Source organism: Varroa destructor, unplaced genomic scaffold (genome assembly GCF_002443255.2).
Source record: "Varroa destructor unplaced genomic scaffold, Vdes_3.0 BEIS01000007.1, whole genome shotgun sequence".
NCBI classification, from domain to species: domain Eukaryota; kingdom Metazoa; phylum Arthropoda; class Arachnida; order Mesostigmata; family Varroidae; genus Varroa; species Varroa destructor.
Window position 1 is genome coordinate 15,036,356 of NW_019211460.1, and position 144,179 is coordinate 15,180,534.

At 39.6% G+C, this 144,179-nt stretch overlaps 1 protein-coding gene and 5 long non-coding RNA genes across 13 annotated transcripts; 3 read left to right on the forward strand and 3 right to left on the reverse strand.

The window, feature by feature from the left end:
* Positions 1-17,549: 17,549 nt before the first annotated feature.
* Positions 17,550-81,955, forward strand: LOC147754363 (uncharacterized). Of its 3 annotated transcripts, none has more exons than XR_015316850.1 (5): positions 17,550-18,389; positions 19,706-19,811; positions 19,967-20,047; positions 21,429-21,474; positions 80,838-81,955. It is a non-coding gene; the product is annotated as an uncharacterized LOC147754363 (long non-coding RNA). The 3 variants fall into 3 exon arrangements; XR_015316849.1 differs by lacking the exon at positions 80,838-81,955 and adding an exon at positions 23,019-24,188; XR_015316848.1 differs by lacking the exons at positions 17,550-18,389; positions 19,706-19,811; positions 19,967-20,047; positions 80,838-81,955 and adding exons at positions 31,566-31,633; positions 31,915-32,226 and having other exon boundaries at positions 20,055-21,474.
* Positions 38,674-85,143, reverse strand: LOC111254436 (thyrotropin-releasing hormone receptor-like). Of its 6 annotated transcripts, XR_015316846.1 has the most exons (4): positions 83,472-85,143; positions 50,051-50,637; positions 43,296-43,388; positions 41,245-41,266 (listed from the first exon to the last, which is right to left on the reverse strand). XR_015316846.1 is itself a non-coding variant. In XM_086974650.1 (3 exons), the coding sequence occupies exons 1-3, from the start codon at positions 84,513-84,515 to the stop codon at positions 41,222-41,224; spliced, it is 1,182 nt and encodes a 393-aa protein (XP_086830776.1). In that variant the 5' UTR covers positions 84,516-85,143; the 3' UTR covers positions 38,674-41,221. The 6 variants fall into 6 exon arrangements, 4 of the variants coding, with proteins under 4 accessions (XP_086830776.1, XP_022671024.1, XP_086830777.1 ...); XM_086974650.1 differs by lacking the exon at positions 50,051-50,637 and having other exon boundaries at positions 38,674-41,266; XM_022815289.2 differs by lacking the exon at positions 43,296-43,388 and having other exon boundaries at positions 38,674-41,266; positions 50,415-50,637.
* Positions 85,144-98,617: 13,474 nt separating this feature from the next.
* LOC111254474 (uncharacterized) lies at positions 98,618-101,774 on the forward strand. Its single transcript, XR_002675042.2, has 3 exons — positions 98,618-98,740; positions 100,989-101,247; positions 101,422-101,774. It is a non-coding gene; the product is annotated as an uncharacterized LOC111254474 (long non-coding RNA).
* Positions 101,775-112,485: 10,711 nt separating this feature from the next.
* LOC147754364 (uncharacterized) lies at positions 112,486-123,015 on the reverse strand. Its single transcript, XR_015316752.1, has 3 exons — positions 122,527-123,015; positions 116,026-120,785; positions 112,486-114,899 (listed from the first exon to the last, which is right to left on the reverse strand). It is a non-coding gene; the product is annotated as an uncharacterized LOC147754364 (long non-coding RNA).
* On the forward strand, positions 118,425-140,410 carry LOC147754365 (uncharacterized). The gene is made up of 2 exons (XR_015316754.1): positions 118,425-118,565; positions 139,688-140,410. It is a non-coding gene; the product is annotated as an uncharacterized LOC147754365 (long non-coding RNA).
* On the reverse strand, positions 127,012-130,820 carry LOC147754366 (uncharacterized). The gene is made up of 2 exons (XR_015316755.1): positions 129,761-130,820; positions 127,012-127,902 (listed from the first exon to the last, which is right to left on the reverse strand). It is a non-coding gene; the product is annotated as an uncharacterized LOC147754366 (long non-coding RNA).
* Positions 140,411-144,179: the final 3,769 nt, after the last annotated feature.

Consider the following 144,179-nt stretch of genomic DNA (forward strand, 5'->3'; position numbering starts at 1 on the left):
AAAAGATTTTGACGTTGAACGTGGATCATCAACGTGGAGCGGCCTTATAACGCTTGAATAATAACGAATGCTAAAGTATGGTGCACATCACAAAAACGTATAATTAGCCTCTATTTTTCAATTTACAATAGAAACGTAAAAAAGAAATTTCAATTTTACGCTCAACATGCAGCTCTGGTAGCGTTGTACTCTCCATTTGACTAATGCGATCTTCCTAAGGCTTCTCATGTTTGTTTGCTATAAGGGATACCATATATTATTAGCTTTCTTTGCAAATGTTATATAGCGACTAATGTCACCTGCCAGCCTGTCCTCTGTACGGGTCAGTGTTAGCGGTGGCTAGCAATAGTTCGTCTTTGGTATGGCAAACAAAATTGTTTTTCTGTAAGTGTGTTATGGTAAGGCTGCCTAACGGCTAAAGTTACTATTCGTAACGGCAAGCCAATTAGTTACTACCCGTGACTTCTCGTAATAATGCTTTATTTGCCCTGCGCCGTTTGTTTCTGCGAACGCAGAAGGTTACCCGCTTACGGTTTGCCACCTGTTGTTTGTGCGTGTCCGGTCCAATAGTCGATTCTGTTCGCTAGCCCCTAGCAACTGAATAGAGCACATTGAAATCACAGAGTGTCACAGTGTTTCGCACTTCGAATACATACATCTAAACTTATAAATCGGCCTCGTGACCATAAATAGTTAAGTTTACGAACTTCAATTCATTCTTCATAGATAAACTAATAAGATTCATAAAAATAGATGCATCATATGTATCGAATGAACAACAACGGGTTTTTCAATTCTGTGTAATTGCTTTACTTTATTAAATGTGTTGCTTTGCTTGACAGATCATGCTTTTTATCGGCCATGCGATTACAGATCGGCCGGTCATGGTTCGTCAATGATCTCAACACTTAATTGCAGGAATATCTCTTGTTCACAATACACGACATTTACGGTAAATAAGATAAACACGCTATACTGCAGTTTAGTATTTGGTGGTTTGTCTAAGGCGAAACGTTATAAATTCTCGGTAGTAAAAACATACACAATTATTGCGGCTTTACAGGTGTTAAATGTTCGTTTTATTGCTAGTTTTAATAACTTTCAATTGTAAATCTGTCGATTATTTTATACTGAAACAAGGAAAATCATAGGCGAAAAGCTAGCGTTTGCGAGAAGTATTGAAGCTTGTTGAAGTACCTTTATGAGAACTCTTAGCACGTTTATGCTTACCATTTAAAGGTGTTCTGCTAATTTATCCTAGGCGGTGTCTTTAGTGGTACCTACATTTTAATCTTGAAAGATCCATAGAGGTTACCGTCATATCCCCTATGAGAACGGAGGGCTTAGACGTTATAGAAACGGCAATGTCTTAATTTGCAAGCAGACTTAGTAACAAGCTTTACGTCTAATGATGATACGGAACTCTGTTTTACGACTCTGTCCTCTGAATAATACGAATCGTTGAGATCGATCTGAATAATGCGTCTTATTCAAACGACTAGAAAGATACGAAGTAGACAAACCAACTTGATTCCGTTAAGCACAATTTGCCTTCAAAATATATTTTCATTTGAGCCCCCCGCCCCCAATTTACCTCATATTCTGTTGCCATAGTTGTTGTCTTAAATAAACTTTAAACAATTTAAAAAAAAAAAATAGTGATTTCATGCTGAATGCTTGCGTTACTTGCGCGTTGGTCTACAGCGTACTAACGAATCTATGTTACATCACGCGAAAATGTGACATCTCAGTAAATGCTTCCGGACCTATTTCGAAATAGTCCCTCCGTCTCTTGCAATTCGTGTAGCTTTCGATGACATGTAAGCACTATCATGTATAACCGACTATTTAATAGAAAATTTGAGTGAGCTGTTTAAACACGAACGGTCTGCTATTACTCTGTGCTTCTATTCGTCACTTTTTTTGTTTATATATAAATCTACAGCTTTACCTGGATGATATCACTTTAAGCTTAGCAAATAATTCCTCAGGTTTGCTAGAATGTCACCCGTTGCGTTTTTGTAGATTTTTATTAACCGGAATCTGCAACAAATAAATGAGGTTGGTATATCTGGATCTGTGATAAAGAAAGAAAGTTTGCATTAGTTTTGTGCTCGATACTCCTGGTGAGTCGAAAAGAAAACTTTTGCACAACGCCTACATGGTTGTGCGTATGAAAGCCCGGACGAAAAGCGGGTCCCATTCTTTAATCCGTGAAAACACGCCACTTTCCTCCGTCCTTTTGTCCTCCTAATGGAAACTCTGTAGCCTTCGATTAACTAATTTAGTATGACTGTTGCATATAATGAGCTGCGTTCCACAACATATCAAACAAACAACATACGGAGATCAACAAAAGCTTGAGTTCGCTCTTTATTAACTTTACTATTTGAAATATAATTCGTTCGATTTTTCGCTATGCCTCATTTCCGAGGAAGATGAGTTTTGCTGGTCAAAGGGGCAAACGAGAAGATACGTCGGCGGTCGTATTTGCACTGCAACTTGCACCCGCCTTTAAGTGAAAACTGATTAGGCCTTCCAGTAAAGGGATCTAGTCCGCTGCATTAACGATGACGACCGTTCATGCGGCTATAATTGGAACACAAAAAGGCGTACACATTTGACACCGATATTTCGCTGAGTGATGATCGGGCAATCTATAGACTCAGTTTCTATTGTTCTGTTCCCGACAATGTCCAACGTCTGGCTTCTTTTTAATGGCGTTCAGAGAAATAACAGCACGTCATTCGTGTGTTTGACATAATAATAATAATAGAAAAATGTACACCGTGTTTTTTAATTGTTGTAATTGCTACACGGAAGCAATGGACCTTATAAGGAATAATTCCGTGACAAAAGGAAGGTAAAACCTGAATACGGTGAGTATTATCCATTTATAAAATTTGAGTAAGCCCATAGATTCCAAGTTACAGGAGCGGTATCGTACGATTGTCACTGACTCAGTAAGGTGTTAGGGTAAAGTAAACTATGCTATAGGGTTGAGGCGTGCATAGACTGACTACAAAAAGCTTCTGCGCTTTCAAAGTACTATTGTTGCTGGCTGAGTAGCAACTTCCTTCCCAGGCACGTAGAAAGGGGTCTGTTGAAAGGAGAATATGCGCCTTGCTTTAACCAAAGACTTGAAAAAGCTTTTTACTCCAACAAACAGTACGCCAGGTTTCCCAATCCATTGTCCAGACCGAGAAGGTGACATCGAAAACGATACGACAGTTGGTAGTTGATGGGAGTGGTGGTAGCCTTATGGACCCATCGAACGCGATTTTGAAATGGTCGATTACGACCTGATAATACAATGAACGTTGTCGCACAGAATGAACGATTGTGTCATTGAAACTTGTTCGATTATTTTGAAACTTCTAGTTTCTTTTTTTCATATCGTGTCTAAATTAAACTCCAGAATTGCTTACAAAAATCATGGGGCCATAGTGGCTGGATTGGCTATGAATTAGAACTACACAGCTTTCAACACAGACGGCAAAAATCTTGGTTGAAACAAACGCGTCTCTGTTAACATCTCTTAAGTCGAGATTGTTTAACTTGATTTATTTCTATTGATATGGCCACAATAGTATAAAGTACGGAAAGGCCAAATCCTACACTCTCAAAAAAAAATGAGCAGAACGCTTTTCTAGCCGTCCCGCCAAAAATATACAAAGTTTAACTGGGCAGTGGCAGGAGAGTTTTTTTACGTAATACGATAGTTACTACCCAAGTGTAGCCAGTAGCATCGGCTTATGATAATATTAGTTACTAAGCTGGTGCTAAGGTCATATCATGAGAGCTGTATACAGATTGAGAAAAGACAGAACAATGCAAGAGTAAGCAAATGATATTGTCCAGGCTTTTTGTAGTTTGACAAAAATAAGACCCAACCCACGTCTGATGCCCACTACGTTTACAGCGAGCTCTTTAGCGGCCAGGTCGAAAGGCCAGGGCATTAGAAATGTCCTAAGACAGAAAGCTCTCTAAAAAATTAGAACTATGAGAATATAGTGCTTTCGATAACACAGAGCCAATTTGCTGATTTTTTGATAAAACGTGCGCTTCTGCTTTAATATACATAACAAAGTGAACGTCTTATTGTTTCCTACATGTCTAAACATAACTGCAACCTTTATACATTGAGCGATTACAGTTTAGGCCCTACAATTCCAGAACAAAATTATACTTATGCAGCACATTGTGAGAACTGTTTAAAAAGCTCTTACTGCACAAAATATTTTCGGGCGCCATTAGTCTTCGCTAAAAGCTATCTGAGTTCACAGCTCCGTTCAGCATCAAGACGGGAACCTGTCTGCTACTATTGGAAAAATAAATCATTTAATAGCGAATACTGTTTCACTATATATCCATTCTAACGAGGGGTAATTTCAAAGGTGACGTACCGAAAACATTGGCACAAGTAGTGCAGATTAGATGATACTAACCACTAGCTTAGCGGTATGCTATACATTGATATTATCAGCTTAAAATAACCGCTCGCAGCACTAATGGCGAGACAACAACGGCCTAAGCTCAAATGTCCTAAGAAAACAACCCCTACTCACAATTGGATACCGAAAGCTAACTCGTGCATGCTTTATATTCATGATTAATTTGAAGTAGTCGTCATAAATTAGCCATCTTCGAGTCTACCGAGGTGTCTGCCTACTCAAACAAATCCCGAAACCCTACTACTTTGGCACGTGTATGAATAAATGACCGCATCACTATGTAAATCTTACGTCGTCCAGCCGTTAGTTCACTGTAAAATAACTATGCCAGGTTCGTTTAGTTTTCATAATATGCAACTCAAAGAATCGGTTGTATGCCCTTTTTAGATCTGAACCCCAGGACGATTTAGAATTCCGTAGAGCGTGTAATTTCGTCAACCGTCGCAATCGGTTTACTATGAAATCTGCTGCCAGCCACTCTAGTACCAACAGGGGGATAGTCAAAACAAAACCTGCCCCTCTGGGTCCACTCCACTGATCACATGTGACAGAGATGTCTGTATTTTAAGCAACGTGAAGTACACATATAAGGAGAAAAACTGCGTGAATTTGTTGTTGAAGTCACTCTGTAAATACAGCATAATTGTTTATGATATCTCAGGTCAAAAAATGTCCGGGGATGTTGTCTACACTGTTCGTAATAAAAAAAAAAAGGGGGATAGCCATGTTTACGGGCTTGTGCGGGAAAACAACATGTTTGCCCAAGTTTCAAGAAAGGCGATCCTGTATACGCTCCGACGAACGCCATGGACTAATTGTTTCACCATGTATAGTAGGGGGCAAGCGACATATTATTTAGAAAAATGTTTTATCTATGCTTCATTTGTTCTAGCTATTCGTTGCGTTTCCTCTAGTCTGTGCCGCATCTTGGTGGTCCTATATTTATTAGTAAATTCAATGACTTCATCTATTTGAACGTCTACTTCCAGAGAGGGCTTACAGTCGTTCTCGTTATCACCGCTACGCCATTCCGCTAGTATTCCCTTTAGGTTATAAAAAATGAGATTCGATTTATAAAACGAAAATAAGTAGAATTCAAACAGATCCTACTTTTAACCTATGTATATACCATTCACTCCCCAACCTATTAACGGTTGACCTATTAACGGACCTACTCAATTGTAAGCTGGGTTCCGCCATGTCGTAATCATTGGTTACTACGTTGAGTAGGTATAATTATCCTGTAAAAGTAGAATATGTTATTTTAACTAAAAACTTTAAATGCAATGTAGAGTCACAGAAGTATTCTCGTGTAAAGTTATTGTCTATTGTGTAACTGTTCGTGCTCCTTGTAGGCATGCCTTAACCATTTGCACCAATTATCCCAACCTATAAGAGAGGTGCACAGCGGTAGCGCATTGGCAAGGACCTTAACTTCCAGGCAGAATTAAAAAATTCAAATTACAGAAGCCAGTTAGAAAGACTCAAATAGAACAAATAATCAATAGCGGGCATGGAAAATTAATGCTGATTTTAAGTTAGTGTCCGCAGCAACTTGGTACACCCTGATATAAAACGAGCTCATTGGGACGACCCTCAATGGGAGAAAGGCAATTAATAATCTAACTTATAAAGTTTAATTCTTAACAGAAAAAAAATGCTACGAAAATGCCTAATATCAAAGCTGTCATCTTTTTAGGTTGAGTACTATAAGAACATTGGCGTGTTCAATTGATGCATATGTGTTGTATCAATTGAAAATAGAGGTTGAAGAAAAGCTTGCTAGGCTTAACTTGATTTTGGTCTTCAATTTGACAAATGTAGCGCTGTAAGACATCGAGGCTATGATAAGGACAAGTTAAATAGTAGTAAACGTAATAAAGTGTTTTTCCTTGATAAGATCAGATGAATTACATTAGCAAGAGCACGCAAGGCGACATATTGAATTATTCACCTTAGCTTAGTTTGTATAAGATTGTTCTAATATTAATATGGATCTTTTTTTTTAAATTCGCTTGATAGCTTCTCTATTCTAAGAGTCTAAGATGATTCTAAGAGTCGGTCGTTTTACCTACAAAAACATGGCAAACGTACCATTTAAATAAGAACCTAACAAAGTAGACACACCGACTTGAACAAGCAACATCTCAGTCTTGGCGTTCAAATACTACATCGTTTATACTTAGATATTCATATACTTATCACCCGTGTATTATATATGCATATGTTATTTACATAGCGAATGAAGCGCTTCAACCAACTTGCTCTGGTTTACCATCTTGAGGCACTACCCTCCTTCTGAAGATGCTGCCTCCTAAAAAGTTTCTTCAAAAGATGACAGACACTACATGGTTAAAGTTGTCCATTTTGAACCAGAACTTTCAGAAGGAACAAGCCTTTCAGAAGGAACGTCTTGCCATATCCATATAGGGAATTGTGGGCATCTTTCTGCTGAGAACCCTATAGATAAATAAATGGAAAATATTAGCACAGATACACTTTAAAGGTTGTTATTAGTTAGGGTTACACTGACTTGAAGCGATGACCTTCAAAAGCAGCGTTTTTAAGAGCCTTCACCGAAAAAAAAAAAGCATAAAAGCAAAGTACAACAGACTGTTCAAATTTACGGTTCAACAAAGTACGGTTTCTTTTATAACGCATCAGTGGCCATAAGCATTGCTAAACAAACCTATAGTGAGGATCGAGTTTTCTTTCAATGTAATTATACTTCATAAGGTTAGAACTTGTATTTTCTTCATACAACACGCATAATTTACCTAATACAAATTTCTATGACTTCACGCATACATGTGGCGTCCTATCCATATCGAAGATAAGGCCACAAAAAAGTGACTGTTCAGTGAACGCGAAAGGTGAAAATCCATCGGTATGACGTCCATAAGATGTGGACGGTGCAACAAAATCTTTTATTCGAAGTCCGAAAGGCCAGCTCCGACGATGTTTACCGCGTTTGGCCTCACGTTATTATGGAGCAGAATGACCTGGCCTCGTATATTAGGTCTCTTTCTTCAGTAGTCAAGTCGACTCAAGGTAACAGAGCTAAAGGATCAACTATCTGATTCGTAACATGGAAGAAATCGTGACCCATTTTTTGGATAGAAATTTGGTTGGATCCCTAACTTTACCTTCTCTATTAGAACCACCCGTTCAGCTACACGATTTATATTGATGTACAGATACTACTTCTAATCACCGGTAACTATTTTGTGCAAAAATCGTTGTGACCGTGTACAATCATCACCGAACAAAGGTCTTCGATGGAACATCAAACTATAATTACTTGTTAAGTTGAAAAAATTCATGAAGTATCAAAGCTCCACGTATCTCTCTGTAAATCCACAGTTGTTGAGGGTGTTAAGAGTGGTCGTGTGGCCGCAGCGCATATTTTTGGGCAATTCCCGAGATGTTTATTGATCATGTCCTTAGATCAAAAACAAGGAACATTCTCTAGGTTCCGGACGGCATTTTTAAAACACGTTTGAGCAATTTTTTTCAGCGACAGTGTCAGCACCATACACAGAGCAAATGTGCCGGGCCCTTTTGGCCTGGCACAAAAAATATAGTACCGAAGGTATCGAAAATGCACTTTGCTTCCTTACGACGTTTAAGTCATAAGAGTCATAAGTTTAGTTTATATTCTTTATGTTTGTGTGCTTACAGATTATTTACGTCACCATAGCACGATTTTATTGGTTCACCGTCTATCCCCCTGAAATTCATTGACTTTCAATGCAGCCTAAGAAACACGCTCTATTGAAAATTTCAAAAACTCCTTCCGAGTTTTTGAATTCCTTTTGCAACTCGGTGTAGGGTCGTGTTCTAATATGCGAAATATATATGACAAAACTATAGATGGCAGGACTGATTAGTGTGCATAGACATAGTTGATTCATGTGTGTGTCCTTTTGCCAAATTTTTGTCTTCTAGATGATCCTTTTTTGTCTAGTACAAACTTAAATAGAACTTTATTTAACAAATACATGTATAGTCATTAGGGCAGCTATCATACATAACTATATTTTAGTTTCCGGTGATGAGAACTGATGATATTATTATTGTGTTTCGGACTTGAAGAAAACTTTAATCGGACTTGTGTTGTTATCACTTTAAAACCACCAGTCATCAAAGTTACTCTTTGTATAAATCGATGCCTCAGGATCCCAAAATAACACTGCGACAGGACGTAAAACGGAGTATTTAATTTGCTTACCCTTGTGACTGTCAATGAAGTCCAACAAATCTCTGGGTCTCAGTATGAGCACTTGGGTAATATATATTTATGCTAAACTTATTAAATATCGCGTTGTCAAATTTTTGGCAAGATTACATTACTTAATACGATGACCTTAAACTTAATTTTATCCCCGGCTCATCCAAGTAGGGGGCATGTGATCACTGTTGTCTTTTAGCATACTAATAAAACCCATTTCAGTTTTAGTTCAGTGCTTTAAAGTTGTCGAATTATCTAAATTGTTTTTTAAAAATGGCCGATTTGTTTTGGTTAGAATCGTAACGTTTAGCTCTCTAGTTCTATAACTATAAATGATTCGTTGCACACCCTTATTTATTACCGTAACATTTATGGCGTCTTTCCCTCAAGCTCATTGTGTACCCCGTACGATTTGGAAGTAGAAAATCGCACAAGCTTCATGGATCATAAAATCTATCATTTAACTATAATAATTTGAGCATTAATTCCTGTCGTAACATAACGACTATACTCTACAGTTGGTAAAGCTATTGCATTACATTCAACTACCTAAAATAATTAATTATCGTGCCATCTTGAACCGGCCCAGTTCAACAATGGTTCGAAAGGATCCTGTTGAAACAGACATGAGCTGCTACAATGGAACTTATTGCAACGATACTTCAGCGGTGCATAGGGAGATTTAAATGGATTCGCCGGGTTCAAGTGATGTGACGTCATGCAAATGAGTAGGTGTCCTAATTGTCAACTTAGTCAGAAAACTGACCAAATACGACCAATAATGATCAGGTGGATATTATCAAAGTATCCGAAATCAAGTCTATTAGTTAGAAAATTATGAAAGTTACAGAAAGAAATATTACTACGTAATCAATTGACTTTCTACTTTTTAGATAAAGTTTACCTAATCTTCTAACCCAGTCGTCTAAAAACTTGTTTCCTAAAGAAATTTAAAGTTGTCACAGGAATAATGTTTACTAGCTTAAAAAAAACATCCGTTAGTCTCGCAGATCAACGCTTAATGGTCGGGTCGTTGCTTTCCACTGCGTAAATTTATCCAAAATTACGAGATCCAAAAAATTGAGAACGGCTCAGGTAAAAGCAAAGTGCGGCAATGCGATTAACGGTTTAAGAACGAAGATTAGAATGTCGAAAATTAACGAGAAGGTGACTAGGCGTTGGGACCCGAAGGACAAGAACAAATTGCTACAACTGAGGAGGTTTTTTTACAAGAGCAGAGCTTCGAATTTGCGAACTCTGTCAGTCAAAAACTGGCATTTCATATATATATATATATCAAAAAACATTTTAAGGAATCATAGCCTAAATACAGAAAATATGGAAACTGAGAGTAAAATGGGTTCCTCGAGAATTGACCTCGCCAGGCAATTGGAATTACGCATGGTGCATTCCACAAGTAATGTGTGGGACTTTAATAAAAAAAAAAAAACTTATCTGTCGCATACTATCGTCGTAGACGGGAAAAAAAAAAAAAAAAATATGGTTTAATCTCCATCGTCAGCCAGAGAGACACCAGACGAACGAACAGCGTCGTCCTAAAGAGAAATCGAGTTTGGTGGCAGTATTAAGTAGATTTGCACGTCAGGTGATTGTAGTCCTTGCAATGGATATCAGGGTCACCAACTACTAGGAGATACTTGCCGAAAATGGAACATATATTGCAACCCTCTGGTTCGAGTTCCTCAAGACCCCTCGGATCGTTAGCACGGTCATCAAAAGCGTACAATTTGGTCGCTTGACAAATACGCCAGACCCCATCGCCATGCTTCAGTTGCTTTCTATATGAAGCAAAAAAATATTTAACGTTGGCTTCAACTCGGTTATTATCTCGATATAAGGGCTGCGATGATATCTTTTTTCATGTTTTAAAAAAGCAATTATAGTTTACTATAGATTTACTTTAAGCAGCCATAAATACATGTGAGAATGCGAGCTATATGACTATCTAAAGCGCTGCTATACGTGTATAAAGAATAAACGAGGGTACCTTCAACATGTTAAAAATCATCAGTCAAACTTACCTAGTTTAAATGTTTTCAAAATCAAAGTCTACTATAGTCGCTCGTAATGGCTTAATACATTGAATATCATTTAAAATATATTTATGCAGTAGTTCGAACAGAAAGTCATTAATATAAGATCAAAAAAGCACAAGGCACTTTCAGTTACGCAACAGGACGTGCTTATTTCTCAAAGAACAACTCAAAATATCAAGAATCCTAAATGTGATAGGTTTAGAATTTAATTTATCAGGATGCTAAATTTGCCAAGACATTTCACCTGATTTTAGAAAAATAAATTATTGTTTATCTATGTTACGATGTCCTTTGCACGCGTTGTATTTTCGACCTGTTTTTGTCGTTATCTTAAAAGTTCTGCTACGACTTGTGTTCCGTACAGAGTGTAGCTCGGCAACGAGCTCTAGGTAGCTTTTCGCTTCTTCTAAGGAAATCTTAGACGATCACCGCGGGTGACCCAGTAATGCCTTGTCGCCGCGGGACGGCGAGAAGCTTTCGAAGATCTTATGTAGAGAACGAGTCAAAAAGTTGCCTTTTTGCAAAAAAGGCTCATTGAGGCCAGATGTGTTGCTGGCTATTGTCGAGTGGATAGCATGAATGTGTGGTAGCGTTAATAGAACATTCAGCGGGGCCAACTTTTGAAACTTTTAGGGGCCTGTTAGCCCGCATCTATGGTCGCTTATGAGACGCACAAGACGGAAAGCTTTAGAGCAGCTGTTTTTTGTGCATTGAATAGCTATACATTGTGTTTGCATATATTTTCTTTAAATCGAATCTATTGAAAATTTCAGGTATTGCTGTTACAAGGAAACAAGTGCATAAACAAGATCACTGCAAAAAAAATTCAGAATATAGTGGTCTACTTTGCAATAATAGCAACGATAACCCGATACCCGGAAGGCAATCTGGTCGCAAGAAGCTTCAAAATGAAGCTAACAAAAAACTTGAATCTTTTAATTACAAATTTCGTACATATAAAATTTTATTGGGATACAACATAAATGAGATGGCCCTGCTCCTGGACTTTACCCATAGCAATTATTTGTTTCGCCCAGTTCGTCACTCCTTTTTCGTTTTTAGTTCGTGTCTTTGCGTGAAAATACCTAAAAAGCAAGGGACGGTGGATAAACCCGAGCAAAATATTCGTGCCGCGATTTTACCAGTAGGGTCCGGCATATACGGAAAAATGGTAACAAACTAGGTCAAACAGTTAACTGCTAGGAAAAAAAACCAAAGGAGACCATTTTATTGGTATCGTATTTAAATATAATTCTAAGAGTCTAAAGTTTATTAATAAAGAAAAATTCATGTCGTTGTTTTTCTGTTGGCGTCATTTTGCAGTTCCTCTGACCAAGTAGCTGTTTTTATAAAGTCGTGGCATCTTTGCACTGATGAAGGGAAAGGCTATCTGCTGCCCTTATCCCATACCGGCGCGCCGCAAATACTCTTAACATTGTCTGCTGAAGTTCCGCAAAAGTGAAACATGGTAAAAATGAGAGTAAAAAAGCAAGGTGAAAACTTTTAAGTATTGAGTAACTTGATTATGAGTAACGATTAAAAGGCCGTTGCTCCGTTCTATATATAGTATTTATACGAGACAAACTCATGTGCTTCATCCCGTTTCGCCGTTTATAGCTTTAGCTAACTCTGTCTTATATATATATATATATATATATATATATATATATATATACATGATCAAGTGGTATCAATTTATGCTGGATAATATTGTTCCAAGATCGTCAGGAAACTAAAACCAAATAATCAGTAAGCCATAGTTAACGTAAATGCATCCTTTTTCAAATAACTTCTTGAAAGTATTTTACGATAGCTTCTGTTTCGGCGGAGAAACCAATATGGTAGATGTCAAGGCTTATTTTAAGGAGCTTAGCAATAAGGGCCGTCTTAACATCTATTAACAAACACACCGATACTTGTATGTAGTCCTGAAAATATATGCCCTTTATGAAAATGGAAATACACCTTTTTAAAATAAGTTTCCGTTCATTCACTATGGAGGTAGGGTACTAGTAGTTTCAACTGGACAACGAAAGTGGCGCACCTCTTCTCGAGGGAAAGCCTTCGGAGCATGACGTTTCATTCATTATTGCTGTTTTATATTGTTAATCGATTGAACTGCCGGAGCGAGACATCTAAACATAATATTTGCTATAGGCATTTTTCCTGAAGATTGTATAATGTCGATAGAGAACGTCTGCGTACGAGCGTGGTCTCGTTCCCCCTCACGTTCAATGGACATCGCCAGCAGTCTAACAACGTGCCGATACAGACACTGAACGTCATTGCACGCTAGTCAGTGTTATTTTACGTTATTTTTTGACAATTTTCGTGCGTGATTGACAAATGAATTTTTATAATATTTAATGGTAAGTTTTTCGTTTATGAATAGGTGAAACTCCGCCGGGTAGGTTCCAACACATGATGTATATATGTGATTAAATCAGGAACAGACAGAAAGTACACCTATGATTTTTCTTTTAACGAGTGTAGTGTATTAACTGAATATACACAGAGTTGATATTTAACGGCGATAGAACCTTGACGGCAGCTTGAAGAAGACTGCGTTCCCTAGCTGCTGGCCGGCTATCTGAGTCACTATACTTAATTCATAGAACTAGTTTTGTCTGGCTATCCGCCTCCTGTAGCCAGGGCGTTTATAAGGTCACGTAATTTTTCCTAAATTTACGCAATAGATTGCTTTTAATATGTGGGCCGTAAACGCTTTCGTTATTTATAAATTTTCCAAACGGATCACTGTTTAGTCCATTGTCGGCCGTGAGAATATCAAGATCCGTAAGGAAGACATTCAAAACTGTTATCTAATATTTATATATTGTAACAGGGTTCTCACTGTAAAAAAAAAAACGAACCATGAGTCGCAATGCTAAGGAACGAACAAAAAATGTGAGTATAAACAATATTTTTTTTCTTCAACCTACCGAATTGAACCTTTACGTCTCACACCGCCACTGTGCGTTCCATCACGCGACGGGCTCCCAGCACAAAACACACAGTCTTCACGCTCGGATCCTTCGTTCAACCTGTCTTGCTTCAATTCAGGCTTCCAAGGTCTCTAAATATTGCAAAGGAGGCGAAATCTAAATCAAACAGCTATGAAATAAACCTATTATGTAATTACTCAAGTCAATGATACTAAGGCCGCCCACAGTGAATCGAATGATTATGAAATGCAACAGCCTAAACTGTTATTTTGACGGTAACGGTATGGTGCAATACTATAGTAAAATAGAAAACTATACTGTCTCCTTGAGGAAAGAACGAAGGGTAGAGTTCCTGAAAATCGGCTTACGAAATGTTTTGCATCCACGAGCATATATAGTTGACGCGAACGGTTGGCTGGCCAAAGGCAAGCGCCCTAATTTCCTATGAGAAATAATTTTAACCCAGTATGTGAACATAGATGGCTTCAGCGACTTGTTGATGGAACTTTAAAAAGTTGTGCTTTGTGGTCACGAACTGACTATGTAAGTTTTACGTAATGGACTAAATGCTGCATCACCAAACGTTTTATTCAACTCTAAACGTGGTATTAGGTAACGGTTTAGTAAAAAGCGTCCAGGAAGAAGAATAATCATGAAATGTATCAATAATATTGTTTCACTTATTATACTTTCGAATACACGAAGCAGATCCCTTATAAACCTAGCCACAGGTGTGTGCATGTTCATTGTTTCAACTCTTTTCTTAGCTGGGTAATTCCTTCCACGTGCGTATAGCAGACCCGCAGCGTTTCAGGAACGATAAAACCAAACGGTTTTAAGATGACCAAGTCAAAATAAAATTTATGGGTTTAGTATTTTTTATTTATATTTTATATATATATTTTTATTTTTATTTAATAAAGCACAGGGCTGGCTTTTTGACATCAGCTAAGCAACGTGAATCCGTATCATTATCAACCAGTAATTTCGTATAGTACTATTTCAGGATAGGGATGTGGAATTTTTAGAAAAAATTCCTATCAGATATGCTCATAGAGGCTCAGTCATCGACAGCTTTCTTACTTAATTTTTACTCATTTCGACACGTTTAGCTAGTAAGTAAGAAAATAAATGTATGATTTTATTCAACTTCCATGTGGTTTTGGTGCGTGCAATGTTCGTATACATCGTTTCATATATACTTTACTCCTCCGTCTGTGAACGTTAGAGCCTGCTTGACCGTGTCGAAGAAGGGTATGATATCGTTTTACACAGGAATAAGCGAATTGCGTACGCAATTCAGAGAGCACCGGTTCTAGCACCATGTTAGAGTGTAAATGCCTCTCTCATACATGACAGAGATGCGTACATACACCGCACGGACCTTGCCACTAGTCGAACTGTTTTTTTCCTAATGGAGACATTTGATACAAACATTGCCCCGATCCTAACAATATTTTCACTTTTTCCCTTGACAGAGTTCTAATTGCGGAAAGGAAATCGTCGTGTAATCTCAGCGAGACCATCTAGTCTAACCTATTATCTGTGTGTATTTTCCTTTAAGAAAGAAGCCATTATTTTTCATAGAGACACTGCAATTGCCATAGGTACATGCTACCTGCAATATAGATCTATCATGAATACTAATTACATTGAAGGAACTAAGCTCAAACGTAGCGACAGGTCGGCTGCTTAAATGTCACATGGACTTCACACAGCTGAAAATACATGCGTATGTCGCATTGTAGTAGAGTCTTCAGAACTAAGAGTTCTGACTTGGATGATTGCGCAACGTGCTCAAATTTTGTCAGACGGTTAACCAGATCTTTATTTCATTAACGTTACATCATTCGTCGATAAAGTCATTAGCCGGTTGCAATTCCGGTTACTTCTTGTTGTTTTTTTCTTTAATTAAGTATAACCACATGGATTTTCAAATCGTCTTCGTTTTTACTTTAGATCGGCATTGCTCCAGGTATATCGCATATAATAATACACTCAAGCGAGAGCCCTGGGGTGCTTATGAAGTAACGCTTATAGAACCCATATTCCCAACGCTGAAAGCCAACGTTCTGGCTCTTATAGGCGTTACTGAAAATTTGCGCTCGATCGAATGAAGTAAATGAAGAAGTCAAGTGGGAATTATGCCAGTTTAGAAGTCGTAAATCTAGTCCAAGTGTAACCATCTTTAGAAGTAGAATTTAGAAGGTCCACATAATCAAAAAGACCTTAGAAATCAAAATTAACGAAACATAGAGACACCCTACTACTTTGAGCTGGTATCTCGGCCGATTCAACGCAAAGTAGCAACGCTGTTCCTTGCGCCCGGTGTCCCCGTGATAGCGCAGTGCGTTACGTGTTTGCCTAATAAACTTACGAACAAAGGTGGTCTAACCTCGAATATGGGCATGGACATAGCTCGTTTCGTGCTGGAAGTCAGCTGTTTGAAGCAATACCTAACGGCCATACTGCACATTAGGGGGTTCATTGAAAATACTTTTTGTATTTTTAATGAACCCATTATTGTGTGGATTGGATAATCCATATGTTACCAATCGTTCGTAAATAGCATCAAAGGCTAACTGCACCAGTATAAAACAAGAGATCGTACTTTGCTCGATTAACTGGTAGCGTTTCAAGGCATTACTTCCAAAACAATAACTAAGGATGAGGAAAATTACAGGCCGCAAGACTGATGCTACTTTTCCCTTCATTTTACTAAGTTTACAGAAAACATCGTCAGGGGTGATCTTAACAGTCCAACTGCTATTTTTCGATTTAGAGTGCTTGCACGATGAGCGGGCTAAGTGTGTGCATTGTTTAATGAGTCGGCAGGATTGGAACCATCCGGCTATCCTATACCGCAGTAAGGCCAGTTTGGACACCAACTCCTTTTCTTAAAAATCCTTATAAAGAAACAACATTCATTGGGTCCCTGAACTCAGATGAGCTTCGCCTCATACGGCGCCTCCCAGTTGACGTTTTCATCAGCCCTTGATTTAGTTAAATATACATCATTAGATTTGCGTAGCTTATCGGGACGAATAAGAAACGTGACTCGGTTAGGGCCAGTATTCTACCTATACGGATAACATATACCCTCAGAAAGTTCACTTAGAAGAGTCGTTAAGTTAAATTGATTTAGGAAGTTAAAGTCTGAATTCCATTAAGCAAAATTCGAGGTGATTGGTTACCTCCCTATCATAAGGAGTCAAGACATTGTCTATTTCACGGTTGCTTGTTTCGTAGAATTTTTTTTTCGTATTTCGTAGAATAACTTGATATACAAATTAGACTATTACTGTATTATAAATTACAGGATAGAACTGTATTCCTTAAGTTTTGAAAAGCTTAAGATTATTAGACACTTCCAATCAATGTTAGTTGACATCAAATCTCCTGGTATAGTAAATGAATGACCGAAAAGCGGTTTTACGTTTCGAGCATAGAGGGAGAAGTCTATATCTAGGTAAAACGACTTTGACGTGTGATGATGTCCAGCGCAACTGTACCTGAATTCAATTGACTTGTTTTAATACTACAGCATTACAATATGTTATCTCTAGTATATATTTTAGCCACTTGTGAATGCTGCATAGTAGATCAAAATATATCACGGAAGGCTCTCCTGCTTGCAAGATTGGCCGCATCAAAATTATATTCTGATCAAATCATAGTTTTGGCCAAATCGTGCCTTAATAGGACACATCGATTAAGCTATGGTTATATTATATGCATGTTCTTTATAGTCCATAGAATAACTCCTATTGACACAGGGCGGAACGCCAATCATCTTTTATGGTCAATATGGCTGACATCCACGATAAACGAACAGTGATCAGGATATTGGATATTGCAACCATACGTTTGCCTTATGAAATTCCATGTTATTGGAAGTCCTCCGAACTAGTGGCCATTACATAGTATTGTCGATTCTCCTAGGATTTAAACAAAATAATGTGTCTTTTGCGGACCCACGAAACAACGAATCATGCCTGTAGTTCCATTATGCATATTGTGCTTTGAATGCTAAAGTATCCCTGATTTTCAGAACATCGCAGATGAATCATGCAAACAAAAATTCGGTATTGGTTTTTAGCCTTTTTTTATTTGCTGCAGTCTCAAGCAAAATTCACAAGAAGCATATATGACGCCGAATTAACCGGCCTCTGTAACTGCAGCTGCAGATAGTTTCTACGGCACATCAGCTGCTACTTTCTCCAGCGCCCAGGTTTCCAGGTGATTTTCCGTCCCATTCGCAATCTGACATCGATCGTGGTACGACTAAGTACTGATTGGTGGACTATTCTTTCCAAGCATGATTGTTTATGGCCAATATAACCTCTCCGTGCTATCTAGCGCCATCTAGCGGCATTTTTGGGGGGTGACAATGGCTAATTTTAGGGTGAGGTGTGATTTTGCTTTAAATTTTTCATTTACGTTCTTGCACTACGGGTTAACATTTTCCTCTGTTATTCATCGTCTGTGAGAGTCCTTCTTCTCAAGGCACTCTCGGTGTTGCGCCGTATAATCCCAGTTTTCACCGGCAACCTATGCTATACGCTTGGAGGATTTTTAAGAGCTTACACGACACTTGAGCACCACTATATGTCCTAAAAGAATATTAACTTCATTATTTCTCTGACAGGCAAGCGGATACTGCTCACGAACCTCTTCTATCGCCCCTGTACAGTGCACTCTTGTAAGTAGTTTTAGATAGAACAAGTTATGAGCTTTTCGATAAGATACCGGTGGAAGGCCGGAACCCAATTTTTCGAGTAGAAAGTGGAAAATAATAGAGGGACTGTATCAATTTTCCGTCACCTGCATACGAAAAACTCGTTGAAAGGCTACACGCCAGTGTTGTTAGTTTGGCCCAACTGTTCCTTCCTAGCCTTTGTCACTGGCCTTGTGTTAAGCCTCTGTCTGTGCCGTGTATCTATCATCAGACATGTTGCTTATGAGAGGCATGAAGGTAAATGAATTGAAATAGTGACCACTGACTTAATAAAAATTGTTATAATATTTAAGCGTCGTGTTGTAGTCAAATAGTTATGATCCTTTTGCTCCAGTTTCCATAAGTTAGTAGTAAAAACAAACTTCAGTGTATATCCAGCAACTAATTATTTCCTCTCCTTTTTCCATGAGGTTTATTTATTACAGTTGGTGCTATTTCAATTATTTGCAATAACTAGTACCTCCTTCTTTAATCTCCAGTGACCGCTTTAGAACAGCTTATATGCCTGAGAAATTACCTTTGATTCAATTGTTTTCCTCCTTTATAGAACTATTATGGTTAATGACAATATTGCTAACGGTGGAAAATGGTAAGCATCAGTTTTACTAGCTGTCGGAATAAATGAAAATACCTTGGGTCCGAGGAAATATATCTCAAGTAGTGGTCTATTAACCAGTATAATGTCCTTGGTAAAGGTTGATATACCTGTATATTAGCATAGTATCTACCCACCAGGAGAGGGTGTTTTTCTTGCCTCTCCCATAAGTGGAGTCACTTATGTAGTTTATTTAGCCTATTCTATTCAGCACACTGTTCTAGGCCTTTCTCTCTCTCCCTCTCTCTCTCTGTCTCGCGCGCTCTGTGTGTGTATATATGTGTTTTGAATTTTACGTTCGGCATCGTTGTTAGGATTTGTAAGCAACTACGTTACAAGCTCTTTTCTACACAACGAGGGGTTCAGGGTCACCATATGTAAACCGCTAGAACCAATCTTTCCAAGAGTTTCAGAGTCACCGCATGGATGTTCGCCAGGGGGTTGTCTTCCACAAAGACAGTGTCGCTCAATCCCTTTACTCACACGCCAGTATCGGGGGCTGGGATGACAATGCACCTCTAGAGAGTTATTCGTTTCAACAAATAATGATCAGGGGCGAAGCATCGTATCAGTTTTGTATAGGCCCAGTGGAGTAGAGCTTGACAAAAGGCGAGCTTCGGTAGCTATATATAAGTCATAAGAAAAAGCATGTAACCAGAAACTGCCCCTTGTGAGGTCCGCACAGGTCATCGTGATCAGCATCAGCAATGCTAGTGGAGCGGTAACTTCGTAACGGCTTCTTTATGACCTTCATGGCCGCCATGTTGATAAGCTATTTTCGGAAACGACAAGTAAGTAGGTCATACCAGGTAGTCAGCTAATTTTTTAGTATATAACAGTCTGCATGGCCATAAGGTAATAAGGACGCTGCTCGGCCGCAGATCACGGAGAGATGTTCCGACCACCGACTGGAACCAGAAAACCGAATTGGTTGTTTTCTTTACAGGATCCGAACCTATTCAGTGCGCCAGCAGTGCGGGAAGTTTAGCCGAACTGCTACGATCCTGAAAATAGTTATTTTGCAAAGGCAAGTTTTGTTTTCAAGCTTCTGTCTCTTGAGGCATAGACCTCAACGATGTTTTTCCTAAACTAATTTTGCCGGTACTGATTTGACAACTAAAAAACGATAGTCTATAATAGCACTGCACTAAGAGAAACATGACTCAACCCATAGCTACAGCATGGTTATTGGATTTATTGATCGGCTGAGCCGGAGCAGCTTTTATGTAAGCATCCTATTCAGGTTCTGCACTAGTATGAGATGGTAGATACAACATCTTCCTGGGTTTAGTTATTTATCAAGCAATATCTGCTACTCACTGTATTTCAATGGAGTTTAACGTTACGACAATACTATAATCACAAACATCAAATTACTGTTGCCTCGAAGAGTTGACAAGGTAGCAGCGAAAGCGAGACGCTAGCGTAAAATATCGAGCTTGTCATTACTGGAATTAGGTAATTTGGTAGGCCCTTGTGTTCGGAGTCGTACGGACGTAGTCAGCAGTAACCATATGGATATTCTCCCATATATCCCAAATGCTATAAATACAATGCTTATCTAAATACTACCTATACATTATTGTACATTCAAATATAAAAGGTCAACATTAAGGCTCAAACTAAACCAAGTGGCTCCTTTTTTCTGGAATACACCTGAATCCAGTTTAGCTTTAATAGTTTTTTCTTACCCAATTTCTAGAAAGAACAGTCTGTTCTACCAAAAAAACTGCGTAGATATATAATGATGCGCGTGATGGCAGCAAACTCAAAATGTATCGAGCTCTTGAAAAAAGTAGAATGTTGACTAAAGTGTCTGCCTAATTTTACCACGTTAGGCTAGAAGCTTCTATTCTTCTTGCCAACTATAAGCGACACTTGAATCGAGACCTACCGATCATCCCAATACACTGACGACAACTCGAATTTCTGCTTACATTAAGGGGATTTAATAGATTGATTCAAATAATTAATGCGTGCTTGCCTTGCTAAATTATATAGAAGAGCTTAGAATTGAGTTAGATTAACCTTTAATTTGTTTTAATAAAAAATTAACGATTTTTCCATTGTTGACGCACATCGCTGACACGTTCGCGTCGTCACAAACCTTTTAGGCTCTCCCTAGGTTCTGCAGTATATAAAGGTTGAACGACCCCGCTATCGTCCGATCTAACCTAGCTTAGGATACTCTAGGGATTTCAGGTTTTCTAGATGAAATCAATACGTCCGTCACATACAACGCATATGCTGAAATATTTATTTTAATGAGGTTTAATAAGAAAGACATCTTAATCTAAGTTCTAACAGAGAAACATTTTGATACAAACAATAGATTAACTGCATTTGTCTTTGTATCGTGCGGCTAACCTCCGGCACGGAATGCACGTAACTCCTGGATCATGGCGAAGATTACGGGGTGAACCGCACCGCGGCGCATTATCAGTTAAAAAAAAGGTCAGTAAATAAAAAATAGAAAATTGATATCTCCTTACGCTTAATGCTGTACCATTACGGTTATCTTCATTTTTTTTCCCTGTCGAGCGTGTGTCAACGTTCTGTTATTCACTGCATAGTCGACACTTTAGAGCTCAGCGTTGCAAAGGTTATTAATTTCTTATATGCGTTTTTTGTTCTGAGATACGCGATGATCTCTTAGTGGCATATACATTTAGGCCTAAAGAATGATTGTGTTAAGAAGTACCCTTGGCAACGCAATTATAACCTATCACAGTAACTCTGTCCTTGTCGCAACACTTAAGGTAACACTCGCAAAGGATTTAATAAAACATAATACAAATGGTCCAAGGGGGTTATCTTCTTCGATCGTAACCGAACAGAAATACGTTAAGAAAATGGATTATTTATATGTGGCACGCTAATTCCAAATCGTCAAAACGAACGAGATTCAGTATATTGACGATACTGTGGCGGACAATAACAATATGAGTCATGTGGCCCCTTCGGTATGATGGAGTGCACGGATCATTGCGACGGTTTAAAAAACTATCTAGATCTATAAAAAAAATCATAGCTAATAACTAATTTTGTTTTTTCAAAATCCACATTGTGTGCGCAATTGTAGAGGCCGCTTGAGCCAATAGAAGATAGATTTTGCTAGAAGGACACACAACGTTACACTGCCTGCTTTTACCAGTCTTTTTTCGTCATTCGCCCTTTTAAACATCGCGTCCTTTTCACAGATTAGAAGACAGGTATCGGATATAATCATGTTTACACTGAGAAAAATAATCACGATTATCTAAAGGGTTCCATTAAGAGCTAATTAACTTATTGATGTTCCTATATATAGTAGCTAAATAGCTGATGATGATCCAGGAATTGTATGCTTTGTAATGTGTTTTATTGATGGCTTGAGCTCATTTTGGACGTCATATCGCATCGATTAGATTGCGTAGCATAGCTAAAATTGTGATCGGTCTTGGCGGACGTTGTGCATGACCTGAAAGGTAAACTTAGAGCTTGATGATACTGACTCGTCAACTTCTACGGAACTTGTAAAAAAGAAACTTCCCACATAATTAAGTTTCCATATACAAGTCCATCGCTCTAAGCACATTTCGCGAATTTGTGCACGATGGGGTGCATCCGACTACTTACTAGCCTTGACAATATTTTTATTTGCCCTCTTTAAAGAATGCAACACTGCATAATTAGTAAAAAAAAATGAGTTCGACAAACAGAAAATATGAACCTATGGGACTTGGCCCTGCAATCGAGCACGAGTCTACCAACAAACACCTGATCTAGATACACGGAGCACGTGTATTTCTTTTCAGACACAAAAGGTATGGCTAATAGCTAAACGACACAGAGGGTGGCGACCGTTTGTTGACATTAATTCACATTCGTGAATGATAGTGCAGCGAGTATATTATATATAAAGTTACTTATAGAGTCTGAAACAATCATAAACGTTTAATTGTAAATTATCTTGATAAATTCGGCTTTATATTCGGCGGATATAATGTATATTTCAGGTTTACTCTCAACACCGCTGTTAACTATTGACTCAGGCAGCAGGTCTCCGGCACAAAACAAAATACGTCTAGTTCCGGTTCCGAACCTAAACGTAGGACAGGAATAAGCCAACGCGTCACTTTTGAACTGTGATGGCGACGTGTTTAAGGAACCGACACGTATTGAAAGTACTTATTTGAACATGTATAGCAAAGGAAATGTGACTATAGGATGCTTGCCGAACAACGTCTAGCTTTAGAGTCTTTTTCAATATTAATTTTAGCTCCATAACAGATTACAATGTGGATTGATGGTAGCCCGAATCAATGTTTCAAAAAAGCACAAGGAAAAGAAGAACCGCACACATTTGTTTCACTTGCAGCTGGCCTTGCAACAAAGAAGATCGATGTCACGATAAAGCTGGTAGAATGACTAAAATCACCACCTAACATTTGAAACATATCGCGTAGATCGATCAGGATAAGATACTCGTCGCTCTTACGTTTGATCTGCTGCCATGATCTGTGATGGACATTGATGTTGCTTTTTCTTATATGTACGTCCTCTACTATGTTCCGTTAATGCGAAGGTCTGAATACAGGCGTAAAGACGATGTAGAGACCAACACAGACGCTGGGCCAAGTGAAGCTGCGTTAATTCATTGCGCTTCTTTTTTTTTTTTTATAAGAACGTTGTTTACGCAAGTATCAATGCAGATATTAACCCAAAAGCAACGGTCAAGCCTAGTCGTAACTGGACTATTTAATCAGTGAATTCACCGAGCACCGGAGCTATTTCTGGTAATGTGACCAGATCCATTTTGTGCTCGATAGACTTTTCCCGCCCATTTAGCTGCATCGCCAGTCAGGCCCATCGTTGCGCTTTTGAGTACTTTTTTTCTCTATTGACGAAGACAATAGTGTGAGGAAATTATACCAATTCTAATGGGCACACAAGAGAGTCCCGATAATTTAGGATAAATTGGCATAATGGCAAAAAGCATTTAGCCTGACAAATGTGAATTTTTTTTTAACACGAACAACTATAGTACATAGCGATGCAACAAAAACAGTACTCCGAGACGCCAATTTTGACGTGCTGATGCCAAAATACTTGAATATACAAGACGCTTTAAACACTGAAAATACAATGTTAAAAAGATCCTATGAAGTGTGAATTACGGAACAGACAAAGGCTAACCCTTACGCAAGAAACAGTTTTTTTACGTATCAAGCATTTCAAATACTAAAGTAAGTATTTTAGAATATAGTGAATTTGCCGATTATTTCAGTCCTGTAGAATTGAAAAGTCTTCGTTGAAGAACTGAAAAGAGATTATTGCGAAGGTAAATAGCGTAAAAATAGATAATTGAAGTTGTCCTCTGAAACCGATTATGTAAATCGTGAGAGGGAAGTACAGCCAAGGAAATGGGCAAGGTATTAGCAGAACTTGTAATAACCTTATTTTTGTACTGAAAAAACAACCGATTCCGATACCTGCAAATCTGCATGAGTCGCGCACAGGCAAACGCTACGTGGACACTATGGCAGGAAATTATAATCCCTGACGGCAGAAGCAAAATGTTCAACACGAAGGGCTCTATATGTTTAAATAATGTGATCGCGCTTCGATACATTAGGTTGATCCACTCTGTTTCACGTAACTAGGCTTTATTTAAGAAAAAAAAAACGTGGCTTTCTTTATTACATAGGTTAAATTTCAATTTCGCTTGCATTAGTGAACCTAAGTATCAATTAATATCGTATCTTGCAATGATTTCGGCAAATATAATATAAAACGGATTCTACCCGCAAAGTCTGTCCTAGTTAAAACGCTACAGTATGTTAGCTTATGAGCGCGGACAGTCGTAAAATATCGCATATATGAAGTTAGTAATGCCTACCTAATCGGTAGTGATACGTACCACTATAAGTTGTACTTATAGCCCAACTACAATAGGGCTACGTGGGTTAATAAAAGGATTCTCCTTAATGTGGCATATGATAAGCGCAGTAGTTTATAAGTAGGTAACAAATGTGACTTGGACCTTATTTATTGGAACTTTTACATCAATCAAATACTGAATTATTGTTTAGCATCAATACCATTACTGCTAAGGTATCATTGAATGGTCAAAGTTGAGAAATCATAATAGACCTGTAGCACTTTGATTGCTATAATATTATCCATATTCGCTCTATGAAGACCGGAGTCTAGCTGATAATATGGATTCCTTCGTGTCCTCGATGTCATTTTTCGGGATATAACGGGCTCCGCTATTTACATCATATCACACAGCAAATCGGGCTCGGCTATTCTAAGTGATAGTTGTAAATCATCGCGCCCGACACAGAGGAATAGGCGACTTTGTTTTGTGGCCGTGGGTCAGAAACTTGAAGTCACTAAGATTCTGCCAGCAAAAAGTTGGTCGTTCATAATAAATCGGAGACCCGGCAAGGCAGTAAAACATTGGCGTCCGATATGCATCACCTATAGGGAGGAAAGGTACTATTGACAATTCGAGGAGTCGTTGCAAGCTTTCTACTTACTTGTTTCGGGTGAGCGTTTGTAACTTCAGACAATTAAACTTACAATTAAATAAAAAAAAAAACAGAAAGAATAATTTTCTATTCAAAAGTCCTTTTGGCAGTCAAGTAAATGGAACAGAGTTTCGCATTACCGCACATGTGGGCTAACGAATGTATAATACTAAGTGCATGTAGACTCATCTAGACTACTTTAGTCGCCACATATATGAGCTAACGATTATACAGTACCACAAAAACAATGTCTTCAACTAAAGATCAAACATATAGACACCGGTCGCTGTTTTTCGATGCCAATATAATCCTCTCTGCTAATATGCAATTAGCTATCCTAAAGGATTTTCCATGTCGCCGATACCTAAAGACTGACACGGCATGTTTGCTTAGTCTGGAAATTAGTTTGGAAACAAACAGTCGATATATTCTCTATAGAGGCCATTGCTATTGGCGTCCTAAGTGACCACACCCGAATGACTCCTGAATATGAAAGTGACAAAACTTTCATCTAAATATCTGCAGCATTTTCCACTTCATCCTTCCGCTAATCTCTATATTCACTCCGGCGGAAGACCAAGCTAAGATCCGTCCCCGAACTCACACGAGGGAGTACGTAAGATTTTTCAGTAGTTATTAATCTTAATCGTTATCACCTATTCGATATCAGGATATAGCTTGCTTGTTCTGTTCTTTCTCGTATGGTGTTTCTTCGCCAAAAATGCATTGCGTAGCTCTGTATATCTCTTGACAAACAGAGAGGTACGTATTCTGCTTCCTAAGCCAACAGTATTGATCTACGATTGAGCTGTATGAGTTTACAAAGCCCCCCAAACCTGCTGTCCGTTTGACCCACAGCTCTTACTTGTTTTTTTTTTCGTACTCTAGCACTTTCTTAAATTCGGCATGTGAGCTTGTGAAAAATACAGATGCAGCGGACGAACTCACGAACCCATCGTAACGGTGACGGCGTCGTCGTCTGCGCCGCTCGTTACAATGTAGCACGATGTATCTAATCTGTGTAAATATTGCATTTGAGAGTGGACGCCGGTGACCATGGCACCACTTCTTGAAAATGCACGGTCCTGTTATATCACGTAGGACGCCTTGTCGCGTTGCTTAGCGGCCTCGTTCGGGCCGGCTCGCGTTGAAAACGGCCGGATACAAGTGTATCGTCGATGTAGGCTGTGTCATACCGTTTAAATATTCACTACTGCGCAAATCGTACACAGCCTTTTCCCCTCGACAAAGAATGAATACGCATGAAACATCGATAGTATAAGCAATGACAATGATAGGGTAGGAGAATTTTCTTTGTCCAGCCCTGTACAGCTTATTCCAGCAAGCACAACGTATGCACGTACACACCAAGCATCTGCTTCGTTATACCGTCCCTCTAACTCAAATAGGATATATCGGTGTCTATATGTGTAAAAATGAAGAATCTATCTTTCGTAAAAGAAGCTAGAGGGACGTAATCAGGAAAAAAATGATCCCGCTGTATGAGCGGTTTCTGCACAGAAAAAAAGCCAGGAAACTGCACGCATTTTATAAATATTGGTTGATATTTGTAACTTTACTCTATGTCAAAGGAATAACAAAAGGAGTTTTAAAATGATGACCAAGCAGCCTATGATGGAAGAAGTGGACGCGATCGTAAACATCAACGTTTACGTTAGTTAATTAGGTGAGTACCTCGGCAGGCTTTGGCTTTATATACTGGTGCTGTCAAAGCCTCACGTTATCTTATTAAAAAATAAGATTGTAGCAAGTGACCCTCTTTTTGTAAGAAAAATGTTATGTAATATTGATGCGATGCGCACGACTTTCGCCAATGCTGGTAGCAAATGAATTGGTCAGGGAACTTATTTGCCTAATTACGTTTTATACAAAGCTGTAGAACGTAACCTTCCACCGCACCGTTTGCTGCTCTAAAACACAGATAGCTAGCTACAGGTTTGATCACTTGGTGCTTCACGCAGGCGATAATCGTAGCAAACGATTATATATACGAAAAAGGGCTCAATATTTCTACAGCTGGGTTACCCCACTAACAACAGATTTGGCCCAGCAGCCTTGAGAAAAAGCGCACACGAAGTGGATTGTCACTTAATTGTTGTAGTCATGAGACTGAGTTCTGAGTTAGCTACTTTTGCTTGTTAACTCAAGTAACAGTTAACAAAGGATTGCTATGCATCCGGCTACTCAGCTTCTGGCTGCTTCGCTAGTGGAACCGCTGGACGTGCGAACAGGTAAACCTTATAGCAAGTACTAAAGCAGTTTCATTTTACATACTCGAGGACCTATCCACTGATCGAGAACGTGGTGCACAGCTGTAAGGATTACTAAGGACGACGGCTGCCCAAAAATGTATAAAGAAATATATATATATATATACACATTTGTTCCCCTCGAGTATAGACGATCATTTTCTTCTATGAATAATAATTTTACCGCTATTGTTGCCAAAGTGAAATTCAAACATCTTGGCATGAGCCGTGCTACTACTGCATAATTTATAATACGGTTTTTATCAGCTGTTCTATGCAGAATTTAGTACGTATTTTCCTGTCAATTAAAATACCCTTTTTATAATATGGAAATTAAACCTGAGAACTGCGGGACAACTAGAGCAATACAAGCAACCTATAAAGCCTGTGTTACGAATAAGGAACCCTATAAACAATTTGATGAGTGAACCAATGTAGAATCAACGCTTGCTACTGCAGCTCTCTAAAATTGTACGACGGACAGGATTTAAATGCTACTCGGATGTGCGTAAGATTTTTACTGCAGCTTTCAACACACACTATTAATAGGTGCCCATAATATACCTATTTTCCGAATTTGGCTTGCAAAAGCACACAATTACAGATCTTTAATCAGATAACCGTACTTCTCTACGGAGTATTATGTCTTTCATACCTAATATAAATCATTTGAATGGTAAAAGGTCCAAGATAAATCATACATATATTATATTTTTATTGGAGAAAAACACAATATTTGCTTATTTTTAGCCAGTAATTACCATTATGGGATAGAGTTGAATTACTGACCTTTTATAAGTTACCTGCAAAAAGAAGCTATTTTGAAAAATTAAAACAAACACTACGGACATTTTTACTATTATTCATAAGAATAGTTTTACTAGGTTATGTTGAGCACTAGTTCGTGCTCCCCTTGTGTGCTGACGATCGGGCACTGTTTCTATTTCTCGTCAAGTGCCTGAAAAAGCAGGCCAGATTTTCTAATCGGTTGCTTTCGCTCGAACCAATAGACTACGATGATGATGATCGGCTGGAATGACGAGAGCTAAAGGAATCATTGTGGCTTGTATATACAGCGCTCATTTGAATTTCTTTTGAACCTAGTGGATTCTTGAACAGTGCCGACAGAAGCTAAGAACCATAAGTACCTTCAGCAACTGCATATTCGTAAAGTTAAGAACTTCTATTCATACACAAATAGAGGATTTTGACCTGACGTGTCTCGCAGCGTCATTGCCCACTCGTGCCCCTGTTCATCCTTTGAAATGTTTTCACTCAGCATATTATGTTTTTGAAAAGAATGAATGCATTTCAAGTCTTTAAGATGACTGGTTGCCTCTATAACGTTTCATATAATTAGTTTTATTATGTAAGCTCGTATATTGTCATTGTCAATATAAAAATTAACGCTAAGAGTATTGTAGTTATATAGGTATATTATGGCGGGAAGTATCAGTCCTGGCCTTGAGTACCGACCACTGAACAAATAATCTGCGTCGATTAGCAGCTAAACTCCTAGAAACAAGCGGCCTAACCGTCAAATGGATTTGCATTTGGTCCAATTATGATTCATTCTGTTTTCATGGGCTTGATCATAACGCGTCTCTTAAAAGTTCCATTTTATTTTGCTTCCGCCTAGTTACACTGCCGGTGGCCATCCAAAGAAATGCCTAACGGTTTAAGTACTAGACGTAAGACTTGAGACGTTCCCGCTCCAAGTGTATGCACCTTCGAACTCTAGTTCGAGAAAAACGATAAAAAGTACTTTCTTTTGCTGCATTTCCTTAACCTCTCATAGTCCCACTTGAACAATATCTGCAAGTTTACTGTCGTCGGCTATCTGTATTTGGTAGCTTTGTAACAAGCTGCATTTTACTAATATGAACATTGACATACTCCTCGAAAAGGCGCAGGACTAGGAGAAAAAAACTAAAAGTTGTTGAAGGACCAAGGATCCCTTTGCATCAGCCCATGCTCATAGGAAGGCATGAAATGCTGAAGAAACAACGCTGCCAGCCGGTAGCCGTTAACGCAACTATCACGTAAGATAAAGCTGCTTAGCTAATACGTAGAAATTACGGAAACTGGATTAGTTTCCAAGATTTTAAAAAAAGGGGGCGACGGCCCACCCAAAGAAGGCCTCTCAAAAAGGCTCAGTCTCATAAAATTGTGCCTGTACTGGTCAAGTGTAGTCAAATAAAGGCGGAGATTAGTGCTTGCTATTTTCAGAATAATGATTTAAACCGGCTAAAAATTGAATGGTGAAAATCCTACAAAAGACTCTCAGTGTCAACTACGGTAGTTGCCTGGCGGAGTTGCATTCAGTATTTATTGAAAGAGATACATACGTATTCAACACATTCGGCTTGGCAAAGAAGTTGTTTTTCTTATTACAAAGCGTTTTTTTATGTATGTATGTGCGTAAACTGCAGATAGATGGAACTGACCGATGCTACCCGCACCATTACAAGAAATTTCTAAGGAAGAAATGCTACTCAGCCTTGCAATACCAACCGGAGTGCTTAATGAACCGGGAAACCCATAAGCGTAGATACTTACTGATGGTGAATTTTGTTTTGAAATGATGGCTGCGTAAACCTGTTAGACTTGTTTAAAGGCCCCATTGATTTGGATGGTTGTATTGTCAGGCTTCAGGCGTTTGCCTCTCATCTATTGCTTATCCCAGAAGGAACTGTGGCAATGCAGTTCGTGGCACGATATGAACAAATTTGTACTTTAATAAACTTAGCGCTGTTTCTCACGTATGTTTCACATCCTACGAAACACATCGTAGCTTCCTAAATTCTCTTCATATCCGATTAAATTACACGTGGCAAATCAGCAAGTCTGAAAAAAGGAACATTAATGGCTACAATCCTCAACTGCTACGGCACCTACTGAAAAGTTCTAGGTTGATTTCTAAGGCAAGGAATTGAACTAAAACCATGAGCCATTTTCGAGAAATATTTTATGAATGAGAGCCAATAGTAAGAAGCTTCCCAACCGCAACCTGCTTAACAAAACCGGACGATAACTTCATGAACTGCAATGAAGGAAAGCTGAACCTCTTAAAGGTTACGTCTGTACTACCTATTCGTTCGCTAAGGTCGTCGAGGTGTGCTACGATGCTGAGGTATCGCCAGCGAATTCCACAAATCATTTTTGACAGATAGATGCGAAATTCAGTATAACTCCTTAAAAAAAATCGGTGCAATTTTCCATAAGCATGGCAAATGAGCATCTTGTTGCACGTAAGCCTGATCTGTCAAAGGTCGGTGGGAGATGTGTCCGTGTGTACGTGTAAGAAAACGGCCATTAAGGATAAGAAAACGGTGTTGCTAACGTTAGTATAAGCAAACTTCTGTAGAAGGTTATTAGCGATGCCTTAGAGCGCATTATCGGCTCTTCCCGGAAAAGCTATTGAGCTACACAGATGCGAACAATCAGGGACCGAATCTCTCCAAACAATTCGCGTACGGATGGGGAAAGTCTTGAATCTTTCAATTTTTGGAGATTCGACATGACTGGGGCTTTATGAGTACAACTAGTCGGTATGAAAAGGCTATATACATTTGGGCTTCTGTTCGAGGCGTTGAAGTGAGTTACTTATAAAAGACTTACTGATGTTTCTTTAATAGACGAAGTCAGCCCTAAGTTTGATTTTTAGATGCACCTGTTTCTAACTAACTGCACGTTCCCAGTTAAAAGTGATATCTCACATTGCACAATTACAGAGTAACTGATATTTATCCTCTAGATCAATTCTCCGTACACAGAAAAACACATGCGTATGGCATGGAAGCCTACGAACTCTCAAACAAGCAAGTAAATACAATTTTTTTTCCTTAAAAATACTAATAAATATTGTAGGGGTTATATTGTTTTTATAAAACCAAAATGATATTGTTGCTTACCTATTAGTTTAGAGATAATTGCACTAAGTGTTTTTTCGATACATATAGTTAATGTAGTATATGAAGCTTGTCTAGGTTTAATAATTTCAGTTTTAACTGTTTTTTTTTTTTATAAAAATAATTGGCTTTGCAGTTTAGAATAATAAATAATTTTACAATGTCGAGAACTTTGTTGGATTTCCACTTTTGCAGAAAAAAGTGTGCCGTGATGTATTTCAACCATAGCAGTGCCAAGCCTGGCCATCATACCTGACCAACTGTTTCCTACTTCGGAAGTTCGGTGTCACCCGAGATTTAGGTATACTTACTACATTGTAATTAAAATTTGCTTGGGTTCTTCAATATGACGCTAAAAGTATATATTGACTTTATTCCTACTTACGTAACTTTATTTTTGGCATGCAATACTTCTATTTGGAATCCTTAGTTGAAGGAGAATCGTGAAAAATCTGAAGAAGCTTAAACCAAATAAACAAGAAGAGCAGCTCTTCATTACGGTTTAGATATGAAGTCTATTCTTCCAACTGATTTTAAGTTCAGGTGATATACGGGAGTTGCTGTTGTACAAAACGCCCGAAAAAATAATTATATTATTCTGCAACCACTTTAGATCTATAATAATAAGTACTCGATCATTGGAAAATATACACCGTAAATCTCTTCGCACGAAAACCTCCATAAAGCATATGTTGGAATGTGGTATTTACCGAAAAACGACTGAAACGTAAAGCTTACCTATCAATAACAACTAATAACAATATTACTAGATTTTTTTGAGTATTAATTTAGGTTGTAAGTATTATTGTAGACACTCTAGGAAATTAAGCGATACCGACCTAGCCTAGCAGATCGTACAATTTCGAAAAAAATCAAAATCAAAACTATGCAGTCTGCGGTGCGAGGTCGGCATCATATTGTTGCAACTTATTGAATTTGGGAAGGATATTCTATGTAAATAACAGCTCTCATCTGATTCATAAAAACTTTTAACAGTAAAGGCTTGCTGTTGCATAGCAAGGTTGCACAGCTTGGCTTGACTGGACTTTACGCACATCTATTATCAGTTGAAGATGCAGGCAAATGTTGGGTTGGTCACAAATGTTAAGATCCTGCGTCAAACCATTGAAAGTGAATATGTCAACTCGTCTGCCTGTGGTGCTACATGTGACGCAGTTTCAAATTATATTGCAGTTTTTCGCCTATGTGAGGCAAACTAACCGATACGGGTTCTTCCGAGTGACTTGGCAGTAATCCCGTAAATAGCTCACAGTTTGGGTTTTTACTTTTTCTTCGCGTTCTTAACACTTTTTACTCTACAAACTACTAGCAGCAAAGGCACAGTTTAGAACGATAACGCCATACGTTAACTAAAAACGTTGTCCATAATTGGTAATCATTTTTGATGCTCTTGAGGTGATTTCCCTGTCTACCTGGCGCAGATGGTCTTCCTTCTTCGCCAGCGAACGGGCCTAGTTTCGAAAAAAGCGACCGACATTAATTTCGAAAAGTTGCAGCGTCCTTTTCCTGGAATATATACACTAACTATAGCAAGTATGTTACAATTTCGAACGCAACAAACATAGAACTCTCTGTTCAATTGCCAAAAATACCAGATATCCATTTGCATATCGGTCTAGTTGAATTAATTCATAATAGGCTTGTACCACAGGAACGAATCGCAATCTCTTCCAGGGACCTGGATCAGGCGCGTATTACGTTTCTACAACCAGCTAACGTTGGGAAGTGGTCACAGACGAATTAACTTTGAGTATTTGTATCGTCGAAATACTAGGCGTTCGATAAACGAAATAATTTTTGAGCTAGTTGTGCTAAAATTACGAGATACTCTTCGTTATTACTTGCGCTATTGCCCTAAAACTCTGCCAGTTCCTGAATAGCCGCCGCCGCCGCCGTACCGTTAGTGGGATACGCTTACCCACCAACTGCCCTTTTTAGGCCATGGAAAACTCCGTAATCACACGGACTTAGGTCGGAATAATAAGCCGGTTGAAGTCAACGTTGAATATTCCTTTGTTAAATTTAGCAAGTTATTAAAATATGACGATTGAGCCTGCCGTTGTCATAATAATCGAACTGCGTGTTGATTACCGTTCCAACGGTCCATAAGATCCTTGGGAAACTTGAGATAGTCGGCTGCATTTATTGTTTTAACTTCGACGAGTATCTCGTAGTAGCAAATGCCCCTGACGACCACTGCAAGTACTACTGTCCCAACGGACTTGATACTGCCACCTAACTTGATTTCTACCAAAGCGACGTATGGCGCCTGTCCAATAGGCGATAGAGGTCAAACCGTGACTCCTCTATGGCGACCGTACGCTCTAGGTGGGTCTTTTGTCAATTGAAGTTCTGCCATGAGTACATCACATGTATTTCCCACTAACCTAAAATCAATTCATGAGAAGCTTATTTTATACTCAGTTTTCGCATTTTTAATATTTGAGTTATGATCCTGTAACACGTAACATGTGAAACGCCATCGCTGGTAGGAAAAGCTCTTAGACCCCAAGACTATGCTTTTCATAAAGAGCCTCTTCGATTGTGGCCGTGCGCTCATACCTTCCGGTCTTGACATCGAGTCACCTTCTCGCTGGTCTCCAACACCGTTCTTGAGACATATTCACATATTGTGCTTTCGTTTGAAGCTTCTTTGCCTATCTATCTCCTACTCCGGAACACTATGACTTTCGAAAGACAAAAATGTAAACTAAGACCAAAACATGTGTGTGCTTCTGAGCAAAACTTAATCTACTTTTACTCATAAGGTTTTAGAAGGTCCTTTATCAACCCGATTTCGTCTGGTAGCGGCGCATAGTTCAAAAGTTATTCAAGTTCAAAGTTCGCTCAATTCAGTTGTAAGTGTTTAATGTATTCGTCTGTATCCACTTGAGCATATTAATGCTAAGTAACACCTGCAACTCATATGTACTTATGAAGCAACAGAAAGCATTATGCGTTATGGGCGGCATACATTAGGGAGGTAACAGCCAGTCCGACTTTGTCTAACCTTGAAAACAGTTGCATAATTAAGTTCGTCACGCATACAAAGGGTTATATTCTAAAAAGTCGTATGATTCTGCTCTCGCAAATGAAGGTCATTGAAATATCTTTAACGTCTAACTACTGCTCTACGGACATTTACGAATAAAATACGTTCTAATACCAAAGCAAAGTTGTGCAACTAAAATTGTTATACAACTTATCTGTGTCAATATTCACCCAAAAAACCATTTAGTATAACCCACTAACAGTTTGTACCCAGGGGCAAAGAAGCGCCTGTTGTAAGCCTTGTATTTAACGCTGCCTTATAGCCCGAGATCCTAAGAAAGGAACTATCGTTGAACAGATGCGACTTTGGTTGAATTTTCGACCAGCCGCAAACCTTCAAGCCTACATAGTCATTTCTATGTATGCTCTAATATGGCAAGTAGCCTACGGCTTTGTCAGTTCCGGTTCTTCTGAGCGCGTATGAAGCTTAATTGAGATGTGAGGGGAAAAGTGTCAAGGTACTTTTAGCACGCATTTAAAAATAATCGTTCTAGCACAACTAGTTCAAAGGTTATTCTGATATATATATATATATATATATATATATGCGCGCCATTTTGATTTATGACCTTCTGCCATCTTATGGTATTTTTCATATACAGGTTGAGTGGATGAATTCTGACAAGTGGCTCTTTTTATCGAAACCAAAGTAACAATATTATGGAAGTCATGCAGAGACTGAAACAAATGACAGTACGGTGGATGCCTAAAATCCCCCATACAAGTTATCTCAATTTTTCCAAACAATTAAAGAAATGTATAGTCTGGCATAGTTATCGTGCAAAAATACGGCTTGTTAGTTATTGACTGTAAAAGTCTGAATCAACTGTTTTGTCAAATGGCGACAGCTTATAGGGTACGATATTTTTCCAACCTTCTTTAGGGTTGATTACTCGTGATCACGAATTTTAGAAACGGTTTGAATTCTAAATTTATAGAATTTCGCACATAAAAACACGATTGACCCTTTGTTGATTGATTTTGTATGTTTAGTTCCTCGTTGGCAGTGCCATCTCTGGACCGTTTCTTCGGATAAAGGCATATATATATAGATATATATAGCGACGACACATTTATCATATAATGCGATATATAATGGGATTTCTTATATTAATGCTTGAAATCTAGCCAGGGTTTGCTGTAGCGATGTTGCCTGGTCAGAGAGAAGACTTCGTTTGCTCAGACGAAGTCTCCCTTTTCTCCTGAGATCACTCCCATTAAGCGTTGCGCGTATGTACCTCGCTAAGCTCTGCAAAGAATTGCTTCTGTAGCAGCAAGTTGTCTGGAATAGGAGTAGGTCCTTAAGTACGCGTGCTTGATTTTCCTTGCTTTAAAATTAATCGTCATAGCAACTCACAAATTTCCTGATTTGATGGTATACGTTGAGAAAACTATAGAATCGCTTTAGCATTCCTGTACAGTTTCCAATGCCTACGTGTCCATCAGTCTTCTCAAAGTGGCAGAGTAATTGTGGCTTTAGACTGAGCTCACGTAATGCGCAGAGACGCCGTTTTCTTTCGACATGGTAGGAGCCTGCTAACGACTACGTGCCCGGAAACATTTGTCTCTGCACAAAATCTAATTATAATGTCGTTTAGACGAAGATCTATTCGTTACATTTTCCCACCATCAGCGACTTCAGGCCCCCCAACCTCATAGGGAGCACCATTTCCAAGCCCTAGAGTAGGCGCTATTTCTGAACTCTATAGTGGGCGTCATCTATCAACTCCACATACATAGCTACACTGTTCTCTTCTTATATAACCTATATTCTTGCAGTATGCACACCACGTGACCCTAAACGAGATTTCGCGCTGTTCAGTTTTTGTTTGAAGTGTAAGGCAAGTATTTATGACATTCAATGCAGCTGCTTCGTGGAGTGAAATCGTGCCGAGATAATAACTAAGCTGACCATCTTTTGGACTTCCGCCAGATAAATACAGTTTAGAGGAGTGAAACGTTGTTGAGACGATCCAACAAACCAACAAGGAAAAGTAACGTGCGTGGAAAAAGAGGAAGCTTAATACAAATAGTAAGCCGAGCGGGACTCTGTACAATAAGGCGCGCCGAGTGCTAAGGTACAAGGTCTCATGCTGTCAGTTAAGAGATGCACTGAGAAATTACGAGGCCAGCTGACGTTCTACATAGCTGAGCTACGTTAGTTTACGTTATGCTAGTTACGGAAAATTCTAAGTCTATTCATAGAGGATTGAGAAAAAGGCGTCAGCAATATTCGTGTATTGCTCAAGGAGACTACAAGATGATGCGCAACATGCTATGTTCGATTACTGTTTCCCCAATCTCCTAAAACACTGCCTGACGGAGATGTGCGTGACGGACCTCAAAGAGTATATACAATGGGTCTGTGAATCCAAGGATGACTGGCAGAAGACGAAAGTAACGGACAAAGAGTAAAGATTTCTTAAGAAAGATGAAATGGCCCAGCTTGAGAGATTTTCACGAGCCGATCTTTGTGGAGACAGTGCTATAATAGGGTCGAGTATTATTCGGCACACAGAACTAAGCTCGTCTGAAGAGCCGGACAAGTCAATCAAAGAGACTATCGCCAACGCCAGCCACTACCTCACAGCAATTCAGCCGACCGTCAAACAGAGTCGGCTGAATTGGCCTGGCAGTGAGGGAAAAACTGAGGGAAGTGAACCTAACTTCGAAGGATTGATTAGAAAAGAGCTGTCCATCGTTATATAGTTCATACAGAGCCAACTTTGGAATTATTGACTTTGAATCATCACAATTTTTTGTCGGTGATTTTTGGTGCTGGTCACTGCCTGAGCAAAGCATCTATTGCTTAAGATCGGCTCAGATAGTATCGGCTTTAGAATATGAGCCCAGTTAAGGCTAGATATTAATACTATTGTACAGGTTGTTCATCCTACGGCTGCACGGATGCCGCACAAGCACTAATGAATCCACTCAATTTCGAAATACGCCTACGAAAAGCTTTGCTTGCCGCTAAAGACGGAAGTCCATTCAATGCAAAACAAAATTAATTTATATCTGAATACACATCCTTGCAAAAGGTAGTAAAACCACTGTAGTTAGTAAGAATGTAAAAAAAGTTCTATCATAACTTTGATCCTGGTAACCTGACCTACTTTTTCGTTCCGTATTACGGGCATCAAACAAAACAGCAACCTCATCGCCCTTCTTATATGATAGGATATTCTCATAGTTACCAAATCTACCACACGCTGCGATAGGTCTTTTTAGCTGGACAACAGAGATCCATGGAGTAATGGCACACATTCAATACCGAAGGACTGAAGCTTGATGCTAGCAACGATTGCACTAGAACTTGCCGAGCGTTCCCACTACGACATCGGCGCGAAAGGTGCAAGTCTCAGCAAACGATGAAAATTTAAGTATGTTTCCGGCCAAAAAAAACGTCGCTGAAGTGTGCGTTGTGCTTTCCTTCCGGTACTGCTTCATTGTCAAGAAGACGTGTTCAAACGAATTGAGCGTGTTTAAGAGCATTTTCGCAGTCAAGACATGGGAACGGTCTTACACCGTTTTTTTTTTCGAGCGGAAGTGTTATCCTCGCACCCTTGCTTGGCCTGCATCGATCGATTTCTTAGAAAAGCTCTTATTTATTTGGATAAACAAATTGGTGCTGTTCATGTTTGATTTGTTTCGTGTCAGATTACGAATATAACGTTTTATACTGTGCAAAACTTACTTACAACATCATTTCAAACTGTATAGTCAGCTACGAGTAAAAATTAAGAAGTTCCTTATACTTTTCTCCTAAGATCGATACATATATTCATGCTTCTATAAAATATAATTATAGATGCATTCCTAATTTTTTATGTAGAGGACATGCCAGCTTAAATGTTTATCGGCTAAAAATAACGCATATCCTTCAAGGTAATTCGTCATTTTATTTATCCTCGTTATCATGGTCATCATTTTAATATATATTTTCACAAACCCGACAAATATTTTGACGCTTTTATTAACACCACAGCATAGAGACCATTTCTCTTTCATCGGACACTCTCGTTTCTTGCCCTTTCTTACCCTGTCCACCTCTACCTCCTGCTCGGATTATTCTATTACATTTACATATGGAGGCGTTTTTCAGTGAGAAGAATAAATATATACACCAGGTTCGACTGTTTTTTTTCAATGTCATTTATATATTCATCAACCCTCGTTTATAACATCATACTGTACAATAAGGTAAAATATCTTATGAAAAACTGCTCTTTTTTAATCAGTTTTTTTTACATGTTGTGGGTAACTCTAGAAGAGAGTCTGATCGTTACTCTGTCTCGTAGATGTACCCCGTATTTTTTTTTTTTAGCCGTTTTACAAAACTGTGTGACAGACTGGTGTCGTTTACAGATTGTTGGTGCCTTGCTCAAAGCCGGCCTATTCTTTCCCGGAGTTAATAGGAAATGCCTCAACGGGTTTTCTGCTCTCATGCACAATAGATAGAGCCATTTGTCACGGCAAAAGTCATCTTCGGATTTACTGAGATCCATTGTATGTTTTCAACATATTCGTCGTATGTTCCTTGCTCGGAATCTCTACTTATGATAATCTGATCCCGCCATAGGAAGAGGACTATTTTTTTTACTCTAAACTGTACTAGAAAATATTTTTAAAGATACAGATTAAAATTAAATGTCTGTGTCAATCGACAGTGTTAAGGCTGCATTCATCTTACATTTGCATGTACTGCCGCTACAATGGTCCGTTATACGGTCCTAGTGGTTTATGTGTATGCATAGATGAACTACCTCAAGCTGCTACACCACCCACCTGCTTCCGCTGTGAAGAGTTCTGGACTTCGTAAACAGCCTAGCTTTTTGAAAGAAATTGTCTTAGTTAGTAACTTTAACATGCCTTGAGTGTCCATTTCGCCGCCTGGCCAAGTGAAAAATGTTAATTAGATCACATTTTTTTTTATACTCTCTATACTTGTCTGAATTGATACCATGAAAACATGGCGTGTTGCTCTTAATCTACAAAATGTGATTGTTGTTCTTACCTTTTGTTTTTTTCCGACGACGCCCGCAGTTGCATCCCATACAGATATCATAATTCTATGCTGTTTATTATCCTTTCATGCCGGCATGGGCGTGTACGTGTGTGTGTGTGTGTGTGTGTGTTGGTCTATGCGTCTGCACGTAAAATTCGTTCTCACGAAACAACTAAGAGAGGCTGAATCTATTTCCTTTAGTATTCTATTAGCATAAGCAATAGTAGTACTGATTACTGGAAGCAAAATAAACTCGGTCTAACTTCAATTCGATTTTACTTCGGTCTCGTTCAGTTATTCCCGCTGGTTAACATTTTCCCCGACTCCTCCCAGATCCACTCATCTTACGAATAATATCGTGGTACGGGAATTCTCACGTCGGAAGCAAACAAAAGAGTCTTCGTTTGCCTTTCTAACTGCAGATAAAAGACTCTCGATTCGTCTTGGGTGCATCTCGCGCATTCGGGTTTTGTTTTATTGACTGATTTCATTGCGCGGGCTGGGCTATTGGCGGAAGCTACGCGAAACGTGTAGGAAGTTGATTTGTTTGTTGGTACGACACAAACAGGATGTTAAAGTACACGATGTGAGGGTATATGATTATAAATACGCAGAAGTCGACTTATGGTAGACTTTGTTTGAGTGCACCTTGGCGGCTGGCAAAACGCAATACGTCAGTGAAGCGAATCAGAGAATCTGCACACGTTGGACGATTCTGCAGTCTGCAGAAGCACAACGACCCAATGGCCAATGCAGTTATGGTCTATTGCATCAACGGTACAAACTATAATTTTAGGATATCAGGCATTGATATCTATTGCTTGTTTTTTTTTTGTGCTCAAAGCACATTTAAGTGCTACATTCCACCAAAATGTATACGATAGATTCATATTTAGTGTACATTAATTCACTTTATCGATACTACTATAATTATACTCAGTCAGGAAAATTCCAATTTAATGTTTTTCTTTCAATTTACTCATTCAATGACGACCAGTTACAGGTCCCTACGTTGAAAAATCGCGGCCATGACTTTTGTGAACTCATTGATTTAGCTGTTTTAGCATTGGGTCAGCAATACTATCAACGTTGTGCAGGGTAAAACTGAGTTATCATCGCGATTTTCTGCAACAAAATATCTTCGAAACAGGGCTGCCTAAGGGGGATGTGAAGTCGTTTAACAATGGTGAGTCGCAGCTTGCAGGTTGCATTCATTCTTATTCTCTTGGTTAGGTTTATCGGCAAGCGCAATTTTCGACGAATTTTCTGTGTCGTTCGGCGTTGAGGTGTTGCCATTTACGACGAGGTACTTCTCGAAATCGGTTGTTTGCCTCATTTCTGCGAGCTTCTAGGCAAAAGTAATTTAGGAGTTCGCGTCCCGTCAATATTGATCCTTCGGCTTTATCGTGTGCCTGACCGTTGTCATTGTTGTAGTAAACGTGCGATTTTCGAAACGATTTTTAGAATCTGCAATGCAACATACAGCAGAACAATCATATGCACAAAGAATCTAGCTGTAAAAATTAAAGCGGATGATCGGTATTTTTATCAAAAAACAGCATTGATTTAAAAAAATTGCAGCATTGATTAAAGAAAAAAAAAATAGAAACAATAGCGCCCATTCAGCAATACGAGCGTTAGAGGGTCTTATTGTTCCGCATCGATGTGCTCAAGCATCGATCGACCGACCCTAAATGTAGGTTTCGTGAGCATATCAATGATTTTACTAGAGGTCTGGATCTTAGCTCTGAATCTGTTGAGAAATGAATAATAACATATAATCGGTGCTTAATATGAATGAATGAACTGAATCTCGGCCTGGGTAACAGGGGCATAACTAAGAGTTAGTGATCTTAAAATTTTAGACCGAAACGTGCACTTAGGACATCGGTACGTCTGATTACATTGTGCATTTTAGCGTTGATTTCATACACATAAACAAATAGTACGACAAAGGAACACAAAAAAGCTCGCCACATCTATCAATCAAATTATACAAATAAATTGTGCGGTTAGTAAACTGCGAGCAGCGTTTCTCTTCGGTATCACTGACGCGAAGCCCTGTTTTCAAAAAAAAACAAGCGAACACTCACGATTGTTCGTTTTATTTTTTGATGTATTTTCGTGAAAACACTTTTTTTTTTTTGGAACGACCTAGGCTGGTGTGCTTTCTCTCTTTCTCGCCATAAAAATACGGACATCGCCGGCTCAAAATTGAATGCTCACAATGGCTTATGGCCACCGTACCGTTCCGTAGGTCTGTTGGAGAAGTACCGAATAAAATAAACAAGATCCACCGAGGCTAGACCTGTTAGTTGGGGCAAATCTTTGATGCTATACCGAAGAGACGATTTTGAGGACGTGTTCACACAGTACAGCAAGCCGAAGTCGTTAGAAAAAAAATTAATCAATTAAAATCTTTTTAAAAAAATGCATGAGATATATTATACGAAACGAAAAGGAAATCAAACAAGAATCGCGTGCAATATTTGTCGGCAGACAACATGTTCAGTTATTCATTATACGGCACACCTAATTCTGTATGATATGATTTGCACTATCAAAGACTGGCTCATCAACCTTTACATATGTTATCTATAGAATCAAGTTCAGCTTGTTGTGCACGTTTCCCATGCAATTGCACGATCGTACTGCCCATGTCTCGATTACCCACTTTCACTTGAAACTGTTCCGTCCGTATTGTTATGCTGAGCGTTTTTATAAAGTGACATGGCAAATCGACTTAACATGGTAAGTTTGCATTATAAACAACTTGCATGTAAACCTCCCTAGAGAGGCGCTCTATGTTACTAACATTAGTATTACCTAACTAACATTACCATAGTTATAGCTTCTCTGTTTGCCGAGGAAGCTTGAAAAGAACAGTTTAAATGTTTTTAGTTTTAAGCTGTCTCGGACGACTGGTTTCCTTTGTTAATGCGTGGATTCACCGGACTCTCAGGATGGCTACGGGGTGTTCAGGTGTGGCCATGTACTCTTTCGCCATGTTTCCAGCTGCGGACTACGACATGGTTATTAGGGGCGTGAGAATAGTTAGCAGTAAGCCGCAGTGATAACGACAAGAGCTGGTAGAACGTAACAACAACAAGTTGAATTTCAGCAACAATAACAACTAGATATGTCGACCTAAGCAGAGGGGGCTTGGTTAGTGATGCACTGTTCATAGACAAATAGGTACTCAGGTGAATAGGTAAGTTAGCATGTAATAGATATGGTAGTTACGATGGAACCGGGAAGACGGGCAATACAAAATCCAGTCTGTGAATTTTACTGAGCAATTAGGATGTATCTTAGTTAGTTGGTAAAGGGGTTGTCTGCGTTAATGGTTGGCGGTCTCTTCGAACGGATTGAATGGGGGTAGGTCTTGTACTTGCAGAGCTCAGTCTATTGGTGCGTGAGATAGTGGTGCATTTTAATCGACGCAGTGACGGAGGGGTTAGGCATCCACGTATTGACAGACCGGTTCAACCTTTACCTTCGGGTGGGTCAAGCAGGCACAGGATATCGCAGTGATGTTTTCAGCCTTCCAGAGGCGACACGGTAGACCGTCCAAGCTTCCTGTGTGCGGCTGACAGGAATATAGCTCAGTTTATTCGTTTGTTATTAGCATCCATCAGTGACGCAGCGCGATATACTAGCACGATCAGAGTTGCAGAAAACATTGCTTCTTTCATTGCTAGCGCGACTGAGAAACAACATCACTCGTCAGTGGCACCTGGCTGTTTACGTCAATGGCAACGAGCTTTAAACTGACACTGGTTGTTGAACATTCAAAGTTATGCATGCGATTATGTTTTCCATTTAGACTAAGACTAACGCACACACATACGGAAACGACACTGCCAAGTCCCGTATTTCCGCAAGCGTTTACGAAAAAAAAAAAAAAACGAACTGGGGTTCAATATGATCTACCGCTCTCAGGCAAAGCTCTCTTTTGGTGACTCGTCGCACACTGTTAATTAGCTTATGGGATCTGGCAGGTTACTGGCGTAATTAGGCTGTACGCTTAGTTCTCTATCCATCAGGTCGAGGTTAATCGATTCATCCACTACGCCTGAACGATGGACTAGAATCCTTCGTTCGTTTTTGTGTGTTAGTTATCTCCTTTGTTTCATTATATCATAGATTATTATTATCAGTATGTTGTGTAAAATATTTCTAACTTTTCATCCTTTCTTTGCTTCATTGATGTTCGTTAATCGAGCATTATATTTTTTCTAATACATTATTATGATTATCGACTATGCAGAAATACGTCCCTTTTTACAGTTGCGATAACGACCCTTTTTTGATGCCTGATTTGAATTCATATTTACATGTTGGAGTGATGAGCCGAAATGTTTACCTAAGTGTCCTCTCTCTCTGGTCAACATAATATATATATATGCTTACGCATAGACTCACCGTAGAAGTTTAGATGCAGTCGGCGACAGCTCCATAAAAGAAGCAACTAGAGTGACTCAAATGTAGATAGCCATAACAACAGCACCATCTATCTCAAACACATGGACCATTGTAACCCAGTTTTTGTTTCGTTTTTTAGTAAAAAACGCACTTGGTGAAAAATACAGTACATAAATGAGATTGTTCCTATTTGAAATGTCTACCACGTTGATTATAATCGTTTGATAAGAAAAAATAGTTTTTGGATTAAGCTTTCTACTAGAAACACATAGTAAGGATTAGTCTCTGCGCGTCTTCAAATTACCATAACAACGCAAAATACCAAATGGATAATAATTAAAGAAATTGAAAACGGACCAATGTACTAATTCGTATTTAAAAATCTCTGTTTTCAATGATTAGTCCGAAGGCTAAAAGAGTCTGACGGGAGCGTGCTCCGGACAGTCCATTATCATTCAGTTGTGACTCTATAAAACGTATGAACCGTGAAGCTCCGCTGTGCCTCATCGGACGCCTTAAGAGTCGTTAGACATATCACGCTCGTATGAGACCGTATATAAAGGATAAATATATTAGAAATCTATGCAAATCCACTATGGATACATATGACAAATATGATGTACAGTTGATCTGGGGACGTAGACAACACTAATAACCTGAAGAATGACGCTTGCTCTTACTAGCAATGAGATCAGTAAAACAATTTATACTTCGTGAACTTGGTGCCCGTAATAGCGTGCCCTATCCACGTATGTCCTATTCATGTGAAATATAGTCTTCCTTCTATGCCTCGCTGATCCCCGTTAGCTTCTCGTTCGCACACGACGCGATTGGTAATCCCACGAGCATTTACTAAATGGTAAAGGCATTTAGTTCTAGTTCCGCACCAATGTTAAGTAACAGTTAAATCGTGACGAATATCTGCAGCAGCTCATCAATTTCTATGACAAAAGGCGACAATAAACGAACATGTTACGAAAAAAGAGAAGATTAATTGATGCATAAATTCGAATGAAGGATACGCGCCTTGGCTCTTTTAAAAATGACCAGGTGTCGGATACATTTACCCGTCAAGTCACTACGGACTCGACAGTCTGTGCAGCGGCAGCATATGTTAAAGCACAATACTGAATGAGAGCGCGAAGGCAAGAAGTAGGTGAAAGGAGATCTTATATTTACAAACGACGGATATCTCATACTCATATACGTATTGCAAGTCACATACATTAACACAAGTCATAGCCGTTAATTAGACTGATGTTTTTGTAAGGTGATTGCAATGAATGCTTTCGTTATGGGACAAATAAGAAAAACAGAACCGTCCCACTCAGTTTGTGACTATTTTTGGGTTAAATATGAATTGGACAGTTTTGCTGAATCAAAATGTAAAGAAAGAAACAAATATTTGCTCTTCATTATCCATCCAAGTCTACGAAACGATTACATTGTCACACTTACATAGCCTAAGACGATTGGCCCTCCTATCTCGTGGTGGAAAGGACAGACATACCGCAAATATAACCTAGAAAGTCTGCATTCTGCTTACGACGTGTTGCGTTCCACGAAATATGTCAAGAGCCGAAGTCTGCGTCCTCCGCCGTCTTCGGTTAGCTTGCCATACTAGATCTTGCCTTCGGAAGTCGTTCAAAGCTCTTGACAAAGTGTAAGAATGTTGGCTACGTTGCTTCCAAACGAACGGCCTTTAAACTCTCCTGAACCTAAATAGAGAGATATAAAATGGAGCGGTCTGGCATGTTTGCACTCGGCAAGGCCCAAGTTAGTTCTTAGAAAAAAACACACGAGCTTATGACGCACACGGTGTATTCGTTGCAGTGGCGCTTAGTTCTTCATATGTTCTTGTTTAATGAGAGGCGTTGTTGATGCCGTCGCTCCTATTCTATATAACTGTACACATGGACAAGTAGCTTCGTAAGAAGGAACAGGCGTCAATTTCCACCTCGAAGCGCCATTTTATCAATGTTAAAAATGGGGAAGGGGAAGTAGCCTTTCCTAAAATAAAGAATAGAAATGTTGCAAGGAGAACGGCTATATATTGGAGAAGAGATGCTCTACATGTCCTTCCAGATGATGCGACTAAGCTTGCTTCTTGGATACAAAACAGAGCCTAGAGAATATGTATCATTTAAATATTGCAATGCATTTGCCTTCCGGCCTCTCAATTGCTAGGGTTTTTCTTACGATAATAGCAATGGTGTAACTCAATACAATAATCACGACCTGTTTTTACATGTATGACGATGCTGTATTACTGCTGGGCGACCCTTCGTGTATAGTAAGGCCTAGATGGGCATCAACAATGAGGAATGTTTTAGGAAGCTGCAGACATATGTCCGAAATTTTTAAAGGAGGCGCAGTCGTTTGTTTCCTCGGTTTAATGATGTCTGCGCTGTAACAAGCCGTAGGAGAACTTGGGCTTGACGCAACAGAAACGGAAAATTTTCTCTAATATCTTGAAAAACAGACAAACACTACAAACCGCTTTTATTTCTAAGTTTGCTAAAAGGAAAAACGGGTTTTTTAAGTCAGGTCGGTTATTCTGCTCCATATCGTGACTATGGAAAGAAGTGTGTGGCTAGGGCAGAAAGAATTACCTTCTAAATTGTCCGCGCTTGACCATCTTGCGAAGAAGTCAACAGCAAAGTGGCTAGACCTAGGTCCTCTGTCTATCTTCTGCGGCCATTTGTCTTCCAAACGTTGTAGTTAGGTCGGACCACAGCAGCTGTAATAAATCTGAAGGATTTTGCCTTAGGCAACGGCGGTGTTATATATAATACAACACTGCAGGGTTGACCCAAGAAAAAGCTTACTGCAGAGCTCAAGTCTGTCTAGACTCGTAACAATCAAAGATTGTTTTAGCTGCACTCTTACCGGCAAGCTTACACATGAAACATCCGTCCCATTTACACTTTTGAAAACCTTCCAGCCAGTGAAGGCGGAATAATTTGTTCGAGATGTTGGCTTGCTTAGAGTTCTTTAAGTTTGGCCTTCCTTGTTAGTCGATGTGTATGTTTAATGAAGCTAGAACGCACGTTGTTTGGTATCGAGAAAAGGATAACGTTGCAGAATTTCCCAAAATTACTATTAAGTATTTTAATCCACTTCTTAGCTGGTTGTTTGTCTGTAAAAGTTCATATGATAGGCGGTGCATCTTCTTCGTTTTTCTTGTAGGACAGAATACCGTTCCAGAGAGCACTGAAGTTGTCGCTTTTTTTCAACTTGTCTCTCTCTGTTATGTCGGGACCTACTTCCATCTACGGAACTCTGTTAATCTCCGCTGGCGATACCTTGCTAATTTTTGAGTCCTTAGTAAAGTTCGTAGATTACTGCATCTATCAATTTTTAAGTAAATCCGCAGAAATCTCGAGCAGGCGAGTATCTTTATGCATTAGAGGTCATCTTGATTCCCTCGAAGATTCGAATAGGGATGGAGACGCTCTTACATAAAGGTATGCTACGTCGGCTTTTTTTTTGATGAATTTAATAAGTTAAATGGTATCTTTGTTTTGAGCTTCATTACGTTTTGTCTTGGAATTTGGACCTATACATTGAATTTAACGTGCGCTGTTTAACTTTTGTTTTATCTTCCCAGTCTCGCCTTAGACGTTGTCTTGCTTGCACAAAGGTTCCGAAAACTAAGTAGCCTTTCAATAGACAGGATGTTATCATTTATGTTTATGCCGGCGATTGTCGAGCTTGCAAGTTGGTAAGGTCACGACAGGCTTGCTAGAATTATGCCAATTCTGAAGGGACAAATGCTGCTGGCCGGACGCTGAGCTCTTTATCATAGGCGGTTTAGGCGTGATCGCTGTCAGCTATAACCCGATTTATGGCTGTGCCATAGTAGGGTACCGTTTTGGCCAAATACTTTTATGTATTGGGCTTTGCTAGTGAAGGATTTCGAGTACCCTGTTACTCGTGTTAGACAGCAAGGATCTTTTGTGATTCACCCTCTGCGTTAGTGTTGCCAACTGGAAATTAGGAACCAAAACTATGAACGTATTCCCTTTTTAAGCTTAACTTACTGTGGGCGGTTACTGGAAAACGACTGCATCTGGCTTGAATTCCTGATTAAAAGATGATAGTTTTAAATTAAATTGCTAGCGGACGACTTAAGAAAACTCTCATGCATTTCTTGTTAGAATCGTGTCTTCCGGGGCTTCGAGGCGCGTTCGGAGCTCTTGCTATTGAGAAAGAACATTGTGGGTCCTGTGCCAGATGCTTTGCTAAAACAACCTGTAGCAAAGCACCACCAGTGTGTACTAGACTGCATGTTTATGAGCTAACCTATAAGGTTGCTTGAAAGGGTAACATTATAGCATCTCTTGCAAGTGCCTGATGCCCATATAATGAGCCAGTTGTGCCCACTCGACGAAATATTTTCCCGTTAGGTGGGTTTATTCCTCTGCAGAACTTCACAACGTAGCCAAGTGGCCATTGAAACTCTCCATGAGGGCCCCCATTGAGCCCGAAGTTCTTTCCGGCTTTGAAACCTACGACTTCGGTCTATAACAGTCTTAGAGGGTTTTTCGTTTATGATTTGTATACTATTAAGTTCGGCATTTAATGAGTTTTATTTGCTGGGTAGAGGTCTATGTGTGGGGACTATTTTATGGGTTACGGCCTGAAAGGTCGCTGCTGAATTCTTCCTGGTTACCGAAATTCATGCCAGCGCGCCATGCAAAGATAAAAGTAAGTAGCGTGAATAGCTTTTATGCAACTCCGTTTGATCAACTTCTATCATATTATAGTCACATCAATAATATTAGCCAGTTTTTTTAGCATTTTTTGCCTTATTATACATTATAAGTATGCTGCTTACACTAGCTGCTCATCAGCTAGTTCGCTAAATTCTCAGTGCGCTTTGTTTTGCCTTTAATATCACGCACTACATATATTTAGCAATAATATTATAACATTTTTGCTATTATTCTGTTATTGATAGTATATTAAGAAAAATAATTCGTCGTTGCGTTTGCTTCCTTGAAGACACAACATAAGTTAGATTCTGTCAACTTGGAGGGCATAAGTAGGCATCTATTAGAATTATATATAGTTGGTAAAATGTTGCCACCTTGGTGCTGTATTCGTTGCCTAGCTATCAAAAGCCTTTTGATTATTAGATGGAGCCCCATGTTTCATTTTACGGAACGTTGTATCAGCTTATGCACTGATATAGCGGACCAGAAGAAGCTGAATACATTTTTTTGTAATCTTTCAATAGATCCTTAGTTATCAGGCCACAGTAAAGTTAAGGGTAACTACTAAGCGTAGTGCCTATCGCTGACCAGTTTTAAACCCTAATAAAAAAACAAATACATGATGAATCTACTACACAACTAAACGGCATGATCCAAAATTCAAGGTAGTTAAATTACTGCCTTAGGGAAATGTCGACCTGAGAATTCAGTACATAAGTTACTAGAAAAAGCGTCTAAATTTGCTTGCCGAAGTTTATGCTATATCTGCGTGCACTTCTAGATTAGCGTAGTTATTTGCGGACTAAGAGGCAAAAGATAATATGGGTTTAATCAGTGTGCGGAAGTAAGCGGTTTTCTTACGACCTTGGTCTAGCACGTCACAGAACACTAGACGTGCATTCTGCCTATTCGGGTCACCATTATTATCACTAACAAGAATAATCTTGTTATCATTAGTATTAATTGTTTACGGTAGAAATGGTCATTGTCGATAAGCATCAGCTCGATGCTGTGACTTTTATTTAGTGCCATTCTCTGCACTTCTGCTGAGCCATTTCTGCAGTACGTATTGATAGCTAGATGTTCAGTACAAAGCTGTGTATATTACATCTGCGTTGGCAGGTCAGACTTGCGTACGGCCGACACACGGTTGCCTTTTGGTCATTACAATCTTTTCGGCTGTTCAAGCTGATCATCCATGTCGACCCGCCAAATCTCATTGTGGTTGTACTGCTGGCCGTTTTCGTCGACTTGTGCGCGACAGCGTCGAACCGTTACCCGGTGAGCGATTGCTATGGTCTCGAGGTTCGGAGCTAAGGACGCTACTTCCGCCTCCACCGCTGCTATCATCTGTCATCTGAGCATTCGTCAAACGGTCGCTGCTGGCGGCCCCCCGTTAGGCGTCACGTTGCTGATGTTTTTGCTGACGCCGCTTGGCGTCCTGGGCCGGTACGGGCCGAGATTGTGCTTACCGCAGGATAAGGTCCGCCGAAAGGCCCGCCGGAACTTGACCGACATGGCGTTGTAGAGCACAGGATTGATGGCCGAATTGACGAAGATGAGCGTCTTGCAGAGCATCAGGTACCACAGCTCGAGGTAAGGCTTGCTGGCAAACGAATTATAGACGAGCAGCACACGATATGGTAGCCACAACGTCGCGAAAAGTACAACGACCACGATCAGCATTTTCACCACCTATTGAGGGAAGAAAATCAAACAAATATAGCGATAAACAGGCTGGATAAAGCAAATTGTTATCGACCTAAAAATGAAACAATCATTAGAGAACAGCTGAGTAGAATAACACTTTTAACACATAGAATTTGCTTTTTGATAGGAGTGGTTTCTGATGGAAATCAAGCCAAGTCTTATTCGCTTTCTAAGCCACCCATTAATGTGCTTCGTGATTTAAGAAGTGTAGAATGAGATTCAAAGGGTTCAATAGATTTGTTACCGACTAACGTTGCAGATTATTCAATAATTTACGGAACAGCATAAACCGTTGTTCAAAAAGAAATGCTAGCTAGCCTAGTTACTGTTAAAAGTTTACTTTAATGATACCCGGGCTGCATTATTTTTTACTCATTTTGTACTTTTTTTTTAAGAAGTATTTGGCCACAGTGTATATTTTAAATCAAACGGTGATGCAAATTATAGAAGCATCACTATGCTTCTTTATACCGAGAAGACTTTATATTCTGCGATTTAATAGTGAAAATTTATAGGGAAGTGGACATGTTCTTACTTTTCTTCAAGGCGAAAGACTACTATTCCTTTTAAGCGTATCTTTTCTTTAGGGAGCACGCTAAGTTTTGCTTAATTGACCCGTCACTCAATATCGCATTCTAACGAATAAAAGACAAATGGGTTAGTTTATTCACTACAGATAAACGTACGTATTTGGGTAACCTGATTGACTGCTACATAATTGGGTTGTAACAGCTAACGTGTAGTGCAATGTCTAAAAATAAATTTTGTCGAAACAATTTCTTGGAAAAGATACCATCTCATGTAAATGAGATCCCGCATATAATGAGTCAGGGAGGAGGTCATCATTTGAGATTATCTATATATACAGATGGGTCCATTAGAAAACCCCAAACGCATCGTGTGCCTGATTATGCACAAAAACAGTAGGGTCTTTCTTGCTCAGACAAATAGGGTAAACATCTGCTCGGATCGGATAATTTTGATCGTGTATGTGTGATAGAAGGCTCAACAAGCTGTGCAGAGCATTTCTACACGAGCGAGGAAGCTCGTCCATTAATCGTAACGTGCAAATTATCTTTTGTAACTAATGAAAATTCAATCATCAAGGATAAAATTAAGTAGTTTATCGTCGTTTCAAGTGTTTCTCTATAACGGAGACGACTCGTAGGCGTAAGCTTTTAGCCCATGGCACAATAACTTATCGTGCTTGCGTCACAAGCTAATTGAAAAATAATTTTTTATCTTTTAGTTCATGTAGGAAGCAATTATGGTGGTTTGCTGTTTCAGGCTGCAACGATAGCAGGCCAGGCGGTGGCGGTGGCTTCAGCGTGCTAACAACAATGTTAGTTTGTATTTCATATCGCTTACAAGCAAAATTTTATACTGTCGTGGTCGTTAGAAGTGGACTAGAATAGGGCACCGAAGTTTACAACTATATTCGTTTATAAACGAAAGGTAATCGAAACATTCAGGCGTCCGCTCGACACGGGACCGAGTCGATGTTAATAAGACGATTAAGTGAAGGCCAGTTGAAGTTTCAAGGAGAACCACATAGCAAATAAGTACGCAGTTTTTTACATTTTATATAAGTAGGTAAATATTATCTAATCAATACCAAAGGCACTGACTCTAAGAATAGCAAAAGCGTCGCTTCATGCTTCTGTCTAAACATGTATCTCCATTCATAAACATTCTTGACCGGTTTAGTTTGAGCTGTTGTTTTGGGCTAAATAAAACTCTGACTTTTTTTTTTTGCAAACTCATATTTAAAAAAAATACATTTTAATATTCGCTTTTTGGATTTGCCGAAGTGTGTCGAACGTAAAAAAACTAATGACTTACGGCTTGATCTTCAAGCCTGATCAAACGCATAACGCCTGCAGAACCCTTCAAAGAAAGGCATGTGTACTCTGCCGAGTTCAAGAGACGATTATATTTTAGGTTGGCGCTCATATTAAAAAACAATAGCTTGATAATCATAAAAATCTGCTAATGATACAGGACATAAAAAAGTTTATTAAAATCTTATTATGTTTGGCTGGTTGTCGTTAGAATGAAGTAGAGCTGTCATATGTACAGCCTTGGAGGACGGCAGAACGAGGGGTAGTACTTCCCTATTTGGTCATTTTTTAATAGTACAAGCGTTTTTTAGCGCCCCGTTTTCATAACGGGCGTGGGGCGGGATACATTAGCATCTAGAAATACAGCTTAACAATAGAGACTAGTGAAATCCCCGTAAGACTGGCTTATGTCGTTGTTGACGTTCGCCCTATTCGGCTATTTGAGTAGAGTGATATTAGTGCAGCGCCGTATATATATATATATATATATATCGAGATGTGTCACATTTCTAGCAGGCTTTTATTTACATTATCGAAAGCTTTTTTTCAGATGAAAATGTATGCAGTAGAAAGATGCACGCAAATTACGTAAATGTATATATAATGGATAATCCTAACACATTTCTACTAGCTGTATACAAACGTATAGTGTGCAACAGAAGCTTCCTTGTCTGTTAATAAGAGGTTGACGTAAAACATGAGTTATTCAGTTTTTTTTTTTAAAATAATATTAGCTACAAAATTTAACGATACATGGATATAATCTGCGACATCAGTTTCAAGTACTTTCTAGTAAACCGAGATCTTCGCCGGAACATATTAGGTGTGATCGTTCAAGCTTGAGGAGGGGAAAGGAAATGGAAGAAGCTTTCTAATAATCTCGATAATACATTGGCTTTATATGGGTTAAAAAATCGAAGATTACGATCCCAGAAACATAACGACTACATCAATTGGAACAGTACAATTTGGAAAGCCATTCCTGTTTGTAAAAAGACAGAGAAGCGGCGAAGCAAGACGCCAGTGAAGAACGTTAACTCTTAAAAAGATTTTCATAACTCAGGATAAGTTTGCAATAAGTGTGCAATGAAGGATTTTTCTAATAAATCAGCAATACTTAATTGGACTATATACAAACAATACATTTGCGTAAGTTTCTGCTCTGGCAATTTCTGGATTTAGCCTCTTTTGATGCGGTATCTAACATGCCGCTAGCCTAACGATGTGGGAGTACTAATATTCTACGGATATGCTACCTTGTTACTAGTGACGATGGTGATTTCTTGTGTCATCAACCATTAGGCGAGCGGTTTCATTCGATTGGTGTGAACTATCCGAGTGTCTGTGATGCGAACGGGGTACACTGTCTTCGTTACTGCTACTAGCCTTTGTAATGCAGATCACTTAGGGGAAGTCTGTCCTACAGACAAAAACAATGCTGAACCCAGAGCCGCCTGACTGGACTGAGAAACGGAAAAAATAGCGAATCAGTGTGAAGATGACTCCACCAAGAAAATGGTAGCGGACAACGTCGGTAAAGCGCAGCCCAAGACTTAGGCAGTTTCACTTTGCTTTCAGAGCCATATCCTCGTAAATACCTCACTTACACATAGCCACATTATGGCTTTAAGCTATGAAGTGAGGCTTGGAAAAATTGTCCTATGATGCGAAAGTACAGAAGACCTGTGGATGTCGCCCGCGCGACTTTCTAATACTGATTAAGTTACTAAAAAATTGCCTGTACCTCTATTTCTTGCACGACGTAGTATACTGGGCCAGTTAAGCTGACACCTGGCGTCCAGCAATGTAGTGAACGAAACATTACATAGGTCCGTTCTTCAGTCTTGCTATTGGACCATTTTCAGCTTTCATAGCAGTTAGCTTTCGGTTCACGTGGCGATAGCACAGAGTTACATATGGAGTCATGCACGCACGCTAGGCCCCGTTGGTCAGAATGTTTCCTCGTATCGTGCATTAACTAGCAACAGTCCACCAGATCTTTTCATTAACTGTCGTCATATTATATAGACTGCATTCACGGGAATAGAAAGAATATAGGCCTCTGGATCTGGTGCGAAAAACAGCCTAACTGACAAAGTTCTGCTTGCCCATGTTAGTGGTGTCATGGCAAGTCGTAGACAGTGGATAAAAGAAGAAAAGCATAAGCGGAAACGTCAAGGCACACACTCACAAACGTACAAACTTAAATCGCCACCACCGATAGTCTCTGCCATATTACAATTATATCATTATTAGCATTATCGCTGCTCGCGGCAAGAGATACGAGTTAAGATGCTCTCATACCAGTTGCGTCCGTACCAGTCATACCAGTAAATGATCTGTCTCTGACAAACTAGATGAGCACGTTGAAACTTCAGAGTAAACTTGGTTGCAAGACTGAATACAGCGGTTATCACCATTAATGCCAGCGCTACTGTCGACACGTGTAACCCGTAAGCAACTTATGTGTACGTATCGTGGAAAAGGAAAAGGCGTACTCTTCATAATATGCGAATGCTAACTGGGCAAACCGAGGCGTGAATTTGTAATTACTACGACTGCAGCCAAGAAGAATCTGGAGGAAAAAAGATATAAATTATTAAGATGTAGAATTATGTGTACATACAGACAGGTATAACGGGGCATCAAAGAACAGTAGGTTGTCAGACTATGGGCCTCAGGCCACCTAGGAACACACTGTTTCCACCATAAAAATACTTAGTATCTATAAGATCCTCAGTAATGGAAAGGATAGTACCAATTTGCGCTGCCTATTTGGCGTGCAAAACGAAGAAAGTTCACGCTAAACGTGCATATTGGTAAATCTCCCGTTGCCTGCTTCAGAGAACCATTTATCTTCTATTGACATCAAGCACGCCCCACACCTGCGCAATACGTTGGCATCAAGTGAAGTAGCTTTTTTTCTTCCTCGTAGATCTTCAAAGCAAGGACGCAGTAGTCATAGAAATGGGTTAAATGTTGTGTGTAGGCACGCTTTAAATGGGTGAAGGGAGGCAATCGAAAGTAACGAACTCACGATTTTTCGGTAAATGACGAATAGGACAGGCACTGTGCCCTTTATAAATGAAGAATGATGTCGACTTTTACGACCCTGGTAAGTCTCTTCCTAGTAATTGAAAGTGACTCCATACACCAGACGGAACGTTTTTGGTTTCTACTTCTTTACCGCTGTCAATAAATGGACACAACTCACCGTAAGCGTGATTAGTCAAATTTTGCATTCGAATTCAGCCCAACCAAAGTGGCTACATCATTCTATTTGTTTTCATCAACGGATGCATTTGCGACATTGGATGGCTCGATTCGTCGGTAGGCTAGTTATAGGCCAGTTCAAAGTTAGTAGTTCTCAATCCGTGGATGGGATCTGGGTTACATAGTTACGAACAGTCAGAAAGCCCGCTGCGGATGCACCCAAAGGCTGGCACAAAGCCGTGCGATTCGTTTGCCCCGAACGTGTAACGATGTTAATGCAAGACAAAAGAATACAATTAAAGCAGTTAAAACGGAGTAGTTGGCATTATTATAATAAATACTCGTAGTAGCAGCCATCCTGGTATTATCAGTATATTAAACTATACACGTAATGTGGTTCTGCTTTTAAGCAGCAACGTGTATAGCTGGCGGACGTGTTCCAAAAAAAAGAACACTAGGTTGACCTTGGGACCTACAAAGTATGAAGGGTCTGCTTGTCCTTTGGTCGCTGCATACGCAATTGTATTCCGGAAGCAGTCGCAGCATTACAGAAAGCTGGTAATCTGCGTCCTTGACCAGAGTTCACCTGATGGCACGAAACGGCCCCCGTTGTCGCCAGAAGGACACTCTAACACCAACTAAACTAGATCCACATTTGAGAGGTATTTACACAAATATGGCGCTAAGAAGACAAAATGCTAGAGATGACTTACCATAAAAGTAAAGTTCCAACGGAGTTTTAAATGTAGCTTCTTTAAACGAACTGTTTCATTCTTGCCTCTTATTAAACATTACCATCTGGAATGTCATAACAAAAACTAGACCATCTTCGCTAGATTCTACTTTCTGAAAGACATTCGACGGTTAGATACTGCATCTAGCACGTACACACACGTGCGTAAAGCCCGTTTGCTCGGAGTAAAGTGGACAAAAAATTGTATCTGCTTTACTGATGGCCGTTCCAGTGAAGTGCGCATTGTTACAGTCGAGGTAAGAAGACATGAAGAAGTATATATGTGCGGTGTTATTATCCTGGCTGCCTTCCTCGTTGGTACCTGAGGTTTTTGCATTACGTTACGGAAAACGTTCGGCAAAAATTGTGCTCAGAGAAAACAAATGTCCTGCTAGCAAAAATTAGGTGGGGAAGCATTTCGGTGCATCCATCAACGGATGATCCCTTTTACAAGAATGGCATTAAACACACGCTGTGTCACCCCGAAGAAGATTATCTATTTTAGCAGCGATCAATTTAACCGTTTGTAATTTGCTGGAACAAGCGCAATATTAGGGGGCGTATCTGTTGGATAATTCGGCCTTGGCATCGACAGGCTCAACATTGCCGATCAGCTTTTGATTATTTATAGATAACTGGGTGCGATCAACTATATAATCAATTACCACCAAGGAAAAAAACGAGTAAAATTGTCTTTGCGTCAAAAGACTTCTTGTCTAAATTTGCACAACTCGGTCCTAGTCGGTAAACGAAGTGTCTTACTTCCGTTAGTACCAATATTGTCCCTTCGGGTTCACATCTGTTTCTAGAAATTCACTGACGGATCGTTAAATGAAAACAAATCATCCTCTGAGTGCCTGCTCTAGTCAGCCAAAATAAGGAATCGAAGTACGACTAAAAAAAATGTCGATTTTTGTTTGACTTCATAGTTATTTAAAGTGCAGATAAAAGCGATAATAAGCATTTCGCATGTTATTACAAAATTGGAGAAGCTATATATTGAGAGGCAAGATTATGCCGGAAAAAGATATGCTTGTGCGAACCTTTCAGCAACTATGACAGACAAAGGGAGTGAGCACCGTTAGAAAGCAGTAGTTCATCAAACTTCATGCGTTAATCTATGCATACCTAAAATTGGCTCTGATATCTTTCATTTGGCCGAAAATTTCTCTAAATTGGAAGGTTTGTCCTTCCGCCGACTGATACTTATTGAAATTACGTAGCGATAGACTGGCGATGAACCGATGACTGTACCACAGTTACTAGCCCAACGGTTACATGACCAGCTAAGAAAATTTCTCTCTCTAATACATAACACCAGATAGAAAGCGTATCGTCTAAAGTGTAACCGCTACGAGTACCTTTGAGAGTGATGAGTTGCTCGCTGCAGTGAAGCCGATCGTTATAGTCCCCGAAAAAAACAGACCATGTCGCTTAGTAATTACGTTCAACAGCTTGTTCCTAAATGATTGGATCACGTTATACAATTCAGACGTCCACAGGTTTCAACGGAGATGTGCAATAGCAGCGTTTGCTTCCGACAGCATTCTAAAAAGAGATTTTTACTGTAAACGATAATCAACACGCTAGTACACAGACTTAGCACAAATACTCTACCAGTGACGAATGGGAATTGAATGATGAGAGCTTTTATAAAACGTTCATCTGTTTACTAATAACTCGGCAACGAAACAGATAGATTCTAGACGGTTTCAAACTAGCTAAGGAAACCATTTCTAAATAACTACGGAGCAAAATGCCGACTCAGACAGCTACTGCCGGTGGTCGAGGGCCAACGGCCGAAAGTCTGCCAGACTCGACCGAAACCTTTGATCACCTGTCTTTCATTCAGGGTGCTATAGCGTCAACCCCGAACGGGCTAAAACGCGGAAAAGTCATTTTTTAACAGGCAAAATCTATGCACTTTCGCCTGTTTCCACTGTTGCGCCTAAAGAATTTTTGGGTGCACGCAACAGGTTATATGTTAGCTAACGTATTATATATACAAGAGACTGTGATCGTATGTGGATATTAAAAATTAAATTGAGAACTAGGTAAGCAGGCGAGAACGCGGTTCCGATGGTAAAACTCGAATCCTTCATTCAAAATGAATGCCTCCCGATTTTTAGGCTCCGAATTCAATTCGTAGCTGAAGCTGGATGCTTTCTCCAGAATCTATTCAGCCCTAAATAACATTAAATCTATCCTTCCGTAATTTAAGATTAAGAGTTGTTATAAATAAAAAAAAAACGTGTCTCATGTCAAAGTTCCCACATGTAAGTAAAAACGACATCGTTAACAGCGTAAAATTCGGGATACTAATGTAGTTGATGAAAGAACAGACAGAACTACAATGTGCCGAGTGGCCTGCAGGCCTCATTACGATGTGTTTGTATCACTACAAAACTTTTATAGACTGGAAGAGGGGTCGATTGTCAATAAATAATAATTTATATCTTACTTTTATGTACTAGTGGACAGCTGCGTAGTTCTCTATTGCTTCCGATGCATGCAAAAAAAACTAATCAATCGCACCTATTATACAATGAACTAACAGGATAGCGTGAAAACGGAAAAAGCTTCATCGTGTGTTGACATCCCAGGCTGCAGTTATTTTTTGCCAATTTCCTCTAAGTTAATGTGGGAGTATCGGCTGGTATATGATCGATAAATAACGCAGCTTCCGTTGCGTACTCTTATAAGGAAATGACATTCGTTTAGCTACTTATTACGATCTAGTACACAAATTTAGATGTGGGTTTAATCTATAGAACCCTATTAAAAAATTCACTTAAATTGTTTTTGGGTGAAATAATTTAAAGCAAGCCCGTTAGCCAACAGGAGTCAATTATAATTGATATGTCAATTTTAGTACGATTGAGAAAATGTTTTGCTTCATTAATAGGAGCGCATTACGTTATACCGTATTTTGTATCGCAAGGTCTTTCGAAAGCTTTTAGAAGAACTTGCGTGGATCTATGTTATAGTTGGCGTTTTCTCCGCGAAGGCCTTCCATCTAAATTTCTAACCTCTGTTTTAGAAAAAAAAAACAGTAGTTTAATTCGCAACTCTTAAAAGACTCCGGTCAATTAATTTTTAACCATAGTTGCTGCTTGCAATCGCTACGGATGCATTGTTCCACCTAGGCCAACGTAGTAGACCTGTGTTTAGGACAAGTGAAAATTTTGAAAACTATTTAGCTCTTTATTCTAGTGTTCCGCGTTGAAACTGTGCTGTTGGTCAAAAATATTCGTTTGGAGTTCGTTCGGTAGGGCATAAACGGGCTTTAATGAATTCTAGAACTACTTGCAATCATCACTGTCTGCGTTGAAACTTGTATTTCACTACCTGAGAGGGTTTCTTTTATGATACACCTAAGTTATAAAACGATTAAAAAAGAGTACTTCATTATTTGTTCCATTCTAATGTGCTTTCTTTCATCTCTAATTCTTTGGAGTGGCTTTCGTCTCTGAAATTCTAAGCAAGAAAATTAAATTTAATTATTACGTTATCTATTCGTTACTCTTGCGTTCTATACAAAGTAACCATAAGTTTCTTTTACACTTACTTACATTAGTAGAGTTTTTTCAGAGTTGTAACTTGCCATTTAAAGTTAAGCCATTAAGTTTTTAGTAACATTTTTGATAAGCAATAATCAAAACAATAAAAATCCGCCTAATTTTTATGGGTATGAGTAATCGTGTCATATCTCGATTCGAACGCTCTATTGAAAGTGGTTCCGAAATAGAGAATCGTTCCCCCTACTTTGACTTTCGGCCCAAATGTTTGTTAATTTATTCAGACGTTTACAATTTAGTTACAGCATTATAATGGAGAGATTTCCAGACAGCAGTAACGATGAATACGCACTCGGTGGCAGTGGGTAATAGTATCGGTTTGCAAAGAACGCTTTAAGATGTTATACTCTTCAATTTCTATTGCTATTATATATTAAGCTAGGTAACTAAGCGCATCTCTTTATAAATCGAAATTTCACACTTGCATAGATAGAAATAAATTGCAAAATGATGCTAGTAAAAACGCAAAGCCAAATGGTATAGTATAAAAATATTCCTTTTGATTCAACTTGTTTTTACCCTATATATATATATATATATGTGGCACATAAATTGTAAATAAAAAAAATAAACTTCAACGGGCTTTATGTCGTACAAACGTGCACTGTTCCGTTACATTTGGTGCCAGTCAAAAATCAGTTCTTCTTACGACGAACGAACAGTAACAAAAAATATAGAGTTTGAGCGAAGATCAACTATTAGCCAACCTATACGACCTGGGACGACTGATTATAAACTTGTTGGGTTGAACCGCGAACCGCAGCGTCGGAAGAAGCACAAGTGTAGGCGAGTGTGACACAACGGAAAATTCAAAATGTTTTTTTTTTTAAGTAGTGCGGACTGCAAAGTTAATCGCTTCCGTTCAAAAGTACATTCTGACTGTTCCTCTTGTTTCGATCAGGGCATTGATGAAAAAAATTGATACGAATGAGTGCACCTTGTTATGGATCTACATGTACGAAGACTTCTGTTAGACATCATAGGTTACAAAGGTTAGACAGATACCCTCTAAGAATAATAACACCAACAGATTTGACCGGCGTTGCTTGTTACTCAGTTCCCTCAAGAATAAAGCTCTAGGCCGTAACACATACGAAATACATTGAAATATCTGTTTTACGTAAAAACAATCAAAGAAACAAGGCATTAAAACGGTTCCAATTTAGGTGCTATATATATATATATATATACACTACATCGCACACCTGGAAGATCTAATGTAGAATACTGTATGCACTAACCTAAAACGTGATTTGTTTTATAGCCTTCTTACATACGGTATATACTATCGCTTTGTCGCTGTTTGTCTATACAATCTCGGTGAGTTACGAGGGGTTTTTATTTTAACAACATATTCTCATAAGTACCCGATGGCAGGAACATCTTAAGCATACCGCAGTAGATTAACATAAGCTAACAAGAGAAATATGTCCTTATGCTTCAGTACGATGCTTGGCTTTTCCCTCAACTGTGTAATCTGCGTGCAGACTGCATCTCATAATACAGGGCGGCATAGTCGCGTCATACGCGCCTCCATTCCATTCCTTGCTAGGGATGATTTAGGAGCCCCAAGGAGAACAACACTAACACGTCAAATGTTGTTGACGCGGGCTGATATCACCAGGACGATGCTATACATGTCGTTGGCCGTAAGGGTGTTATTTGTGGCAAGACCGAAACATAAACTAGGTTCTTATGGTTATATGATGATGTGTCGTCACGAGGACGGGATGACGAAAAGTGAGGCAAGTCTTTCAATGTTTACGATCGATAGCTACAACCTCGATGTCATTAAGGTCCAATCGGTACTGACAGAATCGACATACTATCGAAGAAAAACGAAAGAGAAGCAGCGGAAGAAATCACATGTGGGTAAGCACTGCTTTGTCCTGCGAGCAGCAACTCGCAAAGGCTTCCCTAGCGGGTCATACACCGAAGGCTGAACGGGAACTTCGTTTGCCTATCCGAGAGGATATGTGCATATATCCTCTCGGATAGGCAAACGACGGGTATAATCTGTCCTTCTGCCGTCGAAAGTATCGCGAAGATTAACAGGACCAGAACGAGTAAAAAAACAGGTTTGCTTCAGTGAGAGCATGGGCCATGCCGCCGGAATAGAGTCTAATCACTGCTAAAAGCAGTAGGCTTTTAGGCTAACTTGCAAAATAACCTGAAGAGCTAAATGAGCCAATTTATGGTGAGTTGAGTTTACGATGTGCTTAGTGTATAAATACATCGAGAAGCTTACATAACAACGGATAGTTAAATTGGGATGACCTCGATAGTTTGATGAATTCACAATGCTTTTCCCAATATTTACATCTTCGACTGGACATCTCGGAGCGAGCTTGTCCCTAGGTGTGTACACTTCCTATTAAAATTAGATATTTAGATCGATAATCTATTACCATTTTTTCTTACAGCACCGTCATATTATAACTGTAAGGAACTTGTATTTTTTGCATATTTTCACTGAAATTAACTTTAACGACTTCATCGTTGAAACTTAATTAACGGTCTTCGCCACAGATTATGGAATATGTTTTAACATTATTGTTGTATCTGGCTTATGACCAACTTTAAGAATGGCTTGAAATAGCTGCGTTTTCATAGACGAAAATACGATCGAGTGAATGATGGTTAGTCTTAGTTAGAGCGATGATATTGCTACTTACATGTCAGCCTTGCTCAGCTTCTGCAAAATTTTCATCAATCTATGGTCGACCACTGCAAGAGGAATCGTTTACAACGACCTTTTCAAAAGGAAAGCTACAGATCCACCTTTAGACCGTTTCCTCTGATAATTTAGCTTGACCATGACAAACGCAATTTTTTTTAAATCGGCTGGACAGCATCTGTGCCCCTTATCGTAATAAAATTATATATAATTCCAATAATTATAGTATAGCTATGAAGTAACTGCTGTAGGTAAATAACACTATTAACATTGATACGGCGCTATTAGTTCAGATATAATACTAACGTCTAGTCAGAAAGACCGTCAATACTTTTCTGGCAGCCTGACATACGTGCTGCAGACACTTTTTATATTTCTCACCAACATAAAAACGGTGCCATGATTGGTGATAAAACCTTCTTCGATACTTCTTGAGGTTATAGAGTTGGTTAAACCTACTCTTTGTGCAAACCTTTTTTCCGTCGAAGTTCATCGAAGCCAATTATTACTGTGCCTATTAACTTATGATCCCTAGAAATATTCATCAAAATCAAACCTACCTCACACGGTTACCGCGTCCATTCATGCAATAGCTAACATATCGTCAGTTATTACGTTAGCTGAATGCCAAATGGGTATTTTGGTGCCATCTTAAAAAACATCTGCATTTCATGATTACCGAATGAAAGCATTCGCTGAAATTTATCAATCGACAAAAAAAAGCCGCTAACCCTTTTGTAGTACCAAAAACTGTGAACACCGGGCTAACGGTAGAGCAGCTCAGAAAGCTTCTGCAATATAATAGTTTGTACGTACTTTTCGATAACGATAGATTATAGTCTTAACAAGTGGCTTTTATCACTACATTGTAGCAACTGTGTATCGATTAAAGCCATAGGTAGCGTAGTGACAATTGAAATAGTCTAGCGGTGGACTTGACTAGCTACGGTGTAGATAGCCAAGGCCGAGTTAACCAGTCTTTTATGTTTATGCTGTTAGAATGTCGTGCCTTTAAATACAGAGACAATGTCAAGAAATTTCGTACATGCAAGATAATTCAATTGTTCATCTTTCCGCAGTTTCGTGTGCAATATCGTATCGTGCCCTGTTAACCGAATTCGTATCCGATAGTGTTTCTTTAAAAATAAAATACTTTCAAGCTTTTTCTTAAAGCACAGTATCACAAAAGGAACTATGTACATATGTTTGCTTCACATGTACATATGTTTTAGACGTCGGCGGATAGATGTCCTGATTTCTGATGCAGGCACACAGCTAGCCACAGTATCGTCAGACTTGTCTTAGCCTAGTTATTTCAGTAATCTACGAGAAGTTGGGTCGTCCTTTTATGTTGCACAGTTATCTACAACTTCTTAGTTGGCTGTTTAATAAAGACAAGTGTCAGGCATAAAGGTGCGCAAATTGTCGGCCATCCAAGTTACCCACTCAGTGTACACATCTATATTTCTCTCCCTGCCCAACATAGGTGAAGTGAAATTTTAACTTCTTACATGCTTATGCTTCCCAGCATCGGTCCACATTACCCACCCTGTAAATGATCCTGTGTCAGCATAGGAAGACTATTGGCTCATAAACATAGGGTGCTGGGTTTGATCTCCAAATATGACCCACTCAATATTCAAATTCTGTCAATTATTAACACCAGTTAACCTACCATCTACGCTCGGTCGACGTGAATATCATCATACGTAATATAATTGTCCTATACTTAAAATCGTTACTACTCCTCGACAAGTAATGCTTTCAGCGGAAGCATGAGAACTGAACGTTTTCATCACCGATATGAAACCAAAAAAAATAACCACAGAAGCATGAATAGTTCAATCGTTTAACGTGCTCACACCCTTATCCAGTATGCTACAAAATTCACGCTCAGCATTAAGTGACGTTGAGCAAATTGTCATCGCCATTAAAGTCGTACAGCGCGCGCAGCAGATACGCCAGGGCAAAACCTCTTCTGAAGCTCACTTTACTTCGATTAGTGCCTCTTTTTCTCTATTGCCCCATGTAGGTTTGTCTAGCCCCATGATACATCTAAAGGTAATATGTGCAATACAGCGGAACAGTGGATACAGCAGCGGCCGCTTTCAAGCGGGAACTCCTCCGCAGCCTACTGGGGGCAGAACCGTGTCGTTCATATTCTGCCCTTAAGTGCCGCGTTAGTCTCTTTGCTGCAACTCAGATTAGTCTATAGCCTTACCCCAAGGTTCCGTCGTGTGGGCGAGGGTATCGAGATACCAAACCATTAGACTAATAATGACATCGGCCTGAATGAAGGAGACGTCGATAGAAAAACGCCGATAAAAAAGATTTTAAAGAAGGCCAAAAGCAAGCATCTCAACCGATCTAGCACTTCGTAATGGAATGGGAAGGAGGCACAGGGAGGTACGTCGCTTACAAAAACGTAAAGAGAAAAAAGTTGTATTGTTCCTCTGGGCATCGTACGAAAATCAGTAGTTGCGGATTTTGTAATCAAGACCTAAGAAAATCGTTTTCGTTTCGAAGCAGACCGAGAAGTTAGAAGACGCACTATATTGAAGTAATAAAACTCTAATCATCATTGAAATTATAAGTAAAATATTGAAAATATATCTAACATAGATACACTTAATTCGCTTAAATGGCTTACCAGTATTTCTATCGATTACGTAATTAAGTGTTTTAGCGTGCTCCATAAAAACACATAACCAACCAAAGAGACTTTATCGAGCCTAGTTTCGTCGTCTTTACCATGAATCCAATAGCCATCACAGTTTGTTCACATTCATCTGTCGAAACAGGCCGATGAACCTATCTAGGTTATTGTAATACGAATAATGTTGGCGGCCAGTAGGCTGTGGAAGAAAAAAGCCTCACAAAAAAAATGTTCAAAAGTCGTGTCTGTGTTCTTGTTGTTCTCCCTCTAAAGCGGTTTTTTGTTTAGTGTTTCTAAAAGTCATGCTTTCGATAGGTATTTTATCTTATTTCCATCATTATCTATTACCATAGTTATAATTTACTATAATTCGATCTCGTTCTTGAGATTTTTTTTTTTGTTCTCTTCTATATTAGGTTGTTCAGAAACAAAAAGCGGTGTTTTCCCTAATGTTGTCTTAAGTCGTGTCTTCCTTTATGTCTCTACTTCTAATTTGCTTTTGTATTTCAATTTTAAAAAAATGATCTCACGCCCATAAGCCCGCTGAAATTTCGTTGTACGGCAGTTTGAATTTTAATTGGGGTCCAGGCTCTGGAGCTAAGTGTTGCAAATGAGAAAAGTACATTGTTGTCACCTATTTTCTATTATTCCTTTGTTAACGCCAACAAGCTACCGAAGAAAACTAGTTTGCGAGCTTCAATAATGGCATCGTAGACCTGGAGAATACACACTTCACCTCGGCTGATTATCCAAAGTCAATCATATCGCATAGCGGCACTTCTAAGAAAGATGGCGTTCAACCGGTACATGAAGCGACCGAGAAAGTAAACTTTGCTTTTCACTTGCATCTTCGCTTGTGGGATTTACGAAACGAAATCGACTCTATCTGGCCCAGGAAGTTAGCAAAAAGCCCAACACCACATTTCATTAGCCCGCCACACCTCGCCACACTCGGCACCAAACGTACTACCACTGTGGCCGATTACTACTGGAAATGATTAAAAAAAATTACATTGTTGATCACGGTAGATGTGCGCTTAATGCTTCCTTCAAATGGTCGGTTCTTTTTTGCTAGTACGGCTGAAATTTACTGCTCAAAACTTGCGTGCGTCTTCAAGTGACACATTGATAAATGTTAAAATTAAGCAATTTACATTTTAGAAGTACATCTATTGGCACTACGTGAAGGTATTCTTGTAGTACAACTGGTTAAGGCAGACTTCTTCTAGTATACTCCCATCAAGCAGTAACTTAGGAAAGTTACTGCTAGTCATGCTGAAGTCATTCTGATCAGATACGATCTGCTGCGATGATTCAAACGAAGGCGGTGATTTTAGTGAAAGGCGAAATCAAGAACCCAGCAAAAAAGATTGAAAGGTAAAAGATTTCTAAATAAATACAGTTCTGGAAAGAACCGTAAAAAAACGCAATGCAGTGTTTGTTGTTTGTAAAGTACAAGAACATCATCAAGTGTATCGTTTCAGAAGAAAAACTTTGTCGTCATATGATGGGACAGATAAAACATGTCGGAAAGATTTAATAATTGTTTTCAATTTTACGTGTTAGTTAAATGCAGCTGCAGTGGCCGGTGCGTAATGAAGTAGGGTTATGCCCGTAACCTGCGGAAGCACGTATTTCTAAGTGAAGTAGGCGAATTACTATGCCACTATGGAAATTTGTCCTATTGATTCGCTATCAGCAGTCAAATTTCAACTTCGTACGTAATGACTTTGTCCTGTGACTGGACTCTTGGCACGATAGCACGCGCAAAAAGGAATAGCTGAATATCGAGGTGTTTGGCAGGAAGAAACCGTTGAGAGAAAGCTAACAATTTCAATCGTATCTGGCCATCTAGTTATAGACCGGAGACCTAAGACTAGAAAACTAAACAGGTTTAAATATGCACAGTTTCTTTCTAGCTCAGGAGAGGAGAACGTTTTTATGGATCAATTGTATATACTATTCGGGGTTTGGTGTAGTAACATCGGTTTCAATACTGAACTGTACCAAGATAGAAGAAGCTCTTAATTCTGTTATGTTTACATTGTCAGAAAAAAAATGTGTGCTTAACATATTCCCAGAAGAAATGGCATACTATTATGATTATTGCTACATATGTGTGTCAATGATTGAGAACTATAGGGAAATGCCGGTTGTTGCAAGCAAAGTGTCATTGTTGACATTTCAGGCCGCTGACCCGTTGGGTAACAAACAAACGATTGGGTTTCATAACCTTTACGACTACGACAACCGCAGATCGTGCGGAGCCAAAAATTCAATAGCGATAAGCCGATGAGCAAAGCTGGCGCGGGCGGAGAGCGTGATAATGTTTCCGATATGTGGAATTAGCAGGGTGGTATACTATTAAATAGTTCAGGACAATAGCGGGCTAGCTCTTTGCTCTAATAATAAAGTATTAGTTCGATTAGCTAATTATACAGCTTCCCATTGTTGCAGTCGGGACGTCCTCAGTAATTGCAAATCCACCCATGTGGTGACGCAGAGTTCCGTTCCAATAAAACATATATGTGTTGTCAACCCAGATGAGCATATTGAGTCGTCTAATGACTGAGATTTGTTATCACTTTATTTTTATTTCAGATAAATTCTACAATATGTGTGTAGCATGACATGGCTTGAACTGGGGATCTAATATTATTGTTATCATTATCTATAGGTGGACTGACGTTTTTTTATGAAGTGGCATTTTTTTAAAAACAAAAAAGCGATAGCCTTGGAAGGAACAAAATCCTCATAAAAATGACAGTACACATCCCACAGATATGTATAACCGTGAGTAGTATCCACTGGCCATGTGACGACAAGTCTGTTTTTCTATCTTTACCTCTCATTATATTATGTTCTCATTCACGACCATCAAGCAAATTTTCCTACATTCATATACAATAATGTTTCCTTATTTATTAAACATTTTAATGAATTATATATTTATGAATAGGCAGTAGAATCAGCCATGCGATCCGCTCCTTTTTATCGGATTTCGATGTCAGTCCGTTAATTGAGAACACAGGAAACAAAAGCGGACGAAAGGCATCGATTCGGCGGGGATGCATGAGACGAGTAGCAGGAATGATGGGGGATCATTGCAAATGCGCAAAACAAGTTTCTGTTGCACGATTTGCCGTCAGTTCAATGAAGCGCTGACGAAGCGTGTTTAAGGATGTTCTGAATGGATAAGGGCCAACCGGGTTCCCAGCTGCTGCTGAGTAAGACAAAAACGGACGCAAACATTGCTACGGCCCCTTGTTTAACTGTTTTTTTGGCCCTGGCAGCAACTTCGAGCGGCTCAGCTGCCCTGTATATCTCTCCCGTTGCTGAGGCAAGCTTGCGCTGGATGGGGGCCCGAAATCGGAATGGGACTCCGAAGTCGAAGTAGCATCGTCTGAATAGAAGGGACCACGGCCCTCCGATTCGCTCGAAAGGCGCTTGAGACCTGCTGGGTTATTCACTGTTATGGGACAGTAATTGTTGTGGCGACGACAAGAATTACTTAGTAACGTACCAAGTAGATAGCGGCAATGGATGTGCTTGATCACAGTTTGCGATGACGGACTGGGTTGCACGCAGATCACACTAGAAACCTTGAAATGTAGTTAAACGTCTGTATGATTTTCATATACTCAGTGCGTGACTTAACAACGAATAGTACAGGGTACAGATGAACAATGTCGGCTACCTACTGACCAAAATTGCGGAAGAGAAAAAAGGCAGCGCATGCGACAAGCGGCTTGAATAGAACTAACTATAAATATCAGGAAATGTTAAGGAAACTAAAACGCAAAGTCTAGTATTCTAGACTCGAGCAAAGGGAAGGATTGGGAAATACGGGTCCAAAACTGTTTACTCGTCACTATATGCGTACGTGTACATATTAACTCAACAGTGAAGTTAACAAAAGGTCCCTACTGAATGAAAGGTCAATGGAACGAATAAGGAAATGCTTTAGCATATGCCGATCTCCTGCTAAATCAATTCAAATATTGAAAATAAATGTACAGAAAAATGAAAAGAAATTCGGGACATTTGTGCGTGTCAAATAGTTGCTTAAGGCTGTTTGTTCCTAAGGCAGTTTTAACAAAGCATTAACAGAACGAGATTGGCCAAGCCGTACTTCGTTTGACAATCAACGTTCCTTCAACTTTATTTAGCGACCAAAATTAAAAACGGCTACAAGTGAAACCATGTAGCCTATACTGCCTTTTTGAAACGCAGCGACTCACACCTCCCCGTACCTGATTCAACCTCGAGTGTCGATACCGATTGAGTAGACCTGACAAAGGTACGCTCGTCTGCAGCCACAGGTAGCTCACATGTGACCGACTTGAATGTCCAAAGTGAATAAAGTAATCAATGGATGCAGATCATCTGAAGTAATGCCTGCTGATCTTTTTCCAGGTGTGATTCGGTCCGTTTTCTTACGTAGTCCTTTTTTAGCCTTGTTTTCAACTCAAGAAAACACATCTACTCGGCTAGTAGCGCACATTAGACCTTGCTTATTGCTAAATGTAGTGCTGCTTGTGATCCATACGAAGGAGGTACGCCTATTACAGTAAGTGAAACAAACGGGTAACGAAAGCCGTAAATTTGTCCCGCTTGTTAGACAGCGTCCTCCTTCAGTGTTCCTAGGCTTCATGCTATTCTAACCCATTTGAGCTAACTGTCAAAGTAACAGTTTTTAGAAACGTCTCAGAGGTTATTCAACTTCAAATGAGTGTTTCCGTGTGCAAATTCATGTGGCCGTATTCACTGGCCAGACGTATCGACTTCGTCTGACGAGCTGCATATGTATAGGTATTTCAGATATGCACACATGTACAAGCGCAGCTTAAGCAAATAAGGGCTATTGCCAACGGCAGCGCGGATGATACTCAAGGCGAATGCCACGTGACAGACTTCTCAAAACGAGCAGAGCCCCTTCCATTATACCTCCACTTTTCAGCAGCCCCGTAGCGTGGCGAAACGAACGTATAATATAATGTGTCCTCAACGGTCTAGAGCAGTGGTAAAATTTATAGATGGCCATATAGTTCATCCCGCTTCGAAGTTGACTAATGAGTGACTGATTCTTGCGCAGATATCCATGTCATTTTCCAATTCACAGACGATACCCGTAGATGTCGCCGTCCGAAAATGAAGCCATTATGAACACATATGGAAACGTCAGAAACGACGCTATGCGTTGATCCTTTCTTAAGTAAATGCTGTAGCTGTTGTTTTTCTCTAATGTAGTCTCACAAGACGGGGTTGCATGCGATATACAATTTTGCGGACAAAAGTTACTCACTCCAAAAAATACCTTTCTTCATACCCATTTAGTGCTAAGTTACACAATTCATTTACCAAAGGCCTTTATGTACTACGTTGGGCGCTGCAAACCAGGGTATTGAACGACTGAAATACTGAAACCTACCGGAGATTGTTTTTGTTCGAAAAGTAAAATGGAGCTCTAACAACGTAAGTGCCGTTATCGAAGGACAACTTAATCCGTCGGGAAGATATGTTATTAGCGTGGTTATCTATTGCTGTGGGGCAGAGAATTTTTCGTGACTAATCATTAACCTCGATCGTGATTATCTTCATGAGCCGATTGTGCATTATGGTGCCACAGTGTATAATGTACGCATAAAATCTGTTATAAATATACGACCAAGACATCCCAGTTCGTTGAATCGTTCTGTCACGTAAGCGATCGATGGCATATTATTTCATACACGCCCAAGATAGTTAACTAGTTAATCCTAGTTAACTTTATTTCATTCTTATCCATAAAGCCCACATTCTCCCTTCATCGTTCCCTTTTATTGACGAGATGGTTCTGCTATAGGTAAAATCAGGCTAGGCAAACAGGCTGGTTGCCTTGCGGGTTTACAGTTCAATGGACATTGAGGGGTGTGCAAAAGTCCGCTATCTGAAATAGGTCTCCTTTCCGAAACGTTATCGGATAAAACAGTAAAAATTGTGCGAAACTTCTGATTTCTAAAAACATTGATCGTAGTTTTCTTAATGCCTTCTTATTCAAAAAAACAGGACGGCGTGTGCCCCTATAGTCTCACAACATTCTAGTTGGCGTGCAAAATGGAATAGGTAAATATAGGTAAACAAACAGTTGTAGCAGTGGCTACTGAAGATACCAATACAGCTGAACTTATGTGATCACAGTAAACAGGTTTGCATGTGCGTGTAGATGCGTACGTGGCTTCATTGTGCCATAGAGTCAAAAGTAATATTCTTATGGGTTTAGGCCTTCTCTACCCGAACCGATAAGCTGTTTACCGTAGGTTATGATCTGACCCGCATAGTCGCTTAGACAGGTATTGACTTCGTGGCTCAGTCATCAACACAATTTTTGTAAAATTCTCAATCAAGAGATTTCTCCATAAAAACTCCTGCCTTACCCTAATTTATGTATTATATTAGGTGTTACTCTAACTACGGTCCTATATAGCTTTGCGTTGTTTCCAGCCGTCGAAACAACGGCTTCTATTGCCGTTGATAGCTAGGTCCAGACAATCTACTATGTGGCCCCGTGCGAATATGTGATAAGCACTACAAGATCTGCTTCACAGACTCCAGTCGAGATAAACAGTGTATCTATGATACACTTCCGCAGATTTTTTTTATCTATACAGGTAAATGCTATCGATATACTATTATTTAGTCGATCATAGTCGATTTATCGATAGAACGACCATCTAATTTGTAGATTAGATAATTACCATTTAAAATACAAAACAGGGGGCCTTCGTTGAAGCTGACGCAAGAGCATTCTAATAAATATAAAATGAAGAAACTGTTAATACTTATTGGCTGCACATTGTAATATTATAGTAGATAGACCTTCAATCAATACTAAATCCTACGTCGTCGCATCAATTTTGGCGGATTATCTCCGCCTTTTTTTTTTTTTCACTCAGCATGAGCTTATACCCTCTTTCAGGTTAACAATTACCTTTATTACTTAACCTTCATTTTACAAAATTGTACTGCTTATTGCATGATGACTGTATGTATAATTCAATGTTCTTCGCAGGTATAGATCGAAATTGAAGTCAGTCACTGAAATCATAATGTTAAGTTGCGTAGATATATTATATGGATGAATGTGAAATTAAGAATACGAACGCTGAAGTTTTACGTAATGCGTTTTGATTGATTTTTCCTTGTTTGTACAAATGAACCATTTGCTCAAGTATTCAATTTAAGAAAACCCACCATGTTTGCTAATCGACACACATTAAGCATGTCGTCTAGGTATCATTAAAGGCAAAACACTTCAGAAAATTTCAATAAAAAAAAAACGAAGGGTTAGTACGTTTTATCGTGTGAAGAGATCGTGAAGCTGGCAAAAAAGAGATCTCGGACCCAAATCAACATGCTAGAGTGTTGTAGATCTCGTTTACAAGTAGTCACGTCGTTACTTGATTCTGTTACCTTTTCGTTGTCGGCCAAAGCTGATGACCGTAGATATGACAACTGATATTCTAACTCGCTAAGAGCGTTTGCTTGCTTTTGGCAAACGGGTGTCCACCCGCTCTTCGAGAGGCTGGAAATGCAGAGGATGGCCTAAATAGTAACGAAAAGAAATGAACCTGCTAAACTCAGCTTGGCTGTCGTTCAGGTGCCATGTATGAGCATTCGAGTTACCATCTAACATAATATCAGTCCTGTAAAACCGACTAAATCACACTTTTATTTGGTATGATGGCACCTAGTAGTCGTATACGGTGTCGATAAGAAGAAAAAATCACTCTGATCTACCCATTTTGCTCTAGACGTCATAGGGAAACACAGTATTATTTGCGCCTAATCTCGAAATTTTAAAGGGGGACATTGATCGATACTGTACAAGCTAGCTATTCTAATAATGGACCTCAATTAGAAAAAAATAGTTAATTTATATTCCAAAGGCTGACAAGTGCTATTACAAAGTCAACTGCTGATTCATTTTCCAAAGCCAGAAGTCAAAATAATACTGATTTAAGTCCTGTCTAATAACGATAAAGTTCACACATTTTCTAAACTGAAGTTACTTTGTAAAGCCCTTGCCTTGTCTAACGATTCAAGATCTGCTTTCAGATTCGCTTCAACCTACCATATATTAGTTCCTTGAAGTTAAATATTTGCCGACGGAATCAAATAACTCAACCTAAACTAACTATGACAAGCTCATTCACCAAGTACGAAAGGAAAAGCAAATAATAATAATAATAATGTCTAATACCCAAGCATCATGGAAAATATAAGTACTACATGGAACCAGCGGAACGGTTCGGATTTTAAACAAGGGCTCAACAGAATTCGAAGTCTGTCGATGAGTGCGCCAGGGGCCAGCAAAACAAAGTCACATCGTTAAATTAATCTGAACGGTACATCGCGTTATAGCTCAACGCAGGCGACAAAATTCATAGGGGTAGTTTATCTTATACGGGGCACTCACTTAGGGGCGTGTCTTTGGTTGGACAGAGTTCGACAAACGATGTACGCCATGTTGGATGAAAATTGCTAGTTACGATGAATTATGTGAAAAATAGTACTACGATAAACGAATTCCTCCCAGCTAAATACAGCCAGGTACGACGTCTCTTTTTTTTTTTGTACTATTTCGTCGTGTGTGCACATGTTTCTCTAGTCTGACTATTTAGAATTTTTCGTGGAATTGAAAAAGACGTTTCCGATTCGACGGAAACATTATTAAGCTCATTGCCAACTCAGACAGGAATCCAACATAATATCACATATAGTAGACCGCTTTGAAAAGAATCGCGCATGTCAGAGGATCCTGCTAAGATTTCAAGACCAGACATTATCCCCATGATGTCTTACTTACGCCTTGACTTCTGTTCAATTGTTAAAGATTTAAATAACAAAATAAACTACTTAAGGCCCAATCAGGTCACCGAGGTTTATCATAGTTAGCGTTCGTTCTCGACCATGACCGTGACCTCCGAAGGAACAGCAGATTTTAAACGCTTCTAGACGGTAAAAATTAATTAACATAGAAGGTATAGTACCTACTGAAGTTTTTTTTAAAAGAACAAAATCACTTTATGATTTAAGCTATGATTTTCTAGCAATATTTCACCGATATCAAAGATGTTTGAGCTGAGGTCATCCTCCCAGGGGAAGTTTCTAAAGGCCAACTGATGGCTACTTATAGTTGCAATATTTTCTCGTATTAGGAACATTATGTCTTCCTCTAAATCACAGTGAGTAACATCTGAATCTGTGCAGAGCCTATAGAACATATATAAATCAGCCTGTTTTTGAAAAAAATGTTCATCTACTGTCTCATTAAATTTGAGAAGGATCCATCACGTTTGCGGGGACAAATGCCAAATTAGTGAAGGAAACAACAGGAGTCGCGTCTAAAACTGTTCTCCTTTTTTCCGTTTTTCACTGCTTGGTTTACTGTACTTCGGTTGAGTCTGCGAGGATCTGCGCTTGAAAGAACTATTCAGATTGCCTCGAAACATGCTTGACTAGCTAACATCTGTACGCGTCTTTTTTTTTTATGGCCTCATATTGTTATTGTAATTGTTAATGCTGCCAGAAAGGCTTTAACAAAAAAACACATCCGTTCAAGGCTTCCATCGACATTTTGCTGTGATTCAACTTCGATCTCATCCCATAAATGAAACCATGTTTGGCTTTTCTTCGAAAATGTCTTTAGCAGAATCACGAGATGAACCAGCAAATCGAATCATTTAACGGCACGTATCCTGTTATCACTTGGAATTAGGTGAGTATGATATTTTATTCACTGGCCGGTGGCCACTGCAGCCGGCCAACTTGATACTTCATCATTTACAAGACACACGAAGTAAGACAATTTAGCGGCGTTCAACCTTATATAGCGAACTGTTCGCCAGTGTCCATATTTAAATGGCAGATAAAAAAGTGCTGCACGCAAAATTGTGTGCAAGCCCTACAAAAGGCTACAGCCTTTTTGAGCCCTAGAACAGCAATCCGTCCGCGCAGCTGCTAGACACAACTCAGCAACGTGCGGTATATGCCCAAATTTTCTATTCATGTTAATGTTCACCTTCTTCCTAAACGCAACGAACTTATCAATAGAAATCTCATGTGGACTACAATGCGAAGATGGGATGCACCGCAAAAAATGAAACACCTCAATTTTGATAAGCTAAGCCTATACGGATGGCCCCTGCCTCGTCACGTTTATATAGAGGACGAAGCAATAACTGTTCCCAATGCAGAGAAACAGATGACAGAAGCAGTACGACAAAATGGCTTTCATTGCTAGCTGTCGCTCTATATGAGTTTAGGCACTACTGACGAACGACTTAAGCAATCACGCACCTTTGCATAGTACAACTGTTGAAAGTCCTGATACAAGCGAATCCGGCGAACTCCTCAATTGAACGACTTCTAAACTACGTGCCGCTAGCAAACAAAATTGGACTGGGAAATGGTTCAATGTTCCAGAAACCTTTGAGTGGAAGTCGGTTGAGTTTACTCTAGAAGAAATGAGTTCACGAGGAAAACACGTTTTAGCTTAAAAAGTCGATGTCCGGTTATCAAATTTTTCCTCCTCCTCGGAGGCGCGCGGAAATTTACGGAATATTGGTGGAAATATTAGACAAGGAGTCGGTAAGCGAAAACACAGTACGCGAGTAGGGCACACATTTCAAGTACGGAGACTGGAGTGTTGAAGGCCAGCAAGGAGACCATCACATATTAAGAGACGAAAAATAAGAACGCATCACGACAATCGAGAAGGCTTTTCGCGGAAGCAAAGCTTCGAGTCTGAAGGTTTTTTTTGGGCAAAACTGGTATTTCACATATAACGTGTTAGAGAATTATGACCTAAATGTCGAAAATACGGAGGCTAACTATAAAATAGGTTCCCTGTGAGTGGATTCCAGGCTAGTGGAAAGTGGGTGTGATATATTCCGCGTGCCATTTGCGAAACTTTATCAAACAAAAAACTCATGTGGAGCATACGGTCGTTATAAACGAGGTATGGTTCTATTTCGACTGGACCCAGGCGACGGAATGACATCAGCCTGGAGGGAAACGAGGTCGGTGACAATGTCGGGTAGGTTTACACATTAAGTAGTGTTAGTATTTGCGTTAGACATGAGGGCATCTCCTACTATGAAACACTCGTCGAATCGTCGAAAATGAAACGACGAATGCAGTCCGTTAACTAGGGTCGCGTTGGCTCGACAATCGAAAGCACGCAGTCTGATTATCTAATGACAACGGTGGACCTCGTCGCCATGCCTTAACAACTTGCTGGATGCAGCAGAGCAACATCCAATGTTAAATTCGACCCGCTTGTTCTTCCAATAGAAGTCCGTGAGATTGTAGGCCTTCTCGTACCCTCAGAAAACGCGCCTAGGCAAGCATCTCTCGCTACTAATAGATATTGGAAAGCCATAGAGAGAAAAATTACAGCGATTTATGCGCGTATAGACCGATTGTCCTTTTAAGAAGGACGACCTGCATCGTGCTGCGAGTCGATTTCGGCAAGGGCTACGTACCATTCTATTGAGCATGGATGGTGGCGAAACTAACGGCACGTAACATAATCAAGGGCGACATTTTTGTAAGTTAAACTCTTCCTACACTATGTAATAAACCGCAGATTTCCAAGCCAACTGACCACGCGCGACATCGCAGTGCCCTTGTATGGCGACCACGAAATAGAAGAATCTTTTAAAGGCTCTGACATATATTAACGCACGGTTTTTTGACACTTCGAATGGTAGTGTCGCAACTGAACAGTGAACACGACCCTGCATGTCTCAAGATTAAGTGGCCGTTTGACAACTACGCCCGCTACTATGATCGATCGCTTGTTTTCGCACTTTTTTGCAAAATAATAAATATATATTGTAGAATGTACGATACGCACATTTGCGTCGAGCATTATGTATCCAAATGTGCACGACGTGTATGTATACATATCCTTTGTAGGGGTGACGTCGAAGGAAATACGAACCCTTCGTATTTCGTTTGTTCTTCTTCATTGGCGCACTCTTTCGAAGTCTTTCGAGTCTTTCTAGTTCGAAGAGGATGGTCCTTCGATGAAGGTCTCGTTAAATGGTACCTCTGGAATAGTAGAGTCTTTATGTTCATAAACAAATATATGCTTTAATTCCGCCTTCGTGCTCTATACTAGGCACACAAAATCTGCTCTTTTAGTTCAAGGTTGCTTCAACCTTGCAGAATGTCTCACATGCGTTTTAAGGTGAAAATGACACCGTTGCAAATGCTGCTACGAAACCTCGCAACTGTTGCAGATCAATGGTGAGATAGAAGAAAAGCGGTTATAAGATTATTATTCGAAAGAGCTTTCCTTCTAACAGGAGGGCCAGGAAGCAGGAGAAACTCGCCAAACACAGCATTGGGTGATACTTCAATTGTTCGTATCGGCTCCTGTAGAGTTATACGTAGTACATATATCTTCTACTCAAAGGTACGAATCTTGCTCTCACCTGGTAAACGGAAACCAAAACTGAATTAATGACTGACCATGTAAGCGGACAAGTGCGGGTATCCTTAGCGCAACCGGTACATTCATGAGCGTACGAGCTTGATCGCTGATATCCTGAACAACAACAATAAGCATTAGCGCATTTTAGCAATGTCCAATGCAAAAATCCAGGACTGCAAAGCTTCCCGCAACTGTGGATGCGACCCTTGCCAGCAACTGCATAGCGTGGTCAGCATAACCGAATAATAGGATTAGTTGGGAGGATTTAATTCTGTTAAGAAACACGCTGCCGGCTTCGCTGGTTCACAGTCCCTTTGAGAGCAAAACAGATATAAATAGCATCATTTTAGTAGACATCTCTCTGCAGAATTTCGCGTACAACATAACCGATTAGGCAACCTATGGCGGACACAAATGGAAACAGCCATCTGACTAAGACAAGGAACAACGCAGATACGGATCACGATAGAAGATAAAGGTATAGAGACGAAATTGAACCCCCTATCATTGGCGAACATCTCACTTGCCCTGAACTAGTTCACAAGAACAGGTGCAACCTGCGGGAACGGGTCGACGTTTCTGGTCAGGCAAAACACTTGTAGGGATAAAAGAACAACCGACTGGCCACTGCGATGTAGAAAAACTACTAAATTTAACTATTATATTATTATAAAATTACTATTATATAAATAAGTAAATATATACTAAAAAAAAATTACCATTAAATAAAGAAAAAAAATACCCTCCGCGGCAACGTTTTGCATGTACAGCTCAATCATGCGACCCACACTGGTCATCTAACCCTGCAAACTTTAAGTAAAACTTTTTTTAAACATTAAGGGATTAGCTTGTACTTCGCCGTTTGGTCTATTCTACTGAGGGTAAGCAGAATGAAAGCAATAGTGGGCAAATTATAAGAACTCAGGCAAATTTTCATATAATAAGTATGGTGATTGAACACTTAGGCGTGATGTCACTCGTCGCCACTGTATGTTACAGTTTTCTCAACATTTTATATGTTGCAGTATAAGCTTTCGTGTAAGATAAAGTTGATAAAACTTTTCAGCAGTTATTGTAAGAAGCTATCTAATACCTATTGTAATAGAGGCCACTTTGATGGTTTTTCCGGCTATTTCAGAATACTGTAGATGTGCAGGGCGCGATACCTTACATCGTCGTCACTGAAAATCCCGGCAGAGTCAAATATAATAAATAGCTATCTAACTAAAAAAAAAGGTTGTTTAAAAAATAATAGTGATAAAATACCTAGAGTAGTTTTACTTACTTCTAATAAGTATAAACATTTTATAATATGTTAACCCATAAAAAAAAATACAATACTTTTCCAGGACAATCCAGCTTTACAAAACCATTAGCTGTGCATTAAAATTTCATATCTGCGAATACATAGTTTCTAAATGCATCCGTCTATTTGTTTGAATAATGATGAAATATGCGCATTCAGGCTTCTAGACGGAAAGAGGCCTCAAGTCCTAACGTATGCACATTATGACTTGACTTTTGGCGGGCACGAAGACTCTACGTTTACCCCCATTGAAGTAGTCATATACCTAACGCCATTATCTATATTTGATTCAAGACGTTTCGGCTGCATGATTTTACACGTATCCTCTTAGAGCGTTCACGCACCGACAACCTATTGTATTATAGAATGATTTCGTACTACTGCATAAATCGCTCGACGAATGGTGTCCTTTACTGGCAAGGGTTTCGAAGTCATACATAGAACGAACGTCAGATACCGTTGCACGTGCATTGATAGCTAGAGCAACGTAACTCGAGGCCACCCAGGCACACATTTTGAAAAAGGATAACAGCTTTAAAAGTGAAGTTCGTAACAGCTGCCATCATGTCAAAATTGTGCCAACGGTATTGTACTTCGAGGACATCTTCACGTTAGGTTGCGTGATAATGTCTCATCTTTTCCAAACAGCAGGCTGAGGCGACCTAGCTGTTAAATCTAAATAAATACGATAAGAAAAAGCAATACGGTTTAGATTTCGCAAGACTGTTTTACCTCTGCTTATATGCTATATATTGCACGTATAGTTGATGTCTTGTTAAATTCCGCCAATGATATATACGTACGCCAAGGACGTGGTAAGCTAGAAGGACCAGAACGTCGCTGTCATAAATTGTTCACAAGAGGAAATTCTTTACTGATATACAGTATGAAGGAACGGAGTGAAGCGTTGGCCTATACTGCTCTATTCAGATGGGGTTTATAGCTCCCTCACGGCTTTACTGGAAGGAAACTACTCGTCTTCGTTATATAGTGTCCGATAACCCGAAAATCCAGGGGTTACATGGATTTGAACACACGCTACAATACTATCGAAATGTATAATTTATATAGCATTGATATGTACCTAGATGTTTGTTTATAAGCTAGCATTGATTTACACGGTTTGATATGCTGTTTTTGTCAAAACCTCCCGGGAGGCGTAACAAGGCCGAGGTATTAACAGGAGCAACGGAACAGACGGCTGTAATGTAATGTAGGTCGATTTGTTTCCCCTGGACGGTGGTAAAAAGAGAATTTTACCAACTCTAACTAGTATGTTACACATGTACTCAATACATTGTACGCTATGTCAGACTACACTATACAAAGTCTTTCTTACTCGGTCTCAGTTTCAAACGTAGAACACCAACGCATCGTAAGCGACGCTCTATTTCAAGTGCTTAGTTATCTTATAGTCTTCTGCCTGCTGTACGTGGTCGCCTATTAACCATGATGCGGTATATGGAAGCTACTAATCAATTGGCTGCTTATTCAATTTTGTCATTACTAAAACAAATTCGAAATTAAGCTTTACTACTCAATGGGAGTTCAGTTACGTACTTCTAATTTGCTTACGTATATGTCAAAAGAGTGGACCCCTCGTGAATCACTTAAGGTTACACGTTAGCTTTGATGTGACAATACAAAGTGATAAATCTCAGCAAAAGATTTGTTCGATTCTCTTGTCTGTATTACAGAAACCTAGAAAAAGTTTCGGAGAGACCTTCGAAATGGGAGCCTAAGGGCCAGTTCCATCTTGCAATACCTTTATGCAAGTCCCAAGTTTGCCTTATTCAGCGTGTGAGGACAAAGATGGCTGACGACTTGCCCCACCAGGGCAATGTTCACCAAATCCACTCGTACGCCGATGGTTTAATGTGAGAAGTAAACATTTCGTTTTCGTTGTTTGGCATCTCAATATCTACAAAACGATAATTTGTTCGTGCTCCCGTAAGTGAAACAGATAAAACATAAAAGTCGATGTTAGATAGAGTCAATTTATTTTTGATATCACGACCAACGTAATTGTAAAGATATACTGACTATTAATATACCTAACGATTTGCCGGTGGATAGTTCGTTTGATACCCTGATTGACTGTATATGGCTTTCCTACTCAAGCGTAAAATTACTTCAACTTAAAACTCACAACAAAAACCTTAAATGACTAAAAAATCAAAGGAAAGGTTGAGAATAAATTGCTTGCGGTGTTATAAATTATTATGTAAATAAATTATTTGAAACAAATATACGTATTCAAGTATCTTATAGGTTTCGTGCTTATCGAGCATGTAGCTTCACTTTAAAGCATGATTTTTATCTCCGAATTTATATCGGTATGATCAAAACTCACTGCAGGTGTAAGCTTGCTCTAGCATCAAAAATGATCCCAAGCTGATTTGTACTGTATTCGACGAGATGCTACAAAGCTTGTAACATATTTGTTTTGAACTAACTATAATTTTCAAAGTTGTGAGGCAGTCCTGGCAAAATAAATAAATAAACAACCAGTAAAGAGCTTTTGATATGCTGGCACACGGAGAGTTACATTCACACTTCAGCTGAACCAGTTGTAGCCCCAGATTCGTTATACTAAACGATACAGGTAATAATCGTAGGTTCCAGGGTTAGGAACTGATCATTCCAGACTTTTAGCTCAAAATACAAAAAAAAATAATAATAATAGTCGCAAGAACATTCCTTCAAATACAACTGTTATAAACTACAATGAACAGTACCAAAGAGGGACACCTGTTCCATAGATTTGTATTCATAAGATTCGATCTAAGTCCAGTCTGACGAGATTAAGGCTTTCGTCATTTGCTGATGACAAAGCTGAATGCAGCTGTTGTTCCGATACGAGACAAAACGGAAACTACACCGGTGCGTTTACTGTATTACGGTATAATTTTCTTGATTATATATATATATACATATATATATATATATATATATATATATATATGTATATATATATATATATAGATCTAAATTGTAGCTTAGCTTTATACACTAAATAATCCCATAACTAAAACTGGCTATCCTCGACTCATCTATCTTTAAGAAACTATCAACAAAAGATACTTTATTCGGCGATCCTTTCAGTCCACAATGTAGATTTACAATGCCACAAATATCTGCTGGTTACATTGGTTTAACATAGTTTAATAGAAGTTTTATGAAATACGAAAAAAAAATAGCCTTATTTTCTGCCCAAAGAAAGGTATCTAGCAGCAAACCTTTAACCTATGAGTATTTGAGATACTGCAAGGATGATAGAATGAATTTGTTAAGCTAGTGCGTCTATGTTAGAAGAAGGCAAAGTCACCAATGTAGGCCAGAATTCTTATAGACGCACTACCCGGTTCGATTACGTCGTTCCTAATCGCTGGTATGCATTTCGAACCCTCAGAGTTCGAACAAGCTAGATTATTATTTAAACTACTTTTCACTCTACCACTGTTCGTTGTTTCCCCTTCTGGTTTTCTTTTGTTTTTCGATCAAGTACATGACTTTAATACTCTTCTTTCCCAGGAGAAACTTTTGAGAAAAACAATTGTAGTTGACAAAGATGCGCAAGGTTCTCCCGGTGTCTACTCGGCTAGCTCGAGTTCTCTCCTGAGGAGGAAATTAATCGTGGTAGAGGAAGCATTTTTCGTTGAGGGTCTCTGCAATGTACGGGAGTTCAAGCGGGCAAGTGACCCTGCGGGTGGTTCGGCCTGATTATGGAGGTGAGCCGTGAGAGATTAGGCACAGAACTGTTGGTGGCATGTGTAACCGGCACAAGTTTACGGTAAGTGTATTTTGCTTCGGCCAAAAGATCGGAGTTTTTTTACTCAGGACCAAGTAACCTGCGAGGCTCTTTATAGCGGCGTGTTTAGAAACGTGATCGCCACGAAGCGCGCAACATTTATTAGCAAGGTGTTCATTGACAAAGATGCCTGAGTTTTGCGTATTGCTTGCACAAAAAATGTACTGGTCTGATTTGGCGTGCGATAGGTACTCAGTTTAAAACGAAATCAATGGCGGTAGTCATGAAGGATGTTTACTCTAAAAACTTCCTATAACTTCGTTTCTCTCGTATTCCTATGTTAAGCCAACATTACAGCCCTGATGACCAAATCCTCGAAACAGATCATTCTGACCTACGGCCGGCTAGTAGGCCTTCCAGTTACTAGCCAGCTTCTAAGTTACAATGTACATTATTTTATCAATTAAGAAACAAAAAAAAAAACAACAACGATAGAAGAGGACAAAGCTACAACAAAATAAATATCCCTTTCTTTTTGCATTACATTGTACAAAATATGGAAAACTTTCATCATAGTTACCTGAATTCTGGACTGGTTGTTCATATTAGCATTGACTTTAGCTGTAGTCTGCCCGTTGGCAGTCTTCGCTGCCGTCGTCATCGCACCAATGTCCGTATGGAATAACACTTGGGCCATTCGCCCGTACAAGACACATGATAGAATGAGCGGAATTACATAGAATAGAATGATGTCGGCAAAAAAAAAACGCATATAGAACGATCGGTGCAGTGAATACGTGCACGTCTCCACGTAACGGTGCTCCTGGCCCCGGTAGTAGATTGGCCGTGTCGTCGTAAGAAAAAATAACCATGGGCAACAGTAACACAGCGCAAACAACCACACAGCGAGGATAATCTTCTTAGCACGTTTCACCGTGCACATGGTCTGCGCCTTCATTGGCAGGCAGATGGCGATATATCGCTCGACGGTAAATGCCGTAATTGATAAAGACGAGGCGTTAATGCCCAGGTACTGGAAAAAAACAAACATTGCACAGCCAGCTCGGCCAAAGATCCATTCGTCCTCAAGGATGTACTGGGCGAGGATCTCATTCGGGATTGCCGATAGCAGAACCATGAGGTCGGCTACTGACAACGAGACGAGATAGCAGTTCGTCGGAGTTCGCATTGAGCGCGTTTGGGCGACCACTGCAACAACCATTATATTGCCTGCAACTCCGATAAGAAGGATGGCGCCAAGAACCGCCGTCCCAACGATGGTGTCTACCAAGGGACGATACCTCGGCTCCCTCGTCAGTGAATTCGCCCTAACAGAGCTCGTGGCATTGACACTCTGGCTGCCTGTCAGCACCCCATTCGACGCCGCCGACGACGAGGCCATCGATGAGGCTGAAGAGGACCAGGAACCGATAGAGGTGTTCGAATTCGTTACGGAACCTCCATTGATAGCGTCGTACAAGTCGCTGTCGTCACAATCAATTGCCATTTGTATGCTGGTCCTGTTGTTGTTGGCAATATTCGTCGAACACAATGGGTCCACAACTGGTACCACGTTGGCAACAGCAACACTGAGCCAGGTAGATGCGACGATGGGCCACTTCATGGTTGGTGCGACTGCCTATGACCGACTGGACAGATAGGCGGAACGTTTGGCTAGCGGCAAAGTTTTCATGGGTCGTGAGTTAACTGCTAAGTGTCTTTGACAAAACACCGCTCGTTTTCGGTCAAGACAACTGCTCCACATGGGAAGCAGCGCTCGACCACTGTGTAGTCTATAATCCTAGGTCTTTTATTCTTTTTCCTCGTTGCTATTGCTTTCACACAGAGAGGACAACGAGAAAGCGTCTAACAATGATTTCTGTGAAACGGTACTTTATCGGAACCGAATAATGAAAACTGTTAAATAGTAACGGTGTCGACAGCGTCCGCCACCAAGTTGTTAACACACTCAATCGTCGCTTGTTAATTTGTTCGAGGTTACACATTTATTGATGTCTTTAATTTCGGTGTTGCTCGTTGTTCGCCGCTATTGTTACGGTTTTGTAGTTGTAGTTGCGCATATATATATATATATATATATATATATATATATATATATATATCTGTATATGTATATGTGTATATATATATATATATATATATGCACTACAACTGCAATGCACCTTTTGTCACTAAAGCTCCATCAGGACAACCGAAAAATCAGACGGGCTTTCCTGAAGTAGCCGTGAGTCAAAAACCACACGACTGGCCAGCAGCGTGCTCGTGGATAGAAGGCGAGTCGAGTGAAGCCCCTCCTCTGACCCTCGCCCGAACTGGAGAAAGGGTCTCTATTAGGTATAGGCACAAACTGTAGGCTTCGAGGCTCTCGCTATGGCGGCAACAAGACCCAAAGCCGTTTGCACACCTACGGCGCTATTCAGGACACCTGTGGGCAATAGTTTTATGAATTACGCACCTGGCCACATTGTTATCTCTTTAAGAACCAATAGTGAAACTTCTGCAGCTGTCGCGCGCACCCAGCACACCGGTTTTCCTTTTTTGAGCTCACCGACCAAGAGCGTGTGCTGGATGAAAGTAACCACACACCAACGTGGATGTGCGAGAGGAAAACTAACAGAATGTCCGATTCAAGGACCACCGTCTGTGAGCGAACATCTATTAGACAAGATACCTTCATGTTTTGTTGAGCCTATGTAGCATATAGAGACATACAGCTGAGAAAGACGTACAAAAAGTAAAAAATTATATGATGCGCTACGTTGTTTGGCGGGTCCTGCAAACGTAAATATGTTAGAGACAGAATAGATATTGATTGCTGAAGTGTGTGAAAAAAGTTTGAAGGCAACACCTTACGAAGAAGTCTGTCTGCGTACATCTTTGTAAGCTGCTAAAAAAAAAAACTTGAGATTCGTTGTACTACTTGGGTTGACTTGAGATTGCGAGACCGCGGGAGACACTTCGTCCGGCTGGCTTATATATCGTTTGGTGCTAAAAATAACATACCTGTCCCAAATAGTTAACAGTTATTTAGAGAAAGAGCTCGAAATCGATCGACAGATCCTTCTTTTACATTGCTCAACTTGAACAAATTGAAAGAGGAAAGTGTGGTAAAAAAAAAAAAAGCTTCACTATGAAAGAAGGTCTCATATAATGTTAGCATGATGATAATTTAGAATTGTACCCTTACGAGCAACCTCGACCGCCATTGTGATTTAGAGGTACTTAGACATAGCAATTTTAAGTTTAGATATTTTGACTATTCACTGAGCTCATACAATTAAATTGTATTTTGATATACTTTTTATGCTTTCACTAAATTTGTTGACGATAGCAACGTTCATCTTAGCTCAGAAGGCCTTGAGGCCTCGTTTAAAATATGTTCTTGCTTCCGTTTGACGAAGCGATAGGAACTCTTTTGCTTTTTTGCCTACAATACAAGAAAATATTGTGCTAAAAAGAACATGCACAATAAATACACGGAAAAAAGATATCTTTTGCTTATAAAAATATATAATGCTTAAAAATATAGGAAAACTATAAATAAAAATAATGAAACTGCCAGAAACAATGACCTTAGTTACCTTAATAGCAATCGTCTTAATAATTTAAAAACAGAAAGAAATTCCTTAGGCAATGCAGAGGTTTACCGAAACAAGGTTTACCGAAAGAACTACGAGAAAACAAAACTGCGAGGGCGCAACAGGGGTAACTGTAAGGAAATTACGGGGGTAATGGAGCATGGTGTTAGAAAAATTGCGGCCAGTTCGAGCGACGATAGGTTCAGGCTGAGCATGTTAGAGTAGGAAAAATGCTAGGACTATGAAGGGTGGCGTTTACTACGTGTGCGTAGTACGTGTAAGAAAAAGATGAATAAGTTTACGAATCTTTATGTTTAAAGGTAGAAACAAACAGGTACTATTAATATGTCATGCTATTCGTGTCACGGCATAGACCAACCGGCAACAGCTCTTTTGTCCAGAGATCGCAAAAAACCTACAATATTTGTCACACTATCAAATTAATCCTTATTGTAACAGCGTCTCCTTTCTAAAACGGATGCAATGAATACGTCATGCTAGTAGAAACGGCTTTACTGCGAACAAATAATTTTCCGCTTAGGTAAACTTCATATGAAATTTAGCGCGACCTAAATGTCCTGGGATAAAAACCAGTTTATATGTTAGTGGCAGCCGCGTTCAAAGTTCATACACAAAGGTTCTCACCACATCTACCAAACGAAGGCTCAAAAAGGACCGATAAACATGCATAGAAAAAAAACATACTGATTTATGTTATCAAAGTGGCAAGCTTCACGATATTTGACCGGATAACATTTTATGGCCATTTTATAACGTCTAGCTATATATTACGGGACAACTTAAAGATAATGTTTAGCAAGACGTGTCGTTTGTTGTTCTTTTTCGTTAGGGCAACGGACATTTTTATTAGTTAAAATCAGCGCTCATGTCTTTGGTAACGTTTCCAGCTCATGGCTAAGAATTGCTCTATAATATCTCTCGATAATGCTGCCGTGTTTATTTCAATGATAAATGCTACATGACAAAGAAAAAATGTCTTATAAATTTCACACAATCAAACAAGAACAGGTTATCTATTTCTAACAAAGCAGATAAGTATAGATACCGTCTAGTCTAACATTTCCCCTACACGTATTGCTTTATATTATAATGAAATAATGTCAATGCGACAAGTGATGCACAAGGCCTAGGTGTCCGTAACCGAATGGGTGCCACTTTTCTGGGGCTGATTGAAAAGTTAAGGTGGGCAATTGAGCGATCGGAAAAAGTTCAGAGGGATACACAAATCAATATTTTTGCTAAGTTATTATTTATTCGTTTCGTAGGAGTTATGATTAAGGAACTGCTTAGAAGGGCCCAGTGCAAAGATAGATGACTGCATTAAGTATCTATATAATATGAGTATGTTTCATGTGTTGTTCGAGTTCAAAATTAAGCTTCTGGGATTTATGACAGACGCAAAAAATAAGAAACCGCGACTGTTTGACATGATTTCATCGTTCTAGTTGAGTGGTATTACGCGATACACAAATCGTGTTCAATATTTTATGACATCATCCCGAGATCTGCGTATTACGAAAGGGTTACGAAAGAGGAAACAGGAGTTAATTAATTATTTATTTCCATAGGTTGAAGTTTACTGTTTGAAAGCGTAAGTTAGAATGTACAATATAATAACGTACTATTGTATTTAGTAATAACCTCGGACTGAGGAGTTTCATCTCCAAGCCGTACTAAAAGTAACTAAGGTTAAATAGCTCCGCCGACCATTATGATTAAGAAGGGACAAAACATGGGATTCTAGGGCGATTCCAACTCCAGCAAACCTAGTCGACTTCGGTATTCAAAAAGCCATCCTTTTTTTTTTAGATATACAAGTACGAGCAAACAATTACGATGGAACGAAGACAATCATAATCAAAGCCTTGTTTGTTATCCTGACCTTTGGACAGACAACTGTTTACGACAATTAAGCATTACCGTTAGTTCCATCCTTTTATCGAATATGACGTATGTTCTATGAGTAAAGTTTACTTAATATCCTGCGCTCATGCGCAAAAAACATAAGACAGAAGCAAGGGGTTTAAACAGAGGTTTAAAAAAGAGTGCCAGTTTGAGTTGTTTCGAAGCCATAATACAACAGACGATGACGTCGGCCGGTATAATTACAATGCACATTGTGTATATCGTACTATTTATTCATTTCAATCGCTTGTGGAAATTATTCGTTTTTTTTTGTTTATTTATACTTTCTATCTATTTGTTTATACTTATATTCGCAGTCATACTTTACCGTCACCGATAAGGATATGGTTTATCCGAGACAGCGCATGAGTGATGACTTTCTTAGATGTCGCCCGTCTGCAACCCCTATAAGCTGGGCTTAGTTACAGATAATTAAACTACTTAGTAAATTACTTGGGAATATTTTTATTCGATTTAAATCGTTTATTTATTATCGTACTTTCCTAACGTAACCAAAATCGCATACAAGCTTTAATTCTAATCTATTCACTAGGTAACAATATTTGTATTACGCCTAGATATGTTTTTTTTTATTACCTCAAGGTACAATAGTAGTCAAAAAAAAAAATAATGTCCCGAGTTCTCACCTGAGATTTTTACTATCTGCATTGCATTGAACGTACAGCGAAACCAAATAGCTCAATATGCTATTCTATAGATAGGGTTTCTGTTCGTTTTCACTGAAGCTCCGTCCTGGGGATTTCTGGAATTGATCTATGGTTTGTTGATCCTTAATTTCGTATGCGGCTCCGGAAAAAGAATTCAAGAACTATTCAAAATCCCGAATGGAAACGAACACGGTTGGCTAAATTGATTTTGGCTTGTACCTATGTAATGAACGTGTAATTCCGACACAATGTACTTTAGGGGGGTACCGCAAGCGCCTGTCATACCAAGAGCACCAATTAAAGCCTTTCAATCGTCGACAGAAGTGCGTGATCAAAGCAAATATGTATTTCTTTTTTGTGGATTCAATATATTCCTTTTAATAAAATTACAAGTGCATGTCACAGCTGTAATATTCGTGAGAGTGAACAATTTTTTCCCCCTATTAAGAATGAGAAGAAAGGATATGTCTCCCTATATTGAAAGCTACCCATAACCCACAGGAGCCCCTTCTCCAGCCTGTCACAATGTTAGATAGCTTCACACATAATAAGGTCACAGAATGTGACATCACTCATGTTCTATTAGTCTCTCCCTACCGGATATAACCCGCTGCTATTACCATGCAAGCACTGTCCTATAGACCAACCATAGAGATAATAGCATTTCCTTTAATGCTTCGTCTAAAATAACGTACGTTTTACATATCGAAGCTCGTGTTACCAATAGTCTTAACTGCATTTGGATTTTAAACTAGCCCCTTTATTTTCGCTATCAGATTTCTAAACCTGCAGATCCACCAGAACAAATTTCTTTTACCCTAGACGTATCACCAGCCGTGCAACGACTAGTACCGTTATTACGATTATTGTCCTTTCTAGTTCATGTAGAAAAAGATTCTATGTATCAGAAGTGAGCGAGCAAGGTACCTTCAGGTACTACACCGCACGACCTCTTCTTTAGTATTCACACTGATACGAAACTGTTTCATCCCTCTTGGACCAGTCCTTATCCTCTCTCTCTCTCTCTCTCTCTCTCTCTCTATCGTTCCCTATTCACGTCAAGTCATTCACTTCCAGAACATTTCGAAATTTCTTTTGTTTGCCTAGTTTGTTCAGCCGTATGTTCGGATTGTGGCTATAGAATAGGTGACGCTGGCCAAAGTAGCGGTGGACGACTTTACCTTTTCACGTTTTCGCACTCAGATGACCAAATATTTGCGTTTTGTGTGAACCTATTTCCTCTTGACAACGTCAGCTACTTATAGTCACGACGCTTAAGTCGGGGGAAGTCGTCATGTGATAGCAACGAGTGCAGACGATACCCAGCCACTGCAGCACTGAGATTGTCTTTTTCGAGGGACCTGTATGACCAACAACGTTTACAGCGGCCTCCCTACTACGTACTACTGGAAGCGAACGTCAAGGCCATAAGACGAATGTCATCATGGCCGTGGTAAAAACGTTGCAAATAAGGATGGCGAAAACGACAGAGTCGACCGCAAAGGAGCTTCAATGGACGCGACATTTCGAAATCAATAGCTAGCCTGTAGAAATGTTATGAAATGAATGAGTTCTGCGGACTCCTTTGCCTCTCTTCAGCTGCTTCAAGCTTCAACTTCAAGCTGCACCTTTACTCGTAAGCGAAAAAAAAAACATGGGGCAGCTTCTCGGCTTTCCTCGCGCCGCCGCTACGCGGACGGACATTTGTCCCCTGGGCGACGCGAGAAGCTAGTATTCGTCGTTAACATGTAGCAAAACTGATCTGTATACCACAGCGTTCTATCAGTGTCGTCCGTATGACGTGATTAGGCGAAGCTCGGAACAGTGTCTTAAACGGTTGTCTCGGTAGTCGTATTAGCAACTATTGTGGCAATATCAGAATAAACAGTATGTAGAATGTTTAAAGCACAACTTTGTCTGAGAATCGGCCTGAGCCAATAGCAGCAGTTAATAGAGCAAATATGAAAACAATGGACAACGGCATAATGACATATAAGATTATTCCCATACCTAGTTAATAACTTCATCAAGTATCAAACGCTCCTAGGCAAACATTACTTAGCGATATTTTGATTACCTGTGCGTTTTTTCGCACGCAACTCTTTCGTCGCAACTCATACTTGCAATTTCATCGTTAGTGTTTCCATTAACTATAGGTGTTTTCTTACCAGGTCTTCCTAAATAGCAGGCGCAAACGGCCAAAGTTCCTTTTCGTTAGACCTTCTCTAATGTCTGGCGCTCTGCGCTTTTCTCGGACTGTCATGACAGCGGCCCGATTTTTCTTCTTCGATACGAACTCTTTTATCTTCATCGTCAGTTGACTGTAGATGAAACGTGACCGGAAAGAGAGCTGGCCCCGACCTGAGCAAGTCTTAGGCCGAGGAAAGGGAGAGAGGCTCAATATAATGGTGTCTTTTGCTACACCTTTGTTTCAAAGCGACCTAAAGCGAGCGCACACAATTTCTATGCATTACAGACACTTGTGGAGACGCTGGTTGCGGTCATAGGTCGTTGACTTGACAGGTGAATTACTACGTAAGATTTCCGTACGATCCTGACTTAGGATACAACATAACAATAAATAGTAGCAATAAATGAGTTACTTGATCAGACGCCATATTATAATAATAATAACAATAATTCTACAAAAAGAAAAAGTATTTGCAATCAAAAAGATGTGTACGAATGTTTTTTCATGGTATGAATATAAACAGTATGAAATGATGTGCGTATTTTCCCCATAAAAGATTTGCCCCGTAAAAATCTTTCAAGTAAAAATTGTTAGGGTGCGACACTCATGATTAAAACAATTGAATTAAACTAATTATAGGAACGGATAGTAAAATGGCCTTTCGTGCCGACGAAATGAAGCGCAATGCGATGGTTGTGTCGGTTTTTACAGTGATAACTATTTTACATCCTGCTAGAATCTAGCAGACGACACGTTTAGCAAAAACAGATTTTTGCGTCGCCTCGCAATGTCCTTTAATTTAGATAAGGCGATAGCTTGTCCCAGTAAGTTTCGCAAAAACAAATTATGCATTGCACCATGGATTGAATGTTTAAGATACGCGTTTAAGAGGGCGTTTCTTAAAGTCAGACATCAAAGTGATGAATGGATCTACAACGGCGGCAAAGGAATTTTCGGCTATAATTAGATTTACAAAGAGTTTGACTTGTGTTATTTACCTTAAATTCTATTGAACAATCGGTCATATCAGTTGTTGGAACACCTAAACGAGAGTGTTTTTTTTTTGGACCAATTCTTTATCCAAAACACCTGAAGGCTCCCTAATATTTTTCAGCTTTCGGTTCACATCTCATTTTGACGTATACAGTCTGCAGCGTCGCTATTGCCTTTATAGCACGGTGTATATGCAGTTTCGAATTTTTTAGTTATAGCAAAACCTAACCTGTCCCTCCAGAGTCAAGAATATGGGCGAATTGATAATATGAATAAAATATACGATTGCCGACTAATTTCAGTTCTCGGTACCAAATCATAAAAGTTTCCCGCCTTTGACAATATTTTCAGCCCGTAAGGTTGTGTCCTCTACACATAATCAGAAAATGCCGGACATGATAATAAGTAAATGTTACGTACGAAATTAGATAAGAAACCGCTACATTCGTTTACGTGTACACATTTAACCTATAAACTTAAAAAAAAAAGACGACTGACGTTACATTCTGAGGAGTCATGAAGAAATGTTTGATATCAATCGCCCCATGATATCGCGTGTGTTCGAAAGACGAATTTAAAAGGCTCAGCTGTCAGCCATATGGAACTCAGCATTTTTCTTACAAAATCTATTAGATCCATTCGCAGAAACCTTATAATGACATTATGAGGTCAATGTGTATGCAAACTGTTGCGTGTGATTTGCCTCTAAATGGGCAAACGCTGTCCACGACAGAACGAAAACATGTTCGCCGTTTAATTACATATTCGTAAATAAAGAGCACCATGTTAGTTAGCGGCCTTCTCTATCAAAAGACTCTACTATGGCTCTATATTCAGCTACGAACGCATGCTCGTTATATATTGTAGCTATTCAATTGTATATAATATATATATATATATATATACATTAAACGTTCCCAGCCTCTATCGTATTAGCACAATTGCAAAACACAAAAAGTGTGGTAATTTTGCCCTCCAGTTTGTAAATCGTAGACGGGTTGCCATCGACGTGTCGTTTCGACAAAAATACTACTGATAGATTCAGCGTCCTTCGATGACAACTTCGCTTATCGGGGTTGTTCCTTGTTCCGACGCTTCTGCTATTGTCCGCCTAACGTATTTCATCTACACAAATTATTATTTCGATTACTGGCCTCGCCTTCATCGTCCCCCGACCATGATTCTGCAGTGGATTAATTCGTCAGCCAATAAATAATGGAAAGTATTCGTTTTCGTCGAGCAGAACTGGAAGTTCACACCGGCTTAAGTTAATTAATGATTTCGCCTAACTAATCTTTAGCCAAAGTTAGCGCGTTCCCTTGTTGGCTAAACGCTGTAGGGCGTATCCTCGCCAAAACATGGCTACTATCAGTATTACATGCGCAAAGTAGGCGGTACGCCAAACAGCCACAGAACCCATGGGGGTGGCACTAGCCAGAAGTAACAGTAACTGTAACGAACGAGCTACCCCATTGCAATCCTGAATACTTAGATCCCTCTGTTGAATTATATAACAAAGGAAATCGCATCCGTGTCGGTAACTGACAGTTGAAAGTTTCATTAGAGACGTCCTCGGTTTCGCCTACCCGTTTCAACTTAAGCCAGCTAGTTGTCGTTTTAGCAATTGACCACATTTCTCTGACTCGAATACGATTCGGACACAATCCATAATTTCGGAAGGCCGACGGCGACGATGACGAGCTATTTCAAACGTCATTCGCAGCCTCTAAGCAACCATAACAGGTGTTCGTGTATGATGATTCAATATTATTAATCAGAAAAGAGTTACACAGGGTGATGCGTTTAAATCGGGGGAGACTTGACGGGAACGGGCATACACTCATCCGGTAGCCAATTCTTTTTAGTACAAACTCGTCATGTTTAGAATTGCTTTCTCCAATAAAATCGATAGCCTATGTATGTTATTGTCAGTTTTGATGCCCCGTCCGAAAAACTTCACGAGGCAAATCGAGAGATAAAAAAAAACCTTTTTTTGATATTGAAATTGACGGCTGGTTTAGAGAGGAGCATATATATATCATCAACTGCCGATTGCACCCTTTTAATATTTTTGCTCGTTTGCATAATTGTTTGAATTTTCCTTTCATTTCAGGATGAATGTATATTTGACTCTTTGGGCATTTTCCTACGAGTTCGCACCTAACGATAGACTTAGCGCACGGTAATTTGCGAATTAAAGTTTTTAAAGTTTACATTGAATAAGTATAATCGTCAGGAGTGACACATACAAACATTCTATAGAAATAGCTAATTTTTTTTCAATATTCAATTTTAAAAACTAAGCGTAAGAATAATTTTCAATTTATAAACGGCTGTAAATCATTCTTGTAACTTTGAGATGTTAAAGATATATTCTATATTTTTCTAGGGTATTGTCTATGCAATTAGCTTAATTAAGGGTAAAATAAAAGTTATCGTATAGAATCTATTTGGTCTAATCTATAGGTTGTACACCGCCAACTACATACTCGAAGCAAGATGGCTAAATGTACTGTGTTGCTTGCTCTAATCCTGCAGAACGCTAGCTCGCGACAAAGCCCAGGCGGGCCAGGTTCAACGGAAACTACATTCTGCCGATGTAGTCCTTGATCCTTTCTGCTCCTATTTTTAATATTAGCGCTCTGATACAGCTGAGCGACGAGTCACGCAGAGTTCGAATCCCTTCATCAAACACCAGATATTTCGCTACTCTTTACGGATCAAGGGACACACGCGAGCCAGTAGGTAGTTTACGGGTTATTTTTGCCAATGACCTCAAGAAGAGTTAGTATTGACATCGCCTGAATGGATTCGTCTCCATTAAGGCGAACATGCGAGGCAGTAAATTGTAACAGTCTATCGAATGTGTCGTTAGAAGGATGCGAGGAGCAGCGGTGACGCGTATTTAACGCCAGCATCTATTCCAAAATATTCATAAAGCATCCGGCCTGCTTGACCCGGTCAACTTGGCACTACACAACTTACGTAATCAAGACGAGCTAAGTTTGATTTAAAACAGGTGCCTCTCAGTGTGGTTGAAACACGTCGCGGGGTTCATTATGCACAACTTCGAAGCGGAGATAGCGTCGTTCTCTAACAATGAAAACCTAGGTCTCTAAGCCCAGTTTACTTAAGGTCGGCCAATACGTATCAGCATACACTATTCCAACAGCGGTAGGATAATTTATCTACAAATAATAATGAATAGCAAAACTCTAGTGCCATTATAGATGTTAGGTTATATAATGAATGAATATTTATTTACCTTAATGAAACCTAAGGTGGTGGCAAGAGTACCATAACAAGCTACAGGTCCAGTCTAGGGAAATACGAGGAAATTAAAAACAAGTTAAACAGCTGAATGTTCTATTTGGTTTTCGGCTAATATCTACATATATCACACGTAGTATAATAAAACCTTAATAATTGTTTAATTTTAGCATAGCAGTTAACGTGGAAATGAAAGGCAAAACTTCGGAAAGTATAGTCAATCATTCTATTCAAACTAAAAAATAGTTGGCCTGATTTGTAGGTTTAATCAAACTTTTACGATACCTATTGTAAGTGAAAATTACCTTCGGACGATATTTTTACTCAATTCTTAATCGTTTACGTTAGAAAGACATACTAAAAGACGCTATTTGTTTCGAGTTTCACGTCCGGTATGGGCGTTAGACGTTTCATCAGAGCACTGGCTCCTAATGCGAAACGAAGTCTATGCCCGAAATCGAACCTAGACCACGACATGCCCCTACGATGGTCGGGGACGAATACGTTACCCACTACGCTACTGCAAGGATGGTGGAAAATTCTATGTGGCTTCAACGAAACAATGTTGCCTGCCATTGCACGTTCGAGAGGTCAAGGTTATAGAAGGAGAAATCTGGTTAACGCAAAATTTCCCACCGGGCATTTCTCCGCTCCATAGCCGTGCCATTTGTGTGACTGGAAGACGTTGGAGTTTTTCGCATGAGCAAAGCGCTTTTTGCAAAGCGAAGTCCATATGTTAGATCCTCTATATTTAGGGAATTAAAAAAATGTATTTGATACTAGCCGTTAGCAACTACTTCAGGTTTCACTAACTAAAGTTATCGGAAACTGTGTTTCGCTTCGAGCCTGTAAAGAATCGGTCGCCTGAACGATAGTCTATTAAAAACATCGTAAAAACGAATGCTATTCATAATATGTTCTGGATATTACGCACACTCGACACACCGGAACCATTTATCACAGTTCGGAACTACTTCACAAGGCAAGCACAATGGAATATCATAAACTTCATTTAATTAACATAAAATACCATTTTGTATTATCGAATTTTGCACTTGAGCTGCGGAAAGGATAGGAGAATATTTAATAAAATTGCCATAGGCCAATATTTCCATTACTGGACGCTGTTCCAATGCTAGGCTTGAACTTAACCTATAGTGCGCCTTCACATAACAATAAGGACACCCAATGAAGTCTTAATGCTTACTGGAAATCAGCATTGGGTTCTACATAGATTGAATCAATCGTTTTTTACTTTAAAAATAACACAAAAGGGCACCTTTATTTAACGCAACCTCAGATAGCTAAATGAAATTAATGAGTAAAAATACGATTTCTGGGTGCAACCAATACGAAAACATACTCACCAGTCGCCATATTGCATCGTCCGGCTCACATTGAGTGTGTTTTATTTGCTTCTATCGCAGGCTGCACACCTCAAATTCCTACATTACACGCCTAATTCTAGGTTCCATCAAGCAGGTACTTTGAGGTTATCAGGGAGTATCATCAGCAGTCCGAAAGTGCTGCTTTCCAGGAAGCACGCAATTTCGGCCAAAATGACTAACAATGTAAAAATAATCATCTGCCTTGTGATGGAGGTCTTCAACAACTTCGATAACAAGAGCTATTTATCAAAAACATGTCTGTTTAATTACTTTTGGGAGTTTAACTATTATTCAGCAAACGGGTCGAGTTCTGTTCATACGCCGCTATTGTAGTTGCAAATGCTTCTATATCAGCGAGAAAAACTAACATACAAAAAGTTGTAACCAGAAGTACGCTACCGCCTGTTCATAAAAAATCTATATTATAATAATAATATAAAAAATTATAACAAATAATTAGTGACCGAATACATACCAAATCATAGTTGACGCTATACGTTCCAGTATAAGTAACGTCAATGAGTACGAATTACGATTGTATGGGTTTCTTTCAGCCTCGTCTTGGCACCGCCATTACGTGAGCCCATAATGTTATTCAGAGAATCAGTCTGTATATATCCCGTTGTCCATATACAGATATATGGATTACTGCTCCGTTATTTGAAACTGTGAAAAAAAATTAAAAGTCCTTGAATGCCGGGTCCTTTCAATTCAATCGTGTCTTAAGCAATACGTAAAATTCTTCTGCCTATTCTGTTTAGGATTTCTCGGCCACTGTAGATTACTACCACGCGATCTTTCTTACGCATCAACTAACTCGAACGTAACATACGTGTAGTCGTAGCGTATACGTGTAGTAATAAGCACGTTCTTCGCCATAACCCTACGACTCGACAAACGATTTCTTCGTAGCTCTGGGAGTCTGATGATAGAAAATTAGTTCATATAAATTTTCCCTTATCTGAGAGGTCGACTGTCTCAAACCCTGAGCTACGCTCCCCTAGTTGTAACGCCAACTGTCCTAAAACGATATGTCTAATTAGCTAGAGGGTCCCATAAAGTCGGGGACATATTTGTGTCTGCCATGGCTGTAGGTACTGCGAGCAGTTGCATATAGCTCTAAGTGCGCAACTCTCTACTAGAAAACGTCACTTGAAGTCTTTGGTCGGACTGGTGGAATGTAATAAAACGGAGCTGAAGACAAATTGGTCTTCGCGTCTGATGTGTACATAGGTATTGACACTTGGCTATATATAGCCACTGAGAAACGCTAAACAGAAGAGTAAAAGAAGGGGCAAAAGCAAGCGGGGAACAAAAATAAACCGGAGTCTCTCGGCCTCAAGCTCATATTTACGTTGATTCAGTGTCCTGTCGTTTGCTGCGCGCTACGCACGATGATACGCATTAGCAGACTCTAATAAAATCCTATTGATGTCTCAAATCCTCCGCTCTTGCTAGGCTTTTTCGTAAAGATCTCTGATCCCTTGTTAGCCACTTCGCCCCTTCTTGCAAACCGGAGTTCTTGCGTAGACACAGTGTACAACATTTTTAGATTTTTGGCTAAAATCCGGCAAATTACTAACAGGGCACACGAGAACTCGCGGAGTTACAATAGCAATACTTGGACTGTTATGGTCTAAAGGTAAATTATGACGATCCCTATATGCAGTGGTTATCTTTCGAGAATAACAAAGGTGACGGGATTGACATATTAATCGGTAATCGCTGCGACCCAAATGGGGACCGTGTAACTAACGTGAGCATTAAAGCGCATTGACACATTGTCAGTGTACGAAATTTCCCTTTAAAATGTAGTAAGTATCGTTGTATATAAGTACACTTTTTATCCGTAAACTTTCTGAGTTTTATAAAATTGCGCAGTATACCATTTTATAGCATTAAATAGGCTTGGAAGTAGATGGAGAAAATGCTCAATGAGAAAATTATTTCGGTATTTTCGCCTAACGCCCTGCTAAGTCGGAGACTATCTGCCAGTAAAACCGTTCTTTTTTTTTTGTGATTTAAGTTATTGATTGGACAAAAGCGGACATTACGACTAATGTATTCAACTGGCCCCTAATTAGCCAATGCAGACGTGTTAGCATCGAGAAATTCGGCCATTTCAAGGATACATCCTCCCACGTATTTCTTACCTTGTTGTCACCTGTTTTTTTTATTGATTAGATTCATGTATAATTATTGTACTCAATACAGACAGCATGTTTTGTGCTAAGTAAAAAAAAAAAACCTACACCCAGTGATGAATCATACGGATACTCAACAATTGAGTCATATGCAATTGGTGTGAATTTGGTATTGCGATTTACGTCCGGTAGATTTCGGCTTGCTCACAGCGCAAAATAAAATGTGCTAACGTCCGGATTCGATCCCACACAACTAGGCATAGTTTTCACGCTTAAATGTTTAGCCCGCTGAGCTATCATAGGCATGCTAGATCTAAGTCTCTAGTTTTGATCTAAATTTGAAGTTGAATGTTTGCACAACCCGTGGATCTGCTACAAGCGTTTTCGATAGATGCTCTCAAACGGTCCTTGTAAGTGGCTGATTTATATACATACGTTAGAAAAGTGTTGATTCACTTCCACGACGTTGTCAGCGAAAAAAATCGCAGCACCTCAGCAAATTAATAGGACATATTTGACATCTTTAATGAGATGTAAATTTGTCGGATTATCTACTAGTGAACGTACAGTAACTGTATACCCATTTCCTGCTGTCATTTTCTAGAGCAATTGTTATGTTGAATACATCTATCAAGTACTCGGGCTTTACCAGTAAATCGGGCTATACTATTCGCTTTGCCCCTTGTTAGGCCTTGTCATCGTTTGCTATTTGCCCGTAGATGATTTCTTTCTAAAAGCCTGGAGTTTCTGTTGCACAGAATTGTGGAAATCGATATCGAATCGGTGACGTCAAGCCAAATAAGGATCGCGTATAATCAGGTCCGAGGAATAATCCAAGACAATGTCGCACATCATTATGGGGCGATACAAGATGCCGTAAGGCGGAATATATATATTAGTGGAAACACTGAGCTACTAGATTTGAATCTGCAGACCTAATACCGCGGCAGTCGCGCACTTTATTTAGCAACTAGACTGATACGACCTTCGATTAGGCCCAGAGTATTCTTTTCCAGAAGGCTAGTTCGAGACCTAATTATCAATATAAATCTTTGTAGCAGATTGTCTGACTGAAAATTATTCGCAAAATACGTAGCCTTAACAAATTAGCTGTAGCAATTCCACACAGAATTTCTACAAATCTGTGAGGTCACAACTTTTTCTGCCAATCATACAATCAAGTTGTTTGTTATCTTTTATCAATGCATTGATGGTAACAGTAAAGATAATAACGCCAATGCGGTCGCGGTGCCTCGTATTTCCTGTTTGCTGCGAATAGACAAACTCATTAAAACAATATCTTGGACATTAGGGGCCTGCATGCCGATTCTGTGCAAGACAAGAAATAGATATTATTGCATCGAATAGCGCCTACTTTTTTGTACATTTAACTTTAGGATCAGGCTAAATACACAGCAACTTGGCTTGACCATAGATTAATAGGAATGGAATGATACCGCTCCTTATCTAAAGAACGTTAAATATATACGCTCGGCTTTCTATGCCCAGATCGACTAATTGATTTTATAACTTACTAACTTAACAAACTTTAAAATCTGTTCTCTACTACTTGATACACTTGCATAACTAGCTGGTGCCATTTGCGGACAGAACAAGTGGTAATCACAACGGGGTCATCTGAATCTAGTTATGCATGGGCCAATGGAACCAGTGAAGAAACTGCTAACGTTTTTGCAAAAAGGGCAAGCGTCTCCATTTTGTGTATAGCCGTTAAAACGATATAGTCCCGTTCTTTTTTCTGAATTGAAATTACATCACACTCCTGACTAGTAATCTTTTTCGTGTTGGTCATAAGATCAATTGATTATCCTATCCCTTTCGAGTACTAGTGAAGGCTGGTTTGGCGAGCGAAACTTCGCCGTGTGCTTTTTTGAAGATTCTTCTTTTGGGAATACAGGAACTGATAGACGGTCCGCCGTTCAGAGGAAATGATCGCAATCAAATAACGAGACGGCAGAGAGTGCACGACTGTTCAGCTGAACGCCTCCTCAAACCAACCACCCCATTTTGCTTTAACCACCCTAAACACCGAACAATCAGAACCTGCCGCTGTAAGAAACAGACGTTGCTGATATATCATGGTATCTAAAACAAAGGATGAGTGCAGATAACCTTTTCGAGTTCCACCGGCTTCATTCACCCGATCCCTTGCACAGGTTTGTTGACCTACTTTAATCTTTCCCTTGCCTGTCCTGTAGGGTCTGACACCGACCTGGTTAGATCACTGCTCTAGAACATTGCTGCTAGCAATATGGGTGGTGTGCCTTAACGCCGAGCATCCAGTTGCGAAGAATGGTTTTATCGATTCTCTTTCACTATCTTTTTGCCAGGGATTGTAAAAAGTGCTTCTCAAACGTACCAGTTAGGATGCTTACATCAAGCTAGTCGTTCAACCCCAGCGAAACCCCAGCATACGCCCGTTATGAATTTAATTCGACCTACATAGGGTATTCTACGAGAAGAGATTCTACGATTACCCTAGAACTCGGCAAAACATCACCTGCGGACTGCATAAAAAAATCAAACGTGGACATGGATACTAGCTTGCTAATGCCCCTTGGTCTTCTTCCTTTTCCGAGGCATGCCTCAAAGTGTTTTTGTCTATCAAATATAAAGTTCTTCGAAAAGACTAGATTAGGTTTAGAGCAAAAAATATCAACATAAAATATCGAGCGTTCCTGCTATTTCGGTGCAATACCGCAGTCCAATTGAATGATCCGGTATTCTCGCGGTCCGGTTTTTAGAAGCGCGAGTATATAGATTCCATTCGTTCTCCTTTTGCCTGTCTCTGAAAATTAATATACATAGATGACCATGGAGCAGATATAGCAATTAGGTATGAATTAAAAAATTGAACCAATCAGGAGCCTTATGCAAATCTACAGTTTAAGCAAGACAGAGAGTTTTCAAACTTTCCCGCCGATCGCATGATCTTAAACAGCGAAAGCAGGCCAAAATTGGTATCCTGTATGCGTAATCTATAATGGATGCTATTGTAGAGTTTACTCACATTCGAATAATCACCACCTACTGTAATACTACTTAGATGGTACTATACAATCAATTTCATTTTATTTAAATTGTACAATTTAGAATAGATTCATAATTTGGTGTCTCGAAAACGACGCGCACGCCACGATATCAATAAACCGTTAGTTAGATTACATCAATTAGGCCAAAGCTGCAGGTTTGCAGCTATTAATGGCCATTTAATATTGTATTTTTGGTTAATATTGGCTAAGTAATTCATTGGTAAATCATCATTTTTCTCACCCGAGTTTTTAACAAAACAAATTGCGTTGTAAAAAACGAAAACAAAAAAAAAAACCTAAAATTATTAGTCCTACATATGCGAGTCGTCAACACTTTTGTGATACTCATAGGAAGAATCTTCTGCTTTACAAAAATATGGGCAGCAATGATTGTGTGATAAATCCGGTCGTCGACGGCAGTCGTTGGGACGTCAATGAGCATCGTTGACGTATTTAATTATACTGAGTGCGATTAATTTATGTCTTTATATGACCCCTGGAGTCCACTGAACTGTAGAATGGGTATAAATAAATGTTTCGAAGCGACACAAGCGTTAAGCACTGCTTTGAACAGGATGGGAGATGGACACTGTCGGATAAAACTTCCGTTATTATATTAGACGTTTACTTATTATAGTCATATAATGCGTTAGACTGTGGTTGTAAGCTCACGTTGTCATCACTTTGCAGTTACAGTGTTATAGGGGACCTGAATTAATTATGCTGCATGTTACTGGGCCTTCAGAAGGCTCCAAAGCAAACAACAATATTCTAGAAATAGATGGAAATTTTAGGGGTTCTTTTTACTAGAGATGCTGCCAATGTATGCTTGGCTACTGAGCTATCCTTTAGGCAATTTGTCACATTATGCTCTTGCAACTATGCAAATATCAAAAGAGCAACATGAATGAATTTCTACGTATAGCAATTATTTGACGCCGATGCGTACATGCGATTTTGGGCGTGGTAGGACTTTGACACACCAAATGATACTTGGGGATACACCAAAGGATACTTGATGAGACAATACTGGACTAGAATCTCGGTACTATTTCGGTGTGTGAAGATGGATACGCACATTTTCTTGAGCTTTTTACGTTTATGTTTACGTGAGCCTGAAAGTAATTGGTTATTGTGAAACAGTATCGATCAATACTAGAACTGCGTAATCTTTAGAAGTTCGGCCTTAGGTTTTCAAAATTTGTCATAATATGTAAGAAGTATTTCTATCAAGCTCGGCAACCATATCTATCTGTTGACAATAATAATAACAATGAAGGACGCTGTGCACATGGCTGAATTTGTTTAACTCTCTACTAAGCAAGTAGTGAACGGCTGTGAAGACGCTTGACGTTGAACTGCTAGGCCGCTCGATTGAACTATATCTGCCTCTTGCTATCCGCCACTTGTCATTCGCTCATTATCATAGTGTTAAACATAATCAAGTCCTTTCTCCCCTTTTCGCCCTGATTGTCAACCCCGGACACGCATTCGCCTTGTGCTAGCTTTGGCCCGTCGTCCAACTTTATTACAGTGCGCGGTCAGTCTGAATCCGAAGGACGAATTCGGATAAATAGACGGTTGAATGAGCATTGCATGTTCTCTATCGCCTATGCTTTCCGTCCGCCCGTCAAAGTTATTTTGAAGGCGAGGCCTAGGAAGTCAGCCGAAGGTCTTCGCATTTGCAGCCTTGTTCTCCTTGCTGTTTCGTTCTCCACTTCCTAGGTCTCGTATACGCTAAATGTGTGTCTATGTGTGTGCACTGCTGCCTTGCGTTGCGGTTCGTCAACGCTGTCGTCGCCGAAAGTAGCGGAGAATCTGGCCAGGACAGATAGGAGGCCGTAGGGGAATAGTGATCAAGGCAAAGCAAGCGAGCGTGATCGGGCGTAGGCACGAATTTAAATGTTTGTGACATTTGTTAGCGACGAACGTCGAGGTCAAAAGTTGTAAGGACACCACAAGAAATCGTCGACCATCACGGCGTTGTCGGCTGCAGCATTGCTAAAGGGTGTAGGAGCAGTAGAACCGGAACCGGCCAAAAGTAGCACTGCCATTAACTGCGACTGGCGAGCTACGGGTAGCTACCCATAATCTATGGAGTAAACCCGGCCGGAAAGCCGTCCGCTATGAGGCCGGTCTGGACCGGGGGGGGGGGGGGGGATGCAAGGATGGCTAGCTCAAGCGGTGGAGTAAATGGGCCAGATCGTGATGGTGAGCCTCAGCAACAGGCAGGCAATGAAAGTCATCCTTTTTTGCTATGTACTTGAAGCTTGAGAAAAACAAACCCGATTTCCTTTTTCTCTTCGTGTTCCTTCTTTTTTCTTCTCGTTCCACTACTTTTCCTTGTTCTGAGAGCTTGCAGGCAACGCACTCGGGGTGCGTCTGAGGCAAATGGATATCGCTGAACCTTGGTCTGATATTCGAGCGCTGGGATGCAGGGCGTAGGACAGAGATTGTAACTAAGGCAAAAGAAGAGCAATATAAGAGAGTTTCGTTCTTCATGATGACTGATATGATACGCGTGGTACAACGCAGTTGCTACAGTTGGATGAGTAGCGGTCAAGCCTTTGCTGTACAACTGATTTGGTTCCTTAGAATAGTGATCGCGATGTTGCTAGGCAGGTGAAGTTGATGATCGAGCAGTGGCTGGAAGCAAGATGAATTTTGCGACCCAAACAGCTGTCTACAAAGCACATCCCAAATGGGATTAGGCCTTGCTAAAGCAACATTTTGTGCGCACGAATGAAGCTCCTTCAGTTCTAGAAATAACGTCGCTGGAATGGGGTTATTTAATATACTAGTAACTTTATTACAGTAAACTGGTTGCTCGATAGATTTCAAGAATCACTTCACTGATGTGGCAGCAGGCCTACAATATTTGAGTGCTCACAACTGACCTAATTTCACTTCCCGCACTGTCGTAATAACACTGGAACCTATCAGGACATATAACTAAAAAACAAGGTAAGAAAAGCCTAGCGACTGAGATTGTCTTGAGACTGCCGTCGTAACTTTTTAGAAAAAAAAAATATAGCTCTCAATAGAGAAGCAGTTTCGTGATTTTACTCTACCACTTCATATGAGTGGCCTATTAACATTCGGAACGTCGTTTAATGGAACGTACACACTTACCAAGTCATGCAATGTTTAGACTATCCCTTTTCATTAGCGTTGTTGCTTCTGTCACGTACAGACCTGCGTCTATTGATCCATTCAACTAGAGTCAGCAAATTCATCCATTTAGAGACTCATATAACAATTATAAAGCAAAGCAAAAGTCGATCTCAGACCCAAGCTTTACTCCTTAAAGGCCCCTTTAATAAAGCCTATCCACCAACAAACGAGAGTGGGTTTGGCTAATTCTTCGAAGCTTGTTCAATGCATCTGGTCGCTCAGATCAGTTTCAAATGCCTTCCTACTAAGACCCTAATATCTAAAAGTATTTGATGCCCACAAAATAAACCGCTCAATCAATGTTCTACAGAAAGTATTTGCCTTTTTGTCACATCTATTATCGAAAACTAAAGTTCGCAGCAGTAGAACAGCCGAGCCTGAAACAGGTGTTGGCTTGCGACCGGCAACGAAAATTGGCGTAATTCCAACGCGAACAGAGTAAAGGGTTACTGTAAAGCGATGAGAAATGTTATAAGCAAATTTCGAATGCGACGCTTTCTACATTGCAATGATGCATCGAATATAATGACCCTTATAAAAGTATACCTTATAATTTATCAAATGGAGATGCCCCAATAAAGCTCTTTGACGAAGAAGAACAAGAGAAACAATGCGTGCGTTACAAGAAGCTGCTGATCCGACTCAGCTGCTCGTGAGCCATAGCGGCGTCCTCTATCTATTGGTTCACTGTGTGTGGCCGTAATACGCTTTGAAGTCGAGCTAAGTTCATTATGGAAACACGAGTGTAAAAGCTTAAAAGAGCTTCAAAAAATACGGACAGCTTCCTCAATGACTTCGTCGAAAGTGCCATCGCGTTTCTATTCAGATACGCAACAAAGCTATTCGGAATTATCGAGAAAACGACAAACGAATGATGGATACGTAATGATGAATTGAGGTACGTAATAGGCAAGGACACGTAAGATGAACGTAAGGACATTTCTGTATGGTTTGGCCAAACATTAATATGTGTTTGTAAAAGAGTCACTATACCAAATCACAAAGACTAGAAGCGCATTTACATGAAGACACTTCATTCATTGAGTCATAGAGTCTCCAACAAATAGCGCAGCTACTTGACTCCATAGTATTTGGTAGGCAAAACTACATTCAACGTATTCAGTGTTTGTTTTTCAATAAAATTTGATTTGCCACTACGGGCTAATAATATGATATTATATTGTAGTACATCGTAGATGGACACTACGACCCAAGCTATGCAATGCGAGCACGTGGTATCACTAAGGTCTTCTATATTATTTATTTTTTCGAGTAAATACTGAAACAGAGCGTTTGACATCGTCCACAGGTAGGAATGTGTGCTAACGATCCCGTGCTGAAAAAGCCGTATGGTGTATTTAATCTTATACCATCGATTAGGAATATTTCGTTTATATAGAGACAAGCAAGCTAATTAGATCTTCAGTCCAAAGTCACGCTATTTTCAAGTTGAGAGCCGCTATCGAGACTGTACTGTGACGCCCCCATTCAGAGCGGTTTGTTCTAGGTTGCGTCTGGCCCGGCATGTCAGGCTTCTGGAAGTTTGTGCAAGTGAGATCGAGGCAAACTTCATGGATGCAAAATGATAGTTAATAAACTCTTCTGGTGTCGGCCTTGTGTGTCATCCGCTGGCGGACACCACAGTTCCCGGTGTATTCTTCAAGTCTGTTTTAAATTCTTCTCTCTGTTAACTACTATGGGAATGTGCAAATAGCCTCGAAAACGTTGAGATGACATCGATGCAGGTTGAGGACACCAAAACTTCAGCCCTCTACGGAAGCACTGGGCACATCTCATTCAGTCGGAGAGACACCACAAATCCTATATATTTAAAAAGCGCTTAAACTTCCAGCTATACACGCTGATGAATAGGGACAACTTGGGACTGAACAGTTCATGTAGAGGCGTCACCCCAGGTTCGTATATTCGCGTTTCAAGCTGAAGTTTCGCCGTCGGACCAGATGGGGCCAAACGGAAATGTGGTACGCTAGGCTGCACGAGCTTCAAGTAAGCGTCAGCCTTCTTCGGTATGCAACTCCGAAGCACTGAAATTAGTTTTGAATAAGAATCTGCTTTATGCGGTCGTAAGATTTGCAAAAGGCATCTACCTTGTTGGTCATCGAGCACTGCCGGCAAAGAAGCTATCACAAGTGTCAATCTCAACTCGTTCTCAATGTTCGGCTAAACCTTTTGAGTCTTTCTCTGCTCCCCTCGGATGAACACAGAAGAAGCGCGGTATCAATTCGGCTTCTTCTAGCAGAAAGCGTTTATGCAGCTTTGCTTAAACACTTTCAACTTAGCAGTGTTTACCATCGAACCGCCCACAGACTTGCTGATGTATATATTCTGACAACGTAAATCCATACGAGTTCATTCATATTAACGTTCATCTATTACCTCATTTATATATATATATATATATATATATATATATATATATATATATATACTCATATAATAACTAACATAATGTCGATTCGGTTAGCAATACGACAACATCGTTGAGGTATATGCGCTTCGTTTCACTATTCTGAAGGGCTTTTCTCTCACTATCGAATGCTCAGAAAGTATTGCTCAACGCTGTTTATATCATATGCAATCCGCACGTTTTCCTATCAAGTATCTATCGTTTCAAGTATCGCGTGAAAATTGGTACTTTCAAGCGGACGTACTCAGTGCAGGCATCATTATTGAGTTTGTTGCACGAAATTCCCTGTATAATTCAAATTTCGACAAGATGATTATGCAGACACATTGTAATATACACTACCTGTAATGTAGCGTCCTATTTTAAAAACTCGTTAAGAAAATATACTCGGATTTCTTGTATTTAATCGTATAAGTATATAGTATTTCTTGTATAATATATATATTATATAAGTTATATGACCAGTAACAAGGAGGATCCCCTAACCTTTACAACATAACCATCTTAACATTTTGCCTCCTGCAATTCCTGTGTCAGGGCACGCACTTGCTCGATTCCAAACAACCTTAAAGCAATTACGCTTAGACTTGCCGGTTGTTAATCGAAAAGACCACTTCTCAAGCACGAAACCAGTAATTACAAAAAAAAAAAAACAAGAACAAAAAAGCCATCAGATTGTTTTGTTTTGCTCCCAAAGATGCTCGTAGCGTTATCAATACAAGCTGCGAACAGCTTGTAAAATAAAAATTTCTCTCCGATTAAGTAACGACAGCGCAAAGAGTGGGCAATTCGAATTGTCCCCATTATCGTGAGGAACCAAAGCAAAACCATTGCAGCATCTGACGTTGTAGGTGTGTGAAAATGTATGGCAAATCATGTATCTATTTTTTACGAAAACATTAAATTTCAATTGGTTTGGTGGTGACACTGATGGGAAACAGTGTCACCGCTAGCCAAGTGGCTGCGTGCAGCTTCGACTAAAGAGTCATAAGATATCACTGTATCTATAATGATACACTTTCTGAAATAGTTATATTAAACCCGTCAAACTGTACAAACAAACCAAACCTTCGGATATGCCGCTTCATGTACCCTTTAAAATAGAATTGCGTATTCCTGCCACAATATGGCGCAAGCAGACCACCGATTTACATTTTCGCATGCACTACCATATCAGATAATAAGCTAAGTCCATGTGGATATATACAGGACCTGATAGCTAATAGCACGAACAAGGTATTTTCCATAAAAGCGGCATTTATAACTACCCTCGTTTCCAGAAATCTACGTATCTAGCGCCGTCTGCCCAGCCCAACAGCCCAGGAACAGTCAACCCGATAGCGCACTTCTACCATTATATCATTCATTATTGCTAATATATCTGACATATCCTTATATGAGTCGCTTACCTCCTGTGATTACACCATGTACTCGACATAGAACTGATAAAATAATCAAACGCTGTCAGCGCTTGATTGACATCTCCTTTTTAACGTTGCCCTCGCTTGCACGTAGCCTGCGCATACATTGTGTAACAGTGCCCCGGTCTTTCCGTTGGTTATCCTGCTTCCTACCTCTCATGGCAGGCAACAGGAGGGCACCTTTCAATTCGCATTACTTGTAATTGACATAAATTGCTTTCCGTCGTTATTGGAAGGTAATATCGAAGTACTATTAGTACAAATATTAAATGGCAATGAGAGTGAGGTCAAGAATTGCTTCGAGAACCTTACGGCCGGATAACAAAAATCCTTCAATTGGCGACGATGCCTCAAAGACGGCGTTGAGTAAGTGATGGGTGGGTGAAAGATGTCATGGGCCGACTAAAGCAAGTAAAAAAGTAACGAAGAGGACGCTGAAAAATAGGGAAAGGTAAAAGAATGTCGTATGACAGGCCTAATGAAAGCCGATAACCCTTCGAACCTAGCCGAAGTCCGTTGATGAGCATGTGCTATTATTAGACAAAGTGAAGTGTGGAATCGCATGATCGTACGGACACCGGGGGGGGGGGGGGGTAGACGGACGAGGGCGGTAAAATCGCACGAGTCCCGAAGCGAGCGAAGAAGGACAAAAAACGAATGATGTAAACTGTTTTTTATATGAGCTGACACCAAGTGAATAGGCGCATCAAAGCATAAAGTGAAGTCTACATACATCACGAGGTGACGGCCGTATTGAATAGCAATGAAGAGTGGTCGACCAGTTCGTTGATTGTTCTTGCGACGTTTATGAGTAAATGATGCTAATAGAAATACATACGCAACGTTCGTTGCTATATGAGGCAGAAACCGTGTCTTTGAAGGCCGCCGTACAATTGGTGACTTTGACTAACAAGGCATGCAAAATCGATTGGCATGAATGTTTCATACACAAGGTGGGCGAAGTCATGTATATATATCCACAAATAGAACAATGGCCTCTCGACAGTTTGAAGAAGGTCATTCGACAAATGAAAAGTCCTCATTTCACATCTGTTAGGATAACAGGAGGGCGAAAATTAGTAAAAACAAAAAAATAAATAAATATGGGGATGCCCAAGGTTAAGCAAGTCTTGCCCTATTGTGTACATATAACTGGTGGGTTTTATTTCTAAATCTTGCACGCTGTTAGTTCGTGGGGCGTAATTATTGAAAAACCGTGCGATGTTCTGGCCCTATTATGGATCAGCAAATCTCAATAGCTGCCTCGCCATAGATCTACATAATTGTTTGAATAGTCAATTTTTACGCGCGAAATCGAAGAAAAATACGTCTATCTATCGAACAGAATAAAACATTTATCACCGTCTTCCTAAATGGGAAATATGGTGGGAGAAAAAAGACGCGAGCTATTATCATAGATAGGTTCATTCGTGATAATATAAACTCTTGTAATTTCGCGTTCAACATAGCTGTTTGGTAACAAAAAGAGTTTGGTAAGCAATATTAAACATACTATAAACCAAAAATATACATACTACCTAATAGCACAATGTTCCTATAGACGGTTGATTTTATGACGCGGCTACTAAGAAAAAAATGATATTATAATTCAAATGGGAAAGTAATGTTCTTCGTTAAGCCCAACTTTGGTCTTGAGTTTGTGAACACAGCCGCTAAAACGATCTGTAGCCCATCTTGGTTGTGTCTTCTAGGGGCTGATAACTATTTATTTTTTACTATAAGCCCCGGTTTCTGAACGGGCCTATAAGTCCTAAACACGTCAGCGAAGTTGTCACCAACAGTTTGTTAGAGCAAAAATTAGACAAAAACCTTCATATAGGTTCGGTGACTGTAACGCAAAATCTTTGGCAAGATCTTATCTTAACTAACTGTGATCCATACTGACATGACTCAAATATTAGCAACTAAAAATAAAGACTTTACTTAGTAGCAATGCAAGGTTCATAATGAACGTCAACGACATGGAACGAGTATGTGTTGTGATTGACAAGCGGATAGAATTATCACCTAGTGAACAGGTTGACTTAAGGTCAGCATAGACTCTGAGCGGGCTGTCGGGTCGCTTTTTTCGCGTTTCTCAGAATCGTGACTCAAAACAAAATCCGACAGAAGCCGTATAGATCCGACAAGTATTAACGACTTCGTCGTTATTGAAAAGAAGTATCCTGATAAGCTATCAGGTGGCGAGGGATGTCCGCTGCCGCTGCCGCCGTTTCCTCTTGTTCGTTAACAGCGAACTTATCGAGCTTGGCCTTAATAATGATACTTTAATTAATTTAATGGCGGCAAATTAGAATTTCGAATCTGTTCATGGCAAAGCAATAACAACAATGATGATACTGATCTCAGCGGTGTCAACCTGTTTTTGTACAAATACGACTGGAATTGCTTTGGTGGAAAAGTGCGCGAGACAAAAGAAGACTCTGTTTTGATTCAAAATATATCGCAAATAGATCGCTGAAAGGGGACATGCGGAAGAATATGCTAGTAATGCTAATGGTTAAAGCAAATAGCCGGCCATGAAGGGCTAATATTTTGCTTGGCTTTATTCTTTTAAATGGTAGGACTCGATTTGCCGGTCGCGTTAATAGTAATCAATGATCCTATTTAGCCACCAGGGGGGGGGGGGGGGTATTAAGACTAAGCCTAATTTCACTGGAGATTATTATTACACGTCATCTTGAGTTGGGGCTAAAGATTAAACGACTGAAAATGCTTCAAGGATTGAATCATAAAAACAAAGTATTAATAGATGATACCACAATAGTATGTATCAGAGGTTAAAGGTAAATGTCTGCGTATATAATTGGCCAATGATAAAATACAATACCATCGGTATCGTTACATGGTACACTACGGCGTCCACTTAGCCAAAACCAAAAGGCACGTTGCTCAGTCAGTGTGCGTCATTTATCAATATGTAACTTTGTTGTAGCAGGTTTTTACAACAACAAGATTTTCGAACGGGACTAGGGAGAGGAGAAAAATAAAGAAGCCTTACCTAGGTTTTTGTTCTTTGGCCAATTTCGGCATGGATTGTCCTACAGCTTTCAGTTCTGGAATCCTTTAGACATTACTACAAAACGTGCTTATAGCCACCCAACATTTCTCCGACATTGTTGGCATACGATAACTCTAACTAGAAACCAGCAAACTCAAAAATGAGGCTATGCGGACATATTTACATTGTGTCTAGCTAAATTGCCATTCTCGATGTGCGACGCAAGCAGTTCGTAGGCAACGGAAAATCATGATATTCTTTATGTATATATATGGAAAATTCCAGCAGTATATATTATGTATAGTCAAACAAACAAGGAAAGGCCATTGGTATACCTAAAATATTGAACGAACTATCGATACAGAATACCAAATGGATGTACGTAACGTAATGTGGTGAGGAATGCCGGCCCTAAGTGTTTTTCTACTATATTATGTATTAGTAGATGTCCTTTGATGAACCAAAAGAAGTTAATGTTCCGGTAAAGTTAATGATCGTACGAAGTTGGATCAAACCATAACATATTTCGATCTAACTAAAGTTACATGTCGTTTCGCTGCTTTTAATTTAGGGGATTTAATGACAACTTCCTATTTCTTGCGATACATAGTCGCGTCTGAATGTCCGAAACTGTTATTACATTTTAACAGCTGGGCCTGACAAACTGTAAGATTGTTGTCTTTGCCCCTTTCTCTATTGAAGGAGCAAGGTGGTTAAGCGATGCTTCAACGTCCTGGCTGGTCACAGCAAAATTTCCTGTTCACAAAACTTAAATACTGTATAGGGGTCCTGGTTAAACGAATATTGTAATAATTCGTGCAGCGACCCAGACGCAATCTTGTCATTGGTTAATGGAAAATGATAATGACTTAGATCAACTGTGAAAAAAAGTAGTAGCAACTGCATAAGGTAATTTTGTTCATCACGAACTTTGACACGTAATGTACCCATCCATAATGTTTGCACGCTGTTATGAAGAACCGTGTTGAATCTTCCAATTTGACGCAGGAACTTTAGAAGCTTTTCCTTGTTTAGGCGAAGCTTCGCGATTTTCGTTTGTCTAAGCTGGTCGCTCTACACATTTCCGCTTCTTTCCTCAATATAAAGACGCAGTTACTTCCCCCTCTGATCCAAACGAAGGCATTGCCACTGTTTTTACTGCTGCCGGGTGGCGACTTGCAACAGGCGGAGTCTCTTCAATTAACAAGGCGAGCGTAACTCTTCCACGAAGCTGTCGGCGAAGACTTTTTTGACCATTCACACTATTCTTTGTCTTCTGCTCGTTATTTATTTCGGCCCCCGAAAACCTGTCAATCTCGGTCCTTTTCTTCTGACAACTCCGTCCGCAGTTGTATCAAAACAGCTTTCGTGTTGGCGCCGTCACTATCGTCTTTGTTGTTTTGATGAACAGATGTGGATTTGCGGTCGATCCCCATTAAACTAATACTAGTGCGAGAAAAGGGGAAAAGCCAGGCCAATGAAGATTTGCTGTTAGGCCAATTTTTCACAAGCAACGGGGGTAGCATTTTGATGTTTTCGCTTATAACAATATTTCGCCTGTTGCTACTACTAAACTGCAACTAAGCTATGGCAATATATACCAGGCTATGCGTGGTTAAACAAAAGAAACGCATTCGCTAAAGCTGTTCCACAGTGGAAATGAAATCATATATTTAGGGTTTTATCATACGCTAACGTGGAATATTTAATTACTGGTCACACGTCTGCCAGCGTGGTAAATAAGAATAAATTCTAAAAAAAAGATAAAGTTTCTGGCGGGAGTCTCTCATTAGTAGCAACTATCGCTAACAGGAAATGCAGCATACACGATGTTCTCGTACTTATACGAATTTACCGGCTGTATTAAGGTAACCAAGTTCTTTGCACAATGTAGTGATAAATGTAAGACGGTAGTAGGATCCCAAATAACCCAAATCGAGAAAAGTACCCACAAATGCTATGTTTGCAGAGAAATAAAAAGTGGGTATTTTATAGTAATAATGAAGTTGATAACAAGAGAAAAAATAATAGCCACATGGATATATGAACGACAAATAACGTAGCCCTCGAGTACAAACCATGGTTACACATATATTTCCAGTCAATAACGCACTACTGATGAAAAATGCAGCCCAAATGAAGGCTTTATTACCAAACTTTTCAGTCTCTGCCCTTATCACGCGTAGTCTATAGCAAGCTATAGATAAGTCACCTCAATTATCCAAAGATGCCACCGTATTATCAGTACTAGCATGAACCATAACAGAATAATCTTCACCTATTGCAAACGCTTGTTAACACTGCCAGAGCTCTCTGTTTTAGCCATATATCGGTCCATCTTGTCATCATTTGCAAGCTTCGCAAGGGCTAAAAAGCCCGACAGCAACGCCGTAGTAATATGATTTACGAAAAAGCGTCACATCGGCACGATTCCTTGACGCATCGAGCCAAACCGAGGCGCTCCAGCAGAAACAGTTTCTTCTGTGGGAACGCACGCAGATTTTCATCAGATCTTGAGACGCACGCCTAGTTTTGCTTTGCCGGATGCTACTTCCAGCGGGAACCTCCTCGAATCCGACTATTCGAAGTTATCCAACGACCCCGTGCGATCCACAACCGACTGGGATGAGTGTTGGGCTCCGCCTGACAAAAGTCCGTAACTTGGTCCGAGTAGAGTATTTCAAAAGTATGCCCGGACGGCTGCCATTGTCCTTGAACCTTGATTCACCACCTAGTCGTTAAATACACAATTATAAGCCTCAAAGAAAAAATAACATACTTATACCCCTCGAACGTTCAATTAGCGACCGTCATTTTGCAGCTTGGTCGCCTGTTTCATCATTTCTTAAATAGTCGACCGACTGACTCGTTTTTGGTAACTGGAGTCGGGCGTATCTTTCTTTTCTTGCTGCCACCATCTGTAGCTACAACGTATTACCAACTAACTTATTTACTCTATCGATATCTCATCCTTCGTTTTTTAATAGCTGGTCCTCGTAATAAAAAGCACAAATAAAATTTAAAAAATTTCGTTTGAAGGTAAATAGGTGAGTTTTTTTTTTAAGAAATTACCATTCTAAGTAGTTGGGTATTTAAATGTAATATTAATATCATTCTAAGCATTATATGAGTTTATGCTTGTTTGCAACACAAATAGATCACAAATGTATGCCAAAAAAGAACTACATATTTTTAGTACATTTAATTTAATACATTCAAGAGCTAAATACATTTAGTTCCTCTTGTATTTGTAGCTTCACGTCGGACGTCTAATATTTCTCAATTGCCCGCCATTATTATTATTATTATTCTGTTTTGAATAAGTGCATCCATTTTGGATGCTTTAGGGTGTTTTTCAGTTGTAATATACATGTCTTCTCTAGCTTGACTCTTCGAATTCTGTACGTATTGAACACGAGGATTCTATTCTAAAGCTCCGCCGGTGTCGCTTTTACGCATTCGACTTTCTCAACTGTAAAAAAAACGCTCACAGTTTATGGGCCAGAAATAGGGTTATGTGAGTAAGTAAGACTCTAAGCTAAATGGAGATACCTGTCTTTCAAAGGAACTACTAACTAGAAAAGATGATGCTTCATTGTTAAGCTTACTAGGTAGGTTAACAACCATGACATCGATCCTAAATCTTCATGGAACTATGCCATATGAAACTAGGTTTCGAATGCTCAGATATAGGCCCATCCCAATGCTGCGTTTTGTGTTATAGTGATATAAGCTAAAAACGGAGACCCGTAGCGATATGCTCATTGGTCTCTAAAATCCTTCTGGATACACTAAAGCTTCTGTGCATGTAACTAATAGCTTAAATGGTGAATATTGCTTCACGGTCGTAATTATACCGAATGTGATGCACGTGTCGGCATAATAGTGTGCTAGGGCCATACTGTCCTTTCACAAGAAGATATCTGACATGTCTACAATAACGACACGCGGCACGGTGATCGAGTGCGGCACTCTGTTGAAAATTTATGATCTGGATCTTTCGCACTTTTATGGAATAATATTGGGATTTGCCGATTTGCCTTGATAGCTCGCAATTCAGGATGCTGCCATATGTCCGGTACTAATGTCATCTTCACTCTTCTTAGTTTACCCGCTCGAAAAAAAAGAAGATATTGGCCCAATCCTGATATATAAACTTTTGCCTTTTTCCTTTGGCAACTCCGTTGCCACATGATGCATTACATATCTTTCGGGTTAAGGTCACGTAGGTACGCTTTTTAAAAACCTCTTAAAACTCTGTCGGCGACGATATACGTCGTATCTCCTGCTACGCTTAGATCTAGTGATACTATGAGTACGATTCACTACACATAGTCATGTCTTGATCAAGTGCCTCTCTTTGGTACCGGTGAACGTTTGTTTGCCCGATGATAATCGGCACCGAAAGATGATAGATAAATACTAGTAACTCTAGTGATGATTGGAACAACACTACCATTGCCTCTGATACCTGTCCGGACAATCTTTTCTCCGTAAGTGACTGAAGGATCAACGCGCTCACGCGAATAACCAAACGGCAGAAGTGGAATAGTATCAGTGCTCATGTTATCTCAAGTTCTGGCCACTTATATAGATAACCCTTTTAGAGACATGGCTTGATGGGAGAGAATGACTTGCCCAAACACGGTATAAATCTCGTCCCGCTCAGTGAAGGGGCAATACTTGTACCCTTCGCGTGTTGCGGGCGGGATAGAACCCACAATTACTATTGCTGATTACCGCAGAACTAACACTTCGAGTCGCCGCTGGTGTTTTAGATTGAATACTACACGGACTCCGAATTTGACCAGATTAATAAGAACGCTAAATAATTCAAATACCTCGTTGCCGGAATTGAAAAGGATGCACGCAACAGACCCTTAAAGGCTCCGTGTACTACAAGAACAGAGGTGACAACTACCACCAACAGACTCTGCTGTCATTGACGATTTTTATGACTAGATCAAGTGGGATGAGTTAGTAAAAATTTGTGATAAGTATCCCTACTGAGTCCGATACATAGGCGGGTCGACTGAACTTATATCAAAATATATTTTTACAAGTAGTAACATTGACTGGTATAAATTCGCTGAGTATGATCCTTCCCTCTCTAAAAAGAAGGGGATTATTATATTACTGAACCTGCCCTTATCAATGTTTTTAGGTATGAATGGTATGACATTGACAGTGTAATGCCTTCGTTCATCCTCGTATATACGCAACAATCGACAGCGCCTCGTTCAATATATGCTTGAAATGTGGTAGTTCAAGTTCTGCCGTTTGCCTGGAACGGGCGAAACGCTCGCGTGTAAATAAATGCAATCGCTGACTACGGCACCATCACCCTTTCTAGACGCCGTTGGTGTTCCACCATCAACAACTTTAAAAAAGAAGAAATTGAGAAAAATAAAGAAAATTGCTTACATGTCTTGCTTGCGGAGTGGAACGTGGAGCACAAGGAACTCCTGTCTACGTACAAGGTTTCTGGATCTATAAAAATCCGATTTGGTCAGCCTAAATTAAATCCTTAATTGGTCAACGAGGCCACTACGAAATCGCTAAGATCTCAAGTATTTAAGCTGCTGAATATTCCAAGAAAATGCTTCGGAAAACCTTTACAAACAGACGAGCAAATACAAAATGCCTGCGAAACTTACGTATCAAGTTCTAGCGACGGATACAAACTTCTCGCTAAGAATCACCCTTCTGTATTTGTTAAATATTCAGCCGTGGAATCACAGGACCAAGCTAATCTTTTTTTGGGGTCCTACTAGAACTAGGAAATCAGAACGCTGCAACAAAAACGCAACGTCCCTCAGTTCTGTTTATTATAAAAACCAAGGTCTCTGGTGGGACAATTACCACGTGAACAGCTTGCTAGTCAGAATGATATTTTTTCCGGCGGATCTGGCTCTAGGGCATGTTTTGTTACTCTGGGCGCTAAGACCCAATGTCGACTATTACTAAGCAGAAGTGAGACCACGGGACTGGATAAATCTCGTGGCCCTATGCCTACTGCTTGAAACAGATAAGTCGCTGTGATCACTCCAATGCGGGATTAAAAACGACGGCATACTCTGCTCTGCAGTCCTATTCTAAATGGGGCTAAAGCAAAAGCGGTGAGAAAAGTACTGAAATACTGGTGATTAAACGGCTTTTCACGAGCAAGAACAGACCTTCCCGCAATATTTTGAAGTGGATTGCCCCAACGGGTGGATGGGAGCTCAGTGCGGTAACAAATAGATTTTCAACATGTAGAAGCGCTTTGACCGACATTCCAATACTGAAGCAGCACACCAGGAATGCTGCTCTGCTGTGAATCTGGGCACACAGGTATTGGAAACAGATGCATCTTGTGGGATGCGAAATTGGGGACTGACTGCGACAGAATCATTCAGTAAGTACTCATCACGCATGCGGTAGATCCGCAATGCTGCTAGTTAACGATTGGGACCGACAGATTTAAGGTTAGAAAAGAATTATGGTTTAAGGTTCGTGCATGGTGCACAGTAGCTGGTTTGGGACGACTATTTGAGTCACTAACCCGATCATCTTAGCGACCTTAACACAGTCCATGTTCATTTTTTTCGATTAAAAAAATTCCGCTGCCTACTGGTTCTCATACCCTCGCTCACAATTAAATTGACCCGAATCTCCTTTTAATTCTAATAAGGATTGGAGGAAAATTGGCATATGCCGCCGAATCAAGCCGTGATCACCCCCAGTCGGATTCTCACTGCACCAGATGTGCTAGGCTGTTGTCAAAGAAAGTTAGAATCCCTCCATTGTGACAACGGCATGATAACATTTTTTTCTCTGGGAATCTATTTTCTCTGACTTCAGAAATTTCTCTACTCTAAGGTTCTCTACATTGCGTTAGCACTCCACATATTGCATATATTGTGCATTAAGCCTTTTAGCTATTTCTATCATCGGACGTTTTACTTCTGCGTTATATGAGGTTGTTCTAATGTCCTCTAGCACCTTCCGTTTCGCCTGGGCGCCATCCTTTACTTTATCGGTGCACAGCAGGCTTGTCCCTGAAAATACCTTTTTCATATGGTACAGGTAATGTTGAAATTGCCCATGCCCTGTGAGAAAGCAATTCGCTTCTTGGTTTTTCCAGCCAGTCCCCAAGCTCACTTTCAGCTTGCCCCGTATAGAGTAATAACAGTTCAATTGTTTTGCCATCGGGTTCGCTGAAGGTTTTGTTTTTTAGCTTTTCTATACCATGAAACTATTACCTGCCAACAGAAAGGCTGCTGGTGTACTGATATGTTTGGGACACACTTAAGAACAAAACACATTGGGTAACGACGCCATCGTCGTCGACAACCTTTTGCTAACTGAGGCCATGAACATTTGACAATATTTTTGCTAGGTTTTTTGCCCTAGGTTTTTTTGTTATTTTTGTGCCCTGCATTGTCAGGTTTGACTGGATCCCCCAACTACCTGGCACTACTGAACCTTCGACCTCAATTACCATGTCGGGATGATTGTTAAGCGCCTCCGATTTCGCCAACGCTAATCTCAAACCGCGTTCTCTAATTCTAATAACTATTTCAGCTAGCGTCTGGATTATGTTAGCAGTTAGTTTAAAGCTACGATGTAGCGGGATAATCTTGTCTGTTAGGTACTCCGGGACCATTTTCCACGGCGGACAATAGAACGCGTTCTTAAAGTTAAATTAAACTGTCAAAAACAGGTCTCTTGGTTGCAGCTTGCTCTTTCTTGTTATTTCATGCACTTTGGAAAACCTTGTCGATAGCATTGGCCGGTGATTCTTAAAACCGTATGGGCTCTTTAATCATAGACCCTCTCTCTACGAACTCGCGGAGCCTAACCTAAAGGAGCGCATCGCAACCTTTCGCAAGCAGTGCTTATAGGCAAAATATTGTAGTTTACATCATATATATGTATACATATTAGTAACGGTCTTTTACATTGCCAGGTCAACCATCTACACGTTAATTGCTTGCTGATACATTACAATGATATCAATTACCATGAACATGTTTATTGCAAAAACGCTTGTACTCTATAAAGGCTGAAAGCTCACTGACAGAACTGGAGTGTAAAGCAAATTCGTGAGAAAAACAAAGCTACCCTATTCGCAGTTCAACAATTAACGGGAGAAGCGAGTTAGAAACAGCGTGAAGTTTCCAATTGACTTCGAAGTCGATTTCGAGTTTATGGCCCGTCCTCGCAAGAACAGGCCGAGTAGTAACAGCCGTCGGTTTACATTAACTGAAAGAAACACAGTGGGATTAGAGCGTTCGAAACAGGTAGCCCTAAGGCGCCTGATATCGAAACTACGTAGCCTGCAGGAGGAACTACATGCAGTGTGGCGCAATTTGTCGAGTGTGCGCGCCGAGGAGGCTGCGTTGTTAAAGCAAGTTAGTTACTATTCGAAAGTGTTCGAGGCATTTATGAGAAGTCAAGCACGACAGCCGAGGCATGTAAAGGAAGCTTTACGTAACGCCATACTTGATGAGTTGTACCGCTGCAGCAAAAGCGATTCACTATGAGCATAGATCGTCTGAAGGTTTTTTGAGAAGACGTCTTTTACATTGGCGAACGTTAATGAGCACCGCTCGACCGCCATCAAGAAAGGATCCTGAAATGATATGAAATAGATGAAATTTTGAAATCATTTAAAATGAATCGAATTATACCGCGACGAGTGACGAGTTGTTGCTACATATGTTATTACGAACGTTAAATAGGTTTCCTATGTGTTAATCACGTATGTGAAATACGTTTTCGGTATACCTGTGTTAATTACGGGACTATTGGCCAATTGCTTTACTTCATAGCTTCCTGCTCCGGAGGCGCGGAACTCCAAAAAAACTATAAAAAGGAATTGAATGGTACTGAAAGAGTGATTTTTTCGGGTGAAATGTTTCGAAGATGTTCGGGCCAGAAACTCGGCAATGGTAAGAAAGCCTTGCGTGTAGATCTCGTAAGGAAAGTCACCAAAGCTGAACAGGCGTACCTCTTCGAAACGATAGTCATGTCTAACGTACATGCTGATCGTATGAACTGCGGTGTTTTTAATCTGCACGTTATCTTATTATTATTATTAATGTTGTTATTTGTCGCTTTATGTCGGGCCCAGTGTGTTGCAGCTCATAATATGGGACGTAGGTCACATAAAATAATCTACACACATAACAATATGTGGGAATGATCTCATATCACACGAGAATGCCAAGAATAATAACATACTTAGTAGGCGTAAACCCATGGCAACTAACAAGAGCCCTACGAACAGACACGTAAGCAATAGCGCTACAATTATACATTAGAAGAAGAAATCGCATTTCGAAGTACGTAAATTCCGTAACCCGATAGATTACTATAGCGTTGATTTTATTGCGTTTTCGCAATTTTTTTTTGCTGTTTCTATTCGAAATAATTAGAAACAATAGATTTTTTCAAATGATATACCTACATAGACATGGATCTATTATTATTATTATATAGTAATCCAACTATGGTAACCTGTGAGGTGTGCCTGTTTGGCTTCGCACGCAGACTCAATATATATCACTTCAGCGTCGTTGGCATAGTACCATCATTCCATCTCCTCGAAGAAGACATCCTACATTTTTGGCCAGGGCTCTAGCGGTCAGTTGTCTAAGCTCATAGTATCGACATTAACCTTCCATGTTAGCAATACTTACCTTTTTGACAATAGTTTATGTTGCAATAATGAAGTTCTGGGGGGTTTGCTTCATGCGAGCGATAATATGCACGAATAATTATTTCAAATCTCTAAAAAAATGGTGAAAACTATTTGCGTGTCCGTTACGGATCTGACAACGGTACTTAGATAACAATAACATTAATTCTTTAGGACAGATAGGCTGAACCAAGGGGTCCTGTAAGCCACAATTGAGCAACAATGCACTATTACCCCAACAAGTTTGTACAGTGTATTGATCAGAATTTTCGAGTGCCTGCGCTAACAGGAGAAATTAAAGCGTTTCATTCAGATTCTCTTGCAAGGTATATTGGTCGAGTTCGGAGTGAAGCATTTGAAGGTTCTTATAGTTCAAATAAGTACAAAACTGAAGATGATAAACGTAAATCATGTTACGACTACTTATTTCCTTAATATTTTCAGCTAAATAATAGCCATAACTTGCAAAAAGAAAAGACTATAATCGGTATTAGAGCTATAACAGTGCTTACTGCATTATTCCTGATCTTTATTTTACGAGCAGCTATTTTCAGTAATTATATTCTGAGAGGAACAACCCATAGTCGTAGTACCTGTCATCGTTCAACAACATGGCAACAATTGAAAAATCACTAGAATTGCCTTTTACATAGAGATAACATATCAAACATACATTGATCTCAGAAGGTCCTTCTATGGGAGCAGGAACTGTAACTTTTTTCACTTCGCTACTTAACGCAACTGGTAAAATATTGTTCCTGTTAAAACAGCACCGTAGCAAACTACTAGCTCCGCATATGTGAGCAACAATAACCTCACAGGTAGTGCTAATAATAATAATAGTAATACTTATTGGACAACTCGACGTCACTCCCTTTGCGTCTAGTTTATACTAGTTCCGCTATATCTGGATTGCCCTAAATCACCTTCGTTGGTCGATGCCCGCCTACGTGTCCACCGATATTCAGCCTGTTTAACTAATGCCTGCAGTTGAATTAGCGTTGTCCAGATTATTGGCAGTTGTCGGCGCAGTTGTCAGGCTTCATACGTATCCACAAGCCCGTATACCGTGGCAGAGAGTGGCAAGCGGTGGTTCAAATTGCATTATATCATTTACGGGTCTGGTTGGTGTCGATAGATATCGCTGCATGTTGACGAACGAAAAGAGGCAATTCTATATTATTTCTATTTATTTTATATGTCTCACCTCTATTTACGGGGCTCGGCATTGGCGATGTTTTCATCTCCAAAGTCACATTCATATAATATTGATATGACGTTGAGGCAAGGGTTTCCAAGAGGGAACCGACTAGGTGATGCGGTGCAGGGGGCAAACGACGAATACAACATATAGCAATAGTCTGTTCCTGTGTACTCCACGAGTACGTGTATCATATGAGACGTAACAGGGGTATTTTTTCAGGACCCGTCGGCGAGGTGACGGTCGGTAGTTATTAGGCGCGCAAACCACACAGCACGCGCATACGAAGTTGCGGAGGGGGCCTTAGAAGGCTATTTCTTTTGACGGCAATAGACTACGAATAGAAATAGTAGTAGAAGCAGTAAAATGCTGCGCGAAAAGAAGCAAACTAAACTTTATCGTATGGTGTGTATTAAAACCCACGACATGGAAAGGGGAGGGAAAATGTCACGGTTAAGATAGATTTTTTTGCCGAAATACTTTACGGGCTGTGAAAGCCTGTCGCCATGGCAATAAACCGATAATAGCAGGCTATAGAGTTTAGGGGAAAAAGGCTAAACCTAAAGTACGAGTACGAGAAAGGAATAGATACATAATGGATGCTACAGTATATGACTTATTTAGCCTTTTAAGCCCACGTTCAATTTTAATTCTCTGTCGCGACTACTGACGTATTGATACCGCTGTAGTGAGAGCCATTCACAGCATTGTTGTCGCAATCTCTTCATTAGAGCGAAAAGATCGAGTCCAAGGAAGCTCGATCACTTGAGTGGTCTCTGTGATAGCTCTCTGGCTAAAGGAGCAGTGAGCACTATGAAACGTTAGCCGAGCGATGCTAAAATCCTCTCGTAAACCGGAAGAAATAGCGTTTCCGTATGCCCACAAAGTGTATCCAACTTCGAAGTGAACAAGCTAAAAGGATGCATACAGATAGGGACTCGTGCAGCTAATGAATAACTGCAGGTGTCACAGGTCACCCAAGGACAAACGGCATGCAATTTGTTTGAGGCTGGGTAGAAACTATATAGGAATTCTGAATGAGTGTTTTTATTATGTTTGGAGTAGAGACGCACAAGAGAAGTTGCCCGGAATATGTATCACCGTCCAAGAGTTGCTAACGTAGCGGGATAAGTAGTCTTCATTTCTGGCCTTCTGGATCCGGGGGCAGGGTCCATGTTTGGCAAGAAAGATTAATGCTAGAGGGGCATGGGATATTCAATTTCGATAATATCATGAACGGTGCATTGTCAGTGCAGCGATGATTTGATGATAAGCAGGAACAAAAAAAGGACGGGTAGGGGTCACTGGATGTTGGGAATTAATGATATGGATTTTCTACGTATTCTGAGTTATGGCTAAGCATAAATAGATTAAAAAGATTTAGGGTCAATACCATAGCGGTACTGAGAGTGAACTAACGCTGTCACTATTATAAAGAGAATACAGAAAACATCTTAACGCGCCGCCCTTATGGAATATGATATAAAAATTATAATTATGACGAGCTTACGCTTAAACCTTATACGTAACCCTGGTGATATTGCATACGTCTATCAATAAACATACCGTACAAAATAATAAGGGCCCCATAATCTGTATAAGTAAAGGTATCGCATGACTTAATAACCTCGTTCAAAACGTACACTATGCTCGATTAACAACTCAGTAACCAGCGAAAATCACTAACATAACAATAGAGAAACAAGTAAAAAATAATCTTCGTCCTGCTATTTATTAACATCGAGTTAATTTGTAATGCATGCCTTCAAGTATAAGCTAGATGTCCTGTTTCGTATCCTCGTTGGACGATATAAAAGGCCAGTTGCTACCGAGGCTTGTTATCAAGAGCCATACTTAATCTCGCATTAACAATAATACGTAACAACATAGCAGACGCAATATGAGAGTAGCCATACATATGCACTACGGTTGTTTGCTTACGTAGTACGAATCTAAATTGCGCGCCACCTATAGTATGATTTAGTGGCGGGAACTGCCGCTTTAGCGGGTTGTTCTCCGCGCGCCAATGAGGCACTGTTCATACTAATCGCTAGCAGCCTTCACAGCAAAACGAACAAACGTTTCAGGTAGAGAAGATGACCCACTAGAAGTACACCGATAGTAATATGGGTTGTTTTGTGAATGCTTACACCGTGGGATGACTAACTACTATGGGCGTTTGATCTGACGATGTTGATTAGATCGGCTTTAGAAGGGTTTTGCCCGAAAGGGTTGACCCTGATAATGACTTGGTCGCAGCGGTAAATGTCAGCGCGAAACAATAGAGTGCTAATTGCATTTGTTTATGGGCCTCGGACCACGATGTCTCACGTAAAAGAGCATTTCCATTGGTAGTATTTTCGTGTTAAACAGCTCACGTGGCGATCGGAGTCATACTTTGCGCTGACAAATGATTTGTTATCGTTTATTTGAAAGAATTAATTGGAGTTGATAATTATCCCCTATTCCATATCGCCACTTCGTCTCTCCGCTTGTTGCTTAGTGGGCCTCAGGAACAAGATCGTTCCGTTGATTCCAAGCGGTCGGCCGAGCAGTAACTGACATTGTATTTGTTGCCCGGATTATTAATGAACGGCGGAACGAATAGAGAGAACGATAATCTAGCAGCGGTTAATCGATTGTAGCAACTTTGCCGGTGATTTTTCCTGTACACATGTGCTTTCAATAGATAAGTATAGATTAGCCACTGTAGTTTGTAATACAAAAATGTTTAAAAGAAAACGGTAGGTACCCACACAAATTAGACTGAACTAAAAGCTATGGTTGATAAAGTTAGCAACACCCTATCCAATGGACAGCACGTGCTTGATATGCTATTAACAAGGTGATATTAAGATCATTCCTAGGTACCCGTTGTTAAAGTTCTGCAAAAGGCAACCATTGGCGGCTTGGGATACTGAAAGTCGGCACTACACAAAAAATGAATTGGCTCTCAGGTTCGTATCAATCATTAACCGACCTGTACCTAAAAGACTGTTAAAGAAGTCGTGTAATTGTCGCGCATAGGTGTTTAAATAGTTAGATTGCTTTATGACACAGTAAATCGCTAACACAACACATTTCTTATAGCAAGAATCCATTTCTCGTTTTAGAGTGCTAGTTAATAGTACTGTAAATTGTTACTCCTTAACACGCGATAACCAGAACGCCAGATCAGGTCCTATAACACGCAAAAAAGGAAAGCTTAAAAGGCCGATTGCTCATACTCAGGTCCAAGGAATCCTTCTCCTTGTATGGCCTTACTGAAAAAAGTGTGAAAATCATGAAATCGGTCACATACTCTGCATGTCCGCGAATTTCTGTCTATCTTTCCTTATTTTAGTCATTTAAAAACAGCTGTTCTTTAACTTGTGCCATGTCCGGGCTATTATTATTTATCCGGGCTGAAGATTTTCCGACAATACGTCAGTTGACATTTATCAGCGCATACATCTGGTTATCTTGCACGTACACTCGAAAACTGAACCGTATAACAAAGGTGTCCATATAAATTCTATAAGAATATCTGCTCGGCAAAGACTTACTAAGAAAACTTCTCCTCATTCCCATGCTCTCAAATAGGTTAGGCAGCACTTTTATAAATTAGAAATAGCTGATAATACCATAGCAGCTATTGTAATCAGGATCAAATGTATCTAATTATGTCGGATATTTATCGCTTCACAAATATCGGCGTTCTGTGTCTTGGACCGTAAGCTCTACGAAAAGTCAGTAATCAACGTAGCCCTATAACAAAATGTGTTCTACGACGGATACCGTTTATATTGTAGCCCTCTTGTGACGCTCAATTTATTGGCCATCTTCATATGGTGCTGATCGTCAAACCCGCCAATCAACATTTAATGTCCACTCTACCACTCTCTTGCTTCTATCTCATTTACGGGTTAATACGTGCCAAAGGCATCACGGATAAATACCTAAAGAAAAAATGTCATATGGCCTGGAGCAGTTTATTGGCCAACGAGGTTACAACGGAAAGCAGGCAGTAGAATCTGGTATCTTCTAGTTTGAAACTGCTTGCATTTTTTCGCGAGAAGCCAATAAAAGTAGACCTGCAGTTTTTGAAACTACCCAAGACAGAGTCACTTATCAATACATACATTTTGATATGATTTGTCTTCCAGATGCGTCGGTTCTGTTACATATCAGATAGATATATGCCATTTCATTGAGCTGTAAGATTTATATAAATACAGCGAAAAAAAAAAAAAGATGTATATACAATTTCAGTTGAGGTTTCTGGAAATTAAAGCGCGTGCAACAGCACGTATAGACAACGTAATATCGAACGCAAAATGCAGCATGGATTTTAAGGCATCTACGTTTGCTTGCTTTTAAACGAGAAGGCTTTGACGACGTCTTAGTATTGACATTGGTTCAACTAGAAACTTACTAATAGTATCTAGCCTTACTATCGCATCTTTTAGATTCGGAATTTAAACTTTGCTGGTTAAAATAAAAAGGTATCAAAATATATTGTATATATAGACGATCGATCTATGATGCCAATAGATTAGCGACAGCAGGGCACCAGCAGGGTCACTTGGTTCACTGTGATTAGGACACTATGTACATCAGTATGAGCTATACATTTGTTTGTCAAGACCTTAAATTTGCTTCTCTCGCTTTCCTACATAAGGAAACGTTTTTTGAGGTCCTCTAGGTGGTACGTTGTGTAATGGATTTTGAGTCGTCCGATCGGAGAATCGATTCTCAAGCATTATCACTCGATTGCGTCGCCCCGTCCTTTTCTAAACGAAACACAATTCAAAATGGACACATCCAACGCGAGCGACGTCTTTTTTTCTTATAGAAGAAAAAGACATTCTGAAAAGCAAAAAATAGTGAGATCTATCTTGTAATAGTAAATTATAAACATCCAACATTTGAGTGGAACTCGTAAATCAATGATGGCCGAAACTGGCCTCAATCTGAGGCCCCTACAAATACTAATTACTTGAGTAAAATGTTCTGTCAAGGCTATTGCGTCGTAACAGCGTTTGTGCATTTCATAGCAGCTGGCGACTATTGTTAGAGTAGCTGAGTCGCTGAATTCTATGGACAACTCTAAAGTTTCGTAATTTCAAAACTTAAACTATTTATATAAAAAGTTAGTCATGTTCTTTGGCTGTCTCTACATAAATTAGTCAGAACCGGTTAGTTACTTTAATTAACTTGCAGTCTGGAATAGCGGTTGTGGTTAAGCGGCACCTCACTAGAGTGCGCTATTTACAATGGTGGCCCACTGTAATATATGCAGCCCTTTGAGTAATACATGAAAGAAAAAAAGTTTTCTACCTTGTTCGATAATGATGTAATTTGGCAGTCTTAAACTGCGTGTCACATGTTACTTATTCTAGTGATTACTCATGTGTGCCTGAATAAACAAGAGGACACGACACATAGCTGGCTGCATCGTACTGTCTATGCCTTGCATTACGCCTGTCCGACCTGACGTCTGCCGTACTAGGACAGATATGGTGGAGTGATCTTATTCTGTTTGTAACGGCAAAGCACGCGTTCATTTCAGCCAGTGATTAAATTTCGGCAAACTTCGTTGTCAATAACCCTAGCACAATAAACATAGTACAGAAGTAAGTAATTATTCTAAGAAGTATGAGTATTCAATTGTGCATTATTTTTCTCAACTGTTGTTGAGAAGATACAAGATGCCATGCCGATCATCCTGGCCATGTTAAGTAATTCAGTTATTATCGTTGTCGACTACTCGAACTCAGGGTCAGGCAAATAGCGGCTTGTCTCGTAAATCTCAGCAAACACTACTGATATAAGTTTTCCCTGCGTGCCTCGTGACTGACTCAAATTGATGTAGCTTGGCAAAGCATTGTCTCTTGTCAGCTCTTGCCCTTTCTTCAATGCCAGCAATCCAGCTACTCTTCAGTAGTGAGGCCCTAATCTGCACAATTCATCTAGTCATCTAGCAGTTTGGCCGCATCTTGCAGCCTTTTCCCCTTGGATCACCCTACGACCATTTCAATAGTTCTCCCTTGGGATTTACACGATTGCATTTGGCAGTATTTCTTGATACCGCCAATGTACTACGATTATTAGAAGGTCTGCATTAGAGCTATGTACTACATGGCTTTATTCACGTATTTCTTGCCCGGTGAAGTATTTACGACGACTAAACGTATACAAAATGCTTACATCTGTTATTGTGTTAAGTCCAACTTTGAAGAGCGGGTGTTTCACAGAGGAAACTTAGCTACAAGCTTTTTTTTTTTTTTTTTTTTATCAAACGGTATTTTTAATTCAGCACCAAGTTCTGTTACACTTAGACTAGCTAAAAGTAATGTATAGCAAGATTATTTGCTATTTATGTGTCGTGATTATTTTAAACAAAAAAAAATCTGACGTCTGACTTCATTTTGTCGTAAACAGACTTTTCTCCGAGAAACATCAGGTCAAAGTCAAAGGGCTCCAGGTATTCGTGGACGTCGAACAACTAATTAGCGCTTTTTTATTCTTCTTTCTGGCCAATTTGGCAAACCGTGTCAAATATTCGATTGAATTATTGCAATATTGGATTCGAAAGAAACCTTTGCATCGATAACTGCACACCTCCATGATTCGACAGTAGCTTTCGATAATTTCCTCTGAGGCAATTTCTTTTAAAGGAGGAACTGTATGAAATGTAAGAATGGTACCTAGCAAAATAACAGACCTCTTTCTTTAGGACGGCAGGCTTCTTTAGAAATATGCGCTTGCTGTTTTTTCAACTGCGCAGTCCTTTATCTTGGATTATCAATAAATCATGGCTAAGCCACATTTCATTCTCGGCATCACAGTTTGTCCTTTGCGCGTTGCTTGAGGAGAAACAGTGGCTTTTGTGGGTCAGATAGAGACACGAAAAGCTTTTCTGGCGATATGTACCCCGCGCTCGTGGCTTCTCATCATTTCCAAAGTGGGACGAATCAATGAACAGCCATCTTCAGGACTAGTCGGAAGTTGAGAGCATCAGGCAGATTTACATAGTAAGGAACCTTCTCACATCAAGACATAGACAGACACTCATACTATGTGCATGTACCAGTGCATCACCATTATGGAAAGATGGCACCACTTTTCGTTACAGGCCAAACGGTCTTCGCCGCAGAACGCGTGTATGGATCGGTGAATGTTAATTTTTATGCTATCATCCGACTCACATGGACGGCCATGGCCTTCTCGCAGAGCCGAAAAACATGGACATACACATCAATATTTCGCATTTGTCCTCTTCCTCGTTTGGATGATTGTTCCTTCTGCACAGTAAATAGTTGGTGTGGCCGTGATGTACTTTGCCCTAAGGCAAATGAGTCTGTCGCCGTATGGCAGATGCTGATATGGAGCTATCACAATGAGCGGCCTATATTAGCTTTAGGCTGTCGATTGCTTATCAAGAGAACCACAGTTGTAAGGCACAAGAACAGATCGCATATGCAGCATCTCTACATAGTGTAAATGCCCCACACATGTTGTTGCCTTTTGGGTTTTTAGCCCGAAGGAGGTGCAAAATAACAAACGCTGAATTTTTTTAGAATAGGAGCAACAACAAAGAAGCGGTAGAAATGAGACAGATTATAACACCAGGAATATGCTATTATGCAGTAGATAATAGATGTGACACAGTCAATTGATTAAAGCTACGACTAATTGTCGATGAAAAAAAACTGATGCAAGAAAGCAAAAGTAGAAATGGATCACACATACGGTAGCTGTTAGTTTTAAATGCACCGACAAACAAATCGTTCGATAGGAACAGCAGACCTGGTCCCTTTGGTATGTATTTATGATTGCTAGGAAGACATTACGGAAAAAGTAATTAGCTAAATGTAGATGTATGCCAGGCGGAGTCGTAAATTAGCAAAACGATATTCGTTATTTGCTAGGAGGCTAATTAAAATAGAATCCAGGTTATTTAGTTTTTCCTGCCTATTTTACCATGGGGTTAGTTAGAAAGAGCTCGCAGGGACTTGCCGTAAAGCCCCTATAAAGATCTTGTTGAAAAAGATTTATTTACCTAGGTTCTTTAGACACGGATGTGAAAAGGCGTTTAGCGAAATCCCAGAACTAAGCCACAGATCCGTCGCACAAAGAAATCTATTTTTGCCGACTGACATAACTAGTTTAATTCAGTTAGAGTGATAAACATAAAAAGTATACTATAAAAAACAAAATTATTAGGGTTCAACGAAGAAATCCAACTACTAATTGTGAATCCAAGTACATATATTAATTTTTTCAACGTCTAAAAACCCTTAGGAAACGAGTCGTTCGAACGAGAGTATTTCATTCGGTAAGAAAGCCTCTTAAATTGAATTTTCAAATCTTCTATTGAGCCTCTCAGAAAGCAGTTGCGGTTTCATGAAACGTTTCTTTTTAAATAAACATCTATTGCTAATTAGCAAAAAATTATTTGCTTATGAACTACGGACATGTCGAGCCATCAAGAGTTTCGGTTTTATAGTTCATCAAAATTAGGTCGTTCCCTGTTTACCACTAAAACCTAACTTATGCCCTTATTCTTGAACACTGCCTGTGTCTAGAAAAAAAACATTTGACAACCGGCCTTGTTGGTTGATAGTTTGGAGGTACGATGGATTGTGAAATGCTAAGCTCCAGTCGTGCGTAGCTTTGCACAAACTCAACGCAAGGATTTAAGTCTGTCTAGTAGTTCTGTTGGGGCTGTTTGTTTAGTGCTAGTTAGCTGTTCTAACGACAGCCCAAAGAACTTATCTAAATTAGATAACTTATCTAATAACGGGAGCGAATAAAGTATGGAACAGAAATAGGATATACTGGTAAGTGTTAAGTGATCCCTAAGATTTTCCAAAAGCAAATATCTCACTATGAATGTTACAGCTCGATAAGGTCGTCAATATTGGATGCTTTTAGAGCCTACTAATAGCAACATATGTTGCAAGTTTGAAGATAATAACGTTGAATATTGGTTGGATGTCTCAGTTTATGTCATAGCTGTTTAACATGTCCAACTTTAGCGATAAATTATGGCATGTATTCGTGCAGTGGTCAAGCCACTGTCAGATTTGGGCTTGTTTGTCAATGACACACGAAGCCGTTTCATTGCAGCAAATTGAAATATATTGTTTTTTTATTTCTACAAGGTATACACTTTATGAAGCTCCCGCATGAGATGGGCGTGGACCGTTGAACGTCCGCTCCAACTAGACAATCCAGTACATAATAATGCCTGTGCCCCGTTCTGATCGCTAGTTTCGTGGATCCGTCTTATGGAACATGTCAATCAGCTCCAATCGATATTTCAATATTTTTTTTACTATCCATATATTGATCGGTGTTCGGTGTGACAACTTCTGAGAAAATGCTATCTTAGATTTCGAAGCCAGGGTCGTAAGGCCACGGTGAACAACGTATCTGCCGAACGATATCTACTGCCTAGCAATGTCCTGTCAAAGATACGTGTCCAAGGAAGCTTTCGATAGAAATTACGGAGGTTTCGTATCCTCGTTGTTTTCGCGGTCGGCAAAAGTTTCTCGGAGAGTTCAACAAAAATTCTCCTTTCAGATTCAGGCAGCCCTCTCAGTTCTCGTTTTCCGATGTCTTCTGCCTTTCCTTCACTCCTTCCGCTTGGCTTTGATTCCCCCATAATTTTATCTAGCCCCACGAGGACGACACGGATCCCACACTCTGTAAACGTCCTAGCATTAGAACTAACGACGAACGATTTCGAGAAGAAAAGATTACATAGGCCTCGCTGATTCCGATGCTGGCGTTACTGATAGAGTATGAATTTTTGGCTTGAGCAAAGTGTCGGGGTGTTGTAACCCCATTGAACGCGCGCCTTCAAAGACGAGCTAATATTCCAGCTGTCTGAAGCCAGGGTCCGGCTACGCACAAAAACATTGAAATGAGCGAAAACAATAAACCCGCGCCTTGTTCTCGTTGCTATCAACGCGAGTAGCAGCCAGAGCGTTTGTTGTGTGGACGCCGAAGCGTTAGTGGTAGTCAAGACCGACCAGGCCGTTCGGGACTGTTATGGCCTGCCCGCTCAGTTAATGCTGCTTATTTTTACTATTAATGTCACTATGGTTATCGTCGTTTTGGCTACTGTCGACCATGTCGGTGACCACCAACGAAAATCACCGATTTGCCGCTGCTGACGTTAACGCGCAAAATGGAAGTTCGGAGCGCTAACCTGAAAAGTTTTTCCCAAGCGTTGCAATGATTAAAAGAGAATGAAAAGGAAAAGGCGCTGCCAGATGGTTGCTAGGAGATATCTGCATTTAAGCTCAACCCCTGGATTGTCGATCATCTCAGTAATTTCGAAAAGCGTACGCCGTATGAATAAAAATAAATATTGTTGATTGTTTTATTAGTATGTAAAGGCGCGTCTTTTTTTGCTATGGCAAGCTTATGATGATGTATAGATGTGTTAGTAATGCTAGTCTGTTTGTTATCTTTTTCGCAGTTCTCTGTGTGCAATAGACGATTCTTTTGGCGTATACCAATCACTTATTTATGGCCAATATCAAGCTAGTGACTAGTTTATATATAACGTACATGACATATATGGTGTTTTGTGGGTCGATGTGGGTGGCACACTTTCCGTTACCAATTCAAATTGGGTGGAGATGTTCTTGCTTGCGAGTTCTACTCGAATAAGCCGCCTTTTTCTTAGCAATTTAGATGTCTCATAGCGTGTTGCTATTTATGACATTTACAAAGGATACTGTCCTCAACTACGACGACATCAATAGTTTACGACAACAACGGGAAACTGTATAGTGAGTTAAGCAGTCCTTTTTTCTTATTACCGATAGCACGAGGAAAACTTGTCAATGAACGAACAGCTTGAAAACTTCAGCGGGCGTTAACTGGCGTTACAAGGCCGAACATCTACTGGTTCTTTGAGCCTGTTCTTTTGTTTTTGTTCTAAGGAAAAATCGATAATAAACGCATTACTCGTTAAATACGTTATAATAGGGAATCGATGGACGAATGCATGAAAAACCTTGTTATCACTAGCAAACAGTGAATTCGGCAAGTAAAGGATAATTTTTTTTCCTAGCCTTTTCGTCCTGATCGTTTCTTACCCTATACAAATTGGAATTGGCGCACTTTTTCTGTCGATAAACCAGCAAAATTAAGAACTCATGATAAAAGCGTTTTTTGCTAGAGAGAAGGTCGGTTCATAATGGAATGTCGACGTGAAGAGTGAGTTAGGCTTCATGAGGTAAATAGTACTAATGATTGTCATAGATGTGAAACATACCTTAATGTAGTCTTGGAACAATTGCTCGCTTCACAGCAACACCCTATCGCACAGATGTCATTGGTCAGATTCTATTTATTGATAAATAGTTTTATTTGCAAAATGGCTATGTGCCATAGAAATGTTTTCTTTAATTCAGATCCGAGTTGTCTAGGTTTAAATTTTGTGAAATGGGCTTTGCTAACCCTATGACTAATGCAATACTTTGTTGATTGTTTACCTAACTGGCCGATTTAGCAATCACTGTCAAAACGAGACGTTGAATCGCACAGTGCGTATTGTTATTATCGACAGTCCTCTTGGATTTACACAATTCCTTAGTTATTCCTATTTACATAATTCCGTTGTTAGTGCTATTTTTAGCACCTACTAGTTCCGATAGACTAGTCTATATATGACCTAATCCTCAACACCAAATAAATCTATAACTGTCTTCGTTTTGTTAGGCCAAGGTATACTGGCCTTTGTTAGTTCATAATGGAACACTGGTTCATATAGAAAAGATTTTGACGCGATTTATGAAGCACATTCTCATTACGATAGCTTTTCTATGTGATCGCATCGTGACGAAATCTTTATTATAGCCATATGGGATTTTATGAATTAAATAAACAGATATATTTATGGTTATAAAGAAACCGTGATCGACATTTTGAGAGATCTTAATGCGAGACGCAGCGATCCCGAAGTCAGACATTGACGAAAAAATGTCCCAGGTTGTAAAATTCGTGCATTGCAAAAATCACATAAGAAAAACGCTTGCGTTTGTCCATATGACAATAACGAGTTGTATTTCCGCTAAAAACGTCCATTTCTATTTAGGTAGATTACCATTGTCGAAGGATTTGCAACAACGGCCTGGCTATTTGGATAACCAGGGCACCAATTTCAACTTAAAGTTAACACACTTTCAATTCGCTACGGTTTTTATTACAGTCGTGTTAAAAAGGAAAGTCGGTTTCATTCTAATTTCCAGTTTGAGATTGAAAATGTAAGACAATATTGCTCTAATTACGCATTGTCATGGAGACCTCAGTTATTTTTGAAAGTCTATAGATAATGCTACCTTCATACACACAACGTTCGTTATAATTCCGACTACCTGCCTTCTCGTGTCCTATTTTTTAGACGAATCTTCGAGGCCTTATATACCATTGCATCGTACCCTTATTTTTCTTAGGAATGCGTTAATCGTAAAAAAGTGTTCTGTCTGCTTACTATATTATCTTCATAGCTTCTTGACAAAGTTTGTCAGATCAACAAAAAACAGATTCTCTTCTACTTAAGCTTATATGAGGTCAACAAGGGCTTTACGGTTATATGGACATCTGACACACAGTCTGTTTACGCAGCGATATACATCGATCAATTGCAAAGTGGGCAACCTATTTCTATAAATAGCCTTTCTCACATTTTACTCTTTGTTTGGTTATGGAAGGCAGCATTGTATCTAGGGCAAATAGCCGCAGATCGTGCGTAAACAGTCTTAGCAAGTATTCATATAGAGGTTAGTTTTACTGGATATAATCTTAATTAAGCCACTGTAAAGAGCTTATATTGAAATCCGCGTCCAACGTTTAGCTAAACACAAAGATGGCAAAGTTCTGTGTGAGGGTAGTGAAAAAAATTCGCATATGCCAGACGCGGCCTGTTTTTAATTATCGTTTTTTTCGACAAGAAGCGCTTATGTGAAAGATTGAATATGCGAATACGGATAAGTTAGTTTGAAACCCAAGCACCGCGTGAGGCATCTGGAGGTGTTCTATAACAGATAATTATATTAATATATATCTGCAATTAATGATCGAAACACTATGAGGCAAGTTTTTTGAAGTGGCTGACTTAAAAGATTTGTATTCATAGGCGCAGCTCGGAGGCGGACAAGGCTTTATGTACGGACGCTAATCAGAAAAGCTGCATCTACGAGAGACAAGCTTAATTAAAATTTCGAAAAACCTTTTGTCTCAAGAAATAGTTTTAACTGATTTTCCTTTAAAAAATTGAAGGCCCAGGTTTTTGCTGGTTTCTCTTCACGTCGATATTCTTGCAATTGGCTTCTCTAGCGGCAAGTGAATTATGTGTCAACAGAAAACTCACTTTTACCCTATTCATTGATCCTTAAATTTCTCGGCCACAACTAAAATGTAAGGTCTGCACGTGGCTTAAATACTCGTTTTAAAAGGTAACATCAATAGCTCTTCGAAAAAAATGCAAACCTGAAGGGATGGTATACTGCAGATTTCTAGAATATGTAAATAATTATAAACTAAATATTTTACTGACTGTAAAAGAGATACGGCTTCCGCTAGGTATAGCTGGTTCTTTCACAAGTCTTGTACGTAATTAATTTTTATATTAAGTTTGCACAAGAGTTTATGTTGTGGTCAATTCAATTATATTCTTCATATAAGTATTGAATTATAAGGAATCGAAACGGTTCCATAAATGTTTTCGGCTCATTAAGCTCATGTAAGCCTTTATTTGGAAACGTTCATCACTGTTAGAGAAATATCAATTCTGACGTATCTTCATATAAACGAATGGTTTTAAATAAAGGAAGCGAAACAGCTGTTTCTATATTTATACGAATGATATACACAGATAGTAGAATGGCCTTATTTCGAATTACGATAAGTAAAGAGGATTGGTTTTACTTTCATATTTCATACTTTTGTGTTTTGCGAGCCGAAAAATAGATAAAAGCGAGTTACCTAATCCGAAAATATCTTACGAGACAGGTCCCCAATCATTGAAACTAATGTTTTTTTTTAGAAAACATCTACAAATGTGAGAATAGCAGCTTGAAGGTTCGACATCGCTTTCTATGGCTGGGGCTCTTGTCGATTATTTGTTTGGCTGTTACTTTCGAGTGGTATACGTAAATATTAATTATAAACGTAGGGTATATAAATATTTTATCAATTTGACGTTTCTAGTTAAGTAGATTATTCTCCAATACATTACCTTGACTGTTTGTTGACGCCAGGTATGTTTTTTAATTAAACCACCTTTAATTTCAGATTAAATAATTTGAACCCATTCTGATTTGACGACCTCCGACTGGGCTAAGCATCGGGTCTATAACAACTCCCAAGAATAATAGATTCCTTCTTCATTGTTGACTGATTGTTGTCGACGGCTCCTGTCTTACTTACTTAAAGTAAATCGTATGAAATTTACCGTCGAATGAGGTTTTAAAGCTGACGAAAGCGCAGCATTAGAAAAATATACTTCCAAAATCGTTCATAATAGTATATATTCCCCTCTTCAGTCATTATAGGTTCCGTGCGAGACGTAAATGTAAAATATTTGCCTGTTGATATTAGGGACCCGTTGTAGTCTAGGCTCGAGCCCGGACACAGACACGCTTTGTTTTACGCTGGAAGCCAGACGTCTGATGGAACGCCTAAAAGCGACACCGGATGTAAAAGCAAAACATTAGGGTCTCACGCGGTACTCGAATGAACGTTGTTCAATATTAAAAACTAGTATCACTTGGGGCATCAAGTGTGTACATGACGAGAATGATACAGTGTTGAATTTTGCGGTGATCTTAATGTGTACTGAGCCCACTTATGCCCCACTGAGCACAAGCACCCGTAACGGACGAACACGTGTCTTCCAAAGGACAACACAGCTATACATAGAAACGCAGTGATCTAACGGATAAAGCCGTTGTCAGTCAGATGAACACACCATGGAACGTGAGTGTGCTTTTAAATTTCATGACTAATGCGGGGGGGGGCGGGGGGGGAATGAAAATTCCCCTTAATATCAATATATGATTAACAGACTTGGACATAAATCGTTTTCTTTAATCAGATCTAAATAGCGATATAGGGCAAACAACCACGGAACTTACGTTAGCTCTAGTACCTTTGGCCAAATTGTGTCAAATTGTTTTCCTACCGAGAATCGGTTAAGTATCAAGGAGCGATGATACAAAAGTGACCATATTAAAGATATTTTACAACGAAAGTTTTCTTTCCTTTTCTGAAAATTGCTAAGAATTTTTCAAATTTTTCTTTTTTAGCTAAATGTTTAATTTTTCGAGCTCCTAATTTTCAGGTTTGTAAGTTGTCACACTCTCTAATTTTGCGGAGCCCAAACTTAAGAGAATCACATATAATCCGTATTTAGAAACTTAGCTAAAAATACATTTCGTCGATAATTTAAAAGAACTTAGCTTCATTTACTTTTTCTCAAGGTCCCATAATCGAAGCAATATATGCAACCTGTTCATGCCAACCAAATGCTGTTATTTTTACACATCATGCTGTATGAAAATTGTTAGCGATGCGTTTTGCCCGTAAACGTTCGAAATGATAAGAAGATAACGCTAAAAAAAAACGGGTCGAGCTTAAAGCGGGAATTCTCTCGAGTGTCTAGGACAACATATGGCCGTGTCTCTCTAAAATTAAGCGTTTTCAGCAGTTTTCGTTTATCTAGCATTGAGTAAGTCATCCCTATTTATAGATGCGCGTAATTTCTATTTACATATTAAACCTAAGAACATGTTTTCAGCTAAAACCCAATACAAACAAAGTGGTTTTATTCAACTATTGTTACTATAAAATATTACCTTAAGATAATTGAAATAGTGCGATTTCATATTATATACATTGGATATAGATTTTATATTTTTGCGTATATTTGCGCGATTTGAAATTGGTTTATTGTGCTTCTATCGGCAAGAAAGACTTATCTAAAAATGTGCAATATAGTAGAGAGCTTCGTAAGAATCTAATCATGACTTGACACAGTTTCTAGTCTCTAAAGTTTCGCGCTGGCAGGCCAAACTACATTTAAAAGTTACACAGAAAAAAGCATCGACGCGCGTCCGCCGATCCAGCGAGGTGACGGGTAAGGTGAAACAGAATCACTGGTCAACGCAAGCGAACACGGTGGTTCCGTTGTCCTGCGTTGTCATTCAGCTTCACGAATACTTAGCATCTATTGCTAGTTAACGGAATCGTCTGCGATAAAAATTTAATCAAGTCAAGCGGCAGCCCCTCAGGTGCCGTCAGTGTATCTCGCTGTATACTAAACGCTTTAAACAGCGTCCAGTATACAACGAAATTACTTGTTTATTACGGTAGAGAATAATTATTTTCCACGAATCAGAGTTTGATATAAAGTTTATATTTAGTTCCACATCTAATAAGCTATTCAGAAATATTTTAATATGATCTGAAATAACAATGGAAAATGTTTAAGCGCAGTAATTGTCCCTTTGGCGTACTGTAGAAGACTAATAAGCGTTATGATAAGCGTAAAATTTGTTTCTGGGGGACATACCTAACAGAGGAATTTCGCGATCTAAGTACAGATATATCAACCTGTTGTTACTTTTAGAATATTGGCCAAGTGTGCAAGATGGCAGCTCAACCTGTTTCTGACTCGTCGGCACCTTGGGGATTAGTCGCGGAATGAACGTACCCTTTTCTGGAAAACATTTATTGGAACGTTTTGAAGAACAGCGGTCGAGCCAAGTCCGAAAAAAACAACCGTTCTTGTGTGGAAGTTGGCGAAAAGAACGAAATAAGGCCCTCAAGGTCAATTAGATTAGGTCTTGACAGACCTCGCTAGCCGAGGAGACCACCGTTAACCAACGTCTAGGTTGCCGCTAAATGCAAGCCTATTTGGTACTTACGTAGCCATAACCCTAGACAAAACATTGGCCACAAGCTGAAGGTGCGGCTGTCCGAATTGTTAAATACTGTGCAAACCGAAAGGGTGTCCACGCTTCCAGTTTGCGCAAAGAGACAAAAACTTTACACAAAGGTTTCTATTTGTGTCCCTGATATCGTGTCGTATGTGGGCTTTTCTACAATGGCTGGTTTTATTGGAACAGCTTCAACTTCTACAAAGGAAAGAAAACAGAGGCTAGGTCACCAAGCGATCGGATCCAGCTAAAAGATTTCGGAAAAAACGGTTTCAAGAACGAACGAAGCCGTAGTCTACAACTCCTTTTTATTAATAAATTTAACAATAAAAAAAATGAAAGAACCAGAAAATGGGGTTCGGATAGATAAGACAAGGTGGAAATACAAATAAAGACAAAAAATTTGCTAGAAACTGTGTTGGAAGTAGTGAAAGTCACTGAACCTTTTTCATGGATAACATTTTTTACAGCCGGACATATAAATGCGGATACACACCGCATTTAGTTTAAATGAGCATCAGTCAAAGAAAGATTTCTTAGGAGAGCAACAGAATCTTATGCTTCAGCTTGTTTTGGCGAATTTCGCCGCCAAAATGGCCATGAATCATAGGTTAAAGCTTTGCATCAACAATACTGAATCTTCAAGCCACACACGTAAATGATTCTCTATTGTGTCAAGTAAAAAGAAACAGCCTGATAAATCTGAAAATTTTGCGATGTAGGGGCTTCTCGATTCTGCGTGAGGGTCGATTTTAAGAAGTCTTAGATCTAATAATATTAGAGAAAAAAAAAAAAAGAATAAGGTAACGTCGTTCCACGACCGTACGTCGTTACCTGCGCGTAACTGTTCTAGATAGATATATAAATTAGTAAATGGAAAACCAGAGCTTAAAAAATGAACATCCTACATGTAAACATCCTCCACTGCCTTATATATAGCACCATGTCCTGCAAGTATTCAAGGCCAAACATATGGACACCGTTTGCGCTCTACAAACGATTGCGGTAAGTGCGGTTCGCTTATTCGTTATTGCCTTGAAGTCTGGAGTCGATCGATTGGTAGAAACAGCCTTAAACGGCACCTTATACCTTTTCTCCGAATCGATTTTTAAAGTGCGTCAAAATCTCGCTTAGGTAATGAAATAGAACCTCCAGAAGTCCAACGGCGCAGGGACCTATTTTGTGCAGAGTATTTTCTAGAGGCGCGACCAGAACACACTCTACCACATTATCTAGTAGAGCCCTTCGCCTCAGTTAATGGCGTGTCGTTTGCAATTGACCCACAAAAGCCTTTCAATGTGTGGCACTTACATGACACTTAAATATCGGAAGAAGATACTTATTTGTTTTCTGCCGATATATTTAATTAGTTTGCATTTAAAAAGTTGCAGGTAAACTATTTTTCAACATCGCTGAATATAAAATCACAGTAGCTGGTGGCAGATACAGAAGAATACCGTGCATAGGTCATTTTCAGGGGGTCAGACGATTTGATCTAGAACTTTTGAGACGATTTTCGAGGGTTGATACCTGACGGCTAAAATAGGTCGGATAATGTAACTAGACCATCCTGATTTCAAGCAAGATGCTTAACATTGTTTCGTATATTGGCCCCCTCCTACGATCAACACAGTAGTTTGATTATAGGGTGGTTAGTTGAACATCTACGTAACGAAAGGTAAATACCTGTTTATTTCAATTACAATCAAGACCATGAATCCCATCGGTCAAAAATTCGACAAGGCCACTTTCATCTCAAACAGTAGCCAACAAGGTTAACAGCAGTTTGCAAGAAGGTCCTGCATCTATTTTGCTCGCAGCAGGACAATTAGTATTGCATAGTTAGTTACAAGATAGCAATTTGTAGCAACTATAATGAAACCAATATACCTCTGGCAGTTAAAATATAATAGAAACGATACTGATAGTGCGAGCTAGGAGTTTCCGTTGATGGGAAGTTAATCGAGCTCCGACCGATTGCCGAATGATAGTGTATCAGGACGGTTGATGCATGATTCAGTCGCATTTTGCTATCGACTTACTGTCCTTTATGTTCTCCTTTACTTTGCCTTATCTGATATACATTATTAAACGTGATTAGGATCTAAACTAAAGATTACTGCTGTTGATCTCAGAAACGTTGCCCTTTATGTGCATTCAAGTTTGAGTTCAAGCAGAATCTATTAGTAACAGCCAAATACCCTATAAAGAAATTTCAGCCAATGAAGGTGTTTTCAGGCGGCTCGAAAAATCTACGTTGGACATTTTCAAGTTTTTGAGTAGAACCTAACAAGCAGTGATATATTAACGTGAATTTTCCGAAGAAGGAATGATGATTCGACGCATTTGGCGCATCGCTGCATAAAGGACAGACGGCCTTGAGCGGTTCAGAGTCAGGCTACTCACATGTCCTAGCGGATAGTTCTCGCGAGTGTTTTCTAAGCACCTACATAATGATTATCGTATTCGACTACCCGCACAATGCTTTCGACTCATAATTGCCAGCGTCAATTTCAATAACAGGAGAGCAATCCATCGAATCTTGTACATTTCTGTTCAGTAAGAGATGTAAGTGTTATGCATGCATGCATGGGGATCTAATACTATAATATCTACTCTTTGTACAGAATTCTGCCTATACAGCAAATTGTCAAGGTGTGCGTCACAAGCAAGCTATGTGCGGTAAAAACTAAGTAACGGGCTGAAAGCGATAGTTTCCGATGATTTACCGCCATAAGTAACGGTGTCTACGCATATTACATTGCCTGTGTAAATAAAGAAGCTTTTGTCTATATTCAATAGCTGAAAAGATCTTTTTAGTTAACAGAAGGAACTGAAATTAGGTAACAGATGAATAGTTAGGATCGGTCCCCATTGACCCCCCACGCCTCAGCGTCTATTATTCATATTTAACGATACATTCGACTGAATGCAATACTTGACAGTTCTCAAATTGACAGCTTTTTTTTTTTTTTTTTTTATCTTCGACCTGCAGACACAACTAATTTCATCTTAGTCCAGCAGTGTTGCATAATCTTCTTCCAATCATATGATATCCAACTTGGCCAGCTGCAGCGATTTGTGCAACTTCCAGTCGCATCCGTAAGCCTCTAATATCGATTAGATACCCCGAGTCTTGCCCCGGCTTGCCCCTATTCTTTATCGCTGAATACAGTAGCCATTGATATATGTAATGACGTAAATTGGATTTTTAGCCGCGACATAATCCACCCCATAATAAAATATATCACGGTTTTGCGGAAGGGCGAAAGACCGATGGTCTAAACAATTGAGAAGAACCTGAACCGGAGGTATTCAGATGAGTGTCCAACTGAAATATGTTAATCTCCTGGGTGAAGCTCATATCCTCTACTAGATCCAGAATTGTTCTACCTATATCAAAGCGGGCCATGATACTGCTGTAACAAGGTTCGTAGAATCCTTCATTGCTAAGACCCTAACTTGAGGATATAGATTAAGATAGCTAAGCGTCGATTATAGCGAAACGGAGGTTAACTTATCTTACAATAGTTTCCTGTGCATCACTTTCTGCGTCTACCGTACAATGCAAGTACATGCCGTTCACGCTTAAAGTCAAAAAAGTTTGCTAGAGAATTCTTTTTTTCTTGTGATTATCAAGTAATTATTGTTGATATGTTAAAACCCTCGATATTTTCGTGACGATTCGACAACTACGATAATTCGCGCATTGTACTACTGTTATAATGTCTGTCGGCACGCCGCTGACATATTCGAAAAAAGAGACAGAAAGGGATAGAAAGAGAAAAATACTAACAAAAAAAAAGAAGTCTAACTTAAAATTATAAGAAATATATGTATGTGGACTCTTCCTGCTGCCATATTTCAGTCATCGAATGCGTTTCTGCCATGGTAAGGTTCGTAGCGGTTTGCCTTTGGCATTGTATTTTATATCGGTTACGCTAAGCCACTCACAGATAACAGAAAGGTAGCCTATAAACCCAAGTTGATTGTCTTGAAACTAGCCATCAAGTTAACCCAACTAGGTGGTCAGCATCTACGGTTCTTATAGCCCCCAGCATAAGTTTGTTTTTCTTTTCCATTTAGAATCATCAATTATGCCATTGGTTACCGTATCACGCCTAAGTGACAGACCGAAGAGCGGTTTAGTGACCTCCTCTTCGATCGGTTAAGATTCTAAGT

Excerpts from the sequence above, each read along its gene's own strand:
- LOC111254436 (XM_022815288.2), bottom strand. The coding sequence starts at position 84,515 with ATGAAGTGGCCCATCGTCGCATCTACCTGGCTCAGTGTTGCTGTTGCC. Across the intron at positions 50,638-83,471 it reads ACAACCAGTCCAGAATTCAG|GTGGTGAAAATGCTGATCGT; the intron begins GTAACTATGATG and ends TTCCCTCAATAG.